Raw genomic sequence first — 144179 nt, forward strand, 5'->3', positions numbered from 1 at the left:
AAGAGCCTCCCTCCCCCACCCCCTTGCCAAAATCTCTTCCCGACCAACTGTACCTATCTGTGAGAGGAAAGCATGGGCATTTTCAAACCTGGATTCTATCCCTGTATTTTCCTACTATATGTCCAAGGGGAACCATTTAACTTGGCTTTATTATCACAAAGTCACAGGGGTTTGTTCTACATCTAAAATTCTGGTCTTCTAGCTCCCAGAAGCTTGTCTGCAGATTCCTGCAACTTCCATGAGTATGCTGACAGTATTAAAAATAATAAACCTGAGAATACAAACTGCATTGATCTTAAGCACAGCTGCATTTCTAGACTAGCTTTCATATCTTCCCTAAATATAAATAAGATATATTCCTTAAGCAGAAAACAAAAACAAAAATTAAAACTGTTTCCAAAGGAAGCTCCAAGGGGGAATAGATAAATATTTAATTTATAACTGACACTTTTTTTTTTTTAGGGGAAAGACTTAGTAATGATTTCTGCTGCTTCCTATAGATTTAGCTTTTTAAAAGCTTGAAAGACCTTTTTTGTTTCCAACAGTTCTTGATTAATTCATGGAGTTAGTCAGACTCCCATCCTTGTAACAAAACACATACAATAACCAACCTAAGAGAAATGAGGACAGACGTTGGCTCACAGAGGCTTCTGTCTGTTGTGGCTTGCCCCTGTTATGTTGACCCTATAGAAGGGCAGGGCATTGAGGTAGGAAGCAGAGGGTAGAATGAACTACTTACCTGGTGACATCTTAGAAACAAGGAGGGGGAGGGGCAGAGACCCCAAAACCCATTCAAGCACTTACTTGCCTGTCAATGTCCTGAATGTCTTCTGCACCACCTCTTCTAGCCTTGGGCTGATGAATGAGCCTTGAGTCTTGGTGGCCATTCCAAGATCCCAAATGTAATGTTTTCCAAAGACTAACTGTTGCAAATAGACATTACTTTATATAAGTAGAAAATGTGCTTTTACATCATTACTGCGATGTTTTTACAACCCCACAGATCACACTGGGCAACTCACATGCTGTTGGATGTATGCATTGGATCTAAGGACTCCTGTCTCACCAGTACTTAGCTTTATAGCATCTCCTTCAATTTGATTCACCAAGGTCAGACATTGTAGACACACAAATTCAGTAGTGTTCTTGTAATGGTCCATACATCTTAGGAACGCAAGTGAACAGCTTGGAATGGTATGAACTCTTCAAAGATATTCAAACAAATGTTGCCATCAAATCCAAATGACTGAAAGTTACTTATGATCAATTTTAACTTCCCCTCTTTCCTCTACATTAATATGAGAGAGGGGGGAGGGGGAGAGGGAGAGGGAGAGGGAGAGGGAGAGGGAGAGGGAGAGGGAGAGGGAGAGGGAGAGGGAGAGGGAGAGGGAGAGGGAGAGGGAGAGAGAGAGAGAGAGAGAGAGACTTTAAAAAAAAGAACCCAACCAACTTGAACTCAGCGATTTAGAAACAAAAAAGAACTGGGTGTGTAATTTGTATTATTGTATTTGTGAAGCATTCCTTAACATAGGAAGTCTCATGTCTGCAAGGTTCTTCAAACTACTTGTGAGGCAACTCAAACAGGATTAAAAGGGGATAATGGGATTACATCTCAAAAATCAATCAATACTTGTTTTCATATAAGCGTTGCCTGCAATGTTACATTTTAATGTGGAATCAAATGCAATTCTAAGATGCAAAGGGTAAAATCTCAGGCTTTTGATTTAGCCTAAAGACTAGAATTTTATACTTGGTGATATTTACTTCATCTTCAATGTGTATGCACCACCGCCAGAGTGTTACGACTTAATAGCTTTGCTCCTCCAATATATTAAGAAACACTTTCTGTGGGGCTGGAGAGATGCTTCAGGAGTTAAGAACACAGGCTGTTCCTGTGGAGAACTCCAGTTCACTTCCTCATACCCAGGTGAGGCTGCTCACTGCAGCCACTTGGGTCTCCCTGGGCAGACTACACTCCCTTCCTCCCTCAGTTCTTCAGGATGCTTGCATCCAGTGTCTGAACCACTTCTGCTTAGGTGCCTCAACGTCAGGCCGCCTTCACTTTCTTATCACATGGCACCCTGGCAAGCTTTGCTGTTCTTCTTACAACCAGGCTTGCTCACAGAGCTGAGTGCCGTAATTCCCATAGCCTTTCCTTCCTTTTCCCAGACCATCTAGGACTTTTGTCTAACATCGATAATAATTTATCATGACTATCCCTAGTTTTCTTTCTTTGCCTACTACATGTAAACTTTTTGAAGATAGAAATTAATGCTTTGGGTTTCTAATATATTTTATGCACTATAGCTAGGGTATTATAGGAATACCAAAGAGGTTTATGATGGATGAATGCACAAGCAGGTATATATTGCAATCCTAGCTATTTCTTAAATACATTTTTTTTAGCTTAAAAAAGAAATCTCCAATGGCAAGTTACTGTCGTGGCTTTATACTTTAACGTGGTTACCGCAGGGTTGTGTGTCTCTAACATTGTCTTGACTCCTACCATCCCAGGCATCATACATATAGCCAAGGAAGGAAGAATGAGAAAGGCTCTTTTTAATTATTTCCCAGGAGAGTAGCAAAGCTTTGTTTCTCGTAATCGCTCCTACAGACTTCTAACTGCTTTAAATATTGCTAAGCAGAACTCATAGGGTCAACCTAAGGCCTACAGAGCGAGAAAAGGAGCACCTGGATTCAGATAACGGGATTATCATGAATCACAAGCTTTAGATGAAAATGTGGCCAACTGTGCCACTGAGCTGTGCATCACTGGGAGACATCTGGGAGACAATGGGAGCGCCACCATCATGTTGTCTGTGTTCTCAGAGATGTTAGCAATCTTCTTGTTGAGCCAAAGGTAAACACGGGGGTGGGGGGGGGGGGTTAGGGACAGAGGGAGGGAGGAAAGGAGAGGGAGCGAGAGATGGAGACAGAGACATAGAGACAAACACAGTGACACACACAGAGAGAAAATCGTGCAATGAAATAAACCTGTATAAAGAAGGCTGGGAAGTTTGGCTTTATTGAGGCTCACACTGAGGCACCATAGAAGGCAGCTCTTGAGTTTGTCTTCAGATACATTACATGAGATTCCCAGGGGAAAAAAAGAGGGGGACAAAACTTACCTAGGGGCTGCTGGAGAAATGGCTCAGTAGTTAGGAACACTGGCTACCCTTGTAAAGGGCCTGGATTCACTTTCTAGCACTTGCATGGTGGCTAAGAACTGTCCTATCTTCAGTTTATGGAATCTGACACCCTCTTATGGCATCTGAGGGCTCCAAGCACAGATGCAGTGCACAGACACACAAGCAAGCAAACAAACAAATAAACTCATACGCATCAGGGTTTTTTTATATAGTTTCTAATTTTTTAAAGGCTTACTTATATTAAAGACCCTATGAGTCTGATTGATGGGGTAGAGTTTCCTAGATGTGAAAAGTCTGAGCACTGTGCCTCCAAAGTCAAATGATGTCTGACTGTCTTTCCTTCTGCCCACCTCCCTTAATAACTATGTCTACCTCTGCATCTGTCTGAGCATTCTTTCAGTTGATCAGGTAAAAAGTTTGGACTGTGCCAACTTAACCAATCACTATTTTCTACTAACCCAAAAGTGAAGAAAGTCACCAAATAGCCTCTGAAAGCTCTAATGGAGTTTGCCTCCTTTGTCATATCCCAAATATTCCCTCCAACATATTTGAGAAGTATTTTGATTTATGACTTCTTCTGTTCTCTGACTATAATAGTTTACCTAACCACGTACACAGTGGCCACGTTATTCACAGCAATCCAAGTCCCTGTTCCTGGGCCACAGTCACTCAGACTTGGCCCAAATGAATTAGGTCTTATTCCCGTGAAGCTAACAATTATTTTGCGTGGACGGTTGGAAAGGGATTGGGGGTCTTGTGTAAACACTAAGAGAAAAATACTACTTGAACCACAAATAATGAGAAAATTCAAACCCAATTGGCCAGTCACAAAATAAAACAAAACTGCAGCCTCTAAGAAACTAAGACCACAGAAATGTCACAGAAAAGACAGACCCTATGTGACTTTACACCTCCTAAAAGAATCCATGGTTTTCAAGGGTGTCGTTGAAAGCTGTTAGTCCAATCCAATGTTTCCATTGTGAAAATAAGGAAGTCAAAGCTCAGAGCTGTGAATTGATTTCCTTAAGGTCACCTGGTAACTTCATTGGCCAAGAGAGAAGTGGAGTCAGGCTATTACATCAATACACTTTTCAAGTCCCACTTAAGGACCCATACACCCCGTTCCCAAGCATTCATCACCACATAACAAGATCCTATTGTTCTCCTTCTGACCTGAATGCACTCAGTTATGGCTGAGACATTTGTCAGTAGCAGAAATGTGTGTAAGACTTGGAGAAGCCTAAGTTAAAGCATGCTTAGTCATGTGTCAAGCAATTCATTGATGGGAAACTGGTCGAGGGAAATTCAACATCAGCCTTCCCAATCAAGTGTTTATCTCTCACTATAGATGGAATAGCTGCGAAACACAGAGCTTTGTTTCTGAGAAATAATGCGCTCATGAATATTACAGTATCCCAGTCCTAGTGCCCACAGTGCACGGGATTAAGATTTTCTAAGATGTGCAGGCCATAAAGGTTGCCACACCTTGAAGTGTATTATGGAGAATTGTTGCTCTGTTGTAGAAATCGATCTTCTCCCCTACTGATTCAACTGTACTGAGTGAAGGAAAGTACATTGCAAATATTCTAAAGGCTCTTCTTGGAACAGACCAGAATAAGGAGGCACGCAGGGTGCTTCACCCCACAGAGAGAAAACAAGTATTTCAACCAAGAGATCATGTTGTACTGACCTCAGGCAGGACCATTTTCTTCAAGACTCTGAGGTGTTCCCATGGTGCGGGAGACACAGATACCCCATTTTACACTGCATGAATAAAGTGCCTGAGGGACTGTGACCCTGGAGAGCAGAAAGGGGTGAAACTCCCTCAGTCTGAAGCATTAGGAAATGACATCATAACTCAGTTTATGGTCCTGACCCCAGGCTGATGGTTGACTTTGGAGCAGACAATGACCTGCTTTAGAGCTATTTGGTGTCAAGTGCCACCTGGTTACATGTCATTGAACAGGTAACAAAGCACACGAAAAGAGAGGCTGTGGAAATAGGCGGAAAGGTGTATATTGAATTACATTCTGAAATCGCAATCTTTCCCAAACAAATGTAAATCCTTCCATGCCTCTGAATCATTCATTTTGAAAGCCCAGTAGAGCCTTTCCTGGTCAGGTAGGACAGATTAAGCAACAATAGCCTCTGTTTTGCTCAACTGACTTTCTTGATTGGTCTAACAAAACTTTTCTGGTGGAAACTTGACTCTGCTTCCTTCTGTCTACAGAATTACATTGCCCCTCTCCCCAACCATTCTGGTGCCAGAGAAAAGAAGAAAGACAACCAGGGAACTCTAAGGACAGGTGACACAGTGTCTGGGAGCTACAAGGGTAGCTTTGGTCATTTTAATTGGTAGTATAATGATAATATTCAGATTTAGATAATCATCTGATCAGAACCAAGTTCACCTGTGACTTTATCAACATCTTGCCACCAACCCTGTTATCCTTCTGGTGGCTACGTATATAGGACACAAATGCCACCTTGGTCAAGGTGTACATGATGTCCTTTGTGTCATAAGCATAAATGAATCGGTAAACATTTTTAATTTTTTTAATCTGTTCTTTAATGTAAAGAAGGTGGACTGGCTGGGCGGTGGTGGCACACGCCTTTAATCCCAGCACTTGGGAGGCAGAAACAGGTGGATTTCTGAGTTCGAGGCTAGCCTGGTCTACATAGTGAGTTCCAGGACAGCCACGAATATACACAGAAACCCTGTCTCAAAAAACAAAAAAGAAGAAGAAGAAGAAGGAGGAGGAGGAGGAGGAGGAGGAGGAGGAGGAGGAGGAGGAGGAGGAGGACTGAAGACTGAGAAAGTCATTTTTTTTTCTCCAGGAGGAGATAAAAGCTTTCTTTCCCATAACCACTCCTATGAATTTCTAATTGGTCATCAGTTTTAGTTTGTTTTTCCTAATTGTATTCTCTCATTCATTTTTTTCTTTTTCTCGTGTGCTCACTTGTTTTAACTTCTCCCATCTGGATTCTTAACAAAAATCTTTGTGAGTAGAACAGAAAGGCTTGATGCTGACTGTGAGAAAAAGGGGGGAAAAAAGCACATAGCACCTGTCAGATGCCATGAAGAAGATCCTGGGGCAGACTGGATCAACTGGAACCTTGCATGGTGGAGTCTAGGCTCTGCGCTGAGCCAGTGACCTTGAAAACAGAAAAGGAGAAGAAAAAGAAAGGAGTTCGGGATGAAGACTACTGTTAAGGAATGAAAGCAATAGGCCCAAAGACTGCAAAGCACTGAAGTATTGAGCAGCGGAGGTCCTCAGGAAGTTTCAGGCTAAAAGACAGATTTAGCATGCCCAGAGACATGCTAAATGGTCAGTCAAAGCTATCGAGCTGGGACAATAGATTGGTGAAGCCTGTTTTTCTACACACTGGCTTCTCAACCCACCTAGCTAGGTAAGGTCTTCCTCCCTCCTTTCCTCTAAACTGTCTTTGTCAAAGCAACTGGTGACCTAATTAAAGATGTCTTCAGGGATGTGTTTTAGGTTTCGTTTTTTTTTTACCGTGTTATAGGTTGTCATTGCAACAGAGTTTGGACAGTAAGATCTGTGTTCCTTGTATACAGGGAATAAGGAAGTCCCTTCTCTAAGAAGATTTTTAAAAGTAATAGATATGATGTGATCAAATGCATTAGCTTTTTATGATCGCAATGCATGACGTATTTTAAGCAATGCTACTATAAAAATCTCTTTCCAGAACTCTTGTTAAAGAGCATGGCAGTTAGATTTACATTAAAGAAAGAGTATGTTCTTATTTATGTATGCTACTCTCTGCTATACTGTATGTGTGTTTACATGGCTATACACTTTCTTGAAAACACCATTTATTTTTGCTTTTGATTTACTTACATTTGTGTTTATGTTGTGTGTGTGTGCAACTGCCTTTGAGAGCAGAAGAGAGCATCAGAGATCTGGAGTTTTTCACTGTTGTTAGCTATGGGATGTGAGTGCAGGGAACTGAACCTGGGTTCTCTAGAAGAGTGGTAAAGTCTTTTAACGGCTGAGCAATGTATTAAGATCTAAATTACTAATAAGCATAATTTCATGAATTCTTAAAGATGTCTGATCCATACCCGGAAGTTGGTTTCGGGAGCTTGCGTGACGATGTCGTCTACCCAAGACATATATGGACACCACTACACACTCAACTCCATATGATCATGACATAGCTTTGCAGTTTCTTCCTGTCTCTTTTTGGAGATGAAAATTAGTAATGAGCAGGAGACACTGATGCTGGCTCTGGGCAGAGTTCATCTCTAATCTTGTGGTACACAGTCCAGCAGTAGACAGCCTATGTTTCACAATGGATCAAAAATCCACAATGACAACCCAGAGACTAAAACAAAGGCACAGAAATAGGTTACTTCCGTCACCTTGCCACCACCGGGGGTTCGTTTTTCAATCTCTATTTGAAATTAAAACATCAAAGGAGTATAAACTGTGAGAACCCCTTTGTTGACTTGATATAAATTAAAATTCATATGTGAACTAGTACACCAAACTTGGTTAAAACCCTTAAAATAGAACCGTGTTCATTGGAAAGTGTGCTCATCTTTAAAACAGGAAAGATTTAGAAAATAAAAATGGTTGTTAATTCATTTATGTTTATATCACAAAGGACTTCATCTACAATAGAAATACTTGGCTGAAAGTGTCACACACACACACACACACACACACACACGGTCAAGTATCTCACACACAAACACACTGGGCATAAATGTCATACACTAGGTCAAGTGTCTCACACACACACACTAGGTCAAGTGTCTCACATAAACACTGGGAACAAGTGTCACATATGCTGGGCACAAGTATCACATACTTGGTCAAGTGTCACATACACACTGGGAACAAATGTCACACACTAGGTCAAGTGTCACACACATACTGGGCACAAATGTCACATATGCTGGGCACAAGTGTCACACACTCTGGGCACAAGTGTCATACTCTAGGTCAAGTGTCACGCACACACTGGGCACAAGTGTCTCACATACACACTGGGCACAAGTGTCACACACACTGGGTCAAGTGTCACAGACACACACCAGACACTAGAGTCAAGAACACACACTGGGAACAAGTGCCTCTCTCTCTCTCTCTCTCTCTCTCTCTCTCTCTCTCTCTCTCTCTCTCTCTCTCTCTCACACACACACACACACACACACACACCAGACACTAGTGTTACACACACTGAGTCAAGTGGCATACACACACTTGGCACAAGTGTCACACACACATTTACCAGACACTAATGTCACACACACACATACACACACACACATGGAACAAGTGTCGCATACACACATACCAGACACTAGTGTCACACACACACACATACTGGGTCAATTGTCATACACACACTGAGCACAAATGTCATACACACTAAGTCAAGTGTCACACAAACACTGGGCATCCTTAGATCAAAGTGGCATTTAGCCATTCCTTTCTTTGGACTTCCATGATATTCATTCCTTCCATTTTTCTTATGCTTGCTATGTCTCTTCCAAGATTCCTCACACTTCACTCTTCAAAATAGAAAATCTATCAAGGTTCTTCTCTGCAAATGACTGCTACTTAACTACAACGTCTCTGTTGAGATTATTCTATGTACTTCAAATTACACCATACTGTAAAAGTAGTGGTTTTAGGCTGTACTGTGGAGACATTTATAAGCCTCTTTTGTTTGTTTTCTCTTTTTCTGCCCTTCCTTTCTTCCCCTTCCCTCTCTCTCTCTCTCTCTCTCTCTCTCTCTCTCTCTCTCTCTCTCTCTCTCTCTCTTTCTTTCTTTCTCTCTCTCTTTCTTTCTCTCTCTCTCTCCTCCCTCCCTCCCTCCCTCCCTCCCTCCCTCCCTCCCTCCCTCCCTCCCTCCCTTCCTTCCTTCCTTCCTTCCTTCCTTCCTTCCTTCCTTCCTTCCTTCCTTCCTTCCTTTCTTTCTTGTTTTACAAGCCACTCTTACTCCATTTTGAGGGATAATGAAGACTTCATCACTGTGTGGACAAAGAACCTGCACCTCCTGTTGAGTTCCACCCATACAACATAGTCAGATAAATGGCTTAACTTCCAGGGATAGAGAGGGACCCGCCATCTATATTTGTTGAGGAGACATGAATCTGGGGAGGCACATAGGTGTATTAATTTCATACTAGAAACACCAGGTCAAAGAACTTACCCAAGTAGCCATACTAAGGGAAGAGTATAACTTCCTCACCTGTACCCACAGAGGTCTGAACACCTAACACTGCAATGGCATGGTCTCACATCAGTCTATCACCTCATACCACGAGTGCGCATCATCCAACTCTTCTCAGCTTCCCGCTCTTGACTGCTGCCCTGCTTCTCCATCCATATTGACACTTTTCCCACTGATGCTTGCTTCAGCCTATGATTGGCTTTTCATCTTGTAGCTGAATTCTGCAGCTACCTTCTCAAAACTGTCTCCAGCTTCAACTCCTTCCAAATACTAGTCTAGTTTGTTATCTTTTTTAACACAGACTCTCTCTCAGCTTGCTTCTGAAACCACTTTAACTTTTTTTTTTTTTTTTTTTTTTTTTTTTTTTTTTTTTTTTTTTTTTTTGGTTTTTCGAGACAGGGTTTCTCTTTATAGCTCTGGCTGTCCTGGAGCTCACTTTGTAGACCAGGCTGGCCTCGAACTCAGAAATCCGCCTGCCTCTGCCTCCCGAGTGCTGGGATTAAAGGTGTGCGCCACCACGCCCGGCTCCACTTTAACTTTTATTCATTCTGTAACACCCATGGATACATGAGGGTGGGGAGCAGGCAGACAAACACACACATATACACACACAGAGGAGTGGAAGACATAGGTCTATCTACTCTGTGATGGGTAATTTGAGAGTTGATATTAGTAATTAAGATTGGAATAAAGTATTTCCTTTTGCCTTAGCTAGGCTACCAAGTGAAATGGATTTTTCTGACAAATTGCTGTCACTGAAACTGCTAAGGCACTAAATTAAAAAATAAAAATAAACTGAGATTATGGAAAGACACAAACACACTTGTCTATATTTCTGGCATGGGGTACTCACAAGTTCCCGAGGGATCTCTTTGGATCCAGGACTTTCATAACCAACTGACTGTGAGCTGACAGATCCCAAGACTAAAGCATTGGCCAAAAAAATCTCTTCCCTGAAATCACTTACTTATCCAACTCTTTGCTGAGTATCTTTCAAGACGAATTGAGACACATCCAATTTAATTATCTGAAATCGAGTTCATCTCTTGGTCAATTTGGAAAACTGGAAACCATCTTTGGCATGTCCTTTCCCTTCTTCTCTCTTGACTCCTTCATCACCAACGGATCCCGTACATCTCCCACAAATACCCTTGCAGCATCCACATCTCTGCATCTTCGGTGTCAGCAGTTGAATTCACTGGCGTATATGCTTGCCTCGGTATATTTAGCAGCTATCTCCTGCATCATGGTTGAAGAACTTTTTATGACGAATAGATTGCTCACAGCAACGAACCAGAGCACCACCATTTAATGACTTCAATATTCCTTAACTATAAGACCTATTAGGAGATCTCAGTCACTGTGATGGCATTTCAGTTATTTTTAATATGTCCCCCTCCCTCCTCCACTCTTTCCCACTCCCAGATCTCTCCTTTTTTTCAGTACCTGGGATTCTATACAGAACCTTGAACATTTTAGGCAAGTGCTATCCTACTGAGCTATCAAGCTACAAATCCAGACTCACATTTCTGGTTTTCTGTTTCTGAATGTTAATTCTGCTGCTTCCTACATTTTAAGGAAATATTATTTCCCCTACAAAGTCTGAATATCACGTTTAGGTGACATGCTTTCCCACTGTACAATATCTAAAGAGTAACTAGTGATGAGTTTGGCCTCTCTAGTAGAGACATAGACACCATCTCTGCTGGTTTTTCCTATTTCTAGGACTTTGCACAGTGCTGTTATAAAGGGAATGCTAGCAAATATTTTGTTGGATGAATGAATACATGTATGAATTACTTTTCCACTGACTCGAGTTTCTCTACACCATGGATCATGGCTGATTTGCCCATGGCTTACAACATCAATTGTTCCATTTTGACTTATTTCATTCCTGGAGAACTTTTTATATGTTTTATTATTCATAATCATATTAATGATTTATTTCAGAATATATTATAGTATAAAAATGATACATGCTAAATGAAATCTGGCAGGTTTTATTTTTCACCCTAAGGGAGGAAGTGGGGGATATAAATACATTTAAAATCCACCACGCAGTGATGGAATACAGGGCTTTGGGCCAATCTTAGACTTTTCTTTCTCATTTTATACCCAAACACCAATGGAGACGATCACTCTAACTCATTCCTGCTTCCGAACTTCAGGGAAGAAGTTTCAGGTGGATGTTTTCCGATTACAAATGAAGACATACACAATGCTTGCAAAGTCAAGGCAGACCAGGACCTTTCCTTCATTAAGGGGGCTCTTCAAAAGACTGAGGCTGTCTCCCCAGGCTGTCAGGTCAGGAGAGCCTTCCTCTCCTCTTCTTAACCAACAGTGTGGCTGACTCCCTCCCAGCAGCCTGGTGTTTACACGGAGCTGAGAGACAACTTAATACATTGGCTCTGTGCTGGCCCCAGGCAGAGAAGACAGCAGCAGGTAACAGGTACCCGGATGTGGCTTCCCAATGGGCCATGCGGGCTTTTCAGATCAGCATCTCTTAGCTGGTAGAGTTTGAATGGTGGGTATGTTCCAAATGTGTCAGAGCACATTTTTCAAACATCACTGCAGATTTATTTGGTATGTCCTGCCGTTTTTAGACCTTGACAATAAAGGGACACTGCTCATGAAAGAAGGACAGGGGAAACCAGCACACGCTGATATTTTATGACATGCTCCGAGCCACAGTGAGATTAACCTAGTTTTTTAAGATCTTTGGGCTCTCTTATCTGGGATTCCTTGTTTTTTTTTTTTTTTCTCCATTCTGTGACTGCAATTAGATCGCAAAATGGGGGAAGAGTCAAGCTCTACTTTCATGTTATGTGCTCTGAATTATCACATACATCCAAGGGGCGCAGACCTTACAGAAACACAGAACTCTGTTTATAGGGATGTGTGTGTACCTTTGTACATAGGCATGTGTATGGATGCAGATGTGCACCCCAGCTTAGAGTATACATGCCTAAGCACAAGCATCTCATCTTTGCTCTATGGTTGTTCATACAACAGCAAGCACACACTTCGTACCATCATCCAATGGAAAAACCTCCAATGGATTTTGCGCATGCTTCCTGGAGCTTGTATCTACCTACCTAAGAAAGCTATCTGAGGGATGGAAATGGATTCTCCCCTATTTTGTTTCTATCTCACATAGTAGCAAGTGATAGGGGTTCTAGGCCAAACAGAAGAAGAAGAAGAAGAAGAAGAAGAAGAAGAAGAAGAAGAAGAAGAAGAAGAAGAAGAAGAAGAAGAAGAAGAAGAAGAAAATCTAGAAATGTTCAGATGCTTAAAATAATAGAATTTTCTATTTACAATGTTCTGCAGACCGGCTGTCTGAAATTAGTGTGAGTGAACCAGAGTCAAGGTGACAGCAGGACACCCTCGCTACAGAGTCACTGAAGGAAAATATGTTCCTTGATTCTTCTGGGTCTTGGGTGACTCCGAGCATGCCTTAGCATGTGTGCCTCAAACACCTATTCCCTGTTTTCACGGTCACACTGTTTCCTTCCCACTGCTGCTTTTTAGAAGAACACTGGTGATTACAGTTGGTCCCTTTGTTTGGATTATTTATACTACTTACTCTATCTGGAACTCCCAACCTTAATTACCTTTCTCTGCCTGCCTGCCTGTCTCTGTCTCTGTCTCTGTCTCTGTCTCTCTCTTGTGTAACCATCTAAGGTAAAGTGTGTAGGTGACAGTGATTTGCACATAGTATTGTGAGGCCCTACTGACCCCACTGCACATGATGAGAGCACTTCCTCACTCCAGATGCAGCAGCGGCGGCGGGCAGAATGACTTCCACAGTGTGACTGTGGAACCAGGGAATAGGGGTTTGAGGCACACATGCCCAAGGCATGCAAGAAGTCGCCTCAAGATTGGAAGGATCAAGGAATACAACTTCTTCTGGGGTTCAAGCACTCCGAGGAAACAGTAAGACTTAAATACCTTTTTATTCCACTGAGCCAAATGAAGTCAGTCAATGTAATCAAGGGACGGAAACCATTTACTTTTATCCTCTAAAACTGATTCTATGAAAATAATAAGAATTCTAATACTCAACCGAGAGTGTGAAGAGGCATTTTTATCAATCGTGTATTATCGACAACAGCAGGAAAGTTGGGAACAGGAAGCTGAGGCAGAAGGTTTAAAGGTTTGAGGTCAGTCTAAGCTACCTAGTGAGATAATCCCTTAGTCACTCCACTCAACATAACTTGCACACACACAATGAGAAGATAATTTAACTACGCAATAACATATAGAGGTGTATGTGGTACGAATCACATGACATCAGGTTACTTTGATAGAAAATTATGACAAACATGAGAAAATATGCATGCAGGATTTAATTGAATGGCAGTGCTTATTTTGCTCACAAGTCTGTCATTCTGGCATGGCTTTGGAGGGTCAGTTCTTTCCATTTCATTTGGTCCTAGCTAAAGTAGCCCTAAGGAAGGGATCATCCCAAAGCTTGCAACTGATATGCTGGACAGAACAACATTGCACAGGCTTTCATTGGGACCTAGCCTTTCTCACAACACAGTGGCTTGGGTCCCAGGGCTATTGTCCAAAGCAGGAGAGTCAACCAAAGCTATTGTGTCACCTGCTATGACCCCAGCCTTATGGGACAGGCACCGTGACTTTTGCCATATTTGAGTCATCAATGAGGTCACCGACTTTGGCCAGGTACATGTAGGATGGAAACTAAGACCCCGCTGAGGAATACCATGTGCCCATTTTTGGAAAACAGAGTCTGTTGTTGCTCAAGAGCACAAGCTCCATACATAGCATAAGCCTCACAAGGTAAAGCACATGCATAAATATTTAAAAGATAAAAAGAAAATATTAAGCCGGGCGGTGGTGGCGCACGCCTTTAATCCCAGCACTCGGGAGGCAGAGACAGGTAGATTTCTGAGTTCGAGGCCAGCCTGGTCTACAAAGTGAGTTCCAGAACAGCCAGGGCTACACAGAAAAACCCTGTCTCAAAAAACCAAAAAAAAAAAAAAATAATACTATTTTATATCAATAGAGACAGCATTTAATTTGTTGGTGGGAGAATTATCTCAAATTTTTTTACACACCCTTCTGAAATTTTGATAGTCTGCATGAACAAATACAGTTGTTATGATTTAAACCATAGGCATGCTTAGAAAAGCAAGCAGGTGAACATCACTTTGTCTAACATGCTGATGTAGATGACGTTGTGTTCAGGATCCCAGGATCATTTTCAGATCGAGAGGCTGAAACTCAAGCAGGTTCACTTCAATTTTAAAAATGTTTAAATTCAAGACTTCTCCTTAAGATGTGTTGGAATGGCGGTCACCCTGTATCACGCTTGAGGAGTAGTCTTTCCTCTTTCCTTCTTGCTTCTTGTTGCCTCATTCATGAGACCATGAGTCTTCTGCTCCAGGCCGGCTTCTCTCTAGAAGCAGGTGTTGGGAAAATGGTGAACTAAAAACCCTGGAGAAGTTATGAAAATGGTCATATAGAAGAAAAATAAAGTTTGAGATAGGGTCTAGGGAGAATTCTTGTGTAGGGGGGACTTAAGTAGGAGCAGCAGGATAAATGGGCTCCCGTTGAATCATAGCTCAAATGGCGCTGGGAGGGCCGGACAGGGCCACGGATTGTTCTTGAGCACAGTAATGCTGAGATGAGATAACAGACATGAGAAAGAAGGGAGGAAACAGAGAGTAGGTTTCAAGGTCAGCAGGTTAGGGCCGAAGAGAAGTCTCTCCGGACAGAATATCAAAAGAGCAAACACCTAGTTCCCAGAATGATTCCAACAACAATAAAGAACTTTCATAAGCTATATTCTGGACATTCAGAAATTGCCCCCAAGTATTGAAGAAGAAATAATTTGTTCAGGCAATGAGTTCAAGAGCCACGAATTGAAATGTCCTAAGAAAAGCTCATCTTTTGAATTAAAATGTGCTTGAGGATGTGATCTTGGTTACAGTTTCATTGTTGTGAAGAAACACCATGACCAAGGCAACTCTTATAAAAGAAAGCATTTAATCAGGGACTTGCTTACAGCTTTGGATGGTTGACCATTGTTATCATGGCAGTAGGCAGGTAGGCATGGTGCTGGAAAAGTAGCTGAGAGCTATATTCTTATCTGCAGCAGGAAGACACTGGGCTAAGCATGGGCTTTTGACATCTCAAAGCACACCTCCAGTGACACGTATCATCCTACTTTGGAACTGGTAGAAGCTTCTCTAAACTAAAATGTAAAAAATGAAGTATGATAGATATATAATTATATTGGGACCATAAGTGAATACCCCTATATTCTTATACTGAACTTAGATGAAAAGAATCTATTCTCAGTCACTTTGAGTTCTATAGTGTTAGAAATGCCAAACAAAATCAATATATTAGTAGATCTGCTCATCTTTTAAGCAACCCCCACAGAGCAGTCTTAAAAACTAAGCCTCTTCCTTGGAATCAGCAAACATTGCTTTGAATTCTCAAGGCTGGATCATTTCCTTCCTCCCTTCCTTCCTTCCTTCCTTCCTTCCTTCCTTCCTTCCTTCCTTCCTTCCTTCCTTCCTTCCTTCCTCCCTCCCTCCCTCCCTCCCTCCCTCTCTCTCTCTCTCTTTCTTTCTTTCTTTTTTTTTGCTCCTATACTCTATTGTCCATAAATGAAACAAGAAAGGCAAACATCGAAATATAATTGCACTTAATTTAGCGATTAAAGATCATTGTTAAACACTAGGAAACAAAGCACTAAAAGGCACTAGTGATTGTTGATGATTATTCTTTCATGTAAGTTACATAATTTCACTTCCTATCTGTTGGAACAAAGCAAAAGGATACTTTGTTCGGGTAATATGGTGAGTGCTTTGTTCTTTAAAACTCAGAACCCATTTTCCTCTCCCCTCTGCTATAGCTATCCCATTGCTAGTCTGAGGTAGTATATGGCCCATCCTGCTAACATCTGCAGTGAGGGTGAGGTTGAAGAGAGCATCTTCTGCCTCAGGATAGACAGATATCACAGATATAACCTAAACCTGTGTGGTTCCTAACTATCACCTGTCTAGGGTAACTCTTCAACCTAATTTTGCCTATTCTGACTCAGCCAATGAAACTGGCACACATTCAGAATGACAGTTAAACATTGCTTGATTCCAGGGAAGCTGGGAAGCTTAAATTACTGAATGGCTGGGATTACCACGCCCCCCCCCCCAAAAAAAAGTGCAGAGACCACTGTTCTCACAAAAATCTACATGGTAATGTTTATAGAATTTTACATATAATTATCCAAACTTGAAAGCAGCTAATATGTCTTCCAACAGGTCAACACACAAGCAAACTCTGTTATAATTCACAAATGGGTTGCTATCAGCAATGAAAGTAAGTGAACTATCAAACCCAAGATGTAGACCAATCTTCAGTGCTTATCACTAAGTGAAAGAGGCAACTCTGAAAAGCTACGGACTGTTAGATTCTGACTAGAGAACGTTCGAGAGAAGGAATACTTCCTGTGCTCAGGGAGGGGTGAAGGAGGGCGCCACTGGCACAGGAGGTCTTAGTATGCTAGGTCTGTTCTATAGGATAATATGATAGTGATATAGAGTATAATTCATCAAATAATAGATAATAAATACAAAAATTGAAACTAGTGTAAACTATGGGCCCTAGCTATTAATATAGTAATATTGATTCATCAATCATAGCAAATGTACTACAGTAATCAAACTGTTACTCATAGAAGGGAAACTTGCATGTGGTGTATGGCAAACATTGGCTGCTTCTTGCACACTTTTTAAATAAAACCTATTTTGATGTGATAGATACTGCAAAGCCACTGAAACATTGCAAAATAGTGAGTGTGTAATAAACACTGGACACAATTGTCTTATGACAGAGAATTGCTTATTTTGGCTTGTAGTTTTAGAGTTGGTCAGTGATCATTCGATGGCCTTATTGCTTTGGAACTGTGACGCCACAAGCTGATGGGGAGCACGAGGCAGGGCAAAGCATCCTCCTTGTGGCCACGAAGAGATGAAGGGATGCCATGAAGAGCTCCTGCTAGAGAGCATAACGTATTCTCAGGCTCCACCCCTTCTTAGTAGTGCCACCCTTGGGGCATATTTCAGATCCAAATTATACCTATAGGGCTTTTGATCACCATGAAGTCCATGGTTTCCATGAGCCTACATTCTTACCCCAGGACAAAAACACACTAGAAATAAATCTGATTTAAATGTATAGATTCCCAACAGACTTCTTATCTTTGATGTAGGAAGAAAGGATTATCTTTAAATAGTTAAGATTAAAAGACATCCTGCTTTTCTCAAGCAAAAAAGCAAAAACTTATTTTTTTTCCCTTTTCAGTCCAGAAAGTCAAATCTGGGACATAAGGAAATGACCTCACTTAAGCAAAAGCAGGGATGCTGGACTTGTAACTGCTGTTCTCATTCTTACTATAGCCATCTGTCCTCATGGTCCTACAATTAAGGACTAACTCCAAAATATCCCTTTTATGTTAAAAAGCCTTGACGGCAGACATCCCTTCTCTCTTCCTTACAACCTCCAGTCTTATAATGAGTGGAAATCGGGAATGACCTTTATCAGCTCTGCTTCACTAGAGAAAGTGAACTAGTTCATCATAACTGAAAACACCTACTCATCCTGAATATATTCTAGATTTACATTTCCAGGGCTGGTCACAAATATTCTGAGTGCAACGAAGTTTCAGACAAGATCTTATTTCTTCTCGAGGGATAGGAAATGAATTCTCATTCCAACCCTCGGCAAACAGAACACCCTCGTTAAACATATTTATGCCAATTCTGTGCAATCAGAAGAAAGGGAAATCTTATCTAGCAGCTTAGCATCACACGAGATAAGCTCTACATCGAGCTATGTACATTCATTTGTCATGTATGGCTCCTTCCAAATCCTAGTGATTTGGTCACAATAGGGAAGTTGCCACATTCAAAACATTCCAATGGCTGATGGCTGAGCTAGTTGGTACCAGTTGTCATCTCTGTATCCACAGGAATTCATAGTTCCTTGGGGGAATCTGAAGTAGGCTAATATTAATTGTAGCTTCCATGAGGTCGAGAATCTTTATCATTAAGAACTTGTTTGCTTGCCTTTTACTTTTTAAACAGGAGTCTGAAGTATACTATTTATTCTAATGAGGGCAATAAGGGAAGCTTACAAAAAGTGTTAAGCATTTGTAGTGGGCTCACCAACACATTTATCCCATAGTGGTGAATAATCCTTAGGCAAAGAATGGTAAGGGACTGAAGGTACGTATTGGCACCAAGGCAGGAGTGCTCAGAGACAGTGAGTCATACTGCAGGCAGGGACAGATGTCTAAGACCTTGGATAAATGGAACAATCTAACTGAATTCACAGTAGGCTTCTGTTGTCATCAATGGTTTTGTTTGAATAGCCCAGTGGGTTCTTATGCTTTTGAACTAGAATGTCTTTAAAGAGATGGGAGGAGGAATGCCCAGTAGATACTGAAAACTTGAGATGACAAGTTAAAACTCAGAGTGACAGAATATGAGATGGGTGGGAAGCAACAGATTAAGGAAATCTCAGATGAATGATAGTGATCAAAAACCAAAGTCCAGGAGGAACTCGTTCTGGAGTCATGGTTTTCCAACATAGGGAAAGGGTTATTAGAAAAACCTGGGAGAGAGCATGCACACTGAATTTGAGACTGGGGTAAGCTGAAGTTCAGAAGTTAATAGTATGACAACATAGATGGGTAGACATAAGTTAGAGGAAACATAAACTTTGGGATGGCTGGATACTTAGAAGGAACTTGAAGTCTGAGCTGTTTGAAGGGCGGGATGGTTAGTTAGTATCACTGAATGTCGGTATAGGAAGGAGTCTTAATGGAAGAGAATGTTGAACACAGATGATCTTAGCACTCTGAAAGACACTGGGTTATAAAACCAAATGGATTACATGTCAACAGCTCTCTCTGGCTAGGATGGGAGGTAGGGACAGAGCGTGTTGTTTGTCTCTTGTTGCCTGGTTTCTGAGTGGGTGATCTTTAATATCTGGAGACTGTTGAAGTCACATTCTAGACTTTCCAGGACAACATTATGAAAAGCAGGGCAGGCCTTCCTCCCTGGAGCAGCTCTGTTTTGTTCTAAGCACAAACTTCCAAAGTGAACAGGAAACGTCCCCTTTAGAGAACCATGTTCCGTGGCAGAGGAGCTGGCAATGATGGTCACAGCATCTCATGAGTGGCAAGCAATCACAGAGGGGTCTCAAACCCCCCACCTCATGCTCTTCATGTTGGAAAGATGACTGTACAGATGTTTCTTGGCATTAAATCAGGCAGAGTGAGGTTATCAGCACATTTGATTGTGGAGTTGAAAGTGTGCTAGGGCCTGTTACACCCTATTTTAGACTCTAAGACATATAAGTGTCTGTGTAGTGCTGGGAGTGGCGAAGAATGGAAGAGATTTGCTTTTTACATTCTAACCTCCCGTCTTTAGGAAAGCAAGGATGGGTAGGAGATGGTGGCTCATGCCTGTAATCCCAAACCCTGGGAAAATGAATCTAGACTGCTGCAGATGGAAGGCTAGCCTGCACAAGGGTACAGTACTACTTTGTAAAGCCCTGCCCCGCCCCTTCCTCCTAAAAGGCTTTTGTTATAGTATAAATGCCCACCACACTTTTAAAGCTTTCAGACTGCCAAGGGGGGCGGGGGTGGGGGTGGGGGTAAGGGATGTAATCAAATCTAAAAGCTATGATCTTGTGAGGGACATTTTAGTTTTATTAGCACGAAGAAAACAAATTCGAAAAGAGGAAAGGTCGTGGGTGGGTGGAAGTTCATAGCTTCTTTGTGGGAGACCCAATATTCATCACGCTTCCTGGAAAAGCTCCTGGTGACTAGATTGGGGTTTTTCACATATGTGTTTGGTTTTCAGCACCCAGTCTTTCAGCGGAATGAGGGGTAGCACTCCGACCTTCTGGCCTGGCCAGGACCTACTACTGTTCCCCTGAGGGAACTATAGCTGGTCGCTCCATCCCTTCACTCCTGAGAAAACCAAAAAGGTTCCTGTACAGGTGGGGATACCCCATGGATTCTTCATAGCCACACAGCCTATACAGAGTCTCCTCTCAGGCCTAACCTGAGACCAAAACCGTGAAGCCAGTGCTCAGGTGCCTGCTTCAATAAGTTTAACTAAGTGGATGAGGCTTTGCTCCGAGTAGAGATAAAAGAGAGTCAATTTGTTTTCTGCGGGTACCTTAGTTAGAGTTATTATTGCTGTGTTGAAACACCTGGGAGGAAAGGGGTTGTTTGGTTTATACTTCCATATCACAGTTCATCATCAGAGGAAGTCAGGACAGGAACTCAAACAGGGCAAGAACCTGGAGGTGGGAGTTGATGTAGAGGCCATGAAAGAGCTGCTTGCTGGCTTCCTTCCCGTGGCTCACTCAGCCTGTTTTCTTTTAAAGCCCATGACTAGAGGTGTCCCCACCCTCAATGGACTGGACCCTCCCACATTAGTCACTAATTAATGCTCTGTAGGCTTGCCTACAGCCTGATCTTACGGAGGCATTTTCTCAGTTGGGATTCTCTCACCTCAGATGACTCCAGCCTGTGCCCAGTTAACATACAGTTAGACAGCACAGAGGGAGCCTATGAAGGGATGAAGGGGGCAAAGTGAAGAGGGTTCTTGCTCTTTCCCCGAGAAAACAACTACATTCAAAGCTGCCCATGTGGCTGTCAAAGATGAAGATAAACCAATGCCCAAAACCAGGCCAGAAGTAAAGGCATGCTCGAAGATACCACAAGGCTGGCTAACACAGCCAATGGGGTGCTCAAAACTTCCAGGGGCTACCGCTAGCTTTCGGAAAGACTCACACAATGGCTGACGGAGGAAAGGCTTCAGCCTCTTAGTAAAAGTGTAGCTTTCTGATTATATGAAAAGCATCCCACTGTTGTCTTTGAATTAAAAAGCCTCAGGCAATAAACCTGGACCAGCCCTCTTCCCTGGCGTACTGATCATCCAGGAACCATACCTGTAAACCATTGCCTCTTGTACAGTGGTCTCAAAGGTCAACAGTGACAAATACAAATGAGAAGAGATCAGTAGAAAAGGACTGCACAGTTTTCTCAAAGTTGGGGGAACATTTCCATTATGGTTGGAAAAACCAAGAGGCAGACAGCCTCTGTGACATTAAAAAGGCTCAAAAATTCCAATATATATCCTTACACATGCTCATTGGAGTGGGTCAAGTGTGGCAGAAACTTAGAGGATTTTAAGACTAGTTCCAATTATCCTGCCAATTTGGGAATAAATTTACTGATTTCTGGAGGAGAGGTCTTTAGCCTACTCTAGAAGATAGCATCTTGAAAGCGTAAATAGTATTGTATCAACTACTTACAGACCTGGAGGATTAACTCAATGCGACATGTTGCCAGCAGAACACCAACCCTTAATAGATACCATAGTATCCTCTTGCCTACAAATTTTGGGGAACAAAAACCGGAAGGGCACAGCACATTTACCCATTTAATATTTAAAATCTATTTGCTCTAGCCAAACAGGTCAGCTTAGTGATCCCAGTGGCAGGGAATGAAATTTCAATTTGTTGTTGTTGATATTCCCCAAGCCAATTAAGCATGAAATAGAACCTTGCAAGCATGGGTAATCCCAACTCAATTTGGCTTTGAGGATTCTTCGTATTAAAGACACTGTGCTTTAGTTCATATATATATATATATACACACACACATATATAAACTGGTAGTGCTTTTAAAGATTCATCTCAGGTGAGATTGGGCACATTCAGGGTGAATGGGGTTGCCATCCAACAGTCAAAACTATGACCCATAATTGTTCCCGTCTGAAAGAACTGCAGGGATAGAAATGGAGAGGAGCCTGAGGAAAAGAGAAGGTTCAGCAACAGGCCCAAAGTGGGATCCAGCTCAAGGGGAGGCCCCCAAGACCTGACTCTATTACTGAGGCTATGGAGCAATCACAAAAATCGACCTATCATGACTGCCCAACAAGTACCTGAAAGAGTCAGATGCAGATATTTTCACCCAACCAATGGACAGAAGCAGCTGACCCCTGTGACTGAATTAGGGGAAAGATGAAAGAAGCTGAGGAGGAGGGTGACTCTGTAGGAGGACCAGCAGTCTCAATTAATATGGACCCCCGAGATCTCTCAGATACTGGAACACCGACCAGGCAGCATACACAAGCTGATATGAGGCCTGCAACACATATACAGCAGAGGAATGCTGGGTCTGGGTTTAGTCAGAAAAGATGCACCTAACCCTCAAGAGACTGGAGGCCTCAAGGAGTTTAGAGGTCTGGTGGGGGTGGGGTGGGGAGTAGGGTCATCCCTGTGGAGACAAGGGGGCAGGGAGGAGGCATGGGGGTGGACCAGGAGGGGGATAAAATCTGGAGTTCAAAATCAATCAATCAATCAATCCATCCATCCATCCATCCATCCATCTCAGGCAATGCACTTAGGATTTCTCACCATGTAAATAAAAACATGTTTTTTTCCACCTCTCATTTTGAAGTTCGAGTCTATGTAACCAGTAAGACAAAAACCTGCCATTATGCACAAAAGCCTGTACAATAGCAAGGTGTGCCTCTAAGTTTTGGGCTGGGGCTTGTGTGAGTGTTAGAGAGGCCTCTGCCACTGAGCTGTACCTCAGCCTAAACATCTATAAACCTGCTGGGATTGGAAGAAGTGTTTAGTGCCAGAAAATAGAATCTGTTGCCAGGAAAAAATGCCTTCCTCCTGAAGTACCAATAGCTCATGAAGAAATATAAACCATTACTGTATCAGATTGCTAGAAAAACAAATGTTTATCCCTGCCCCTCTTCCCCCCTAAATAAGATGGGTCTCAAAGCTCAGATCTATACTTTTTAGCTTTTTAGGAGGCCAAAGAAAGAACAGTCTATGTCCAAAGCTTGTGTGGACAATAAAGTGATCTCAAGGAGCAGGCAGCATACAACAGCTGATATGAGGCCCCCCAACTAACTTACCTAGTTATCCTAGGTATCTCAGAGAGACCTTGTCTCCAGAGGGTGAAAACTGAGTTGTGAAGACAGCTCAGTGGTCGAACTCTTGCTCAGATCGGGGCCTTGTGCTCAGTCTCTGCTACTGCACATGCAAAAGGAAAATGGTCTCCACCACTGCTCACACATGTATACGGGTCACTACTCACACATGTATACAGGTCACTGCTCACACATGTATACGGGTCACTGCTCACACATGTATACGGGTCACTGCTCACACATGTATACGGGTCACTGCTCACACATGTATACGGGTCACTGCTCACACATGTATACGGGTCACTGCTCACACATGTATACGGGTCACTGCTCACACATGTATGCAGGTCACTGCTCACACATGTATACAGGTCACTGCTCACACATGTATACGGGTCACTGCTCACACATGTATGCAGGTCACTGCTCACACATGTATACAGGTCACTGCTCACACATGTATATGGGTCACTGCTCACACATGTATGCAGGTCACTGCTCACACATGTATACAGGTCACTGCTCACACATGTATATGGGTCACTGCTCACACATGTATACGGGTCACTGCTCACACATGTATGCAGGTCACCACGTTCAACTCCTCTCCTGTACACATGCAGCTTTATTTGGAAAGTGACACAACTTGATTTTTTTGGCTTCAAAACAAACAACCCCATTAAAAAAATGAAAGAAGAGCCTCTGATAAAAATCTTAGGACAAAGTATATGTATCTAATTAACTTTATTTTGGAACACTGTACAAACTCCAGTTTAAAAAAAAAAAAAAAACCATGTAGTGGTCATTCAGTTACATACTGAGAAATGGAAGACAGACCACAGGCCAGCTGTCATTTTGAGCTATGCTTTAATTACAGGTTTCTAAATATACCAACTTGCTAGTCAGTTGCTTATTTTTTTTTCCCCTTCATTTTTCTGAGACAGACAAAATACATGTCTATTGCTTTTTTCCTTTTTCTCTTTATGACCTTGGACTTTAACATTAATGGAAAACCTAAAAACCAGAGAAAGCCCACAAAAAAGAAGTCATTTCAAGTTAGAGACAATGCATTTCTCATTTATTCAAATTCACTGCAGGAAGTAAACACTAAAAGATTAAAAAAAAACAAAAAAATTCACACTGCGGTATGTACAATTCATTACATCACATAAAGAAATCAAATTTAATAATAAAAATGGCAAATTAATATCATGAAGCAGACTGCATCAAAACTGGCTGTAAACCCAAGATTCTTACCACGAATGGTAATGTGCCTGTATTCCAGCGTCTGGGAACACTGGGCTATTCCTGGTTATGTTTCCAATGGGATTTGAAGAGTTGTGAAGTTGCTCTGTGAGTTCTTTAATGTTGAAAGTGGTTGATTAAAAAGAAAAAAAAATTAAGACCCTTGAATTCGAAGCACATTTTCTCACAAAGCATAAGCCACAGAGGTCATGTCCGGAAATGGAATACTGTCGTGTTGGATGACCATCTGCCCTGACTTAAGACGTTTTCTGTCGAATGCACAGATGCACAGGGCTCCCCATGCATTTGTCGTCATGCAGCAGGTACGCAGACTTAAATAAAAGGTTTATTTTATACATTTGTCCAGACTTGCAACTGTATACATACATGCACATTTTTTTAAACCTGTCTGATTATATTTACACTTAATACATGGAATATACAGGAACCAAAGAAATTAAAAGGTTTTTCTGTTGCATTAGAACAATACAAAATATGTATTTTTTTTTCATTAAGGAAATCATTATTTACATCACCTTTAAAAACCAATTTTAACATCTTCATGTAACAAGTCAATATATATATATACACATTTATATATATATATATGTATATATATAGAAAATATATACTCTCACCAGTTTATTCTCCTGTAAGATGTAGCAGAGAATAAACAGGTAATGCTACCTTACTGACGTCAATGAGAGCTGCAGTACCCATTCACAAATGACTTTATTAGGAAGAAACTGCCCAGATATCGAAAATAGTCCTTGAAAATGTGTATGTGCATATTTGAATCTATATATGCAAACAAAGTGAATTTGTGGATGTATTATGCCCTTTCTCTTCTTTAAGATTTCTCTAAACAAAACATGGGGGGGGGGTGGTATTCTCTAGAAAGTCAGAACAGCATCCTTCATAGGCATGTTTATTTTTGTCTTACATAGTCTCATTCCAACAAAAACAAAACAAAACAAAGCGAAGCGATGCTGGCTCTGGACGTTTCCCTGACCTAAGTGCTGTTCCATTGTAAGAAGACTACTGCCTTGAACAGAGGACGAACTCCAGCATCCTACAATATATTTCTAAGGCTCCAGCCCTTTCACCATGACCAAGAAAAATGACTTAGTGTAAAGCTTATTTATATAGTGTAGACAATGAGATTGTCACAGTATAAACATGGAGTAAAGTACTTCACTGGCCAGTGGAATTTTTCATAGCAGAATAAGCATACGCGTTCTCCTTTCTCTGATGTTGCATAACATACACTCTGGTTACCATATAACATATCCATTAACTATTTACAAATCATCTTGAGAAAAAAACCATTTAGAATTTTAGATAATTAAGAAATAATGTCCATTTGTAATAAAAAAAAAATCTTAGAAACAACTTCAAGTACGTACAACAACTCCAAATAAACCTCTTCCTACTAGAACTGTTGAGTACACAGTAAGTTTTTGATAAGTCAGTTGTTAACCTGGCTCAAAACTGAAAAACAAAACAATATTGTCTGGAGGATGAACTGTGGGCTATAAACAAAGGAACTTAAAAACCAACCTGTTTCAAGATTGAAATTCCACGTGGCTCAATTATAGATTACGTTCTTTCAAGACAGTATCAGTATTTACTTTTGATGCCTGTTTAAAAATGAATTGATCCGTGAAGTGACTGTGTAGGTCCTGTCATGGATAGATAAGTGCCCTTTGATTTGGTTTCAGGTAATCTGAGTTTGATGTCTTTCTTGGGTTGAATCTGTTAACTCCATAAGCACTGCTGTGCAGAGGACAGTTTGAATAGCAGGTAAGGATGTATTCAAGAGAAGTTTCCCAACCGTCCTCGGATCACCTGAGTTTGCTAAGTGGCCCTGTTATTCCACCCCTAAGGCTAATTAAGTTAATCTTACTAATTAGAGCAAATAAATAATCACAGATTTTCCTGAGATGTTGACCCAGATAGGAAAGTTGTCCCCTCTACCCAATTTTTTTTTTTGTCATAAAAAGTATTCCGAACCCGATTTCCAAAGATATAATAGTAAGATAGGAACTACGATATTGCAAATTTTGAGCGGATATGTGACTGTGTTGGGGGAAAAATATAGGCATCAGATAGTTTCATTAAAGTCTCATATTCTGGAAAAGTCCTAAGCCACAGTTTTCAAACATCAGTGTGCGGAAGAAACACATACAGAACATGTCAGGATCCAGGCGGAAGGAGGACGCCTGGGTCCACTTGGAGACCTTGTTCTGTAGACCTGAGATGCTGCCTAGGAATCTGCATTTGAATACCTGCTCCCGATAGTCAGATGATAGTATGAATGCAGTGTCTCTGTCCAGAATTAAGAAATCCTGGTTGTAAGAGTCACGGGTCCCACAGGAGTGGTGAGGATCAACTTTCAAAAGAGACGGTAAAAACCATCCAAAGAAAACCCATTTCTGCTTTTGTTAAAAACGATTTCTAAGTAGTCAATTGTTCAGGAAACAGCCTGAAGGTGAGTGAAGATTTCCTTCTCTAATTTTGAAAAAGGAGGAGTATTAATTTAGTAAAGTAGTCAAAATATAAAAAAATGAAAATCTGCCTTTTATTTTTAAGGATCTATTAAACTCCCCTCTATTGTAATCAATTGTTACTAAATAGTAAAAGGTTTAAAGAAATATATATATTGAAAAGGTCTGGGGTGGGGGCAGACACATGGGGAACCGCAAAACCCCTTCCAAGAGTTAAAAAGAATTTCGTTTAGCAAAAGTGAAAAAATGTAAGCATTGCTTTTTCTTAGTTTTAGACTGATGAGGTGTGAATCAGCACAAGGCTTCTGGGTTCTTTCCTAATTTGGTTATCTTCCAAATAGCTAACAGTTTGGATGTTACAAACACGTTATGTAGGCTGGCTTCTGAGATGGGAAATGAACAACCCTAATAAAGACAGCAAGTTGCATCAATCCACTACTGGTGAAGTTGTGCATTTTAATGTATGCCTCTTATTTACGATTATAAAAACAGGTTCATTCGTAGGCTAGTCACAGTTGTTATCTGATGCATACAGAAATAGTAAACAACCAACCTCGAGTTCAATTGTTTCCTCATGACATCTAATGTTAAGCAAAAATTAGTATGCATATTTAAACATCACCAGTGACCAATACTTTCAAAAGGAAGGAGTTTCAGTTATACCATGCTTTTCTCAAATCATGCTCTTATTTATACAGATCTCAAGTTCATACTGACTAAATTTTAAAAAGATCCAAAGTGGTATGGCAGGTACACATTTATTCTGACTCTTTTTTTATGGTGAGCACGTTTCCCAGAAGTCCATACACTTCTCCATTTGTACTGTGTGGGCGAGAAGTATTATTTCCCATATGGCTATTGTACGGGCTTCTTAGATTAAAGAAAGAAGCTTTAGTTTCTGCAGCGGGAAGCAGCTCTTCTTTGACTGTAACCTGTGAGAGACTCTCGGCTGACGCAGGCTCCCTCCAGATGTCTTTGTCCTGGGTTTCTTGTGTGGTAACAGAATTGCCCCCTCCCTTCTGGAGCATGTAATAGAGGATCGGATTCGTTTTGGTCAGTCTTGGAGAGTCTTTTTCATAGTCATTCTTATCCATATCTGCGATGACCCACTTAATGGGTCCCTTCTCACCGGGCACGGGCACGGAACATCCATTCAAAAGCCCAGGTTCTGGTCTGGACCCCACACAGCCCAAGTGCTCTGGGAAAGGAGGGCTCAGAGGGGTCTTTACCATTCCAGGGTATGAAAATGTCCTATGATCCGTCACACAACTGCCAGGCTGCGGGGAACTATACATCAGTCCATTTAAAGAAGAAATGCCGAATTCAGGTTTGCTGCCGGGCGCGTTGTTTTTGTGTCCTTTCTTTTTCGTGTCGGTGACAGAGTCACTCCTGTGCGGGGACAGATCTCGCACACAGTTCTCGGAGAGCAGCAGCTGCTTGAGAACATTGAAGCTTTTGCTCTCTCTGGCCCAACTCCTGTGGTCACCGTCGCTGGCTGAACTATGCCCAGCAGGGTATTTATAATCGAGATCATTCCTGCTAAACTTCAGCTCTTCCTGATGAAGCAACGACCCGTAGAGTACTTCCGGGCCGCTGTGATGATTGGCAGTATCTACGGCAGTATTTTTCATCTTTTTAAATGGATTCTCCAGTGGTTCCGTATACAGCTTCCTTTTCTTCGGGACCATGCAGATGTTCTTCGACTCCAGGGTTGGCAGCTCACTGTTTCTGTGACTCTTGTCCTGCTCATCTGCCGGGTAACTCTCTTGATTCTGTCTCAGCAAGCGACTCAACAGCCCATTCTTTGAGAAAGAGAAATCCTGAGGTGAAGCAGGCTCGGATTTAAAGTCCTCCGACACTGGTAAGGCCGCTGTGCTCCGGTGGATGGCCGGAGTCACACCTAAGAATGGGGCGCTCTTGGCATCGTGGTTTAAGTGCAGGTTTGTGTTGTGGGTCTGGAAGTCGTCACAAGGCTCGGATTTAATTTTCACCATGAGTATCTGTTCATTTGCAGCCCTCTCCGAATGCTCCTGCGGAGCCTCGTCTCGTGCGGGGGTTTTCTCTTTCTTCTCATTCTTCCCTTTGCTGGAATTTCCTAGGAGCAACTGAAGGACAGTCCGTCTTTCCAAGAGATTTTCTATCTCACAACCAGGAAGTCCTGGTTCAGGCCCGGTAGGCTGACTGCTGAAGGCTTTGTTCTCTTCAACCGCATTGGTTTTATTTGAGAGCAGAGGGCTATTTAATCTATCAATCAGACCGAGAGGTTTGTCTGGGTTTCCACTTAACAGCTGTTTGCTGGGTCTCTGCTCTTCCCCTGGCACGGAAGACTGCAATCCGCACTGAGCCAAATTTTGTAACAGTTTACTGGCACTGAACGTGGCCGAATTTTGTGCACCTTCACTCGGGGCTGGTTTCTCGGCTTGGGATTCTTTGCCTTTTGTGAGGTCCATCAGGTGGCTAGCCGCGGTGTTGGTGAGCTTGGAAGCGGGAGTACTGCAGGCATACGGCGGCGGGGAATTCCACTTGATGACCAGAGAGTGTTGAGAAAGATTGATGGGAGACTCTGCTTGGCTGGATGTATACAGTGGTGGAGTGCTCACTGGGGTAGTCCTGTTGGTACTGGGGCTTTCGATGACAGAAGTCCTTGTGTAATTCTGAGGACTGAACTTAGTCCCATCACTATGGATGTCCTGAGGGCTGGCATTCCTTTCAACAGTTTCTTCACTTTTATGGCCAAGCAGCAACTGAAGAAGAGTGACTTTCTGGTGTGAATTCAGCTTGGAATTTGTTGAGGTATCTTGATCTTCTTTGATGTCAACGCCGGGGACCTTGGGATCCCACGTGTTTAACAAGGACTGGGTGAGGTTCTCCAGCGAAACGGGCTGCTCAGCTTCCGGTTTTTCGATCCGGTGTTTGCAAGACAGGTCTATGGGAACGCAATTGGAGTAGGAGCTTTCGTCTCCACTGCTGTCATCTGTAAAGCTCGGATTGTTATCGGAGAACTCGTCAATCGTGGTGGGCGTGCTACTCTCAAAACTGCTCCCTCTCTCGTTCTGGCTGTGCCCGTTCATCGGCGCGGGTATGGTCTGGCTTTTGAGGAGATGCAAAAGCAAACTGTTATTAGCAGCCTGCTTTAGGTTGTTTCTTTCCAGTGAGTTCTTATAGCTCGTGTTTTTGGGGGAGGAAGGAACAACACCCATTGGACTCTGAAAGGTGGCAGCGTTATTCTTGCTGGCCACCAGTTTGCTTGCCGGCAGTGTTCTGGCCTGCCCGTTGAGATGGCCAGACACCCCTTTGGAGAGCTGCGAACTGCCCACATCTTTCTGCCCGTTCTCTTGCAATCTGGCCATGGCTGCAAGTCTTTCGCTTGCCACCTGATGTGCATTCTGCGTTTTTAGAGCATGTTCCCGAGAGTACTGCTGCAGGTGGGCCTCGCTGGACAGGAGCAGCGCCAACTGGCTGCAGGCAACACTAGGCTTGGGGGAGGCAGCGGGACTCGCCCTTTTCTCCACCATGCTGGCAACAGCCTGTAATCTTGCAGCACATGACAAGGGCTCACTCATGACCTTTGTTCCACTTTGTCCCACAACGGGATGGGGTGACTCAACAAAGCTATCTCTGATAAGGTTTGGAGTCACATCAGGGAGGGTGGGACCTGACTTTTGATCCTTGGTTTTACTTTTCTTCAACAGAGTTTTTAAGTGACTTGAGGCCACGCCATAGCACCTTAAATCCTTCTCCACTTTTAAAGACTCGTGACTGAGGGCATATCCCTGTTCCTTGAGGCTCTGTCTAATCTGCTGTGACAGAGCAACAGTCTGAAGCCTAGAGCTGAATGACTGAAGCAAAGAGGCCAGCAATGTGCTATCCTGTTTGCCTTTAGGCACACTGTCAACCATGCCAGCCAGCAACGCTTCCTTCTTTACGTTTAAATTCACGATGGAATCAGACAGCCTCTTCCGCTTTGCCGCGTTCCAGTCCTCGGAAGACTGCAGCAGTCTGGCTTTTTTGAGGTGCAGCATGCCAGATCCCTGGTACGTCTGGGTACTGACAGTGGGACCATTGCTTTGACAGGAGGGAAACGCACTGCCCGAGAGGTTAAAGTTCTGGTCTTCCTCTTTGTGGCCAGCAGACTTTTTGTTAATGGCAGTGCCTGATCCCCCTGCTGCCTGATGCATTAGTAACCCTTCGAGGTAAGTTAAAACAATAGAATCCTGATGCACATCAGAGCCAAGCTCTTCTCCATGAGTCATGTTCAATACAAGCGCTCACAGGGGCTCAGCTTTCGTTCACGTGAAAGATGCTCCTCTCGTCAGTAAGATCCCACGTGACGTCAGGAAGTGAGCGTCACCTGATCACCTCCCATAGCAGTCGGGCAGAGATGCACTGTTAACATTCTGACCAGGGGATCTTCAGGCAGTGACGAGGGGCTAAGAGGCCGGCAAACTCGGGGGCTAAGAGGCCGGCAAACTCGGGTGCAGACTACAGCACTGATGAGCGGCTAGGCAAGGACCAGCCTTGCAACTTCCTTAGCACAGCGGCAGCGCTGACACCCAGGTCTCAGGGAATATGCTGGTTTTCTTTCTTCATCATCTTTTGTTGTTCACCAAACGCACATGTCAGTATCTAAAAATATAAAAATAAAAATAGTTGAGGAGAAACAGAGCTGGCATCATGCTCATTACCTATAAGGAACAGAATACAGCATTGTGAGTTTCACATAAGGTATAACACATTATAAATATAGTTTATACACACACACACACACACATACTATGCACACATACACATGACAGCCACATCCATTTGACATGTGATTTGTAGGTATGTATCCTTAAAAATACTTCACTGCAACGGAAGGATGAGCTACGGCCTTGCGAACACAGCACAGTCTACCAAGAGGCTCCAATGCTGTACAGTAACACACACTTACGTGTCTCACTGTTTATTTCCTACCTTCCCCGAAAAACGAGACTGCAGGTAAAAAAAAAAATCATTTCCTAAATCAGAACCCACACCGGATGTTTAACTTGAGGGATAACGGGAAATCCCGAGTTCGCGCTTCTTCTCATTCACACGCCATCCAACACAACGCTCAGACCTTAATCTCCATGGAGATCTGTTTCAGCATTGTGGAATGACATGAAGACGGGGAGCTATGACAGGGAATGCTAGCACCGGGCACCGAATCTTGACCCACATATCTAGGCCAGTATAAGTATAGTATAAGGAAAGTCCTCTTCTCCCTGGGCGGTCTATTTCTTCTTACATGCCCAATGAACATGGATACAGTTAAACAGTAAATGTGATTCAGAAAATATCTTAAGGCTGCTTTAAAGTTTTAAGTGAAAAATTCGATAAAAGAAAGACAAATTTAAATCTTTTTCGTTTTCTGCCCAAAATACCAAAGAAAGTTGATAAAGGAAGGGTTCCCGTTAGATGAGTTAGAATCTGAACCCAGAAGACCCTGTGCTCATGAAGGGTGAAGCTACCATTGACTTCTGTATGCCACACCTGACAAGCATGTTCAGAAAGCTTAATATCCAGGTGGATTTTCCTCTAATTCAAGAATAAAATGGGTGAACAAGGTCACACTAAAGATAACAAGAAATACAGAGTTTTCATTCCATCAGTCACTGTACTGGAAGGACTTCATCATTCTGAGGTTTTACTGTCTGGAAGCCAGAACCCCTTCTGTCCACCAAGACTCTGAGCAGCCAAAGTTCACTCGAGACTTTTCATTAAGTGGGAAAATGCCGAAGGCAGGCGCATGACAAAAGAAGTCAGAAGGAAAGAGATGATGTGAGAGTGAGGCCGTTTATTCAACTGCTTACCACAGTTGCAGTTAATCTAAAAATGGAAAACATTTACCAGTTATTAAGACAAGGAAGGTTCCTGCCCTCTATTCGGCATAATTAGCGGTTGAAAGTTTTCAGGGTAACGCATTCTGGACCGAAAATGAAATAAAATATATTGAATTTGTCGTGCTTAATAACAACTTTTAAATGTGAGTCTACAAGTAGGATCTTGCAGATTTTTTTATGTTCTGAGAGATGACGCAGGATAGTGGGTTACACAATTGGTCTGCAGTTGGCTTTGAAGAGTGAAGACACTTCATGACTGCCTCCTCTTGATGAGGACTCCATTACTTTCCTTTTGTCTTAAGCCCAGCGGTGTGAGATGATCCCGAATCTTGTGATCTTGCTGAGACTGAGAAACACCTAGCTCAGGAATTCCCATCCCTGGGTGTACCTGTGAGAACAACTCCTTACAGAGCAGATTAACTGAGGAGACCCGCCCTGGACACAGGCAGCGGCATTCCACAGTCTAGAAGCCCACGTGGGAGAAAAGTAGAAAGGTGGGAAAGAGAGAGTGCTTGGCGGTCTCTGCCTCTAGTCCACCAGGATGGGAACTGCGCTCCACGCAACAAACCAAAACCACTGCCAGTGTGAGCGCAAACGCCTAAAGCCTTCTGTGCTTAAGTTGCTCTGACATTTCAACATCTTATTATCAGAAACTCCAACGCTACTCTCCCAGCAACAAAATGGAAAACTATGTGAAAGAGCACTGCTTTAAAAAACAAAAACAAAAAACAAAACGCATAGAATATATTATGGACATACTGGATAAATAGCTAATAAAATATGTATACTATATTACATATATATAATTATACTCTAGACACACATTCCTGGGCTGGAATACAGTCCAGTGTTAGGCACTTGCTTCCTATGTATAATACACGGCCCCAGGCCTTGGGTTTGCTATTCAGTACTACAGACACACAAACACACAGATCATTGTAACTTTAAAAATGACTTCCATGTAAAGCAAACCTTATTATCAATTAATAAATATTCTTTTAAATATGTTTTTAGGACCAAAACAGAGTCTAAAGAACCACGATGGTGCTCCAGGGACTAATTCATTTTAAAAGAAATTTAATGTAATTCTATTAATTTAATGTAATGTCTGTTATTCAACAAGATTAAAATTGTAAAGCAAACCCTGCTTTTATTAACTTAAAAATACTTATAAGCATAAAAATGTCTTTTAGATCTTTCTTATGAGAGGAATTTTGCTGGTTCTTTAGTATGTAGTAGAAAAACAGTATTCTGAGAGAATTCTAAAAAAATAAAATATGAAAACATTTATGGAATCTTGATCATATAGTTAAGATAGAAATTTCAACGTAGAATGCTTTAGTGAAACACATATCAATGTTTGAATTATAAGAGTATATTTTCAAAAGGGGATGCAAGTAGTTCACATGTGAGCCATTTATGAATGAGCATAATGTTAATTCTTTGAAGTAGCTAGATTATTTCCAAAGCACTGTTTCCTATTCTCCATTACTTTTGGTTTAAGATACAAAGTAAATACTACTATTCAGTTGCTCTTAGATTCAGTATCCGTAATGACACATAGCATGTTATTTAAAATAAACCTAAGCGATGACTTCCAATTGTTCCCATGAAAATCTGCCAGTTTCTTCATAGGCAAGTCATAATTACCTGAGTATTAAATCTCAAGAAATTTCTGCACAGAAGTGTTAATGAACATGTGGACCTTTGGCTCTAGCTCATAAAAATACAGAAAGGCTCCAGGATTCCTTCCTGTGCCTGTCAATAGCAGCTCCTTTGACAACTCTGTCTACTGTGGGTTACACTTCAGGTCCCTGGAGGGGCTTTTCCTGACAAAGAGTTTTTACAAAGTACATTAGAGTTTCATCAAGTATTAATAGAAAACGTAGTAAGAATATCCCAAAGTCCTGTCCACTGACCACTTCATCCAGAGGGAGGAAAGCACTTCTCTGACCGAGCGTTAGTGAGAAATCAGAATAGAAAATCTCAACAATTTCACAGAGCAAGACAGGGCAATCTTCTGGGATATGGGACCGAACCCTTTACTAAGGAGCAAGGACCACAGTGATTCCCCTACTATAAATTGAACATGAAGATGCTGCTGGGAATAAAAACTTAAAGAGAGTAGAAGGTCCATTCCTTTGCAGCTCTTACACATGGCAGGGATGACAACTGCAAGGTGGAGTAGAAGCCTAGAATGCAGTTCTGAGTACACTCCTAACTTCTTTTCAAAATGTGCATCTTTTCATAGAAGCTGAAAGCCAAGATAACTTTCTTTGCAGTGCTATCGTTGTCTGAAGATCGGCGTGTGGCTGGAGGATTAACAGACATAGGAACATACACACACACACACACACACACACACACACACACAAAAGAATTTAATTAAGTTAGTTTGCTCAAATGAGATGCTCACCCTCTGCAATTAAAATTTAAAAGCTCCGTCCTCCCCCAGGAGGGTTCACACTTTATATAAATGCATCCACTAACACCCACATTTCTCCCTATTGAAAATGGAGGGGGGGGGTCTTCAAGGATGTCCTTGTTCCTAACTTGCAGATGCACACCTTTAGCCTGCCTGTAAGGGGCTTGCACAGGTTTAAATCAGTCACTTAAATCTCCCACTTAAAAAAGCATCACTGGGAGGCATAGCTTCTTGACTATCTCAGGTGTTCATTATGGGCTGGACTTAACTCCATGATTCCAAGCATCTTATTAAATTGTAGTTGACAAAATAACACACTTTTGACCAGAAGGATATGCTGGCGTAGGAGTGTACCAAAGACACAAGTTTTGTGGTGAATTCTAGAGAAAGGAAATGGTTTTTGAAGTCCACTCAATCCCTTACAAATTATTTCTTTTCATGAATTTCATTTTCTGAAAGTCCCAATATCTTAAACCCGTGTTTATTTAAAAGGTGAAGATGAACTTATACCATAGTGGATCTTCATTTGTTTTTCATAGTGGTTATATACTAAATAAAATGCCAGAAAATACTCAGGATCTTTGAGTACCCAGATAAATGCAAGAGAGACGACAGGCCTATTCTGGGGACAGAAATGAGTCTCTTCACGTTGATGTAATAAAATTCAGAATTATATTCAGAAGATTGAAAATCAGAAAACAATCACTAACAAACTCCTTTGGTAGCACATTTCTTTTCTTTTTTTAAAGTCTAAATCCATAATAACATAGGGATAGCTTTTAGGATTTCCTTAGCATTTCTTCAGAGTAACTTGAGACCATTCAATGTCTGTTTCCCAGTCTCTATCAGAAGATGACTACCATGCAAAACAAAGCCCTTTCTCTTGGAATTGCATATCTGTAACATGTATGCACAGGAGCATCGGTTTTTGAGACCGGTGCATAATTTCTATTGAACTCAACTACAGTTTCTCCATCCTTAAAATAGAGTTGACATACAGACAGAAGCCCAAGGTCAGGGTCACAGATCAGCAAGAAAGATTACCAAGAGAACTGATGTACCAGCTGGCGTTTGATCAAAGCTCCCAGGGTTCCTAGCACACACCACAGACATTTTGCCTTCACTCACAGGAAAACACTCTGGCTTAAAAATATTCCTTTCATCTTGAGAACAAGATCTTCATATATTTCCTTCATGACAAATCATGATTCTACTAAATATACTGCCTCAGCTCCAGGCCAGCTCTCTGCATCTCAGAATTGTGAATTTTTACCTATGCAGATGCAGATGCATACACGTTTGTGTTTTTGTTTGTTGTAACTCATCTTCTTCATGATAATTTTGAATGTAAACTCCATTTGCATATCCCCAAACAGACCCTGCTCCCTTACAAATCCAATCCAAATGAAATTGAATTTAATTCTGTTTCACGGTATCTCAGACCGTGCCTAGATTTCACTGGTGAGTAGCCGTTCTATAGGAACGCCTTGTAATGTTTCCACCACACTTTCTACCATATATCTGGGAAGAAAATTTAGTTATCAACAATTGCTACAAAAGTGCTTTATAATGAAATTATTATCAAAGGTGCCCTTATCTAACAAAATCACGAACATGCAAAGAACAAGGGGCACTGACAGATCTGTAAACTAATTTCAAATTGTGATGTCGGCTTCTGATGCAAGCTTAATGTAGCTGGGTATGGTGGCATACGCTTTAAATCCTAGCACTCTGGATGGAGAGTTACAGCTGGGTCTCTGTGAGTTCAAGGCCAGCCTGTTCTGGATTCCAAGTTCAAGGCCAGCCAAAACTACATAATGAAGACTGTTTCAAGAAAGTCGAGAGGGGGAACTTAATATATAAATTATTTAATTATTTTTTTAAATCGCCATCTATTTCTGCCAAGAGATGCACGTTACATTGATGCGTTCTTCTAGAAGACAAGTCATACCCGTTATAAACCACACCATGGAAGCTGTCTTAGTGGGAGCGCTTATCAGTTAACCATGCGCTGGTCCTTTTCTCATATGGCCTAGGTCAAAGTTCTGAGTCACTGTGAACAGACCATAATTTCCCAAAAATGGTAAACAGAATGCACCGTTGCTCTTTCTAGTGCTGGCCCAGAACACAAGCATGTTTAGGTTAAAAGTTTCACTAGGATCTGTAAGACCGAACCACGACAGACATCTGTGAACAGACAGGCACGCATAGTGAGGACAGCTGTAACCAGGAGTATTTAATAAACCTAAATCGGGTGATAACCTCAGCACAAGGATACAATATACAGATGGTTCTTGGGAAAGTTCGGCATCTTTAAATATGAGCACATACCCTTGTCCTTCAACTGGTAAGTGGAAGATATTGTCATACCATTATTAGGCTACCTTAAGTGGATTTCTATTTATTTAAGAAATTGCTATGCATACTTTCCTCTGACCTCTTTCTGGCCCATCTGTGCATATGACCTAGTGTTTGAAGTGATCTCTAGTTGCAGCCAGGAGCTGCTAATCTGAGACAGCTTTGCTGCTATTCCAGTTTAAGTCTCAGCCATAGGGGTGGCTTGTGGATAGCCCTCACCATGACACCTGCCACCGGGAAGTAGATTTAGACAGGGTCCGGCATAGGAAGGGGGCATTTAGAAGAGCACCCTGGTGAGCTGCCAGAGGAAGGAGGAGCAGTGGTGTAAAAGACCTGAGTGGGGCTTTTGTGACTTCACACACTGGGCTGAGAATAGGACAAAATGACTTTTTACTTAACAACGATGAAGGCAATTAAAAAACACAGAACTTTTACTATTTTTGTCATTGAATTGATGTAAGTGTGCCCTGCTAAAGAACTAAGCACCTTAGCCATACGGAACTTGCCCATCGGTTCCTTGGTCTGCTATGTTGGCTTCCTGCAGGGCAGTGTGTGCCAGGCAGGCAGGAAGGCAACTATGGTGCCTACTGCCATGCTTAGTCTATCCAAGTCTGAAATCGCTTAGATCCCGCAGCAAGAGTTCTTAATATTTACATTTGGCTCCTAGTTTCTGTTTTCACTGTGCCTTCTACTACTGCCTAAACAATTTGTTTTATGTTTAAATTCTTATCAGTACACATAGGACATATGTAAGTGTGCAGGGGAGAAGCGGTTCAGTATGGGAGGGGGGATGTGTATCCAGTAATTTTCTTCCCATGTGCCCTTCTAATCCCTACTATCATCCCCATTCCACGCAATGTGTCACAGTTAAGAACAAACAACTCAGGCGGGCAGCCGGCCCTAACTTGCAGAGCAGGGGGAGCCTCTTCTCTGTGGCTCCACAGCGCTCAGGGATTTTCAATCATTTCACTTACATAATGCCGTCTATTTCTGTTTGTTTGTGTATGCTGCGCTCCTCAATACAGGGTAGATTTCTTATAGTCAAGAGGCAGCTCTTTTCATCCTGTGTTCACAGAACTGGGCAGACAAAATCATCTAAGAATGTGCAAAGAAGTCAACCCGTGTGGGTCTCAGTTCTACTAAATGTGGTACGGGCTAGCTCAACTGTGAGAGCCCTCAGTGTTTAAAACGATATGGTATTATTTCTAACATCTGGCTTCAAATTCAAGACCTGTTTCTTTGAATATAAACTAACAAAAATACAAAATTAAAAAGTAACAAGGGTGAGGGCTAAGAATTTAGCTCAGGGGTAGAGTGCCTATGTAGCACAGGTAGGGCCTTGGGTTTTGTCCCTAGTTTAACAGAATAACAACAAAAATCTCTAGACACAAAGAAAGAAAGGTGTTTGCTTGTTTTAATCTTCCATGAGGGACTACTATTCTGGTAGAAAACCAGAAGATCCATGCATTTTTGAATACACATTTTTTTATTTTTGGTGTTGTATAATTCAATATACAAAGATCGCGTCAAAAGTAAGTGCATGTTTCAGAATGCTGGTGCCCCGCCCCCTTCCCAATTGTTGCCCACATAGGAAGATGAGTAACACTCATTTGTAATTGAAATATTATTTGTGAATTTCTCTAAATGAAGACATATTAGGGGTCTTGTGGAGGGGAAACTGGGAAGTGGGATAACATTTGAAATGTAAATAAATAAAATAGCCAATAAAAAAAGAAAGAAATGAAGTGTCACACTGAAAGAATTGTTCTCTAAAACAAAAGAAATCACATATATTATAAAAATAATTAATGAGGCAAAACAAAAAATCTCTTTTGAAGTTTTTGATTTTACATATCAAGAATAACCAGGAAAGTACTCCTTATGCCCATTGTAAATATTAATCACTGAAGTAATATTTATTAAAGAACAAATAGTCCATCTATATTCATATAGTTGGAGAACATCTAATAGAAGTGTTCACTTAGTCTGACTAAATAAAAATACTATCTTAACTGAAAGTGATTCTATTTAAATATGCAAAAGTGCGGCTGGGGAGGTAGCTTGTGGCTAAGAGTGCTTGCTGTGCAAATGTGAAGATGACCTGAGTTCAAACCCCAAGAACTCACACTTAAGAGCTAACGAATCACAGAACTATCTGAAATCCTACCGCTCTACTGGAGAGACAGAAGGTAGACACACGCGCACACACACACACACAACTCTTTTGGGAGTTTGTGAGGCAGCTAGTCTGATGACAATAGAGACACTGGCTCAATCCAGAAGGATCTGCACTGAGACTTTCTTCTCCCTCCACATACATACCATGGAGTGTACACACCAGCATTCATAACCAGAACATGGGCACTCATATACACAGACACTGTACACATGCACAAGTATACACACACACACACACCCTACACATAAACACATAAGCACACATGAATATGTACCAATAACAAGTCATTAGAAAATGAAAACCAGTCCATCAAATACAGGCATCACCAAGATGGACTTTCAGCCATGAGCAACCTGCTATCCCTGGGGGACCTCCATTCCCTGCCACCTCTCCTCCTGCCTTCGTCACACCTGATGAGCCGGAACCACACAGGGAAGCTTGCCTTCCCACCAAGCTGAACTTTCTTGAATACTAACCCAGATGAAGAACATATTGTTTACCGTGTCTTTAAAACACTGGTCTGTGGTCATCATTAGAAATAGGAGGGAAAGCATTTCTGAGACCTCTATTAAAAAGTGAAGGTTCATATTGTTGTTCCACCTATAGGGTTGCAGATCCCTTTAGCTCCTTGGGTACTTTCTCTAGCTCCTCCATTGGGGGCCCTGTGATCCATCCAAGAGCTGACTGTGAGTATCCACTTCTGTGTTTGCTAGGCCCCGGCATAGTATGAACTAACACGTACCCCCCAGAGCTCGTGTCTCTAGCTGCATATGTATCAGAAAATGGCCTAGTCGGCCATCAGTGGAAAGAGAGAACCATTGGTCGTGCAAACTTTATATGCCTCAGTATAGGGGAACGCCAGGGCCAAGAAGGGGGAGTGGGTGGGTAGGGGAGTGAGGTGGGAGGGTATGGGGGACTTTTGGGATAGCACTGGAAATGTAAATGAAGAAAATACCTAATTAAAAAAAAATTAATAAAAAAAATAAAAATAAAGTGAAGGTTCGAGCTCTCTCTTGTCAGACACTGCAACTCTGTGTGTTTTAAAACTCCAGGAAAAGAATTATTTCATGAAAGGAAGTAGAGAGTATTTATTATTAGTCGTAGTATTAAACCTTAGTTAAACCATAGGGCCCAAGGCAGAAAGGGTTCAGTTCAATTTCTGGGTCCTTGATTTATCAACTGTTTAACCTCGAGCAAGCTAGCCATTCTTTAAAGTGTTATTATTCATAAATGCTCAAGACTAATACCTATTTCATACAACCCTGTTGAGGAATAAATGTACTCAGAGGGCACACACTTGTTCGGAGAATTTGTTCTATACTGGTACAAATCAAACTACGAAGTTCTCCCCTGTACTGCACTGCAACCTGCCTCCCATTCCCTCTATTCATTTACTCCTTCTTTCACTTATTTCCCTGTGTTCATGTGTGTGAACACGCATGGGTGCCCGCTAGGTCAGAGGACAACCTTGGGTATATTTTTCCTCAGGAGACATCCACATTTTCCTTTTCTGAGACAGGATCTTTTATGGGATCTGGAGATGACAGTTAGGCTAGGCTGGTTGGCTTCCTGTCCCTGTCTCCTCAGTACTAGGATTACAAATGTGCATCATTGCACCTGGGTGCTGGGGTCAAACTCAAGGCCCTAGGGTGAATGCAGCACTCAGTTCTATGACAACCCCCCTTTACAGCCCCTGCTCCAGTCTGATCACCAGTCCTTTGGGAGACACAGGAAAGGAGGCTGATCATTGCAAACAGCAGTGTCACACCACTGCCTAGCTCTCACAACCCGAAGGAAGGTCTAGGTGAGATAGAAACATCTGTTGATAAGAGTCTATCAAAGGGCACAGAAAGAGGACAAACACTCCAGCTATCTGGGTTCTGTAAAGTCACTTTTTTTTTTTAAACAAATTTTTGACTAGTTGAAACAGCAGTTAAAAACTGTCACAAACTGCAACTCCTATGAAGCCTACTGTGCCTTTCAAAGTTCTGCTTTCCCAGGGGTGTGCTGCACACCCTCTTGACTTCCCCTAGGAGGTGGCAGATGTAGTATTTATGTTCATTCACATTTTACTAAGCAAGGGCACTAGTGTTTGCAAGGACTAAGAGACTGATGGCTGGTGGAAAAGCAAGAGGAGGTCCTAGGAATTCCAGCCCTTCTTGCTACATCAGACTGCTACAGACAAGGATAAAAAGGTGCTTGACCCGGGGATCCATCCCTAATCAGCCACCAAACCCGGACACTATTGCATATGCCAGCAAAATTTTGCTGACATGACCCTGATATAGCTGTCTCCTGTGAGGCTATGCCAGTGCCTGGCAAATATAGAAGTAGATGCTCACAGTCAGCTATTTGGATGGAACACAGGTTCCCCAATGGAGGAGCTAGAAAAAGCACCCAAGGAACTAAAGGGGTCTGCAACCCTATAGGAGGAACAACAATATGAACTAACCAGTATCCCCAGAGCTCACATCTCTAGCTGCATGTGTAGCAGAGGATGGCCTAGTCGGCCATCAGTGGAAAGAGAGACCTCTTGGTCTTGCAAACTTTATATGCCCCAGTACAGGGGAACGCCAGGGCCAAGAAGTAGGAGTGGGTGGGTTGGGGAGCAGGGCAGGGGGAGGGTATAGGGGATTTTCTAAATAGCATTTGAAATGTAAATGAAGAAAATACCTAATAAAAAAATTGAAAGAAAAAAAAATGGTGCTTGACAACATTTGGCCAAGCAGATGCTTTTGTGGCACTTGGGGACTTTAAGGTTCCTTTCCCCATTCTAAAATCTTATCTTTGTTATTCTAATCTCTAGGGGTTTTGTTTGTTTTGTTTTGTTGTTGCTTACATTATTTTAGAAAGGCTACAGCATACATGGATGAGGAAGGTACTCAGGGAATCTGATTCTTGACTCTGCAACTCAGCAGGTGAGTAACTCTGGTCAACTGAGTTTTCCAGTTTGGATCTCTGTTTCTTTAAACGGTGAAAAAGAAAAGTAGAATCTGTCTGGTAAATACATATACATGTATATATTCATATTATTTACTACAAATATTTACTACAGTTACCCAGCATTTTCTAGACTAGTATTAATGATTCTGTTACCTATAGATGGAGGGCACAGAGCCAAGCCAGGGAACTTTCTCTTAAGTTGTTTTTTGAGGCAGTCTTAATATGTATGTAGCCCAGGCTACCTCACAATCCTGCCCTAGCCTTCTGACTGCTGCGATTACAGGGATTAAGTACCACGCCTGGCTCTTTTTGACTTGTTTTGTGACATGCTTGTCGCCTCCTCTCAGGTTCCTAGACAATGGGTTGACTGCATGCGCCTTTGCTTTCCCACATTTCACAGGTCCTGAAATAATAATCTGTTGGATCTTCCAGTACATTCAATGTATATGTGGGAGGTGGGAGCACTTGGGTCCATGACAGAGGTTAAGCTAGGAGATTCCGGAATCTTAGACTCTTTCAACACAGGTTTAAAGCAAAGAGAAACTGCACATATGAAAGATGGTTAGTAAACCTTTCTTTGTGAGCCTAACCGATATGGGCAGCATCCCTTCTGCTCCTAGGATGCAGAACACGGAGGAAGAAAAGTGTCATTCATTAGGTTTGGCCTTGATGAAGTCACATTTCACAAGCATCTAAGAGTGAGCGTGCAGAGAGGAGAGTGGCGCCATCACACTGGGAGAAGCTTAAGAGACAGAATCAGCCTTCCTGGTGTAGGGAGCTGCAGAAAGCTGTCATGTTCCTGAAGATCTGGTGCAATTCTATTATAATCCCCCAGCCTCTGCACTTGAGCTGGGTCCAGGGAGTGCCTGCCCCATGTCTTCACACCTTTGCTGACATCCTATAGTCATAGTGTGGAAGGCAAACTACATCTTTAACCTATGATCCTGAAAGAAGTCTGCCCAATACGAGTGCTATTTTTCTCCTGTTTCTTTAGTAACTTTCCCTCACAAGGGCGGTTACAGAGCAACACACACCTCCAGCTTTCAAGAAAGGAAAGCTAACGACACAAAGATGAAAGTAAGGATGTCCAAGGTCACACTTAAGTTTGTAGGGGCCGAGTTGATGAGGACAGTCTTTCAGATATCTTAGTCCTGGGGGTCTGCACTCACCAAGAATCCAGCTGCTTCCCCTGATGGAAAGAATGGATGCCAATAACTCAAACTGTGGAGAAAACACTGACCAAAACAGGGGTTAATTGGACATTGGTTCTTTTAATTCCATAATCAGCTCTTTGCCTGAGCTACCCTGGGAGGGAATAACATATCTTTTGCAGGAGTGGGAAGGAGGCCAGCACAGGCCATCTGGCCGTACATGTCCTTTCCTGAAGTTATCCCTGCAGCTGTGTGAAACTCGGTGATGCTGAAGAACTTTTTACTCTAAGTGGTTGCACTATTTCCCCTCTCTCCCATGGCATGTATTTAAAAACTTTAAAATTAACTTTATTGTTAAAAAAAAAATCAAACAGAAAAACAAGCAAAACAAAACAAAAAAAAAACCCTTGGAAAAAAAAATCACATTGAAATTGAAATTAACCAGACCCAAAGTATATACATCTCATTGAACTTGTATTCTTTTAGGATAGGCCTTCTGAAACTATGGAGTTACACGGTGGATTTTACACTTCCAATATTGAATATGTTTTTATGCACTTCTCCATCATCCAAAACAAGGGCAAAAACTCATGACAGAGTCAGATTAGAAAACCATTTACCTTTACGCTCTTTTGTAACTCATCAGTGCCTGCACTCTTATCATGTGAAATCTGAAAGTAGATACATTTTTATCTTCATATGAACCATGTAATTTTAGTGACTCTGGAGTTACTGCATAGACGTGAATGGAAGCACCACGTGTGTGCTCCGCACACATGTGTGTGGGGTGTGTGTATGTGTGTGTGTGTCATGTATTTGCCCGTGCATATGTGAACAGGAGTAGTGATGTGGGAACTGGAGCTTGACACTTTTTAAATATAAAATTTTCATCCTATCTCTAAGAAGAGAATTGAGACTAATAGTAAGTAAGTACTCTTTCCACAGGGACGCTGAACATATGGCTCCTCCCATCAATCCAAGAGAAAGGCGCCACACCTAACATGAGCATCCGTCTGCCCTGCTCATTTCCCTTCTCTCTCTCTCTCAGTCATATGCTCAAGAGAGCCGCCCAGTACCCTCAACCAGACAGACAACCATCAGGCGGGGCTGAGCTGTGGCTTCAGTGACACCAGCTTAAGTGCCACTCAGCACTAGGTAGGCAAATGTCCCTCCTTACCCACCGCCCTGCTGCCTCACTCCTGGTCTGATAGGGTTTATGCGTCATTTTTTCCCACTTGATTACTTCCAGAGCTTAAACTCCTAGCATTCAGAACTAGAAACGCTTCTAACGTGAAATGAAAAGTAGCTGAATTACAGCCTTAGCACCTCCTGCCTTTTTGCCGTGACAAAAACGGTCAGTTTTGTCAGGGAAATAGTCACACGGACAATAACACTGGGAAATGCTGTACTGTAGGTTACTCTGCTGCATTTGGTTGTGAGCTTACTCTTTCATGGCTGTGCCATTTCTCCAGACCATGGGTTACTTTGTTTTGGTTTGCTTTTTTTTTTGTTTTTTCTAGACAGGGTTTCTCTGTGTAGCCCTGGCTGTCCTGGAACTCACTCTGTAGACCAGGCTGGCCTCGAACTCAGAAATCTGCCTGCCTCTGCCTCCCAAGTGCTGGGATTAAAGGCATGCGCCACCACACCCGGCTCATGGGTTACTCTTAAGCAATGCAAGCATTCCTAGTTACCTGTGGGAGAGGGTGGGGTTTCCCAAGGCTGAGATGACTTGGGAAGTGAGCCTTGGACAATAAAGAGAAAAAGCAGGCATGGAGGCAACACCTGTACCTAGCACGCAATCTTGGTGTTCCATGTGTAATATGTTAGGAGTCCAGGCCAGGAAGCAAAGGTAAGAATCAGAGAGGAGGTGACGAGGCATCAAAGGAGACAATGGGATTCAGGCTGAGTGAGCAGGCAGATACGGAAAAACTCCACGTAGAACTTTGAAAAGTTGGTCGGTGAATGGTTAAGTTGACCACATGTTTCTTCCTCAGCTGGTGAGATACATCCCGATTTAGCCAACTTGTAATATCATTAGACAAAGATGGTCCCATTCTGCATAGAAAATATTCATTGCCTCTAACAGCAAGCAGCCCTTACTCTATGTCAAGATCCATTGAGGAGGGGGAACAGGACAGGGGTTGAACAACTAAGTCTGGCCGTATCTAAGCACTCTGGAAACGTCTCATTTCTTTCGTTACCATGAACTATTCCTGGGCCTTTACATGTCTCCAACCCATCTTAACCGTTGGTAGCTCCTGGTTTTCTACTACAACCCTGAGTGTTTAGACAGTTGCATGCAGAGCTAGACGCATTCATTATTCTACAATAGAAGAATTTGGGCAGACTGTTGCAGAAGCTCTGTTGCTACCTTCCCTTCTCTCAGTGCATCACGTTGTGTTACTTCCTTCCTGCACCTTGCCTTTTTGCCAGCAGGTCAAGGCTGGGAGGTGAGACAGCAGCACAGAGTGGGCCACAGAGGCCAAGTTTTGAACTCTGGAGCTGCAGGAGATACGGCAGAAAAAGAAAGCATCTCTCTCCTGTGTCCTTTGCTTTACTCATTTAAAAGCAGACATCTCCCTCCGCAAGAGCCTCTATAAGATGCCACTGCATGTTTCTGGGCTCTGGATATCCTACCTCCTTATTACAAAGGGCTGGCGCAGCTAAATCTGATCCGTCTGCCTTTGGGTGCGCTGCTCTGCTCTTTAGCACAGACGCTCCTTCCAGGCATAAGCCTACTCCAGATGGAATAAAACACCTATTTGATCTTCCTTCAAAGAAGAAGGAGAAGGAGAAGAAGGAGGAAGAGGAGGGGAAGGAGGAGGAGGAGGAGGAGGAGGAGCAGCAGCAGCAGCAGCACTTCTGGATAACACTGAAGACCTTTTGTAGTAAAGTTTTAATAATACATCTGATATTAAAAGGAAAGTATAGGGCTGGTGAGATGGCTCAGTGGGTAAGAGCACCCGACTGCTCTTCCGAAGGTCCGGAGTTCAAATCCCAGCAACCACATGGTGGCTCACAACCATCCGTAATGAGATCTGACTCCCTCTTCTGGAGTGTCTGAAGACAGCTACAGTGTACTTACATATAATAAATAAAATAAATCTTTAAAAAAAAAAAAGGAAAGTATATATGACTCCAAGTAGCCACATTTTCCTCTAATAAAGAAACTAGCATAGGGGTACAGAGAGATGGCCCTCAGTAGTCAAGAGCAAGAACTGTTCATGCAGACGACCTGACTTTGACGATTCCTAGTGTTCAGGGTGGGCAGCTGGCAACTGTCCCTAACTGCAGGCGATCCTAGCTGGAGGGGATTCCATACTTCTAGCTTCTGCAGCATAGGTACTCGTGTGCACACACCTACACCCAGATGCACACTATATATCCAAATAGTTAAAAGTAACTAAAATTTTTTTTCAAGGAATTAATATACTCTTTTATGGAAAGGCAAAAAAACAACAACAAAAAAAGATCATGCTTCCACTCAATTTCCCTACAACATTCTTACAGGCCATGTGTGCAGGGAAAAGACTTAAAAAGTACACTATAAAGCCAGAGCCATTGAAGACCTGCTAAGGGAAGCTGCTTACAGGAGTGCAACCAGCCGGAGAGAAAGAAGTCTGTTGCAGCCAACAAAGATGAAAGGAGTTGGAGATCTAAAGAGTGCTTTGACATCAGATATGGCGATGCAGAGTCTGGAGTTTGCCCAACATTTAGTTTTGGTCCAGTATTTCCTCACAATGACATTTTGGTCATATATCCTATGATGCTGGAGGTATGCAATCTGCTTTTTGATTTTGATTTTGATTTTGATTTTATAGGACATTACAGCTAAGTGATTAGATAAAATCTAAGAAGAAACTTTGAAATTTGGACTTTTAACATTGTTGAGACTGTTGAAGATGATGGGACTTTTAATGTTGGACCAAATGTATTTTGCATTATTCTATGGCTAGGTATGGCCCGGACTGACTCATGTGTTTGAACAAGCCTACAGGGGCCAGGAAATGGAATGTGATGGTTTGAACATGTCCCATGGAAAATAACACTATTAAAAGGTATGGTCCTAAAATAGGTGTGACCTTTTAGGAGGAAGTGTGTCACTGCAGGGGTAGGCTTTGAGATCCTCCTCCTAACTTCTTAGAAGTCTGATTTCTCCTGATCCCTCAGATGAAGATGTAGAACTCTCAGCTCCTCCTGCACCATGCCTGCTTGGATGCTGCTATGTTCCTGCCTTGATGATAATGGATTGAACTCTGAACCTGTAAGCCAGCCTCAATTAATATTGTCCTTTTAAGAGTTGCCTTGTCTGTTCACAGCAAAGGAAACCCTAACTAAAGGCAGTGTGAACGTGCAAGTGGACTGACTGAAAATATTGTCCATTTCCATTTCAGACCGTAAGTGACCTCACCCAAGGCTTGCTGTGTGTCCTTTGAGACGACCGTATTCTTTTTCTCCCTACTCTGAGCAATTTCCTTGGAATTCTCATGCTGAATAGCTTGCAAAACCTAGTGAAAGATATCATTTCAGTAATCGATACGTTGCTTGAATATGGGTTATAATGATGGAAGCGGTTAAGTGTCTACATTCTGTTTATAGGTAAGAACTTCACGACAACAAACAGGACCCTCACTACCGCCTCCAATGGTTTTGTGACAAAATAAGAAAACTCATCTGTGGGGGAAAGTGACCATCCAAAAAAACCACAAAAAAAGCAAAAACAAAAGGTCCATAAAGCCGAAAGCCCAACACAAAACAGAGGAAAAGAGAAGAAAACCCAAAATATTTCACTACGATTAAAACCAAAACCTACAGTACTCTAAAACTGTCCCCAAATTTGTTACTTTTTTCTAGTTTTATTATTGGATAGCACAAACTTTACAAAGTAGAACTTCTTTGAGTTTATGATTAGAATAGAAGGGTCACATGGACTTCTACATGACTAGGAGAAGACAAATTGTGAGATTAAAACACAAATTTATCACACTGGCAATTTCATGGGTGGTATGATATGTAGCTGAATATCTATATATATATTGGTAAGAATTTACTTCTTTACCTCCTTTTGACTATATAAAAACGATAACCAGATAGATGGTACTAACAGAAGTTTAGCAATGCTATCGTTGAGAAGAAAGAGAAATAAACGGTTAAACTTCCTTAAAAATCTCAGTTTTAAGTCAGGCAGAAAGGTTCATGTAGTATTAGCAGTTGAAAAGCTGAGGCAGGAGGATTGCCATGAACTCTTCTAGGGCAGCTTTGGCCACAGAATAAGCTCCAGCCTATGTCACAAGTGAGACTTCTTTTAAGAAAAGCAAAACAAAGAGAGAGAGAAAAAAAAATCAGAAACCACCAGTAAAAGCAAACAAATGTACTTTTGGCCAAGGAGATCTGAGAGGTACACAGCTCCACGGGAATCATCAACTGAATACTTTATACTGTGTGTTTGTTTGTAGACTTTTAAAGCAGTAATGTTTGTGTGAATACCAGAGTGTTGGAGGTTAGGAGAGATTTGACTTTGTAAATATTGAATGTGCCACGAATGAGATATGAAAATGGTTCTCAGACTTGGGAGACCAACAACCTAAAGCCAACAGTCACACCATCTTCCTAACAACCGCTGTGCTGACTGGCTTTAGGCTGCGCATGTGTTTTAGCTTACTCGTTCCTAAGTGGGCCCCTCGAACACATCCTACAGCCTGTAGTCGGAGCTTCTAGAACCCACTCCATCATGCTGCATGTTCCCCTAGTGATGCCACTCGGACTCAAGCTGAAATTCCTCCCTAACCCACTTCTGAGTTACGAAGGCCTGAGTGTCCTGAAATATCTGAATCTAAAGAATCATCGCAGGTCACCCAGTCCCTCTTCTCAGTCAATGCTCAGCAAGACTGTAAGGAAGGCCACAGATACGATTGCAATTTTCCCATACGAAAACTCTTTTAAATGTTAAAAGGTAAAAACTAGACAATGTTTTATTTAATCCCAAATATTAATTTGTCATGTAAAAGCCAATAAAACTTGTTGAACTTTACTAGATTCTTGCAGATGTATGCTGTGTGTGCTTTACCCTCTCTGTGCTCTGTGAGGTGGAGGTGGAGAGGGGGGAAGCCACCTATGGCTTTTTTCTGCCCTGCAGGGAGGGGCAGCAGTGCCACACACAGAATCCCAGGCATCCTCACCAAGGAGAGTGTCTTCCAACCTCAGGCCTGCTCTCCTGCAGTTCTTCACTCTATTCAGCTTAAATGTCACTTCCTAAGATGAATTACTTTCCTAGGAAGCAGTCTGCATACATTCCCAGATCAAGTACCCAGCAGACCCCCTGGTGTTGGTCCTTCTTTTGTGGTACCTTCTGCTCGCCCTGCTTTCTTCAACACTATTTGTTTATCAGCCTCTCCTCTCACCACCAGACAACAGTGGGTGGGTAAGGAAAAGCTGTGTTTACTCTTCTCAATAGGTCATATGAGACACATTCTGTGAGCAAACGCATGTCTGGTCCTTACATGTACACACACACACACACACACAAGCATACAATGGGTAGAGCTGACTTGCAACCATTCAAATTGTGAGGTTAAAAAAAAAAAGAAAAGAAAGAAAGAAGCTGTTTTATAAGTGAAATTGTTATTTTTCCTTAAGTGCCATGCTTGTACGCCCCACAGAATTAAGAATTACTTCTTTTACAACCAGAATACTGTATGATGGAAAAGAGAAACATTATTTAAACTCACAGCGAATCCTAAGATGTGTCTAACATTCCCCGTCTCCTGCCTGTCAGAGCCCACCCAAGGGCTACTCCATTGGTGTTCGTTCTTGTACAGTCACAGCATGCCTATCTTCTCTAAAAATAAAAAGAAACTACCCAAAATTACCTGTAGAAATTTCTACAGGTAAAAGGATGAAGAAGAAGAGGAGGAGGAGGACAAAGGAAGAGGAGGTCTAGGTAGGAGGGGGAGGAGGGCAAGGGAGGAGGAGGGCATGGAGGAACTGCTACAGCTGCCACAGGTCTGGAAACTGAGAAGTAACCTGAAGAAAGCGAATGCTACGATGTGAGAAAAAGTCTTTCTCCACTCTGGCCGCTCATTTTCCCAAAAAACATCACTCTGTTTTTTGACTGAAAGTCATGGGTCACTGGAAATTATGTACAGATTTGATATCTTAATTAAAAACCATGTAAATAAAAATTATGGAACAGATAGAGGCAAAATGTGCACACTGGGACATCCACACTATTACTGAGCCCCAAACCTTATTTTAGGTTAAGTCTGCGCAACAGTTAAGAGTTTAGATCAGTAAGAATACTAGCGGTAAAGGGGGTTAATCGCATCAGTGACTTTGAAGTTCCAGAGCAGCTATTAGCCGTATCATAGGATGTGACCTGGTCATCCTGTGAGTCACAGGGAAAGAGGAATAAGAAAACATCTGTGGAGTCATGTCTATCTTACATGGGAAATGGAACCCTGCAGGTCACCATCTCACACACGATGCTCCATGATAATCCTCTGTCTTTTCAGTGGGGGACACTGCACTGGAGGCTAATTTGCTTATAAACTTTGCCCAACTGTTGACCTAAAGGACCCAGGCCTGGAGATTTCCATAATGGAAGGGGGTGGGAAGGGTTAGAAACTGTTAAACTGCCAACCCTAAGACTTGTAAGCTACTAACCTTATCTGTGTTACCAGACAGCCCAAGTCCACACCCACATGCTCATTGCTCACTGGTTTCTCAATGCCTCCACAAAAGGTTGACTTGGCTATCTAGAAGAATCCCAAATTCCTTGCTCCTTTGTCCCCTGGAAATAAAACCTAGTCGCTGATATAACCCAAATGGATGAAGGACTAACACACCCACAGCTAAACAGCTAAACTATCAACTGCTCACACGAGGGCCTCGTCTGTGGACCCCCTTATATGGCTAGGATGTGCTCTGCAGGGACATAACTGCAGACTTGCAGCCCACCCCTGAAGTCTCCATAAGATCAGAGTGAGCACGTCTCTTGAATTTGGCAGCTCAGTATGTAACTGGCCTTGAAAGACCCCACGTCTAGCAAGTGCTTCTTTGCTCTGCTCAGAGATGACTACACCACTTAAAGGACACAGCGTCCTAAAGTTTTAATTATCAAGAGACTACAGTGTGTTTATGAACATACTACTCAGAAATTTATTATGCATCTCTATAAAATCATTTTTAAAACTTTTATTTTTCCTGGTGGTATACAGTGTTTTGTCACCCATCCTGGGCATGAAAATAATTGTGGCTTTATATCCTTAGGGGGCAATCCATGATAGCAGGTGGGAACATGAAGATACTGTGTACATACCCTATACATACACGTATGTGTGCCTGCACAGTGTCATCTTACTTCTATTTATAGTCTATTCAGTCATAAACTAATTTAATTGTGGCTACAAGTGTAAAACTTGAATAGTATTAATACTTTAGCACAATTCAACACAGTTGATATCCTATGACAGAAAGACAGTTGTTTCATGAAGCAAGGTGACATCCGTGTCAGACCCACACTAGGTGCTATCCTGCCTATGTGAAACAACATATATGAAGCCTCATCTTCCCAGTGGTCACATGACCTCGGACACCAGTTCCTATGTTCCTTGTTTTGAATGATAAGAAACAAAAATTATAAAACTCAAACTTCTCTTTCATTTGTCTTCTCTCGTCCTTATTTTCCTTCGTGAATGTCCTTGGTCTAGGGCTTAAGACACACTGGTTCATGCCCACAGGGCCTTAAATGCCAAGTAAGAAAAAACGTTGACTTATTAAGTAGGTTTAAAAAGGTGTAACACACATTATGCTGTTCTCCTGAATAATTTTAACTTCATAGCATCAATTAATCGCTAAAAACTAAATGTTTATTTTCTTCCTAATTACCCAGGCCTCTCTGACTGAAGTTAGCATACAATTTTCCTGAATGCTTAAACTAGTTGATATTAGTTAACAAATAGGCAAATGCACAAGTGAAATCCTTTCAGAGTTTTATAGCTTTAAAGAAAAACAGTTTTAAAAAATATTCTGTATCACAGCTGATCAGCAGATAAGCAGGGCTAGAAGCAGGTACCTGCTGTGGAAAGGGGCTCCTAAGGATACAACTAAAGGGGCCCAATGTGAGGCTCCATCAGACATCTCAACAAGTAATACAAAGACGCTGAAGAAATGGTGTCATAGTTGGTTCCACAAAACCGAGTTCCTGTTTCTTTAATACTTACAATACTTCTAGAAGCCAATAGATGCTAAAAAAAAATTCACTTCCATAGGCACAGGGCTAACTGAAGATGGAAACAGACAAAAGAGAGAAAATGGGGGGTTGGGAGGGGTTTTATATCTAGTCTATCTTCAGTTGTTCAAAATCGACTTGTTGAGCAGCTATTAGGTACCAGACAACATGTAAGCATTATGAATATTCTGAAAAACAAAACATAGCCTTGGTTCCTTGATAAAAAAATAAAGCAAGAAAATATAAAAGAATCAAACTTTTCTTTGGTTATCCTTTTATCCTAATTATCCTTGGCTAATTATTATGGCATTATATGTACATAGATGCATGATTATACATTTTATATATGTGTATACACACATGGCATATAATATATATATATGTGTGTGTATGTGTGTGTGTGTGTGTTCCTAGTATTTGTTCTGAAAGTGGGAAAGAACAACACTCAGAAGGAAAGTGTTGAAAATTCTGTCTAAGAAAGCCTTGGCTTTTAGACCCAGCATCCCTCAGCCATGTGTGGTACTACCCTCTAGTCTTTTTTGTCACTGGATTAGAGTATAGCAGGCTTCCATGAGGATTATCCATGCAACTTTTGTTTCTGCTAACCCTCCTCCCTGCTCTTCCCCATCCCCTGACCCCTACCCCTACCCCATCCTTAGGCCGTCTTTACCAGTCTTGTTCTCAAGATGAACGCATCATATTCCCCAAAACACCAGCCAATCCATGGTCACATGGATGCTCCTCATACAACCTTGTTGGGCCACAAAACCAAACAAAAGGAGAAACAGAGTCGGAAGTGGACACGGAAGGGTGATGTGGACAAGAGTGGAAAGGAGATGGGCGAGGGTGGGTGGGGTGGGAGTAGGGCCAGAGGAGCGCATTGCACACTTGTGTGAGACTGTCCAAGAACAAACTTAATACGAAATACAAGTTTTTAAAAAGAGGGACAAACATCCCAACACTTCATCAAAATTTTAAAGTCACGAGAAAATGTAAAACCAAAACCAGCAAAGACTTTTAACAACTTTTCTTATCCTAGAAAATAAAATATTCTGGCTCTGACTTCTGTGCGTATCTTTTCTGATAGTAAACCACAAAATAATTGCACTAAACTACAGTACTGAGACCTTTGATGGCTATATTCAACTTAAAATATACTTAGTAATGCTAATTTTGCCATGTAATATAAAAATGTTTAAAAATGCACCATCACGTAATTGCCAGGCATTACGACCTGACGTGGCTGATGCTCGTCACTGTTTTATGTCAGAAACTGTGTCTTTGTGTTTGAGTTTACAAATGTGTAAAATGCTCCCCAAATCAACCATTTTCCTTTAAACAGCACAGGGGCAAACCTAGATTGCTGCCTGCCGTATAACTGCTCCATCTGTATCAGGAAGTCTTTAAGAGGTCTAAAGATTGGCAAACACGGAGCAAACCTGCATTCATTCAGGAAAGTAAGCGTGGGTAGTCTATAGCCAGGCTATACATGCATTTTAACAATATAAAAGTAAACAATGAAGCATCCATCTTTAACCCATTACACATTAACAGCCACGGACCTAGCACTCACATGATATTCAGCACACTGAGGCGTTGGCAGAGAGGGCAAAGGGCAGCAGGAGTTCATGTGAGGTAAGAGGCTAAGACAAGAGGGAGGATGGCTCTCCCCTCACAGGACAGACGTACACACAGCCAGACATGCAGTGACCATGCTCAGAAGTGCCTCGGATAGTGGAGATGTCCAAGTCCAACGGCACGTACATGGATCATATTTTAAAATGCTACAACAGCCATTTAGTTCTTATATCCCAATCCCAAATTGCCAACTACAAGTCCCTATCGGAAAATAAGTCGTAGATTTTTTTTTTCCGAAAAGATATGAGAGAAAAAAAAAAACCCACTTAATTCCTTTTTCCTACCACAGAATCCTAAGAGTATGTCTATACAGAAGAAACATCGAAAGAGCAAACTAAATAACACATTTCTTAAGTTGGTTTAAGACCACATAGCAGCTGCTGCACTTCTTCCTAACCTGAAAAATCTCCTTACTTATCCTCTGTACTCCACTGGACCTGTAAGGGTAGGACGTCTCAAAAATAATTTCCTAAACTAATTATGTGCCTAACAATTCCCACGGCCCCTCCCACTCCACAGTTAAAAATCTCACGGAGTTAGCATGAATCTCATCTTTGCCTGACACATTTCCAGCCAGGAAACACATCAGCGCCTCAGGATTTTCCAGGGTCTCAATATCAATCAGGTTACGTTCCCAGTGGCTGCCTTTTAGCAAAATTATCTCAATCGCATAAACTCATGGCTGAAGTGAACCAAGCTGTAGCCTACTCCTCCTATACGCCTTCATTCATTTCAGGGTTTTTCTTTCCTTAGACATCCAGCACGTGCCACAGAAAGAGCACATGTTAAATATTCCTGGAGTGCCACAATATGTCATACAATCAAACAGATCCCAGCCCTACCTTTCTTTCCCAGCAGTGGTGCCAAGCACAGGTATACCGACCGGAGCAATCAATTTGTTCTGCAGACAGTAAGGCTCTCATAGCATACTAATGCAAAGCCTCTCTTCTTTCTCCTTTGCCTTGACTCCCCAGTGTCCGGGTCCCGACCAATACAAGGAGGAGGGCGGTATGTCTTCTGCTGAGATAACCACGACTACTAATCAAGTGTACACGCACAAGGGCACAGGATTAAACCTCCACCAAGCCCGAGTCAGGCTTTGAGAACAGCTCAACACAGGCCCGGCGTAGGCAAACCATCATTTTACACGTGAGTGCACACACAAACACACACATATACACACCCCATATTTTATCATTCTTCAATTTTTAATCTCAGAGGGATAAAATGTCCCACTGTTCCACTGAGGGCTTCTACCTGACAGCATGCAAAACAATTGTTTTTTCCACTCCTGAGAATCATGATCTGCTGTGTGTTACAAATGCTCACTGTTTTCAAAAAATGAGACATTCTTACAAATTGTGCTATCTCTCCAGTATATAACTCACAGATAGAACTTTCAAGCGTTATGATAGGGTTAATAGATTCAGCATGGATTCTTCTGATTTTACACTTAAAATGGAACAGCTCAAACCTACTATCAAAAAGAGCATGTGCCTTGCTAATAACAATGAAAGAATTTCCATTTATCTTGAAGCTATTACACTAAGTATAATTCCATGCCATTTGAAAATATGCTCAGGTCTCAGAAGTGCTTTAAAGAGTATCTGTAACACTTTAGAGTCTGGAGGCCCAGGCGGGTTGGATCTCTTAAACCTAGAGTTTTCAGGTTCTCTTTAATTAGCCATTTATAGTTGCCATTGACTTATTTTTCTTTTATTCAACACACAAAAGCTATGCCAGTCATTTGGGAAGCGGGATGGCAGAAGGGAAATAGTTTTTATACCAACACACATTACCTCATTTTAATTTGTCTGCCTTAGTGTTTGAATACCTTGAGAAGTCCTGCTAGTCAAAGGGCGGCAAACTAAACTATAATTATGAGCAGAATAGAACACTCCGTCTAACTGAACAAACTTCATTAGGAAGCTTCCCCAAGCACGTCTATTTTCATGTAAACAAATGCTTTGGCACAGTTAAAACACAGCTTCGCTCCTTCGTTCTGCGCCCTTCCTTTGCACCCCGCACTCTCCTAAAAAAAAAAAAAAAACCTCAGGAGCAATAATTAAGAAATAGGGAATGCAGTGAAGTATTGCAGGAATGTTTAATCAATACTGATACCTTTGTCCTTGACATGCGGACCATGTCACCAGGCTACTGTCATGTGATATCATGTCATTTCTCCACCTGGCTCCTGACCTTGTCCTCTAACTGACCTAAAGCTTCCCTAAAGTAGCAGGAGGCCCCTCCCCGCTGTCTCAGCAAGGTCGAATGGGTCAGCTTGTCCTCATCTATAATCCACCACCATTTGTCAGCAGGGAGGCTGGAGGAGGCAGGCTTGCTACAAGGGGAGAATGCCCAATTAGGCAGCTGTCACACAAAGCATAGGCTGCAAAATTATCCCCTGTCAAAAGAAAGAGCAGCTGCGGGTGCCAATTACAGCAACCTTTCAACCCTTTAGGTACTGGAAACTACACACAAGTAAATGAAGAACAATTAGCGATAACAAATCGATGAATTAGGACAGTAAATTAGAACGAGTAGCAGGTGAGCTTGGGTCATACATGACATTTAGGGCATACCAGACTCCAGGCAAGGGCAAAGCTCACTGCCTGGCGCCATGTCCTTGCATATAGAGTCCCTTCTACTATGTCTCTTGGCAAACCTGAAATCCTTTTCGATATCTGTACCTAAAACTATGTGTCATGATGTAAGAGTCCTTTTTCTTTTCATGGACTCAAAACAAATGTTTCTTGACAGGAAGAAAATCCCTCCCAAGAACAGATCTAGTAAATTCTAGATAGTTCTTATACAATCTACTGTGTTACCCACTCCAACTTAAAAATGTTAAGTGTAGCTTACAGAATCCAAACTACCTGTTAAAATACTCACACTGAAAATACTATACATCTTTACACACTAGTTGGCCAGATTCCCATTCGCTCCTATTTGCAGAAAAGCAATAGGGTCTGCATTCTGAGGAAATTCTTCTGCCAATATCATAAAACTCAAATCAAATTTCTCGGCCCAGATGTGATTTTTCTCTCACATAAAGAAATAACAATTTTAATGGTTTATATCTAATACCTAGAAATATAACAATCATAAAATTACTATCTTTCATTATTGGGCCCCAGGGTCATGCATGAAGTCCAAGCAGAAGACATTGACTCCTGGAGTCTATCTCATTGAGGTACTAGGGACTTAGCACTAGACCACAGCAGAGCAAATCCAACATGGCTGTGAAGTATTCATGGGTCTGGTGTTATTAGCCCTCAGAAACAAATTTTGGAAGGTCCATTTTAAATCCGTATCAATTCTTGGAAACTTGAAAAACCTGATCGGGATCCACTGTTGATTTTAAAGAAACAGGGGCTAATGAGTTCAGTGAGGCATCTCCATCTGAAGTGGGTGTGTCAGGGAGAGAGAGAAGGTATCAGGCCCTACTCACCTCCCTCCTTTACAGTATAAATGAATCACAGCTGCCAGAGGGTCAGCTCTAGTTCTTCCAGCCATTTGATAAAATTTCCAGGAGCCGTGTCACGGAGAGAAAACTCCATTAAAAGTTTATCTCAGGATTACATTTATAAATTATGTTTTGTCTCAAAACATAAACCAGACTCTTGGACAAATTTTCTTTATTTTAGAGTGCAGCCCCGCAATGTCAGACCTGGAGAATGCAAAGAAACATCAAGGAGACGGGGAGGAAGGGGTTAATGCCTTTAGAATTCGGTTTCCATCATACATGGGTGACTATCTCTTTAAATAATTTAAATCCTCTCCATCAACTACAAAGCTGTTTTGAAGCCATTTAGCTTTCTTCTTTACATGTGTTCTAATTAAGAAATGACCTTGTCATCACGCACACCAGAAATCCGGGATTATTTCCTACAGCAAAAAATTCACAAAGCCTCCCCCCCAAAAAAGAGAGTGGAGGTGGGGGGAGGGGAGAGAGACTTCTTCCCCAGTTCCCTCACTGAGGAAGTTGTTGGTTGGCTGAATGCTGAAGCAGTTCCACCGCATAATTTTTTTTCTGTTGTTGTTGAATGTCACAGGGCGGGTTAGAGTGACCTTGAGCTGCATCAGCGGCTCAGCAAGGGTCGAGATGCCTGCAGGCGCCCTTGTACTGGATTTGCAAGACAAAAACCTTCAAACTGGCTGAAGGACATCTTAAATCTCTTCAAAGGTTTCCCGAACTAATCTGGGCTGCTCTTAGCAGGATCAGCGCCAGTATGAGAAGCAAAATTAAAAACAAGGTCTTTGACAGGATGCTGTCTCCTCTTAACCCTTCCAGAGCAGAACAGAAGACATTACAGGCACTCTGGAGAGATGGCTTACCTAGAAGCACTCTTTCATAACAAATTATGTAAGCAAGAAATCACAAAAAGAAGGGAGGGGGGAACTATTAGTCCTCAAAAGTAAACATTCCTTTTTTATTTATAATGAATTCAAGCTGGGTATTTTTTTTTTCCTTGACTATACTTTAGTGTCATGGTGATAAACCTGAAAACTACAGCTATATCTTAGATTTGCAGCACTGTAAAAATCAAATCACTCCATCGACATGAATTTAGGACTTTCAGTGTTTGAAAAATAAGCTCTGGGCTGGTTAAATCGAAGACTTGGTATGATTGCATATACCTTGCTAAAGTGACAATGAAATAGTATCGTGTGACTAGAAACAGACCTGAGAAGAATCTGGTAAAGCTAGCTCAGTGCTGTTTGCTGGGAGAGGCCAACTTGCCCTTTTCCACACTGTTCTCAGCATCTCCATCCATGTACAGGCCAAAAGAGAAAGAAGAGCGAGGCAGTTAAGGTTTCCTTGCTATGGTTTGAGTGTAACGCCCTGAGACTTATGTGTTAGAACCTGCATCCTCAATTTCATCCACTAATGGTACTAACGGGATGTAATGATGTCATAAAGGTGTGGCCCCTATAAAGGAAGAAATTAGCACTTAGAATGACAGGTCTCTGAGTGCTCTCACTGTGCAGTATCCTCTGCTATCCAGTGATTCTTAGGATGTACTATGCAGCCTTCACCAGACACCAAGCAAATGACTGCACAGTGCTCCCAGACTGCTCAGTACCTGGAACCCCGAGAAACATTCATTCCTCTTCCGGTATTCAGCCTTGGGTACATTGGTAGAGCGGCAGAAAACAGACTAAGGAGAGGTAAATGTTTGGCCTTTCTCAAAGCAGTGCCTTTGGATTTCAATGCAGGAGCTATAGTAGGCAAGTTTGAAAATCATTATTCTAAAACAAAACAATACAAAATGATAAAAACAAAAACAAAATAACAGAGTGGGGCACAGTAGTGCACACCTTTGATCCCAGAACTCAGGAGGCAGAGGCAGGGGGATCTCTGTGAGTTCCTGGAAGCTTGGTCTTTAGAGCTTGGATGTCCAGGACATCCAAGGCTATACAGTGAAGCCCTATCTGGGAAGAAGAAGAAAACAAAAACCAACAATGACAAAACAAACAAACAAACAAACACACCAGCTATAGCACTCAGAATACAGTTTCGTGAAGTAAAGTGGGTACTGTTGTGACTGGACTGTGAGATGGCTCAGCAGGTAAAAACAGCTTGCTGCACAAGTTAGCGACTTGAGTTTGATTCCTGGAACCCACATAAAGCTAGAGAGGGAGAACCCAAGCCAAAGTTGTCCCCTGACCTGCACACCCCATCCCACGATTAACAACAACAACAACAGCAGCAACAAGCGAGTAGTTAGCAGAAGCAAGAAGCAAGGAAATTATTTCCTTTCAGAAAACAGCATAAGTAAGTTCAAGACTCTACTGAACCTCAACCACATCTCCACTCACAAGAATTCAGCTATGTGCTTGCAAAACACACGCGCTCAGGGCTGCAATACCTAGCAAGTTTATAACAGCACTGTGCATGGCACATCTTTGCTTTGTTCTCTGTGCAGAGAGAGAGGCAGGGAGCTGATGCTGCTAAGTGCTAAGCTGGAAGTATTCATTCATGTAGCAAGTGCCCTGGACACACCCAAGTAGGGATGACCTAGGTTTTGTTATCTGTGTGTGCAGATGGTGAGAGAAGTGGCGGCTAAAGATGGGAGACAGCCCACCACAAGAGAGTGGCCACATTCTAGGTCACAGCAAGGGACTTGAAGGCAGAGCAGAGCTGGGGTGACACAGGAAGGGGTAGCTATTTATTGTGACTGGAGATTAAGCTAACAATGCTCCCAGCTCCAAGGACTTTTGAGTCAAGGCCGCACCAAGGAGCTTAGGCCTTTATCTGGTGGGAATGGATGGTTTATAGGAAAAGATATGATTAAAGGGATGTTTTAAAAAAAAACAAAACAAACAAAACAAAAACTGTGGGGTTGGTGATGGCTTAGGGAGAGGATGTGGTAGACCAGTTGGTGCAAAGAAGAGGTCAAGAGTCAAATGAAGGTGTGGGCAGCCCAGTTCGACATAGCTCAGAAAATAATACAAATGAGGACTTAACATTTAGGAAGCAATTTGGGGAACACAAAGAGTGCTACAAAATAGATGTTAATTAACAGCAAAAGATGAAAATAATATAATTACTAGTATAGGTGTATAAAATACTGTGTTGATATGATCTGTATGAAATTTCAAGGAAAACAAAAATTCCAGTAGAAATAAGAATTTACAATCTGACCTGTACGTAATTCAAATATATTCACATCCTTGGCAAAGGCTTTGTTTATGATGAAAGCAGTGTGCAACATTTTTTAAACAATGTGAAGGCATAGTTCTGCTTTTCTTTTTTTGTTTAACTTATCTGAGAAAGGGTCTTACATCCTGCATAGTCTCAGCTAGCCTTGAACTCATGATTTTACCTCCTTAGCCTCTCTCTGAAGCGCCAGGATTATAGAACTAGGTCACTGCACCCACCTCAAAGGCCTATTGTTTTGGCTAGGAGCCAGAAGCTGGAGTAGTGGTCTGGCTTAAATTACTGTATGGTTGCTGGAGCAAAGAGTTTTATACAACACTAGTAAAGGAAAAATAAATACCTGATAAACATTAACTGAGGGCCTACTATGCTTAGAACAACAACAACAAAAAAAAAAATTAAAAGATTAAAGGACTCCCAGTGTTCTGTGGATTTCTTGCTGTGCTTCCAGATTATCACTGGTAATCACATGAAGTCCCAAATTCCAGCTCGCACCATGACATCACCATACAATAAGAGACTCTGAGCTGTTAATAAATCAAGAGTCTGATGAGAAGCCATTTTGGGATTACCATCCAGCCGCAAGGTACACACTGCATTCCCTGAACTCTCAGGAAGACCCAGTACTCAGGGAACAACGTAAGAGTCGTAATACTCTAGAGACTGACTGTCCTGCTAAGACCTCAGAAGGAATTTAACAGAGTGTCAGCCAAGGTAGAGCAGGAGGGTGCAGGGAGCAGGAGTCACTAGGGCCAAGGAAGTATCTGCCAGAGCACAAAAGGCAAGCCAGCATCAGGGGTCAGGCTGAGGCAAGAGGAAGGAAGGGCGCGGAGAGGAGAGGAGAGGAGAGGAGAGGAGAGGAGAGGAGAGGAGAGGAGAGGAGAGGAGAGGAGAGGAGAGGAGAGGAGAGGACAGTGAAACACTTGAAGGGGAGCCTACCATTGTCCCAAAAGAAGACATGGACGTCATCCTAAGACTGCATTAATGAGAACGCTTCCACAATCTCAACAGTGAGATTTCTAAAGGAGAAGGGCGTGGAGTGTCACCAGTCATAAAAAGGGACTGCTCTTGAAAGCCAGGGTTAATGACAGTGCATGGCTAGGAATGACCTTATGAGTATCCACAAATAAAATGACTTCTTGAGTAAGCATCTCTGGCTTATGACTGCCAAGCTGACACTGGCAATAGGTTCCAGGACATTCTACGTCTAGACATTAATAGATGAGTGGGTACCATGATGAACTCTGTAGAAGTTGAGAAGAAATCAGACAAATGTACGAAACACAAGTTAGGTGACATTAGGAGGAATGCATAGAACATTCTGGCTGGCAATGTGAATTCTAATAACAGCAGTCTCTGAGTATGAGCGAGTGATGCACAAGAGATCAAGACGACTTTCATGATACAAAACAAATGTGGTTTTGGGGTGTCTTTCTAACGTGTGAGCGGTGCCATTCAGAAGCCACATGCCAATGTTTTAATGGCTATTGAAGTGCATCTTAGGATACTTTTTCCTTACAAAAATCTTCTCAGTTCAAATTTCTCATATGGTACATGACAGGTGCTACAGCTGACCTAGAAGAAAACTCACCTGGACCCTCAACAGATTAGGGATAGGAAGTGACCCTGAGAGGCTTCGGAACCACAGATGACACAGTAGGGTAAAAGCCAAGAAGCAACATCTTGACTCCCGTCAAACAAAGGACATGTTTTCTAGCTTCCAGGCTGTCCACTTGTAAGTATGCCAGAAGAATAATGCTCTCTCTCAGCTAGGGGTGTGGCTCAGTGGTAGAGCCCTTGCCTACAGTGCACAAATCCTTAGAGAGATCCAACCTCTCAAATCACGGAAAACAAAACAAAGTAAGAAAGAAGAAAGGGGGGAGAAAGAAATCCCCTGTGTCAAAATTTCCCCTCGATCCAGTTGAGGAAAGAAAAGGATGTTAGTTGTAAATGAGTAGAAGGCGAAGGAGGACTTAAAACATTTCCCATCTTTGCAGTCAGCATCGGTTGCACGCTTCCCATACCATTAGCAACATCCACAAACAAACGCTGATAAGGAAGGTGCAGTGTGGTAAGAACCTAGGCTACAAGGATAATCAATGGCAAACCCTCCTGAACCGGTTGTACAAGCTTTCCAATCAACAACACACTGAGATCAGAGTTAAACAAAGCCATGAAGCAAATAAGAAAGCTCTGAGAAGAAAGAGCGGAACCGAAACGTGGCATGGGAACTGGCAGAAGGGACAATCTAGTGCTTTGCCAACTAGAACAGTTTAGGGAGGGGAAGGACCAGGAGAACAAGAGATGCATGCACATGACATAACACATTCTAGAAACATTGTTACCTCCCTTAAATACAGAATTTGCCAGGAATTAGGAACTTTCTCAGGCTGTGGCACTCATATGGCTATCCTTGAGTCTGGTGAAAGATTGGGACATAGGCTCTGAATGCCTTTTGCTTAATGACTACCCTGACAGGACAGAAGCCTTTGAAAAGCTACAGAGCTTACTACAGCGCTGAAATGGACAGGGAACAGAAGGGAAAGCAGAGCTTCATCATGCACACACTAAAAGCACCCGTGTGGAGAACATCTAGGTGTGGCAAGAAGGGTAGGACCAATGGCAAGACACGAACTGAGACTTCTCACCACGTTACTCAGATCACCCCACGAACCAGGAACCAGGTGAGATTACAAAGGGACCAATGGGGTTAGAACATGAGACAGATGCCTGATTCCAGACAGGGAAGGTTTGCTACCCACATCAAAAGCTTTACTGTTAGAAACATGTCAAGTTGGGATGGCCAAGAGTGCAGAGATTCAAGATCAAGTTAGCCACCCAAATGGAAATAGACCACAACCTCAGCAAACGGGTGGGCTTGAGGCTGGTTCCCCAGAGTTTTTCATTGTTTAATTTACGTCACTTGAACCTATCACAGAACAGCAAAAATTCCAAGCGCATCCAGAAGTCTAGAAGAGTAGGGATTTCCCTCCCAAATGACGTTAGTCATATTAATTATTCAGAAGAGTCAAGGGAAGGCCATTCTTTACAGATATCAAATTTAGAGAAGAAATGTTAATTATGCTTTTCCCACTGTAATGATAACTCCGGATTAATTAAGAAAGGCTTGTTGTTTTCCTATGATTGTTAAGCTCTGAGAGTCACTCAAGCATAAAATGACTAGAAAAACAACACAAGTCCGTTGAGTTGGGGGGAAATGTGGTGGCTGAGATATTTGGGACAAGGACCTCGGTAAAAGCTGCAGGCTTAGCCTCTGAAATAAGATGGCTGGCCGTGAGGAAGGGAATTATAACTAGATGGAAGCAATGTTGGAAATTAACAACACTTCTTCTAAGCCAAGGTTCTCGATCTCCTTACCAGGGTTGTCCATAGCCAGAGAAGCTCCGAGGGTGGCAGCCAAACTGACTTATGGCAATTAATTCCAATTAAATGGACTGATCTGGGGTTTGCCTGCACCACGTTCCTGCACCCATGGTGTAGAAGTTTAAATGCATCCACACACTATTATATGCTAAGCAAAGGACACTGCATTGGCTCTATGTGGCTAAGACTTTGCTTTCCGGTTTAAGTCGTCTTGGCTCAGAATAGTCAACACAGTGTAAGATGCTTCGAGATAAAGACAACTCCACAAAAGATTTTTTTATACCTTATTTCTATATTGTCTTATCATTGGTTATTATTGCTAAGCTCTTACTATAGCTAACATAGACTGTGGCATACTGTACCTAGGAAATTCTGTACTATACATGATATGAGGCACACAGTGGAGGCCTCTGGTCTGAAGGAGTACTAGTCTTTTGGTAGTGTTTCTTTTCTTTTCTTTTTTTTTCAGGACAGGGTTTCTCTGTGTAGCCCTGGCGTGCCAGTTTGTGTGTGCTGTAGAACCACCGAGCTTAATGTGCGTCTATAGCTTGAACTCAGGAGTGGGAGACCACATCCTTACATGCTGAGGAATGACCAGCCCCAGAAGGGCTAATTTCTAAATTAGAACGTTTTGGGAAGACATTTGCATGCTTTGTTTTTTTTTTCCACTGACCTTACCAACCTGGCATCCCATCTCTCTGAACCAACTAAATCTCTGGCCATTTTCATGTTTTTCAGAAATTTCTTTCTCTGACATTAAAGTTGAATACTCAAAACACTTGCTGAAAGTTATCTATAATCTAATCGGACTAGGAAAAAAAACCACATTAATATGCAAAATTTTCTAGTGAAAAGGCATATCACAGAGAGCATTTCCTTCTGTGGAAAATTATTACGGTCATATATTTAAGCTAAAATGACTCAGTCAATTATCAATTTTATTTAATCATCTTTTTATAAAAATAAACTAATGAATACTGCACAAAGAAAGTGAGCAGGGTTGGGGGTCCTGTACAATCCACCTTAAGAGTAAATTTCTTTTGTTAGTTACTATATAGAAGGACTTGTTTCTTGAAAGACCTGAGCTCACACGTATGGAAAAACCAGTACAGGACATTAAGAGTTTCCTATGTGTTCCATGTTTTATATTGCTTTCAATATTTAATAATCTAATTGCTTCTTCAATCCTCTTCTTCATTCAAAAAACATTACCATCCTAAAAAGTTTAACACTGGTTTCTTTAGTGTGGTTGTGTAACAAACTATGATAAAGAAGACTTATTATAAATAACTTCAACTTGTCAAACACTGTTTACCACATATTCCTTAGGAAAATACCTACACCTACACACACACACACACACACACACACACACACACCGGGCCTCATGTATTTCAGGCTGCCTTGAAACTTACTATGTAAGTAAGCAAGGGTGATACTGAGTGCTGGTGTTAGAGGCCGGTGCCACCAGGCCTGGTTTTATACAATGTTAGGATTAAACACCGAAGCTCCAGCCCCAATAACAATAAACACATTTTATAAAATAAAAGCCAGATAAATTCACCTTAAAAATCTCGAATCATGTTATGTATATGGAAAAACATCAAAAATAAATAAATAAATCATCCTCTGATTAATTTTTGTATTTCAAAAGTTGCCCTCCATTCTAAATATTCTTAGTTCCTCAGAAGGAAAATCTACACCGATAGTTTTCCCTCCCCTGCCTCTTTTCTCGAGCTAGACTGTCTCACTAGTACCAGGTGGCCCAGGCGGGCCTGGAATTCAGCACTGTCCCTTCTTAGGGTCTCAGGACGGACCTGCAGGGCCACCACAGCAGCTCAATGTGCTGCCTTGCTACAAACTTCAAGTGGCTGTGTTCTTTATCTGCTCACCATCGGTGTCACCTGTTCAACTGAAGTGACTGCAACTCACCTTCTTGTGACTCAGTAAAGCAAGGGTGTTGGCAACCAACAAACTCAGTACACCTTCTGTCCTCACTACTGCTGCTTTTAGGCACTTTCGAAAACAGAACGCTTTCTTTAAGGATTTTTCTTTGTGAGACAACAAGAAAATATAACCATTAAGGAAAACAATTAAGCTAAGCTCACTGCTTCCTTTTCGGACTAGGAGTTGACTCAAAATTACCATCCCTTTCCGCAGCCTCATATGGTGAGCTTAGGGTACGAGCGCTGCTTTTTCGCACCAGAGTTTCCAGGTTTCTGGCCTGAAAGCGAACTTGTCCCAAGAACTTACAAGCACAACACATTCTGTTCTCCCCCAGCTTGTACAGGCTGCTACAGCCCAGGAATAAAGGTCTGAGGCAGCATTTATACTAGAAATACAGTTGGGTAGATTCAATCAGAACTTACAATTCACCCATCCCTTTTTATTTCATTTCATTTTATTTTATTTTATTTTTTAAAACTCAAACCAAATATTTGATCATTTCTCAAAAATGCTTTGTAGAATTTATACAACTCCCATCTATGAAGCCATACCCACAGTAACTAAACATTTCTGTTTTCTTCTCCAAAGAAGAACTAACTTTGTACCTGAATTGGATTGCTATGGAGATACCGGCTTTACAACCTCCACGAGTTTGGGTAAAACCAAATTATCTACAGTAGCACTGTTTTCTTTTCTCAGCCCATCACTCCAGAAAGAATCCTCCTGATTCTACTCTTGAGAATTTTGATTGTTTTGGCCTTTCTTCTGGGACTTAATCTCTTTCACCGTTTGCTTACATTGATCTGATTCTTCACTGTCAAGTCCTTAGATAGGACCTTACGTGTTTTCTTAACTGCACTGCCTAAAGAGATAATTCGTATAGATAAAATACAGAATAGGTATCTAGTAACTGTAAGCTAATTTACAACCAAGAAAGGACGGTCTAAAACAGATTAAAGCCAACGAGGATGAAGCCAAAGAGAAAAGGGAAAGGGTTTCTCACCGTCTGCCTCGGCCTGAGCCTCTGCTATGTGGGAAAGGAAGCTGAGAAGGCTGTTGAAAAATCAACTCTGATGTCATCGGAGTCTTCAGATTCTCCCGGCCTCCTCAGTCAACTGCGCACCTTAAGAACCGGAAACGGACAGTTTGGCAACCATTGCAAAGCAGACTTAGGAACACTATTTTGTAACAGTCAATACATTTATCTCAGAATCTTTCCTTGCTCAAATTCAATACAGAAGGAGTCATTTGACAGGTAAATAGGAACTGTTTATGTCTATTAGTTTATTAAAAGAATGCAGGAGGTCCTTGCTGTGGAAATAATACATTTGCTTAATTATGAGAAGATGCTATGCCAAAGCAAACCATGAAAAGGGAGTGTTGTCGCTATCAAGTGCCTGTCAACCTACATTGATAGCGTTCACCCCAAAATTCCATGTACCCCTAAAGACTTCACCCAAAAAAAGGAAACAAGAAAAACAACTGTAGTTTCTCTCATATTAAATTTCTTCAGCTTCAAAATAGCAACAGTTTAACCTTCCCAACACAATAAGCATCAGCCATCTTACGTTCATTCCTGTAAGGACAGGAGAGAAAAGCTAGAACCAGTTTTGATGTTAACAGCCCTCAAAACCCTCAAACCAGAGAAAAGACAAGAAACAAACCACGTGGACCAGCTGAGGTAAACTACGGCAAGTCCACACACCCACAGAGCCTGGCACTACTGTGTTATTGATACAATAGTAATGAACATAGAAATCATCCTGTACAAGAAACTAAACAAAAACAAAAACACTGAGTGTAATCCCATTTTACATACACTCCTAGGCGATGCAAATTAATCTACTATGGGAGGAAAAAAAAAATCATCCAATGGGATTCCCTGGGGAAGGGGCAGACACAAGGCAGGAATTCAAACAGGTGCTACAGTGGAAGGTGGCACTGCTTTCATAATGGCTTGAAAGGCCACAAAACCCGGTTTATGCCCCTTCACGTTGCAATCCCAATCCTAAGACTTTTCTCATCTTCTAAGAAAACAAAGAACATCTGGAAGGAGGTAGAAGTAAATAGCAAAAATAAAAATTTATAATACGTATTATTTCTAACATCAAAAAAAAACCAGAAATAGCTAATGTATATTGAAATAGAAAAGCCTAAATGTAGCCAAACAACAATCTTTTACACCATGAGATAGTATATACACGATACAGCATCATATACAAAGTCTTATATAAGAAAACTGAGTTCTACTGAGTGATATATATTAAGAATTAAAGAAACAACCCTACGTTTAACACAAATACATTTGCATTAAACCCATACAAAGTAATGGCATCCTTTCTGCATTGAAACATAATTATTTTTTTACTTTCTGCTGATAAATATTTTGTAATTTTCTTCAATGAACGGGTATTGCTAACAAATGAAAGCTGAAAACAACAACCAGGAAGAAGTGGACCTGCTTAGTACAGGTACAAAGGAAGGCCTCTAAGAGGTTTCCCAAGTCAGAGGTGGCTCTGCTGCCATTCAACTCCACCAGTGACCTACTAAGTAGGGAGGGCTGGGTAAACCGGAACAAACCAGAAGCCATCATTAAGCTGCATGCTTTCCCAGATATAGAGCACTTTATTAGCTTAACCTTTGTAGTGAGGTTACACAGGAACATCAGACTCGGAGGAGGCTCCCAAATTCTATATTGTGGAATCAAATCCGATCTTGCCAATAAATTTTGACAGGCATTCTCAGTAAAGTGGGGGAGGTGGGGTGGGACTCAGAGGAGGCTCCCAAATTTTATATTATGGAGTCAAATCAGACCTTGCCACTAAATTCCGACAGGAGTTTTCAGTAAAGTAAGGGGCTGGAGGGCTAATGACTTTTCCTGACTATGTATGGGAGGAAGTTATTCACAAGTGATCTTTAAAACAACCACATTCGCAATTCTATTTATTAGACTATAACAGAGACCTTGAGGGATTCTCTATACCTAATTCCTAGCCTTGGAAACTACTCCCAATAAGTCGGCCTTGACTTGGTTGACAAATAATCAAACCACCGACATCCCACTAGTCTTTCAGTGTCATTGCATTTCTTCTCTTCTTGAGAGATACCATTACTTGGTCTTTAAACCCAGAAGAAGAGCAGGATCTGACTGCTGAAGAAGGCGGCACGGGTGGGACTTTACAAACAGGGATGCTCTATGAAGAACACTACCTGCTCTTGACTAGAGGGAAAGGGGGGATTTGCAACGTAACTTATTAAATGGTTGGTCCCTGCCTGCTGACGCAGGCGAAGTATAGGAGCCTTCGCAACAACACTCTTGCTCACACTGCAAGGACAGTTATCAGAGTCTGGCACAACATGAAACCTTCTGCGTGCATGCAATATAAAAGAACCCTATAAGCCAACGGTTATCATTTCCATTTGATGGATGAGAAAACCGAATTTAAGCTACCCCAAGTCACAAAGGTAAAGGAAGCTAAAGAAGAAATCACTCTGTGGGGTCAGGGGTGGACAGGCAGATCTCTGTAAGGTCAAGGCCAGCCTGGTCTGTGTAGGGAGACCTGTCTCAGAAAAAGAAACAAAAACAAAAGAAAAAAAAGAAGCAACCAAAATCTGGTAACATTTAACTCCAAGCCTTGGAAATGATCTGAAATATTAATAGTCACCCTTCCTTCCGGAGTAATATCCATCTCTGGGCCTCTCAAATCACATACATATTGGAAAACCAAACAAAACACTGAAGCAGATGAAGTCTGTCTATTCCATGAAGGAGGCAAAATCAAGTCTACATCTCTGTGGACACTTGCTACATTCCAGAGCGACTCATTTTGATGGCTACCCGCACCAGTGTTGCTGAACTGTGTATGAACACGGGGAAAAGTATAGATATTTAATCATAACAAAGGTTAACACAGAGCAGCAACTTTCTCAGATGATCATTTACAAAGTTCTTTACGTAAGGAAATGTTTAAGTTAGTCTCAGGCACAAGTCAATGACTCAATGTGTCAGACATGTTTTGAACAGGTACAGGGGACAACAGGACAGGCTTCTGAGGAAACCCCGCTATTCACTAGCAAGTGTGATACTGACTGGCCTGCCTAGCCACCCTCAGCTTTGCGCTTGGTCACTGGCTTTGCCCCTGTGCTGGATATCACCAACTTGGTCTTGCTACAGCTCCGGCCATCATGCGGGTTTGACCTCCATCCTATTACTAATGCATGTTGCAGTTTGTTTCCCAGGTAAAACCACCCTTCCTTGCTGGTGTAAACGCAGTTCACATCACACGAGTGGTTAAAGATGGCAGGCCTGGCTGCCTAGGATGCTGAAACATCATCAGCTGAATGCAAAGCCCAAGTGATAAATATGAAAACACATAGCTTGGGGCAAGTTAAAGTCAACCTTACTGGGGTGCTAAAGAGGTGACTCGGAGGGCAAGAGAGCCTCCTCTTCCAAAGGATCTGAGTTAGATTCCCAGTACCCATTCAGTGGCTTTCAATCATCTCTAACTCCATCTTCAAATCAGACACTGTGTTTTCTCCACGGGCACTCAACCCTCTTACATGCAGGTGCCTAGAAATACATGCAGGTGTGCACCCATACATAGGAATACTTTTTAAAACAATATCCTAAGTGAGCAAATAAATAAATACATTTTTAGGAAAAAAATCCTCTTGGTCTGTAGGCAGTGTAATATTGTATGACATCTACCACATATCTCTTAAGATTAAGAAAAAGGTTTACAAAAGTTTGACAGATGGCAAGACCCAGAACAAAAGAACCCTTTCACAGGGGTCACCCAAGACCACTGGAAACCACAGATATTTACATCACGATTCATAACAATAGTGAAACTACAGTTATGAAGTAGCAACAAAGATAATGTCATGGTTGGGGGTCAGCACATTGCGGCATTAGGCAGGTTGAGAACCATGGCCCCAGGGGATTCAACACCCCTTTCTGGCTTCTCTTGGCACCTGTGCTCCTGGGCACATACCTGCACAAGCACACATTAAAGAAATCTTTTTAAATATGGTGAACTCTAAGAGACACAGGAGAAAATACAGGGACAAAATGTGGAGCAGAGACTGTAGAAAAGGCCATCCAGAGACTGCCCTACCTGGGGATCCATCCCATACACAGTAACCAAACCCAGACACTATTGTGAATGCCAAGAAGTGCATGCTGACAGGAGTCTGATATTGCTGTCTCCTGAGAGGCTCTGCCAGAGTCTGACAAATACAGAGGCTGATGCTCACAGACATCCATTGGACTGAGCATGGGGTCCCCAGTGGAGGAGTTAGGGGAAGGACTGAAGGACCTGATGGGGTTTGCAATCCCATAGGAAGAATAATAATATCAACTAACCAGAACCCCCCAGAGCTCCCAGGAACTAAACCACCAATCAAGGAGTACACATGGTGGCTCCCATGGCTCCAGCTGCATATGTTGCAGAGGATGGCCTTGTTGGACCTCAATGGGAGGAGAAGCCTATGGTCCTGTGAAGGCTCAATGTCCCAGTGTAGGGGAATGCCAGGGTGGGGAGGCGGGAGTGGGTGGTGTAAGTGGGGGAGTACCCTCATGGAAACAGGGGGAAGGGTGATGGGATAGGGGGTTTCTATGGGGGGTGGGGTGGGAAAGAGGTTAACATGTGAGATGTAAATAAAGAAAATATCCAATTAAAAAAAAATAAAAACACCTAATACCCAAAGCTACTCTAAAGCTATTGTGAGAACAAGGCATTCCCATGTTTCTGATTAGAACATGAGGCCTAGCCTCTCAGGGAAAGAGCTGGGTAATCTCAGACAGTTAGATGCATCTACAATATACAACATCACAACAGTTTCACACATAGCTATTGAAGGAGAAACCAAAGCATGTCCAAAAATTTTACACAAATGGGATCGGTATCAATCCTTTTAGCCAAGATTATCACCAAAGCAGCCACCCATCAATGAAGGGATAAGAGGGAGACAGTAACCAAAACCAAATGCCACGTGTAGTGCTTTGCAAAGCAAGAGCTACACAGCAGAAGGGAAAAGGGAACAGCAGAAGAGACTTTCAGACCCAGTGTCTGTTTATGTTTTAAGGAAGATTCCATAGACACTCAAGAGAGAAAGTACAATCTTGTTGGGTAATGGTCATAAAATCCTAAGAACACGTGAGTAAATAAAAATACGTATCATGGTTTAGTTTACTACCTGTTAAACTAATTATCTGGACGAACCACTGTTTGAAGCAACATAAAGAACCAAACTTCTAGAAGAAGAACGAGAGAATTTTGGCTTGAGAAAGATGCCAGTGTAAAGCCGGAGAAGCACAACCCATAAAAACTGAACCACTGACCCTCAGGAAAGCCTCCAAATGATATCAGTTATCTGAAAAGCCAACACCAGAGTGGGAGAAAATGTCTGCAGCCCAAAAATGATTAAAAAAAAAATCATCTGGAATGTATTCAACTCCTTAGAAGTCAAGAGTGAGATAATCTAATCAAATAAAAATTAGTAAACTGAACAAGGACTGAAAAGTTCTTCAAAGAATAAGACTTAACCAGCACACAATATAGTGACTGTCATAATTCCTCATTAGAACTCTCGATGAAGTGACAAAGACCACCCCACCAACACTACAAGACCTACCATTTTTCACTGGAAACAAATCGTCAGTTGGAAATGATGGTGGGTGGATCTGGTTGCACTAATTCACTTTCTGTGGCCGTGATTAAACCCCAACAAAAGAAAACCACACTGGGGAGAAGAAGGTTTACTTCACCTTACCTCTTAAGGGTCCATAAATGAGAAGTCAGGTCAACAACTCGAGCAGCAACTGAAGCAGAGGCAATGGAGGAATGCTGCTTACTGGCCTGCTCCTCCTGACTTTCTCAGCTTGCTTTCCAATCCAGGGCCACCTACTCAGGGGTGGCACTGCCCACAGTGGGCTAGGCCCTCCCATACCCATCATTAAAGAAGAAACTCCACCCCCCCTCACTCCTCTCATTCCCCTACCCCCTCACTCACCCACCTACCCACCCAAAACCCCACCCCATCCCACACCCCAGCTTGCCTACAGGCCTAACTTGTAGAGACATTTGCTCAACTGAATTTCTCTCTTCCCAGAAGGTCCTATATAACTAGCGTCAATTTCTCTCTCTCTCTCTCTCTCTCTCTCTCTCTCTCTCTCTCTCTCTCTCTCTCTCACACACACAAACACACAAAGTGATCATCAGACTCCTCCACTCCAAATGAGAACAAAAGGGGTGGGGGGTGTCTAGCCACTTTGGGAAAGAGCAGAAAGCTTCGTACAGTTACATGTGTGCATACTTTCACAATGTTGCAACAGTTTCACACACGGTTATTTAAGGAAGAGAAACCAATACAAGTCCGAAACGTGCATGCAAATGAGATCGGTATCAATCCTCGTAGCCAAGACGGTAAGCAAAGCAAACAGTCGTGCAGTGATGGACAGATAAGTGTGAAGTGGTAACCAGAAACAAAACACAAACAAAGGGAAGCCACTGTGACTGCAGACCAAGGCTCAGAGCCTAAGGATCAGTGAGGCAGAAGAAGCCCCACGTTGTGCAGCCGTATCCCAGGTGGAGGGGACAGCTAGAAGAGTGGAATTGTGGCGAGAAAAGCAGACCAACTCCTGGACAGAGAAGGGACAGCACTGTAAGTGAGCAGGGGAGGCAGGTGAGATCACCATCTTCTAAAAAAAAAAAAAGACAGCTGCCATGACTGACATCTGGAAAATGTATTTGAATCCTCCAACTCAATCTTGCCAGTGTGTGAAGTAGGTGGTGTTTTAATGACAGGTCTCGCTGGAGCAGAGACTTCAGAAAACACACAACAGTGTTTGGAAAATGAAACTGTCTTAAAAGTAATCTCATGCAAAAAGAAATCAAGCTTTTCTCATTTCCACTAGTTAAAGAAAAAACACAATCTAAGATAAACATAACATGTGTCCCTGGAGAACTCAGAACGAGCCTGAAACGAGCTATTCGGCACAGGCTATTCCTTCTCCCTCTCACACCACAGGGGAATGTAGTCTACTGCATAAAAGCCATGAAAAGAGTTAAATAGTTCTTTAAAAATTAACAGCTGCTATACCACGGAGAGATTCTATTCCTAGGTCTATCGAGACAGGACATGCTAACTTGGTCTACACACGAATTCCCAGGGTACTATCACCGTCCATTTTCCAAATGGTAAATAACATGTTAAACCAGACCAGTGGAATATTATTCAACCATAAAAAAGAATGAAGAATGCTGTGCTGCTTTCTACAAACATTTCAATTTTATCACTTACTGAAAATAGCCAGTCAACACAAAGCACATGTGTATAGAAAAAAAACAAACCCAGAAACTGACATGGAAACACTCAACAACAAAATATACTTAAAGAATATAAGTAAGTTGTAACCGCAATCCCCTCATGTCTATGGCAAGAACATTGGAGACACTGTTGGGACAAACTAAACAACCTAACTTGCTATGTTCAGGAAGCCACAATGGAAGAAAACCATTCTTCTCAAACCAGATCAATACATTCCACACGATGTCAATCTAATTTCAAAAGACTCTATAAAGGGACTAAACAGATCTGAAACAACCAATGGCATTACTCCATCAGTCCACAGAGACTCCAAGAGGAGTCTTGCTCTGTCAAACACTAGGGCTCACTCACTATGGAGCTCTGAAAGTTAAGCTGTGAAGTCATCGAGCTCTGGAAACAACAGACTACTGACACATGGGTAAGAGCCATCACAGGCAACACAAGCTGCGCTGTAGGTCCCAGCGCCATTCTGCGTCCTGAAATAAATAACCAGTTATCTATTGTCAGAATACAAGGAATTAAAGTTTCACAGATGAAGGGAGGGGTCTAATATTTTTTACAAACAATAAAGAGATTGTGAACCCCAAGCCTGAGGCAGGAAGATGGGGAATTAAGGCCACCCTCAGCTACATAGGAGGTTCAAGGTTGACTTTGTCTCCTCCCAGAGACAAAGGAGGAGAGAGAGAAAGAAAACATGAAAAGACAGGGAAGGCTTCTTGAGATGTAGAAAGAAGTAACTAGAAAGCTAATGAAGTCAGTTTCATCAACATTAAAACCTTCCATTCATTAGTAAGTAAATTTTATTCGAAAGAGTTTAAGATGCAGAGACGGTAGCCGAACACATTACTATTATTTGTAGAGTTAAGGAAGGCTTGAACTCAGGACCCTGTCCATGCTGAGCAAACACTATGCCAACTGAGCTGCAGGCTGCACCCATGTACACACACTCCATGGAAGAATACAACAATAGTGAACAGTGATGTAAGACAGCATCTCATTAGAAAGCACAGAAGAGCAAAAGGAAGCTACCTCCCAGAACACAGTCTGTCTCTGTGTGGGTCTCTCTCGGCAGCTTAGGATGCCTCTCTCTCCATCGACCCACACACACACCTGCCCCTGGTCCCCTGACAGTGACAAGATTTGGCACCGCTGTTGCTGAATGACAGCTTCTGATCCTGCCTACACTTCTCTTTCGGGTATGTATTCTAGAGTCTTAGCTGCTGAAAACCCTTAACAGCAATGCTGACTCCACCAGTGCTTTGTAACAGCTGTTACATATATATGACTAGAAGTGTCTATTATATGTGTGTCTGAATATGTCAGCACAGATATAGCTGCTGCGGTCTTGATGAGTGATGTCTTACAGAGACTCACATAACTGCACACCTGGGTCCCAGTTGTTGACACTGTAAGGGCGGTTATGAACCTTTAGGTGGTTTCAGGCTTGCTGAAGGAAGTCCATCACTGGGGCGGGCTTGGAGGATTCCCAGCCTCATCCCACTTCCTGTGCTCTCCCTCTCCCTGTTTCCTGGTATACATGAAAGATGTAATCTGCCAGCTTCCTGCTCCCGCCACCGGCTGCTATGTCTTCCCTTCCCACAATGGACTCTAACCTTGGAAACCACCACAAGCCAAAATAAACTCTTGCATAAGTTGATCATGATGGTCTAGGTATTTTCTCTCAGCCACAGGAAAGTAACGAATACCAAACCTAACTGAAACAAGCAACCAAAAGCACCCACATATCAACCAACAAAGGAATGAATAAGTTCACACGACGTAATATTATCCAGCAGAGAGAATAAATGGACTGTAAATACAGCAGTATAAATGATTTCCTAAAACCCACAATGAATTCAAAAGAACAAGTCTCGGGAGACTATGTTCAAAATACTACGATTTCACAAGATGTAACAAAAGCATAAAATTAACTAACGCAGAATTTAAGTATCCAGGTGGGAAAAGCAGCACTATTAAGAACAACATAAGGGACTAACATAAAATTCCAAAGTGGTCCAGGGTTGCAAACAACGGTAAGAATGAAGCTGTGTGGGTAGGGATGGGCGCTGGTTGATAGAAGTGTCACAGGAGTGGTGTTCTCTTTGCAGGAGGGGGGCAATTCTTGGTATATCATTCCAATACTGTGTCTCACAATGTAACTGTAGATGGGCAGCCTTCATGTGAAAATCTGAATTGCAAAATACTCCAAACCTAAAATGTCTAAAGTCTCTGGTATGATATCAGAAAGCTTCAGGTTTTAAGAGTATTTTAGAGCTTCGGATAGTTTGGTTATGAGCCTGGTAAATCTCATGCAAGTATTCAAGAACAGCAGAAACTTCTGAAGTATGAAGCCCCTCAGACAGGGGGTGCTCAAGTGCAGCCCCATTTCCAGTAAGTGAGACATAATGAAAATAAATGAGCCACTCTGCTGGGGTCAATGGGTCAACTCTACTGTGATAAGAAGCTGTTGGGGGTATGCATCTCAGAAATGCTCACAGATGCACGGAGGTAGGTTCCCTCCCCCTTAATTAACAACAAATAAATAAAAGTAAAGGAGCATATTAAAAGATGCACACATTCACAAAAAAAAAAAAAAAAAGTGAAAGCAGACTTGCAGGTAAATGCTTATAGCTTGCCTAATCTAAGAATGAGGCTAACTCATCAGCAGTCACCAAGGTCTCAAACAAACAATCCTAAGGCCTGCTGGCTTGTGGCTCTGGAGATGGTGGTGGGAGTCACCCAGTGCGCCCCAAGTGCTTCAGGGTTGTCATAGGCTTTTCTCACCAATTGAGGGTAAAGGCCAACAGGCCGAGATCTGTCACGATTAGCAAAAGGGTCAGAAGAAAAGCCCAACTCACCCTTCAATGCAAAGGACTTGCCCAACACAGAATCCCTTATATTGCTTATATACTGCTTTTAGCTCAAAGGTGATTAAAATCGTCCAATGACGCAGCTTCAGAAGTGGGGAATATTGCTTAAGAAAACTGCTGTATGGAATCTAGGATTCTTTAAAAATTTAAATCATGAATTGTAATAATGTTCTAGATCGAGTTTTCTACTGAAATATTTTCACAGTATCTCGCAAGGGAAAGGCACTTTGAAATGCTCTAGGTCCTGGATTGAACACACTTAAGTTCTTCACTACTGGCCTGGTGTCATTCAGATAAGTGTGGCATCCTGACTTCTTGGACTAACTCCTTCCTCTTCAGAAGAAAGGGAAGCAAAGCCACTCATTCCCACATCACATGACCACATCACATGGCTCTGATTCATTCAGATAGCTTTGATGTGCATTTAACTGCAAGCTGGCTATGAACTACTCCAGTGCTGTGTGGCAAAACTTTTCCTGGGGAGCCACTACACACACCTCAGGTGACCTAACCCTCCTCCAGGCAGTTAGCTTGGCAGGTGTCCTCTTCTCCCTGAGGCTGAGTCCTCTTTGTAGGTTGCTTTTGTGAAAGAGACTCTTAGCTTTTACTGCTGATGCTGACCCTGGGAGTGGGTGACTATAGACTAAGAAAGAAGCTATCACACCCTAACAATGGTCACTTGTTCTTGGGAGCTTCACAGTGGCTCTGAGTTGAGGCTGATAACCGCAGTGATCTCTGGGTGTGAACACACATTTATCATCGAGAAGTTCTTTTCTGCTAGGTTCTATAATCTCCCCAGGCCCAGGGTTCTATCCTGGCTTACTGTTGTAGACGTGGTGGCATCCTTCTTGTAGATTGGGCCTCAAATTCCACGAGAAGGCTAGTGATCTTACCCATGATAGCCGAGACATTATTGCACAAGCAGGTACTTCCTGCCTGGCACGTGGTATCTTAGCATGCAGGGTCCATAGCCAAGCAGGAATATTAGTGACAGCCTTCTACCAGCAGCCTACATGGCTGATTCTAGCTCTATAAAAGCCAGCCACCCAGGCGGGAGTTTCTAGTTCTTTCTTCATGTCCTGGAGACAGAGCATGCACATGTAGTGGCTTTGGCAAGAGGGCTACAGTCTTGTTTTGACATATAAGCAACAGCAATAACAATATCCTTTACAGTTTGGAGCCTCAGGAACTGCCCTCACCAACTGACAGGAGGTAGGTAACCCACCCATGGCCAGAAGTTTTCATTCAGTAACCAGATGGCTTCTGGGAGTGTCCTTTTCCAAGCGCATCAAGGTATCGTTTGCATTTTGTTTTTCAATTAGCTTTGCCCCAGTAGGACTATAAGGTAGGTAGATGTACTATCACACCTAGCTGTCTCTCGAGTGGCTTTCCATGTCCGCAAAACACTCAGCTCAACTTAAGTCATCTATATGAGAAAACCCTTTTCAAGACAACGGTTCAGACAAAGCAAAGGACTGAACTACCTTCCCATAACGAATACTGGATTTCAAGGGAAACTCAGGGGGAAGTTCTCGGAGTCTGCTGTCATCTGTTCAGAGCAGTGTCAGGTGACTCCAGAGACTCACAACTAAGCTGATACTACAGTGGAACATAGCAAAGACACATAGCACAGGAAGGTCCCATCCAGCTGGCTTCCTCCACAGATCCAAGTGTGTACACAGCAAGGATGGGAGGTGTTGTCTTAGCTCCCTGTAACTCTCCTTCATTCTCTCTGAGCCATTAGGTTTCCATATCCGACAGCTCTTCCATGGATGCCCCTCCTCCCTGGTCCCCCATGTTTTTCACACACGATGAGCTTCAAGGGTCTGACTTTAATTCACTTAAACCTACTCATGGCCAAGGAGGAAAATGCCCTGCTCTCCCCAGCTGCAACTGCTAGCTCCCTGGGTCAATGTGGTCCCGGGTTGGCCTGGGTGTAACTGATGCTGTTGCTTTCCAGTCACCATCCTTGGCTGGTGGGGGAGTTTCTGGCTGGGCAAACCATCTCCACGCCCGGCACAGCCTCTTGCTGGAGGGAAATGTAGCCTCTAACTCAGGGGGATATGTACCCACTCCTGGGACAAGCTTAATCCCTTTCACCCATATTGCTCTCTAACAGGTGTCTTCTATGAAAGGTTCGTTGGGCTCTCAAGCCTTCCGGCAGCTCCTTAGAACACACAATGGCTTTCTATCATTTCTTTCCTTAGGAACTCCAGCTCCACAAAAATCTTGTTAAATCTGTCTTCCAGTAACTCAGACAAGATATGTCTTTCTCCATTTTACCCTTTTCTTATCTCCTCACTCATTTCTCCAACTCTTTACACACTGGTCTAAGTTACTGAGACTGGCCAAAGCCTTTCCTACCATCAGACCCAGCAAAGCCATTTAAGCTCCCTTCCAGACTGGAGGTCCCTGCAGAATCAGCCTTCTTTAACTCCTCCTGGACCACAGTTCTATCTGGCCCAGTGGATCAGGGTTCAAACACAGCTTCTCTTATTCCTGGTTCCCTTCATAGCATCCCCCACCATAGCCCCCCAGCCCCTGCCATTTATGGGACCTCAGATGGAAATAAGCAACTGTCCCTAATGGATTTAATAAGCCAGTCCATCAGAGATTGCTTCTATGCGTATTGTCTCAGGTTTTGAGCCTTTGCCTTAAGGAAGGATGGTTGGTATATATCACCCAGTTTTTCTGCATCTTCAGCAGTCTGAATGACCACATCTGCTCCCATGTCCCACAGCCTCACAAGTCAGGCTGTGACCAGCTTTTGTTGCTTGTTTAAGTCTTTTTCCAATTCCAGCAGTTCAAGTGTTGAACATTTCCTGACTACCCAAGTTTCTCGCATGGAGCCATTGTAAAGGCCAGTTTCTGTACACTGGATCACAGATTCCCCTCCCACTTTTCTACTTAAGGGGCACCGTCTACTGTGGTTACCACCTCGCATCCTCTTGTTTGTCTAATGTACTTGCCAAACCAGAGGCCAACAGAAAGAATCTCCCTTATTTACTGCAACTGCTCCTTTACACAATCAAGTCCCTGCACGGTCGCCACCTTGTCCACAGATGAATTTCATCTGCACACAGCAGTGGCCAGGCAACCTCTGCTGCTGTTTGTTGACAACACCACCTTTGTGTGCTGAGCTTAAAGACATCAAGATTTCCTCCAAACCTTTAGCTGTTCCCAGGGTAGCTTCATATTCATGTGGTAGGCCCCACCCATCCAGTAGGCATGCCACCCCATGCCACATAGATGAAGACTGATGTCCTGGGGTTCCTCCCACAGACACTGCTAATCCTGATGGCTCAGCCTCACTTGCAGATCTCACTACACACAGCAAGAAACATACAATCCCTGTCGTAGATAGCACAATACGCATTAACATACAACATTCACAACGAGGTAAAAAAGAACTGTGTTAGAATTTCATTCTTAGATGCTCTCGCCCAAGGCTCTCTCCCCTTGTTTGGCTTGGTTGAATGCCTTGCTACCCCATAGCCAGGACTCACTCCTCGCCAACTCATCTGTGGTCCTTCCATGCCCCCATTCCCTGTTCTGTCGCCAATTATGTTGTGTGACAAAACTAGTGACACGCAGTCTACTCAACCCAAATCGGATACCACCACAGTTCAACCTGGTGAACTGTAAGTCCTACTGGGGTTACAGCAGTGAGGGGGAGGGGTTCCTTACAAAAGCAGAAACCACTTGAAGGCAGCTGCTTTCTGACTTTGGCCCACCCCAGCATGGAGGACAGCTCACAAACGCTCTGGAGCACTGCAGACCGCAGGCAGCTAAGCTGGGTAGAGCGTGTCCTTTCCAGGTGCCTCAGTGTAAGGGTTTTTCTGGTGCAAGGGCATCTTGGCAGTTGAGAGCCAAGGAATACCACAGAGTCACACCACACAACACACCTCACACAAGGGGTATTATCAGGGAGAAGAACAGAAGGGTGGCTGCCTCTGAGTGGGAAGAGAGACAGCAGGCAGCTGAATGCAGGGGAAGGCTTTTAGAGTTTTTGGAGCATGAGCATTGCTTAGTAGGAATGTATGCTACTCTAGAACACATTGTTTAGCCATTAACCTTGAGTGTGTGGGGGTGGGGGCATGAGGGGGATGTGAGACGTTGGGGTGGGGAAATGTCTAAGTCCCAAGTCTCAGTGCTTGAGGTCAAGCCAGGGGCAGGGTAGTTTTCCTTTAGCCCAGGTGCTTGGTGTACAGTCAAGGTTGAGGTGTTCTTTCCTGAGCCCTGGTCTTAGGGTCAAGTGAGGGTTGGGATGGTCTTTCTCTAGTCCTTTGACCTTACACTCAGTTCGTCTGACCTCTTCCAGACAGCTTGGCTGCCTTCTGCTTCTCTCAGGGTCTTAGAACCTTCTTTGTAGCTTAGCTTGTCGGAGGGACTCACAGCCTTTATTGCTTAGTATGGCAGGGAGGGGCCCAATGAATCTGGTCAGTTTTAGGGACTTCCTGAAGCTATTTGAACCGTTTACCTGCCTGCCTAAGAACCTCCCCTGTAAGATGGGATGTTTCAGCCTCAGAGGAAACTGTCTAAAACAACAACTAGGGAGCTGGGGTGAGACAAATTACCTTTATACTGTTTGGAAGGCCGAGTGCATCACACACGGTACTGAGGGAAAGGATGTTTTCAAACAAACAAACAAACAAAATGGAGCTATCCTATTGGTTCTGAGATAGTACTGCATATTAAAATCTACCATGGCTATTACAAGTTTTGTACCTTCAAAACTGAGGCACTGATTCAAATAAATAGATTTAATATGTAATTTTAAGATGAGAATAAAAGTGGACCTTAAATCTACGTTTAGTGCTTCAATCCTTTGCTCTAAAGTTACTTCCATGTTTCCATTTGTTTAACACAGAATACTCCCTTTTACTTTTGATTATTCACGTTGGATTGTTTTGTAAATGTATACCGTGCATTTGTTTATGGTTTTACACTTCTGTGAAAATGACCCAATAAGATTTTGCATCAGGTCACTCAGCCATGGCAGTCTGACTAAGGGCTTCCTTTCCCTTCCAGTCTCCTGTCATGTGACTCCTCACTCCCCTAGAGCAGCCACAGGTCTCCTGACGGGAATACTCCTGCCCAACGTGCTCTATCTCCAACTTCCATCTCTTAGCCTTCTGGCAGGTGAGACCTCTATCTCCAACTTCCATCTCTTAGCCTTCTGGCAGGTGAGACCTTCGGGGACACAACGTGAACTTCCTTGTTTTCTGCTAGGTCTCCCTGCTGCATTCTATCTAGCACCTAAGAAGACACCACAACGTTCGACTGCTTTGCCTGTCTCACCAACAGGCACGCTCTGGGATGACGGCAACTCCTTTGGCTTTTGAGGTCTCTACCCACAAAGCACAAACAAACACTAGAAAAGTGTCATGCCTAAACACGATGGTATTTTGTGATCATACAACACAGATTCTAGAAATCAACAAAACTGTAGTCTTCACAAATCGCAACACTGGTGTCCTCCCCCGACTAGCTTCTAAAATCAGGCGACTTCTCAAGTTCAACTACACGGAGTTATCAATGATTGACAAGTATTATTTTCTTTGATCATAAGGGTCATAGCAGGAGTAGGTAATGAGACTTTGCCCCTTGAGTTTACTGGGAACTGTTTTCTCTCTCGAATAACAAGCAAACAGCACAGGCAAGGGGCCATGTTGCAACCAGGACGAGTTCATCAACATGGCCGAACAAAGCACCAGGATGCGCCCTGGGAACTAATGCCTACTGCTCCAAATCTCCACGTGTGGGGTGAGGACCCCTTAGCACAAAACTATTTTCCACTACACAAGTCCAACAAGGTGCTAGATCAAACTAGAAGAAATGGTGAATACATTCACCGAGGGACCTGAGCTTTTGTTATGATTCGAGCTTACAGAACATGATAAAAAGGAAACAAGGTATTCTTAACATTAATCCATTTTCTCCTGGCAATGTTATAAATGTCCCCTTGATGGAATAGAGAATAGGGCTGACCCTGATGCCACATGCCTTTAATCCCAGCACTCAGGAGGCAGAGGCAGGTGGATGTCTGTGAGTTCAAGCCAGCAAGTACCTGGCCAGTCAAGGATACATAGTGAGACCTTGCACCAAAATAAAATAAAATAAAATAAAATAAAATAAAATGCCAACAAACAAGAACAGAAAACAAACATATGACCAGAGCACATCTAAATGTACTATTGAGCATTGCTTAGATTATAAGATCATGCTCAAATCCCTACATGCCTAAAACACTCTTCAAAATGGTAAATGTGCATCCAAAGTGAAGAGGAGGCAGGGGAAGCTATGTAATAAGAACATAGGAGGAAACTTTTCAAGGCCAAATACACCACTATGGTGATAACGAATTAAGCAAAACTACATGCAGTAATTATGTTCTTTGTGAGTGTGCACACTCTTCAGAATGCAGCCGAGGGCACTGCCATTCACTACACATGCCACCCTTCATTCCAAAGAAATCCTAGGAGAGAGAGGGTAAATGGCAGTCAGTTGGAGTCAAAAAGCCCTTTGATTGTTAATTTCAAACCAAACCTTCTGCTATCCACAAAGCCCAAGCAACTGGTTTAAACTGAGAACTTCAGGTCTCAGAACCATAACACCACAGCATAAGAAAAATCTTACAAATTTATGTAATTCTAATAACAGCAAAAGGATGTACTGTGGGCACAACTGGATCAAAATAGGCAACATTACAAAGTTTTCCTATAGGCTCAACTTATCTATCCATTTATGGTATCTGTAATTTAGACCATGACTAGTTATCAGTATTAGGTCTCAATTTTAGAAGATATTTGATTATATTTTATATGTAATTGATTACATTTTATTTGTGTATTTTTCTGTATGTATGTGCAGGTGGGTGCATAAGTGGAGGCCAGAAGGGTTTGCTCTTTCCATTCGCCACGTGGTTCTAGAGATGGAGCTCGGGTCATTAGCCTTGGTGGCAATTGCATTTACGTGCTGAGTCATCTTACTGGCCCTTGGCTAGCATTAAAAAAAAAAAAAAAGAATACTTGGCTAACGATGGCGCAGAGAAAAACATAAGGGTAATACTTAATGGAGATGTTTCCGGCAGTATTTTCTCATCAGAGTCCCTGGGAGGAAAGAACTAAGTGGAGATAATTCTGTAGTGTAGCGCTAAAACAATCAATGAATCTGTTGTTTAAAGCAGGCTGAGGAAGCCATGGGTAGCCCGTCAGTGAAGAGCACTCCGCCATGGCCTCTGGGTCAGCTCCTGCTCCTAGATTACTGCCCTTGTTTGAGCTCCTGTCTTGATGATGCGGAAGTTAGCCAAATAATCCCTTTCCCTAAGTTGCTTTGGTCATTGTGTTTCGTCAAAACAATACTAACCCTAGCTATGACAAGACAAGTCACAATTGTTGCCAGTAGTGCTAAGTCAAAGCCTGATTCATTTAACTGTAAAATAGACAGTAACAAAGTGGAAGGCACAAGGCTCAGTCAAGTTGGGAAACTTGTAGCTAAGAAGTGGTGCTGGGATTGGCATGTGAACCAGTTTGGCTTGGTAATGCAAGTCACAGACACCACAAACATGCCCTCCATATTATCACACCAAAACTGCCTGGGTCAGCAGAGTCCCAGAGACATTCACCAGAGACTGACAATCTATTCAGAAACCAGGCATTCGGTGCCTACAGCTGTGCTACAGACACAAAAGACATATATTCAAGTCCTTTATGACCCAGATAGACACCATGAATAAGAAAACATTATTAGGTATTTTGGCCTCTGACAATTCTCAGCTGCAAACTCACCAAATGCAATGCTTCTGTTACTACCAGGGAATAAACACCCTGAATTTCCCTTACTGGAAGAAAGCTGGTTAAAACATTTTGCAAGAAAATTTCCAAAACTTTTTTTAAGTATAAAAGAAATATAGGAAGGAAGAAAGAAAGGAAGGAGAGAAGGAAGGAAGGAAGGAAGGAAGGAAGGAAGGAAGGAAGGAAGGAAGGAAGGAAGGAAGTCAGTCTTGAAAAAAATGTTGAAATTTTAAAATAAATCATGACCCAGAAAGAACGACAGAGCCTTTCACTTTGTTGCAGTGAGTGGAAACTATAAACCTATAAGGACACGAACAGTAGTTAAGGACATGTGTTTGAAGCAGTTCCACGTAAGGTGAGCCAACTTCCAAACTCACCCTTCACAGGGAGAAACTTCTATTAACCTGGATGTGTCAAAAGAAATCACTTTGAAAACCTACAACTTGCCACAAGAGGCAAAACCAGGTGAGATTTTACTATTTACCTGAAAACTATTTCCTGGAAGGAAAAATGAAGATCATTGTCTGCAATACACTGGACTGTTCGTGTTACAATCCAAAGTCACGAAACTGTCGTCCCTAGCCCGTGCCATCTGGACATTTGCAAGAATGAAATGCGGACTGGTTACACCCTGCACACACAAAAGCAAGGGGCGCAAGGGCAGCTGAGGAAAGGGGGCTGTCAGAAGTTAGCAGGCCCTTACACGTTCAAACTTAAAAGGAATTAAAAAACAGAGTCCATGGAGTTAGGACAACTCTTAAATGTCCAAGAAGAGAAAGAAAAGCTGGTGATTGGTGGAAGGCAAAGTCCTGACTTAGAAGGACACCCAACTGAGTCACCATGATCATATACAATGCCAAATATCTAAGGTGGACAGCTGCATTTCCTCTAGCAGGACACTGGGGACCGCAAGCTAGGTTACCTTGTTCATTTCTCACAATTTCTAGTGATGCACGCCGTAGCCTCAGGTTGTAATCAGCAACTAAAGAACAGGTTAACGAAGAGTCCCCATGAAGCACTTGGGGCTTAAATGTAATGGTTAGACCCTTAAGGGCTGCGTCCGACACCCAGCTAAATTAAATGTTGCCGTGATGTGGTGACCCCATGTGTCTACACAGTGGTGACTTCACGTGTCTACACAGGTGGTGACCCCACATGTCCACACTGGTGGTGATCTCACATGTCCACAGAGGTGGTGACCTCACATGTCTACACAGGTGGTGACCCCACGTGTCTACACAGGTGGTGACCCCCATGTCTACACAGGTGAAGGAGAAATACTGATGATATGCACCCACACATGTATAAAGGTTTAGACAAACTGGATGGAAAATATGTAATGGGGGTAGTCTATTTCCTGAGAATACAGATTGTTCTATGCCCAATATAGTTTAGAGAGTAATGACATCATTATTATATTATATATTATATTATATACATTATTACATATAACAATATAAATGATGACATAATTTGATAGTATGCTCCAAACTTTACCATATACAGCTATTTACCTGCCATTATATTGCATTTGGGTATATTCTATGATTGATTTAAGAAATAGTCAGAATGAAGTGGGTTCTATGCAAATATTACAGTACTTCGTAAGAAACGTGAGTATCTGTGGATTTTCACGGAAGGTTCTAGGACAATTCAGAGTTCTTCGCTTCCTGTGGATTCAGTTTTCTAAGATCAGCTATGGTCTAGAAACATTAGTTGGAAGCGTCTAGGTGTGAAGACTGTGATGAGCTCTCAATGCTTTTGTCGATGCTTTTGTCGAGGTTGTCCACTTTGTATCTGTTACCTGCCCACTACTCAGGATCCCACCATTTATCAGAGTCACTGTCAGAGTATCACATTCCTTACTAATGTGTCAAATAAACATAAAGTGCTTCCTTTAGTGAAAAAAAAAAAAAGGTCTTTACTTCATAAGAAAAGCTCATATTGAAGTTGCTGCAACGGTGGTAGGGAAGACCATACCTACCCATGAAACGGTGAAAAAGAGAAAAGACATTTCTGTGAGTTTTGTTGCAAGACCTCATACTACAAAAGTTGTACGTACAAGCTATGGTGCTTAAGTAAGAGAGAAAGGGCACTGGACCAGTGTATGTACAGGGGAAGCCAGTACACAGAAATCAAAACTAGTCCTGAGTGACCCAAGGGAGGTTGGGACAACTGCATTGCAGAAAGGGGGAACTGTATTTGTTCTGCTACAACAGTTAAGTTAGCACGATAATCCGCATTGGACATCAAAGTAAGCAAGATGAAGAGAGGCTGTGCAGCGAATAGCTAAAGGGGTACTGAAGGGACATGCTCTCCAGATGGGGTTTCAGTCATACGTGACTCTCAACAAGTGCCAGCAGGCTGCTTTGCACGCTGCACGAGAAACTTGGGCACACCCACGGAGCGTGACAACAGAGGCACACACTTACTCCGAGCTCGCCAGGAAGGATATCTCCCTTACAGAAGGAAGGTACACTTTGGTGAAAGAATGTCTTCTCACTAAGCAGCAATTAAAGGAACCCTGTATATTATATCTTCAAAGACATTACTTGAAAACAATTCCTATGCTGATTTTATAAGAGGGGCTGTCCACTTTATGCTTTATTTCAAGGTTGAGTTTTTCTTTAATAGTGCCATCCAGTTCACAGCCCATCAAACATGCTCGTCTTCTGAGATAATGATACATTTTCATAAATGGAAATTCATGCAGGCCTTGAAAAATGAACAATTCTCCTTACTACCACAGTTGAATGCTTCTTTCTTTAAATGTGTAATTATAATAGTTAATTATTATCTTCAGTTAATAAAAATGATTCCAAATTCCTTACAATCCTGATCTTATTTTTTTTTTCTGAAATTACAGTAAAAATTTCAAGAATTTTTTTCAGAGCAAAACTCCTCAGAACGAAGCTTTCAAATATTCTGGGAAACAGAGCAACGCTCCCCCGTCCTCTGTATTCATACTGCTTGAGAGCCAACCGACTGAAATAACAGAGAAGACCGATATTTGCTGTGTCCTGTGGATGTGAACCATGAGTCTTCACCTAGTGAACTCATTACTCCCTGTAACCTTAACAGATGCACACTAGATTAACTACATTTGCGTATACGCACATCATCTATTTCTGCTCCAGGCAAGAGAACTAGCAGCATGGTTTAAAGGAGACACATACAAGACAGAATATGAAAGAGGATATTACAAAAGAAACTTTTGCATTGGGGTTTACCAATGAAGTGGTCCCCAAGATGGCCCATTTATTAAAGGCTCGGTATAGCTCTCCAGGCTTACTGAAAAGGAACTGGATGAGGAGGGCATTAGCTACATCAATGGATCGAACCTCTCATGAATACACAATTGAATAGGTAACTAGGAGGTCGGACCTAGTTAGAAGATGTAGGGTGCTACCCCTAAGGCGTCCAAGGGTGTACCTTGTTCCCATTCCCATTCTCCCAGCCCACTTCCACCTCTGGCTTGCACCCTGTTCAGAAATAAATTTCAGAGATTTTGCTCCAACACATCCCTGGCCACCATAACCTACTGCACTGCGCTTCAGAGAGATATGGATAGGACAGACTGGGACAAATGTCAAGCTGGTGTACCAACAGATAAACATTAAGGAAAATAACAGAACAAAGCCTAACAGTCTCACGTTCCTAGCACAGAAAGGATGGACTCTAAGTAATTTATTTTAAGAGATGGAGCAACGAGACAAAGAACAGTCAATACCTCTTGGATGTGTTCCTCCCAAATGTTAAAGTAATAGGTCCTGAGAACAGCTCTGCAACCGCTCACAGTCCACGCCTTCTGAAAGCAAGAGAGAGACATGTGTTACATTGAGTGCGTGAAATGATTTCGATAATGTGTTTGAAACTGGAGTATTAACTGTAGACTAAAATAAGTTATCTCCAAGAAGCGACAGACGACGACTGTATTTTGAGTCTCATGTAGGCATGCACGCTTCCCTTGACTGTGGCTGCTAATGAAACCACTTATGCTGTACAATTACTTAGACTCCTGTCTTCATGCTAACAGTAGACTCGCCCTTGCTAGAATAGAGATGAATTTCTGGGGAAAACCACATGGGGAGTACTTGACATTCATAAAGGGTTTAAAACACCCAGCTGCTTCTGGCACAGTAGGAAGAGAAGGTTAAACTCAGATGTAGAAGTACCTTCTCAAAGTGGCAGAGACAAGGAGAAGGTTGGAGGTGTATCCAAACTTTTGAAACCACAACTCAACACGATCACCTTTTCTCAATTCAAGACTCACACAACTGAGCCACCCCACCCTCCACCCTGCTCTTACAAGTGCTTAAGATTTTGTAGCTCTATCCATAACTATATAACTATCTTGGGAAACAGACGGCCCAAAGGCTACAGAGGATATGCCTGGCTGAAGGATACATTTGGCCAGCAGAGACATGGCCTCCACTGTACAGGCATGGGCTTTTAATGGTTATGCTGATCAATGGGCCAACGGTGCAGTCAGCCAGTGATTGGGAAGGTATGGTAGACATATCCTGATCTTATTACATCTTTGTTCTACTGGACTCACAAGTTTACATAGTTGGCCTCTTCAGTGTCTAATCCATAACTTAGGATACGTTTTCCAGGATCATAACATGACAAAAACAAATCTATAAACCAAAATACGAACCTACAGAATGAAGCAGCTAGTTCACCTTCATTTTACTTGGAGCTTTCAGTCTCTTTATACAGAGGCCAGATTTCTTGGTGTGGTGCCTCCCCCCCCTCCATGCTAGCTAAACAGGCTTATAACACTCCATCTCTCAGTAATGTTCTGTGTCTACTTATTGTTGTTCTCATTGTGACTGGGAGTCACTCATTTTTCTTTTACGTGCCCCAAGTATCTGTCATGTCTGTTGCAAGAGCATCTCTCAGTAAAGAGCTGTTAAGTAAACAGGAGCCTTAAATCCTGAATCGATGAGTACAGCCTACTTTGGAAAAATCACAAAAGGAGAGAGAGTGGTACTTATTGTTCTCTTAATTGCTTTATATCCACACAGTCACACTTTCAGCCCTTTCTCCATACAGCCTCCAGTGTCTACTTTGGAGCTCTGTCTATCCCACAGACCATAGGCCTACCTGTGTAGTAGGACTGTCTTTCCTACAGTTTAAAGGTCCCGTGTCACCTGCCTGGTAACTGGCACTGCACAAGTCTTCTAAGGACATACATTAGCAAGCCCAGAGCCACCTCCCATCAGCAGCCAAGTTGCCATCTTAGCGGTGCTCATCATTACACCTAGAACTGTAACAGAGTAAGATGTCCCAACCCAAGGCTTTACAAGTAGACAAAAGACATCTCCTTGAAAGTGTCATTTATTCCAGAGAATAATCAAGCAAACAAAAAAACTAAACTAACAAAAAGGACAAAAAAAATGAAGAAGACATTCAGATAATTAGAGGGGAAAACATTAGGATTTTTTCAATTATGACATTTTTTTCCATCAGCTTAATAAAAACATCCCTGTATCATTTTATGTAATACAATTTAACCTTATTCTGACCTTCCTCATGAGACAAACAAGCCTCTCCATCCAGTAAGGTTCCATCTGAACTAGGGATGTTGATAAGCAATACCTTAATTGCATTCATTTACATGACTTTGAAACTATTCTGGGCTGAAGTCATGACTGCAAGGTCACAGAACACAGAAAAGCAGGACGCGTACCTAGGAGAAATGATCCACTGACAACGACAGGGAAGCACCCCCTCCACCCTGAGTTAGGAGCCACCAAAGGAGTGATGCAATCAACAGGTGCACACATCCGTGCACACAGGTACATCTGAGCACGCACACTCAGGCCCACTTTACAATCACATACAGAACAATAAGAATATGGTTGAATAAGTCCATCACATACTCTTGGCTCTCAGATCTGCCTAACACTGGGGTAAAGAAACATTCCATATCCTTTAGCAGCATTAAAAAAAACCAAAACACATGAGAGAGCTAGTATTTTCTACCATCACCCAATGATTTCTAGAAACAAATATATATGTGTACGTATATACAGTTATAAATAAAGGATGTTATGTATATTAAAATTCTAACTCTTTAATGTATACAGCACCCTTTGTTTATAATTGTGTCCCTAGTTGACACGTATATAACACAACAACCTTACATAAGGGTCAAGGAAACTTAAGGAGGAAGGGAGCACAAAGATAGTAAAAGCCAGAGAACAAAAAGTCCTCTGCGAGATTATATCTGGCAAAAATGACTGGGAGGCATCACCCACGAATCCTCAACAATATGGCTGCATAAACAAGGTCTGGGCAATGACACCGCCAATCAACATGCAAGCGTGGGGGAGGGGACTAGAGGATCTTACCGGTCCCCACCCATAGACACACAACTACAGATAACTACAACTGAGAAGCTAAGCAGGCGAGAATGGAGAACTAGTCTTCTCACCAGTAGAGCAAAGGGATTCGACTGCTGCAGGTGGTTTTTTATGTATCTTTTGCATTTATCTACCTATTTAATGATAACTACTAGAGAAAAGCAGGCCATGAATTTGAATGGGGTGGGGGCTGGAAAAGGGAGGGGGAATTGATGTAGTTATATATATATATATATATATATATATATATATATATATATATATATATATATAGTTAATTATGATTTTCTTTCCTCCTTATAAAAAAAAAAAGATCTATGAGGGTAAGACAGTAGCTCGGTGGTGGAGTGCTTACATAACATGCACAAGATCTTTCCATCTCCAGATTAAAAAGAAAAAGCCAAGAGTTTCTGTTTCATTTTTAATAAGTGGAACAAGCATATGTTCCACTAACTGACTAGAGGACCGCACTTCCAAAGTCTCGGGTCCAGTCATACTGCATTAATAAAAGAAAGGAAATACCATAGGTTGAAAGAAATCCACTACCATAAATGACAGGGCACAAGGAGTACTCTTCAAACGCCAAAACGTATCAAGATATACTGAAACAACAACCCTATAAAACAGTTCCTCTCCCATAATAAAATGCAAGTCTAAAATAAATTAGATATCACAACACTTTAATTCACCCAACGAAAGGAAAGGAAACTACACAGATGGGCTGTAAAATACAGATAGATAGATAGATAGATAGATAGATAGATAGATAGATAGATAGATAGACAGACAGATAAATAGATAGATAGATATGTAGATATATTAGATTCTTTTATTATCTATAGATATAGATATAATATATATTATATAGCTAATATATACATTAGATATATTAGCACCAACATAAAGCATCAAATGTTTGTTTGTTTGGGGTTTAATGTACTATCCCAGGAAACTGTCCCAAAATGCTTCTCTCAGTCAAGTCTCCTATATTTAATTTACTAAGCAAACCCTCTGACACTATGCCACCTAAGCCAACATTTTGCAATTTAAAAATGACTTAGGGGAAGAGAAACGACACTACAAAAGCCATGCTTCGTCACCTTCTCTCTGTAGAGAAGTGAAAAAATGTTTAGCTCTATAAGAGGAAATTCTCGCACATAAGTTTTTGATCAGAAGGAGTATGATGCTAACCTCAAACTCCCAGCACGGCTTCCTATGGACTTCCCTACAGCTTTCCATTGCGCTAACACCTCCGATGGCATGGGGCCTAGCCCACTGCAACCTATGATCGTCTAGGAAGAACTTGGATGGGTTGAGTGCACACCTACCATGCTATATGTCTAACTCACTCCAATAGCATCAGATCACATACGTCACCTTCTCTTTTGCTGGGTGCTCACGCCTGTGGAGGTCAGAAGCTGAGGCTGGGTGTCCATCTTGTTCTGAGACAGAGGCTCTGCCTGAAGGTGGAGCTCACCAACCCATCGTGCAGGTCTAGCTGGGACCTGTCTCCACAGCCCAAGTGTTAAAAGACTGCAGGTTCTAAGGATCTGACTCCTGGTTCTCATGCTTACACAGCAAGCGCCTTGCTGACTGAGCCTCCTCCTACCCCCACTGTGTCCTTTTAAAGTAATAAATTAAAAGGCTTTATTTGTATATATAAATTAATTTGCTTTGGATGAGCTGTGTTTTGAAATACAATTCAAGGTCAACTTTTAGCTTTACAAGAGGAAATTCTCTCTTTTTTTTTTTTTAAACAGAAGGGGTGTGAGGCTGAGTTCAAACTCCCAGCACTGCTTCCAATGGACTTTGCTACATTTTTTTATTTGCACTAACACTTCCAATGGCATTTTTGTTTTCTAATAAAAAGGCCACATTGTTTCTCTCAACACTTCTTCAAAGCCCACCTCACTGACAGTGATTTAAGCTCCTTAGCACATTGATTGTGATATTATCCTAAGTTCTAAAACATCCACGAAACATCAGGATTTTTCCACTCCTTGGACATTTAGAAGACATAGATGCCAAGGTTTATAATCACAACTTGATCACCATTTATTGTTAAATATTGGTATAACTGAAAACCAATTATCTTAACAGTATACCATAGCTTTCTGGAAAGAAAAACATCACACAAAATGAAAAAGAAGATGAGGAAACATGATCTCTGGGTGTTGGATCATACTTAGAAAGATAATATTAAATATGCACTCGTCTCTGCGTTCCGTGTGGAGAAGCATGGGTTGAAGAAAGGGGGCTGGGCCTATAACCCAGTTAAACGGAAGTTCTGGCCGTCCTCTGCAGCGAGAAGGTGCGCACGCCAATTCTGCATCACATGCTTAGACGACTGGAGCAAACTCCACCCACAGTGCACGCATGGGGCTTTGACACTTTCCTTTTCCTTTTCTGTAGATCACAATGTTTCAACATCATAATGATCTATTTATCTGAAAGACTTTCCCTCTGGAACAGCCTAGGACCCAATGCCACCATGCCTCTGATAGGCACAGTGATCAATCAAGATTCCACCCCTCCACGTGGCCCACACACTACATTGTTCTGCTTGTTTCACACCACCGAAGCAAATGAAGACGATTCCTGTACACCAGTTCTATACCTATACCTAACTCAAAGCTACTATATGATATCAGCGATCATATTGTTATATATAAGAAGATATAGATCATTAGTTCCTAGGCATTGTACCATCTAGAATTAAATGGCTACATTTAAGACTACCTAGTCTTAAAAATTGCTTTCCCTGCCCAGCCCTTCATTGCTTGTCCCATGGAAATCCCAATAAACACCAGCCCAGTCTCCTCCCTAGCTCCTCTTGGTGTCTCCAGGCAACATTGTTGCTTCCCCACGCCACCAAGCCCTGGGCTTACATGTTCTGAGAAGCCATGAGCACAATAACTTCTTCTCCTGAGCCACTTTCTCATTTCTCAATGACCATACATTCCTAACGAAGAGCAGCGTGTGAGCAGGACTGTGGAGACTTCTTTTATTTCTCTCTCCACCTTGTAAAACACATAGAATGATATGGAGATAAACCTCCCTTCTGCTTGCAAAAGAGGTGCCCAAGGAAAGCCGCCTAACAATTCTGTAAGCAAAAGGAAATTCTAGACGAACGTCTCGCTCAGGTTAACACAAGAGAAAACTGTGACGCCGACTGGAAAGGCGAGGTCAAGAGAACTCCAGTTCGATGCACCTGCTATGGAATATGTTAAATTGTAATTTTGTCTAGGAGACACTCCCCTTCCCACCTCACCTGCTCACCCACCCCTTTTGCATTCAGCTCCATAAACAGCAGTTATCCCCCATTATAAAACAGTTGACGGTTAAAGGACTGAGCCAACCAAGAACGTACAGTCTTCCATAACTGACATTTACAGCATCGGCCTTGGACTTCTAATCTTTCCCAGACGGGCACACAAATCAATCCATCAGCTCATAAAGGTGTGCTTTTTTAACCTCTAAATCAGATGGGATTGGCCAGAAGTGTCTGGCATGTCAAACTGCTAATCACTGCTGCCCTCAGCTTAGGTTGAGGCAGGGTTGCACTGTAACCGACATCAGCCTGTGGGAAACCCATTTAACTGTCACACACCCCTGCCACTCCTGCTAGCCCTTAATTAAGCCTAATGCCTTATGCTTTGACCTTTTGTTCCAGCCTATTAACCCTATCCAGTACAAGTTCAATTACGCTACACTAAAAACTTTGCTGTAAAATATTAAATGCCAAGCTCCAAAAACCATAAGGGGTATCATCTTAACTTTAGGTTCTGGGCACCTTGATACTCAATGCATTCAAAAGGAAAAAAAAAATGAGTTCCCTTCTGAAGCCATGCTGATTTCTACAGAGAAGAACCCCATCTCCGTTCCACCAACCTCCTTATTTTATAAAAAGAACAATTCAGAAAACGTCAAATGACTCACCCATTTCACAGCTCTGCCACAGCTCTCAAACACCACAGTGTCTGTGATTAATACTATGGTCAGCATTACAGCATTAGGAAGACAATACTACTTTTCAGTACCTATTAGGATACGTTATAGATAATGGATGGATGGATGGATGGATAGATAGATAGATAGATAGTCCTGAAACACAATAAATCACAATTTCAATGTAGTTTAGAAGTGATGTTTCCTTTCTCCTCCAAGAGTTCCTCCTCTTCTGGACTCACTTCTTTTGCTTTTTAGAAACAATATCACCATGGTCACAGAGGACTGTCAAGTACTGCAACACCCCCCGAGGTAATATGACGAAAGGTAATGTTGTTCTAATGTTTCATTGACAAGTTTGATTGAGCCAATAATTTGAGCTACAGAATGTAGAATCGCCAGACAAACATATATATACATATATATACACACATATATATGTATATATATACATATGTATTTATATATGTATATATATACATATGTATTTATATATGTATATATATATATGTGTGTGCGTGTGTGTATGTATATGTGTATATATATATGTGTATATATATATATATATATATATATTTCTGAATAGATCTTTTTTCTACACATGTAATTATGGATTTCTGTTCACTTACAAGAATCTCAAAAATCTGAACCAAGAAATATTAGAACTTCACAGCAGGCTAAATCAAACGCAGTCCAAGTTGGCATGCTCATTTTATACATAGCAACCTGCTTCTCATTCTCCTTCCGTATACCTCACACCACTACCAAAAAAAAAAAAAAACTTCTTTATTGCTTTCACTGTAACATAACAATTAAAACACAGTGCCATAAAATGTAAAATGTCTACAGCAACTGGGATAAAAGGCAGGGTAAGTTTAGTTTTGTGGGGCTGGAGAGCTGATGACTTAGTGGCTAAACCTGCTTATAAAGAGGACCCACGTTCTGGTCCCAGCACTGCATCTAACAGCTCACAACCTGGGGTAACTGCAGCTCCGGGGGACCCGAGGCTCGCCAGCTCACAGGACCTCCACGCATGCTGCAGATAAACTCACACAGACACACTCGCGTAACCATGAATAAAAATAAAGATAACTTAGCTTTACCCTGTCAAAGGATTAAAACCAACGTTTTGCCATTTTGTTTGCTGCCAAAAGGACCTATTTTTAAACTGGCTTCTATATTAATATTCTTAACTACGTCGAATTCTCAACCTCACAGGTTTAAGGTAACCTTCTATTAAACGGAATAGGAATGTCTGCAGAAGCAGAGCCGTTCAGATGTGCGCAAGCGCACTAATAATTCTACTCCAAAGGGAGGGAGCTTTAAGGGAAACTAATCAGGGGTATGTTCATGATGCTAGAGCAATGCCCTCAGAGAAAGGAATCGGGGCACTTCTGGGAGGAACATACCAGAAGGGATAAGGTGTGAAGCTTGTGGGTGAATAACTGGTCGAACTCAAGAAACACCTGACATTCACTGCCAGGGACAGGTGATGTTATCCCCACTAAAGTCTTTGTCTCGAACTGGTGAGATGGCTCAGCATGTGCTGCCAAGCCAGACGACCTGAGTTCAACCCCTGGAACCCAAGTAGTGGAAGAATACCAAGCGCCACAAGTGTGCCCTGACATGTTCGCCGGCGGGCGGGTGTGTGCACCGTACATATACACACACACCACATACATACTACACACACACACACATATACACACTACATACTACACACACCATATACATACTACACAGACACATCACACACAGACACATCACACACACACACACAAAACCTTGTCTTCACAAAACACAAACCCATGTTAAACTCATTTTAAGAACACTGTTAAAGATCAAAGCTAATAACAATATAGGTTTTAATAATATGTACATACCTAGATAATATATACACTTTATTTAGCCTTGAAACTAAATCTCTCAGCAGCTGGATTATCTGAACTTCACTTCCATATCATTTTGTTTTCTGCCTCCCATCAGCAATTACTAATTATCAGTCATACAATAACACTACAGCATGACAGGATTCGGATCCAGCAGAGCAGGCCTGTCTTTAAACCCTACAAGGGGCTTTGAATCCTACTGACACCTACAGGATAGCAGGCTTTGTTTGGGTCTTCAACCATTCTTGATAAGTTAACTTTGTAGGACTACTAAAAAACGAAATTATCCAGGTGTGGTGGCCATGCCTTTCATCTCTGTATCTAGGAGACAGAGACAGTCCTATTTCTGAGTTTGAGGCCAGCCTGGTATACACGGGTAGTTCCAGGACAGCCAGAGCTACACAAGGAAACCCAACCTCAAAACCAAAAAAGAAGAAAGCAAAAGCAAGCACTGTCCCACGGACAGATGACACCTTCCCACCCTCAAACTTAAGTCTATGAAGTTTGTTAGGTGGTTGGTTGGTTGGTTTTGCTTGAGACAGGGTTTTGCTCCCCCTGGCCCTCCCTCTCTCTATCTCCTTGAACTGAGTCTGTAGACAGGGCTGGCCTAGAACTCCAGAGGTCCCACTTGTTCTGCCTCCCCTGCATCACCACATCTGGCTAGAAATAAAATCTGAAGATGTGTCTCACAGATGCGTCCATCTTCCAAAGCAGTCAAATCCACAGGATTTAACCTGCCCAGTCGGTCAGCCCCTTCAGGCTGGTATATAAGTGACTCAGGAAACTTCTTAAGAGGTTCGGAAATACCTTTCCACTTCGTCAAAAATTAATATGGAATAAAGAAATGAGATGTTGTCTACAGATTTTGCTAAACATATTTTCTAATCTAATTTGTATAATTTGAAGACACTTACTATTTATTATAAAACACATTTCATTTCAGTTGTCAATTAATTACAATGTCACCAGCAGATATGATCATTTTTCTCCCATAATTAATACAACTGAAAAGAAGATGGATCTTAAGCGTACAATATTATTCCTTTTAGAAGTGCTCATTTAAATAGACCAAAGAAATGAAGAACAAGTATGAATCGCTCATAAGTTCTACATAAGCAAATGTCATAAACCAAAGATTGAGAATGCTGTAATCCTCATCAACCAATCTTCCAGGACTGCACAGCCTCCTCCGAGGCAGGCTCTAAGGTACTAACAACCTATCAATGAGCATGCATGGCGTTTACTGTCTACTGAGAAGAGACACCAGACAAATAGGGCCCCTAGGATCAGTGAATACACAACAGTGTGTGTGAGAGAGAGAGAGATCACACGTCAGGGCCTTCAGGAAGCTTCTGAACTCTTTCACCCCCTCATTATCAGCAGGACTCTTTCTTCCAATGTGCCTTCCAAGGCGAGGCACTGTCAGCTTGTGGCCTGTGTCAAAGGCTACACACAGTTCTGCTTGCTGTGTCCCTCTGTTCTAGGAGTGCAGACGAGGGTCTACTTGGTTCAAAGCACATAAAAAACCACACGTTCCATGCTCGATGGACTAAAAGGATCCCACGCAACATCTTTGATAGTTTAGAGCATCGCTCTTCAGTAAGAGTCGTCTGGTCACACAGTCAGCTCATGGTGCCAGGTCCTGCTAAGTCTTCCAATAGGAAGCTCTCCTGTTGCTTTTTAAAACTATTATATATATATACTATACTATAGTTACATCATTTCTTTCCTTTTCTCACTACAACTCTCTTTCAAATTAAATGGCCTCTTTTTTCTTAGTTGTTGTTAAGTGTGTGTGTGTGTTTATTTATAAACACATAAATTCAACCTGCTCAGTTCATATAATGTTATGTGTGGGTACCTGTCCAGGACTGACTATTTGGTCTTAGTTAACCAATGGGGGTGCTCTTCCCTGTTTCTTCAACTCTCAGCATCCCTTAGTGGCCTGAAGTTCCTTGTCTAGGGGAACCCAGAACCATCATGTCACTAAACCAGCAGAATCTCCAACTGCATTCTAAATATTTGTCCTTAAAACCACATTATAGTCTTCCCTTCTCAGCAAGAAAACTTCTCCTTGCAGCAGACCAAGAGCATCATGGAAAACCAACACGGATCCAAAAGTGGGAGTCCTGTGCCTACGCCTACGCCTATGCCTATGCCTATGCCTTAGGAAAACCGGGTAGAAAGTGAGAGAGACAGGGAATCCAGGAGTTTGCTATAAGATAGTGAGTGTCTCCTAGACACATCACAGAAGCCGCGCCCTGAAGTCTCACCAACAGGACTTCCTAAAAAATGAGAGAGAGAGAGAGAGAGAGAGAGAGAGAGAGAGAGAGAGAGAGAGAGAGAGACTTGAAAACCGATGACTTTGATAGACAAGCTAATGTGGAAGGAAGAAAGCCCAGGAAACCTCAACCCTGTCTCTACTTAAACAGAACTGAAAATGCTTGAAGACACAAAGCAACGTATCTGCGCAATCTCGCACATACCCGTGCTACAAAAAGGCCTACGATTATACAAAGTCAGAGGACTATGAAAAGAATCCAAGGCTACCCTGAAGACCCCAAGAAAATGATGTCCCAAGGCTACAGAGATGTACCTGCCCACCACTTGCCCTCCGGACCCAGCGCTGAGAGCAGATTACAGATCTCTCCTATCCAGTCTCGATTCCTTCCTGGGCCGCATCAGAAACAGAAGCCCAGGACTGAAACAGACATAAATCAAGACCTGAGCTTCCATCCTGGGTCTACCCAGACGCCAACTACATAATCTTTATAGTTAAATTCATACAGGCTCAGCTCCTCCTTCTGGAGATTTTGAAGTTAACAATGACAGAAACTATTAACAAATTCTGTTAATCGATCCCCTGGATCGATTGGGGTTAGTATAAGAAATTCAAAAAGTAAAGGTGGGCAGTATGAAACAGAAAGGATTAAGATGGAAGAAAAAGAAATCACTCCTAAGTCCCAAGTACACTTGAATGCTTGTACTAAAAGAGGAAGCAGGGCCAGACCCCCACCCACATGGTGTGTGCTTAACTTCACCCCATCCACAGTTTGTTCAAGTTTGTCCCTGGTTCTTCCTCTCAGAAATAAGACTCAGACTCAAAACGTATTTACAAATGCCTTGGCCATGTAGCTACTGACTAGATCATAACTAAAATAACCTAATTATTTTAACCTCCATTTGGCCACATGGCTGGTATATGCTCAGGGGCCATGCACCCTTCTCCTCACATCTTCCCCCAGGCTCCCTGCAACCCCTGCTCCTGGCTCTATCCCAGAATTCTTTCTCTTTCCAGATGTCCCACCTTCTAATTCCCTGCCTAAGCCATAGGTCATCAGACGGTTGACAAGCAATGGCATCCATACAATACACAAGATGATCTCTCTTCTAACAGCTTTCTCTCAGGTCCTCTTCCATCCTGAAGATATACCATGCCATTATTTCAATTTATGAAGATTCAAAATTCAGTACTGGTTCAAATGGGGAGTTTGGGACCTCCCCAGCCCCAGAGCTATGCAAGGCCTTGGGGTTTTGCCTCAATGGTACAAAGTTTGTGGAGACTAATAAACTACCAGAGGGTCAAATACAAACTCTCAGCCCAGCCCTGTGTGCTATCCCACAGATTCAGTCTATTTCAACGAATTCAGTCAAGGCGTGGGAGGGTTAGAAAAATAATACGTAATCGGAGACAGAAGATTTTCGTCCCCAGCTTGCTCACGTTTAAACTTCCTCTCTTTTCTTATTTAGCTATAATAAAAAACAACTATTCTCTTAATAAAAGATAGAACAAAAAAACCCTGTTCTTGTAGCTTTTATGGGAATCCTTTATTTCCCAACATTTACTGAGCAATTCGCCATCCAAAGCACACTACAAGATATTATGTATATTCGCTTTCTGTGTCACTCTACGTCTGCAATACAGTTCCAACTTGTGCCTTTCGGTGTTATGAGGAAGTACTCAGTTAGAGTGGTTTGGGGTTCAACATTCCATAAATTTTAAATAAGTGAAGTTAAAGGGGGGGGGGGCGGAGAGGTTTATAACTCCATTCCTCATGGCCTGAACAATAAAAGCGCATGGCTGGTGTGTATTTAAAACTGTACTCTGTGCTGCAAGCCCCCAATTGAAGACAGCTCCCTCCTCATCAAGCTCTACTGCCCCTAGGAAGCCACGTCTTCCTTATCTCTCTCAATAAACTCACAAATGCCTTATCCATTTTCTGTTTGGAGCTCGGAGACTCCTTTAGTAACATGCCATATAGTCTTTAAGAAACCCACTGTGGTTGAAGAAAAGGTAGTAAAAACAAACCAAAAAAAAAAAAAAAAAAAACACATTAAGAATGGTCAAGAGTCACGATTTTTCGACGGAGAAAGCTATGGCACTTGGCTACCGCAGTCCTCTGAAGTAGACAAACACAGTCAGCCTTGGGAACACCAAGATTAAGACCATGACAGGCTATTTTAATGAATTATATCAGGAAACACAGTGGCATTCGTTCGTTGCCTTGAAGCGCACTGCAGTAATTCTGTGGTACACTTCACGAGAGCTAGCACTGGCAGGAGAGTGCCCTTGGGGGCTAAGTTTGGGCGAAAGTGGCCAGTTGCCCTTGGAACTACATTTGCCTCTGGTTAAGGGTAGGCAGCTGAGGAAAAGCATGGAAGACAGGCCTTCCCAGAGAAACCAGGCTGGGAGCATCAGGCTGGGAGGCTTGTCCTCGCATCCTGGGTTCTGTGGTTATCAGGTAGGAGAGCAAGGCTTCCTCAGGGCTTCCTGAATGACAGCTGGTCGCTAGTTTCCTTTTCCAAAGATGGCTTATTCTCATGGAAAATGAAATTAGCTGTGTGACCTCAGGCAAGTGACTCTGGCAAACCTAGTGGGCTGGGTTTCTGTATCTATAAACTAGAGGAAATAATATCCATTCATCTCTTGGGGGGGGGGGGGGAAGGGGGGTGGTACGCAATTGTTTTAAAAGAGAAAAATTCATGTGAGCTGGCCAGAACATGAGAGCAGGTGCCACCTCGGGGTGAGTCCTCTTCCTTTCTCCCTCCTCTGCTCCTGCTCCTCCTGCTGGGCGGGCAGAGGGGGTAAAACAGTAAAAGTCGCGGACCAATGCTACTTCTGCGCATGTCAAGTCACCCCCACTCCTCTAAAAGCACCAGTTTGAAATCATGAACAACAACACGTCCTAACATAAAACAGCGGAACCTCAGAATTTAAAATCACATCGGACCTCTCCCACTACTGGCTGTCGTTGCCGAGGGAGACAAAAGGACTTCCCTTTTACCAGAACTGATTTAGGAGAAGACTCTACACAAGAGAAAGAAATGTAGAGTGAGAAAGCGGAAGTACTATTTTTAATGTCCTTTCGCAAAAAAAAAAAAAAAAAAAAAAATCAAACCCTACCCCGTCCCGTGCGACCCTTTAGTGTGAATGATCCTTCTGGGGAAACAACGCAAGAGTGTCATTAATTCGTTTGGAGTTTTCCAATATCTCCCAATGTTTTTTCCTTCTGCTCCTCCACCCTTATTTTGCTTCCTTTCCAGTGTATAAATCCTCTCTAATGATTAGATTACTAAAAACTCAAAATTCTGAAATCGAAAACGTAAAACTTGGTTTTCCCCAATACATTTATCATTCTTTGCCTAAACATCTCATCTCTTGGGCTGCAGGCATGCTTCAGTGGTAGGAACACATACATGCCTACCATGCACAAGGCCCTGGGTCCCATCCTCACCACCACACACACACACACACACACACACACATACACAAATAGCCATCTCTCTCTATTCCTAGAGAAATTCCTCAAGAAGTCCCATTTTGTGCAAAACTTCCAAATCTCAAATTTTGACCGCAACAGTATGTCAGGTTCAAGCCCACATCAAAAACCATATCATAGTATTTATTCTCACTCAAAGCTTGTATCAAAGCTAAATTTCCCACCTCACTCTAGTAAGGCTATATTAGCATCTGACATTTTTAATGAAGTGATATTTAGCATGGTCAGGTGATATTTAACATGCCCGCGTGTTATGTCTATGCAAATCCAACAATTAAAAGGTCATAACCACAAGCAGCTAGCTTAACCACTACATGCAAGTATAGTGCCGTTACTACCAGCTTTCCTCCTGACTTTATGGTAACTGCCCCGCCATGTCTACCTTCCAGAAGCAAAATACTCACAGCAAACTATCAACAATGCAAGCTGCCAACTCCTTAGCTCCGGGAGTTGCCCACAATCCTTTACAGCAGGTAGAAAGTGCAGGCTTCAAAAGGGGTGGCCCTGCTTATCAGGACAGGCTTTCTTAATTAGTAGACTAAAGGTGCTCTCAGTAAACACCAGCGTGAGGCTGCCGGAGTCTTCCTTATCTGCGTGGGTGGGAAACTGAGGCTGAGGGCTTTGAAGCAGGCGACTAAATCAATGTTTGTGGAAAGTCTCGACTCGGGCTAGTCACTCCAAAATGAAGGCAAACAAGCCCTAACTTCCTTCCACCCTTAAATGTGTTTGAACAACAAGAGGTGGGTTTTAAGTCGGAGCTTTTCATTCCTAGCGGTGAGAATTCCACTTGCAGGAAGTGAGAACTCTGAGTGGAGAGGTAACCCGGGGCAGGCTGAGATCTCAAGGACTATTCACTCTATCAGATGCTAATTCTATTGCCCAGGGTCTTAACAAAAATCCTAGGTGTGCCCCAGTCCTGTTAATTGAGAGAGGAAGGAAGATTGAAGGAAAGAAGGAGAGAGAGAGGTGATCAATACTCGGACATCACAATTACCTTTCCAGCCGGCTTCAGGGTACGCTGCAGTCTTGCTTAGCATTACTTCAGCCAAAACAAACAAACGGATGAATCATAACTTCTAATTATCCATGTGACTTTCTTCAAGTATAATCTCTCTTTAAAACTAGCATAACATTACAAATATTTTTTTCTAGCCTACAGATAGTATGCTTTTTCTTCAGAACCCAAGTGACTTCTTTCTTGTTATTGGGGGGCTGCCAGCCCTTCTGCGTTCTTCAGGCTTGCGTCTCTCCATAGCACTCCTGGGGTTCTAGGCTAAAGACTCATCCCTAGCCTGATTCAAACCCCCCCATACAACTGTAAAACGGACCACAGCTTTTACAAAGTCCACACCTCCTCTCCACCTTGTGAACCTAACAAAAATCGTCTTGTTCAAGGCATGTTGATGATCAATAACACCACAAGTTTTATAATGTTTTGTTTGCCGTGTCTGCAAGAAAGTGTGGGGGAGGGGGGGTCACTTACGTTATCAAGGCCCATGATACAGAATATACAGTAAGAGCTACAAAAACAAACAAACAAATAAATAAATAATGACATAACTTCCTGGTAGTCCACATACCAGTGTTCATCACGAAAAACTTATATTTCATTCCCATAGCAAAACAAAAGTTCTGTCTGTAATAAACTGCGACTTAATGTTCAGAATTTCTACACACTGGTATACATACAGAGTGATTGAACATTAAATGCCAATAATGAAAAATGAAAAAGAAAAAAAATGATGGGTAGCTACATCAAATATTTGTAAGGAAAGCCCGATGAGCTTTCTGGTTCCTCTGCTGTCCGTCCATCCCCTCCCTTGGATAACCAGACAATATACTTCAAGCCCTCTTCCTGTAGTCAGGTACGCCCAGCCTTCTCCATCATGAGATTCTCTTAAAGGAGCAGCAGCTCCACGTCACCATCTAAACCTCAGAACTCAGTTTTCCATGTCCACAGCAAGGCTTAAAGAACTCCAGATCTTCTACAAGAACTGATGAAAGAAACAGGGAAACGATATCCAAGGACCGACCTCCTTGGTTCTATTCTGGCACCCAGGTTTGACATTCCACTTCAGATACACAAGAAGAACATTCAACAACCAAATGTGAATCTGCACAAAGGGAGGACCTGTCATCTCATCCTCTACAACAATCACTATTTATATAATATTGCTGGCCTCATACGAGGGAATCCATTACCATCAGCAATTCCCGTCCCCACTCCAGCATCAGATGCAAACAGGAATGGGAAACAGGATCTCTTTCCTCCATTCACTATTTGTCCATCCCCATGGCTGCACAGATAGATCCTAGCTCCATCCCAAAGGCTGCCTCATCCCCTCCCTGACAAGCCTGGCTTTTTACCTTTCCCCCAGTTCATTATAGTGTTAGGTTTCTGACTGTTGTTATCCGAATACTACTGAATGAGAATGCTCATCCGTGGGTTCTTGAAAAACTACAATCAAACGGTTTAAGTCACAGATCCAGGAAGGACCCTACCATATTCTGTCCAAAATAATAATAATAATAATAATAATAATAATAAATTCATTAACTCTTCAAGAGAAGTCAGGATATTTTAAATTAAAATGTTGTCTCCGGTTGGATGATAAGGACATCCAGGGTTTTGCTAAGAACAGCAAACGCTTTTTCCTCAGTCATCATCCCTGCATGCGTAAAGCATCATTTGGAAATGCAAAGCCCATTGCTGAGGGTGTATGGGTCACCTGAAATGAAAGGTGGGAAGGTACAGAAGAAACCTCACCAGGCCACAGGGACAGAGCGAAGTCAACAAGTTAAAGCAGTCTTCACGGAATGAAGGGAAGTGGCTAAGGATACAGAACTTGTTTATTTTAGCTAGGGAGGATGAGAGGGGAGGAGTGGGGAAGGGAGTGGGGGTGGAGAGAGAACCCAAGTGACTAGCCCACAACTTTAAAAAACTGTGTCAGGAAGCCTAAATTTTAATACATAAAAGAGAAAAGGGGACTCGTCGCACTTTAAAAATGAGCAATTTTTTTTGTCCTGATTAAAATTTAAATGCCTTAAACATATTTTTAGCTGAACGATCTTTTAACTTCATACATCAAAGTGTTTACTGTTCTGGAAAGACAGGAGTTACTTGCCATCTTCAGACTCCCCCTCCCGCCCCCCCCCCCAAAAAAGAATGTAACACCTTTAACCTCCTAGGTCCTAAGCCACTCTGATTTAAAATGATCTCCGTGTCATGGTCTTCTGCTGCTGGTTTGCGATGAATGTATGTGATTAAGAATAACCTCTTTTCCTCTCAACTGTCTGGAGAGCCAGGGATGGCAGATCTATCCTGCTCTCCCTATGTGTTCCATTAGATTGACATATTTTTGCCTCATCTGTCACCTTCCTCAAAACTCTGCTTTCAGATAGGAGTTAATTCATTTTTTTGGTTGTCCTCGATGTTCTAAAATAGTGATGTCTGGCAGAGTGAATACAGTGCTCTAGTTCTCTCTGTTCGGCTGATATTTAATTAAAGATCTGGGAGGCCATCTTTCAGGCGACACCGTGGAAGGAGGGGCCTTACTTCCTCCTTGGACAATGTGATAAGCCACATGGCAGAGGGTGCCTCCTTCAGGCCTCCTGTTTTAACAGACTGCTTCCCTGCATACAGTCCTCCAGCAGGACAGGTTATATAGCACTTCGCTTCACACTGACTGTATGCGCAAACACCTGATCCCACAGGCATTGACTCTCTACTCTCTAACCTTCTCCACATCCAAAATGTTGCTAAGTGGCACCATTCCTCCCTCTCTGTATTTTTTTAATCATAGCTTCTGTGTAACACCCCCCCCCCAGAACCTCCCAAGGCACTGAGAACACTTATTTTGTAATATTTCTTGAATCTCTAATAACACAGGAAAATCTTTGCACAGTCAGAGCCACCTTGGAGCACAAGCTCAAGCTAAAAGAAGCTATCTTTAAAAAAAAAAAATTTTTTTTTCTTTTGAATTAATATCTTCTGGAGACTAGCCCACTTGAGTTGATATGTCATAATTTTTGATTCCGAAAGCGGCATGGGTAATTTAAATTGGCACTTGCTATGCATTACTGAAATAATTGTTCTCCGGGATGGCCTTTGGAAAGCCTAAACTTCTTAATCATGTTTTGACTATACAGGAGCCATAAGGGACGTGTCAACGTAAGCAAACTCCAAGAGCAATAGACTAACAAACAGACTCTAGGTGGTGGTATAGGTTATTTTTTATCACAATGTTTTGCTCTTAAAACTGGAGGAGTCAAAGCCTTGGCCTTATCCACAAACATTTTGCCATTGCTAACGCACAATATTTTCAGATCTCTCTCGATTATAAAAACTCAAGTTCTGCAAAGTTTGGAAACACAGGTAGGTGGCTCTAAGTCTTCTTGTAGCCACTGAAGCCTGGTGAAATTTCAAGTATCTTGAAGGCACTTCACGGAACTCATCGGTAGACCAACAAGCAAGCAACCAAACTGCCCTCCTTAGAGTGTGTATGTCTACTTTTTAAGTATATTTTCTTCGTGCTCCAGTCCCTGAAAGGCTAAGTGTGGAGAGAAGTGTCCCCAGTAGAGTTATTATAAAACAGGCTGGAATAAGTATCGGGTTTGCAGGTACCGCCTGCTACAATCCTGACTCTCCTTCCTTGTCTATAGTAACTAAGTCCTGTACAGAAAGTTCCTCTGGTGTTGAAGTCCCTGAGTCAATTAAACCCTGTTGGATATTACCAAACTGCTGGGCAAAACCAGGGCAACTCACTTGGAAGTGGAAGATTTCAACATACTCCAGACAGCAGCCACTCTTAGGGGCTGTGCAGAGGAAGCACCGTTTGTTTAGAAAGTCGACTTATTTCACCAACTCTTAGACAAAGGTGGCAACCTGATGATTAAACACTGGATAATTGCATCTGGAAGAAGATGCCGCCCACTTGCTAAACCTGTGATTCACTAATAAGCAGGTTCAATGTAATTCATAACTTTAAAGAATTACTAAAGCCCCTGCTTTACAAAACCCAAGAAATACAGACCACACATCATTTAAGCATGTACTCGTATACACAGACAGACAGACATGCCAATCTTGGTTTACTTTTAGACTGTCTCTCTTTTTCTAAAAACACGGTTTTCCTTCAGTGTCACAATCAGCTTACATGAGCAGACAAACTCCAGCCTGGTGCCACACACACAAAAAAAAAAATGAGTTAAAAGTTCTTGCACCTAATCATGCCCGGACTTTCCCCCAACTAAAATGACCCATTAATTAAAACAACAACAACAACGGCAAAGTATTTTAACGTGAAATTACCTAACGTTCCGTTTTTCGTTTACGACCGCCAGAATCCAATTAAATTACTGACATGATGGAAGGTAGAAACTCCTGGAATGCCTTAGAGATCAACATGTGTCAGACTCTCTGCCTGTCCGCCTTTTAAACACAGTGGATTCCTTTGTTCCTTCAATCTGAATATCAACTCCTGATTAAAATTTGGAAACTACTTTGGAAAGGGATAGGAGGGTCTGGGGAATGTTTGCACGCTAGAGGGTTTCTTCTAACAACAATAGTATTAAAGGAGGACAGTGGCACTAGAGAGGAGAGCGGTCTCCCCGGACTTCACCAGGCTCACGCGAGTGAACCCCCTCTCGGATGCTGGGGGAACTGGGCTGAGGCCTCGGGTGCAAGGAGCCTCGCCCTCCCTCGGCAAGCGGGGAGCTCGTGCCCAGCAGGCCGGGCCTGGGGCTCAGCGCTGTCCCTTCTCCGAGTTACTTTTCCCGGCCGGGGATCGGCGAGCACCGCGCAAGGGAGACAGCAGCGATAGGCGGGGAGCAGCGCGGGCGCCACCGCGAGCACCGCTGGGCGGCAGGACCGAGCGGCGCGGCAGCCAGCGCCCGGGGCTCGGGGCCAACGGGGGCAGCCGGGCGGGCGAGCTCAACCGGGGCCCCGCGACCCGGCTACCCGCGTGGGTCCCGGCGCAGAACACCCAGGGCGGCTGCGCCCCTCGCGCCAAGGCTGGCACGGACGAGCCCGCGGCTGGGAACTCCACAACTTGGCGGCTGCGCCGGCCGGGCCCGCGAGTTCCCGGGGAGAGCCGGAGCGGGGCGCGGCGGAGGGCTGTCCCCGGGATCCGTGTTCCCGGAGCTCCCCGCGGGCCTCCCCCGGCCTCCGCCGCCTCCACGGGCCGCGCACCCAGGCCGTGCCCGGGCGGCGCGGCGTCCGCTCCCGCGAGCTCCGCACGGAGCCCGGGCCGCGATTGCCACTCACCGAGGCCGCCGCGGCTCCGGGCCGCCGATCCGCGTCGCTCCCTCCTTCCCAGGTTAGCCGTGCCCTGCGGCCGCGCGAGGCCACGGGCGCTGCGCTCGGGCGGGCTGGGGCCGGCTCGTCCTCCGCCTGCGCCGCGGTCGCCGTCGCCTCCCGAGTTCGGGGCTCTGCTGCAATGTCTGCGAGGCTGACTTTGAGCGCCTCGCTCGCCGCCCGCCCGCCGCAGCCGCGCTCCTCCCTCCGCCGCCGACTTCGCGGCGGCCGGGTCCCTCCCCTCGCTGCTCCACGCCATTCAGCTCTTCAGCCAAGTTTCTTAACCCTTTTCTGCCCCTCCCTCCCATTGTCACCCGGGCCGAGCGCGCACCCGGAGGCTCGGCGGAGCCGGGGAACCCACCCGGCGTCTGCAGGCCTCCTCGCCCGGGCTCCGGGTGGGGGTCCGAGACTGATCGGCCTTGAAGGCAGAGAGAGGACGCGGTTAGTCCCGGAGAAGGAGGGGGTGATGTGCTTCCCGAGCCGGCGCCCTGGCTTCCCAGCCCCGTCCAGCCAGCCGCTTGGACAGATTGCCCGCTAGGGGCCAGGCGATCGCCCATGTCACCCGTGCTGGGGCAAACGCTGGGGGCACCACAGGGGCGTCGGGGCACCTTAATCCTACCCCAGGTTCCCCAGCCTACGGGCTGGCACCTTAAGTGCCTCCCTTTCTCCCGTTTCACCCCACAAACACGCGTTCTCTTGGCGCCCTTTACCCACCCTCAATTTCCACCTCCTTAAAATCTGTGTCCCGCTCAAATCCCGGAAGCTACGGCGCTGTATAACTCTAGGTCATTTTGACCCCATGCTCAGCACCTAGTAGGACCCAGTGATAAATATGGCATGATTCCAAGCGGAAAACTGGAAAGGAGACCTGAGGAGTGCACAGCTCAGCTCCCTAGACGGACGCAGGACCCAGGAACCTGGTTTCTCTTCAGCTGCTTTGTCACTGCAAAGTCTCCAGCAGGGTCTGCCCGCCAATCTGCACCACCCCCAGGAAGGATCTGACCCAACAGGACTAGAAGATGGGCTGTCACTTCTTTAAAGCAGCTCTTGCTGGGTTCAGAGTCTCAATAAATAACAATTACATCATGAAGCCAGGGTGGCAATGCGGGGAAACCTGGGTTTCCTGCAGCCTGCTCTCGCTGAACCCGCCTCTAAATTTGAGGTGGGCTAACAGATTGGTGAGGCGAGAAAGTGGAGGGAGGAGAGAAAAATAAGAAACCATGATCTCTTCCTCGCCTTGTGTTTTCTGCTTTTAAATCCTATTCTCTCTACTCCCTTCATATCTTACTTGTGAAGCCTCCTTTTAACGCTCCCCCTACCCCAGATGTCTCGTTTGTTTTTGACTCTAATCATGAAAAGAATTATCTGCAGGAAGACTTGTTGTGGTTGCAGAAGTTGTTTTTGTTTGACAAAAAAAAAAAAAAAAAAAGCTAAAGTACATCTTTGATTCACCCTAAACTCTGAAGTGCTATGCCTGCCTTAAAATACAATTTTGTGGATGAAGCTTTCTACTCTCATACATATGTTTTCAGATCCTTAAGAATTTCGGTAGCATTTGGAAGCAGTTATTGATGCACACCGAAACCAAAAATTATCCAAGTGACCCAACCGTATTCTTTACTGTTATATAATAGCTCTATAGCTGTTTTTTTTTTTTTTTTGATTTTTCAAATGAAAAACGTCTGGGGTATCTTCCCAATCTTTAAAGTAAAGGCAATTTTTCAAATCAATTCTTAATAAAACTATATTCTAGCACAGTCCTGAGCACATGCAAGAAATATTTTCCTTAATGGTGATGATGGTGCATTTTAAAATATTTATTATCTGTCCTCCTAGTGACTCACCTATGCAATCTGTTGTCATCTAAGGTAGTGTCAATCTCACGTAACAGCATAGCACTCGCATATGCCACAGTTCAAAATCTGCTTAAAGCAAATTAGTAAAGGCAGCATTATCTGTCGGACATCATTTATCCCGGATTGACAAAAAGCAAATAATTGCAAATTAAATGACCAGCATAATTGTAACTTATTAGCGCTTTAGGTTTTTTTTTTTTGTAAATATTATACAAAGACATTCTAAATGTATCCCAATTTAATGTGCCTTGTTTTGTTTTGTTTTGTTTTAAACTCAATGTCAGTTTTATTAAAAGGCATCTTTGTGGTAGACTATAGCAGATTCAACAAATGCGTTCAGTTAGTCAAGGTGGTACTGGCCTGTAATCCCAACTACTGGGAGGCTGAGACAGGAAGTGGGAAGGTGGAGGTCTTCTAGAACGTTTTAGCAAGTGCAAGAATGAAGTTCCAAAAGGAGACCCAGTTTTGTAAAACTAAGATAAGGATGAAGCAAAGAGATACTAGTGAGTGTAAGGCAATGGGTTCAAGTTCCTGCAACACACACACCCACACACACACACACACACACACCGCATTTCAAGCTTCTCTTACCAGTAGGCAAACATTTCCTTCTCTTTTGATTGGCAGTTTCTTCTCTGGAACACACTGAGAGTCCAGATAACCTGTCACAATTAATATAAAGGTAAAGTAAGTAATAAATGGCCTGTAAGAGAGTGAAGCTCCCGTGGAGGGCCGCAGTGACAACTGTGGGGACAGATATTTGAGCCCACTCAAGTGTCACTCTGAAAAACATTATTCTCACATTTTAAGGAGGTTTTAGATCTCCGAGATTGCCCTAGCAAGCTAAATCTTGTTCTGCTTGCCCAGTATCAGTGCTAAAACACCAACAGCTTTATATTAGACGATGTACCAAAGCGGACCACCCCCACCCAATGTAATAAGTAAAATCCTGGACTCTTCTTGATAACACATGTGTGTTAAATGAACTGCATACCTTATGTAGAATTGCTAATTGTGAGAAGATCATTTTGAGTTTATTCTTTCTGTTAGAAAGAAAATCAGTACTGAGCCAGTAAGATGGCTCAAAGATAAAAGCACTTAGTGCATAAGCCTGGCTACCTGACTCTGATCCTTGGAAACACGCTCCATAAAGTTGTCCTCTGAACTCTGCACATGCGCACAGCACATACAGCCACACAAATACACACAATATTTTTCTGTTCCCAGGAATGGAGTCGCATACATGCTGACTGGTCTCTCCCAGCTCCTATTGTGTATGTAATAATTTTATCTTTATAAAAATACAAGTGTCCAGGCTAGGGGGAATCATTATGTGGATATTGGGGTATAGGGAATGTACAAATGTCTCTGCAGTGATTTGTATTTGGAAGCCAGTTCTCATAAGAAGTGTGTGTAATGTAAAAGATGTCATTCAGTTTAAACACCTAAACCTATGTGTTATACAAAGTCTACCAGTTGGCTCTAGAGACATGGCTCAGTGCTTAAGAACACTGTCTACTCTGTCAGAGGACTCGGGATCAATTCGTAGCACCCACATGGCAGCTCACATCTGTCTTTAACTCCTGGATCTGACACCCTTACACAGATATACATGCAGGCAAAACACCAAGGCAAATAAAATATAAATAAATAAACTTTCTTAATGTTTTTCAGTCCACTGGAATTCAATGTTTTAGTTTATCCTCCCGCGCATATCTACCAGGAGTCTGAGATGGAGAGATTTTCATGTGCTTTTTACACGTCTCCTGTTCAGCATCCTTCACGCCAGTTGTTGTGATGCTAAACTTGTCAACATTCTCCTCTAGAATAAAATCTAAGCCCCGCCCCTGCTCGCATGGAGCTACCTCCAACACGCAGCCTGGTGATGAGCAAAAAGAAGGCATTCTGTAGGCGTTGGCCAAGTGACTGTCATGCCCTTGAGAACAGAGTGGTTATTTTTATCTGAGGTATGGATATTAGGCCAAGGGGGTCAGAAAACATTTTATCAGGAAAATGGTGCTTCGGCTGGCTGATGAAAGGTGAGAATCTGCTAAGTCAGCAGAATGAAAAAAAAAAGGATTCTCCGAAAAGAAATGGAGTAGTGATAGAGTTTTCCCAGTAGAAAGTTATCAGAAAACAGAAATGCACACCACAGAGACTTGAACACATGTGTGCTATGTGTATGTGTGTAACAGATCTCGCGCAAGTGGAACCACTAGTCATTTTGCCACACTCCAAAGAACATGGCATGAATCACAAAAGGGAGTTTCAGGTGTGATTTAAAATTTGCAGTAGCTACATCTCATAGGTACAAAGAAATACTGTTAGCTTGAATTGTATAATTGTATTCTACAATTGATTCAATACATACAAAACATTTTAACCATCTTTCAAAAAGCCAAAAAACAAAAAACAAAAAAACAGGGTATTGTTAAGTAGCCCTGGCTGGCCTCGAACTCATGTACTCATGATGACTGCTGAAGTTATAGGTGTGCACCACTATACTCTTTTGAACACTAGGTTTCCAAAATCCAGTGCCTTCTCACGTCACAACAGCCTGCAGTTTAAGCCACTGCCATATTGAGTCCTACAGTTCTAGACCAGGAAGACTGCAGGAAACTGTACTGGTATCAACAAAACAATCTGTTAAGGGAAAACCTAAAGCTTGTGCAGCATAAGATTTCATTTGACAGTTCCTGGTGTTTACACTGTGTTATAAAGCCCACTTTGTGGGTGTGGAGGCTTTGATACCAATCAGAATCAGTAGAGTTGACATTCTATGTACTGTGTCTTCATTAACCACACTGCAGTGACAACTGTTCCTATTTCTGTTAACGTTGGGTGGGAGACTGTAAATGTAAACTGTAGTTACCGCAGAAATAAAACGCTATACATTTTGAGTTGAATAAGTGAAAATAAACAAACAACAACAAAACAAAACAAAGCAAAAAGAACAACTTCTCTAGAACGCAAGACTACTTCCGGGACTAGTTCCGGTTGAGAGTCATCATAGCTGTAGAAGCTGGGGGATTGCGTCTACCAGCACTTAAATATGGACTTCAGAATCCATCCCAACCACCCCAACCACGTTGGAGGCAGGCACCTATCCCAAGCTGTCAGGGTGAATGTGTGGCAGTTCACTGAGATGGAAAAAAAAAGTCTGAAGGAGCCAAAACAAAGACATTTAGACACCCAGGCTGCAGGTGTCCCTGTAGTTTTCCCTAATGGCACTCCAGCCCTTTCGCTTTCAGTGAGACTTGAGTCCCAAGGTGGGCCTTCTGTTTCTCCACTAATATGGATCCCGAAAACTTAATCTCAAAGACATGCGAGTCTGGAAATGATTATCTACAAGCAGACTAAAGTGTGCACGAAAAGGACAGACACTTCTATGGACTGTGCACGATGTGCCTCGTTCCTTCCCAAACAAGGAAATACACACAATGACCACAGAAGCAAGGGAAATCTGCCAATTTTGATGGCAAATCAGTTTACTAAGTATAAAAAATTAAAGTAAATATTATACAAATGTTCATTTTCAGGATCTGACAAACACATATGAGAACATCATGAAAAACATGACTCAGTTCAGTCAAAACATAATCCTTTTGATTATTGGACATGTCTTCAGATAGCCGTCAACTTAATAAAGTACACATCTTATTTTCCAAATTACTCAGAGGTCTATGGTGACGAAAGTTGTAAAAGAAACTGCACTTATAATGTGTGCAACTGCTTGAATCCCCAGAGGATCAGGGATAGGTATGCACATAGATGTATATCCTTAAAAAACTGTCTGATACTCATAATCATTTCAAAGCCAAGTCAAATAGTCTTCCTTCTTGAAACACAGCATGCTTGGAGCAGACAGATGTGCGAGCATACCTTCCTTTCTACACTTCAATAGAAAGCTAACTTTTCAACCAAGGATGCTGGGATGTTTCAGATACACATATGGACATGTGTCCGTGAAAAAGATGGAGTTCACCATTCTTCGTTCATCTCATATCCAAAACGAACCAAAAATGGACCAGAGAGTTAACAGAAGAACTAAGTGAGAAAACCCTGGAGAGAATACAGCTCAGTAAGTCCTGGTGACCTAAGTCCCTGGTAAAGCAAAACTGTGTGAGGTATAAACAGAAAGTACTAGTGACTAAAGAAAACGCATGCTATTGAAGCATTCTAGACCTAAACAGACAGCTAAGTAGCTTGTGGTTTTAGGACATATAAAAACACAACACATAGGACAGTGGGAAGGATTTTTAAATGTGTGTGTGTGTGTGTGTATGTGTATTTGTATGTGGCAATTTGTTATGCAGCAATAAGGTGTATGTAATATATATGTATGTATATGTACATATATATATATATAGGGTTTTTTAAGTACATGTAAAGAACTCTTACCATTCAAAAATACAAAAAAGAAATCATCTTTTTTTCAATGAGCAAAGTTTCTGGATAGTCTTTTCTCAAGAAGATACACACAAAACACATGGAAACATGCTCCATATAATTAACTATTAGGAAAAGACAAATCAAAACAACCATGTAACAGAATGTCAGACGCAGCAGGCATAGCTATAATGATGAACAAAGACACTTGTCAAAGACATGAGGAAGAATTGGGACCCTCACTTTTTGTCCCTGATTGCTGCATAACAAATTGCCTCAAAGTGTAGTGGCTTAAATCTACAAATGATGGAATGGGGTCCACTGGCAACAGATTCAGGAACAGCCCCTGCTCCAGGTGTTGGGGGACCACATGAAGATCAAGCTGCACATCTGCTGCATATGTGCAGGCCAGGGCTAGGTGCAGCCCATGCTCGCTCTTTGGTTGGTGATTCAGTCTCTGGGAGCCCCGAATGGGGCTAGTTGACTCTGTTAGTTGACTCTGTTGGTCTTCCTGTAGAATCCCTGTCCTTTTGGGAGCCCTCATTTTTTCCTCCAACTCTTCCATAAGACTCTGTCTAATGCTTGGTTGTGGGTCTCTGCATCTTTTTCCATTGGCTGATGGGTGGAGTCTCTCAGAGGACAGTTATGCTAGTCCTGGTTATGCTAGTGTCTGCAAGCATGACACAGTATCATTAATAGTCCCAGGGACTGGATCTTGCCCATGGGTCTCAAGTCTGTGGGCCAGTCTGTGGAACCTGTTTTCCTAACTGGGCCATGGCGTCAGGGCTTAGTGGGAGAGGATGTGCCCACTTCTGCAGTGACTTGATGTGTCAAAGAAGGGTGATACCCAGGGGCCTTTCCTCTTCTCAGAGGAGAAGAGATTAGGAGGGCAGGTGGAGGAGGTGGGGGGCCTGAGATCAGGATGTAAAGTGAATAAACAAACGGAGTAAAGATTGAAGGGGTGAGACTACAAATGGTTGTCTCCGAGATTCTGGGGCTAACACACGCAGGAACTTCTTCATTTCCCGCTTCTGTTATACCCTGTCTCTTGTGGTCGCAAAGATGCTGCTGCTGCTGCTGACATCTCAAGGTTTTCCTGGGTCTGGGGTACCCCATGGTAGTAAGATGCCTCCCCCACTTGACTGTTGGCAGGCCACCTCAGGTCAGGGCAGTGAGGATGTCTCCACGGGTTGCCTGAGTATCATTACCTTGTGAAAGTGAACTTCTGCTAAATCCGGTTATCCAAGAAGAACGGCGATGACGTCACACTGTCCTCCGTGACCTGGACAAATTCACACACAATTACTTCCATTTTATTTTAATTAGAAGTGAGTCACTGGGTTCACTCTAGACTCAAGGGGGACATTCATCTTGAAGGGAGGAGTACCAAGTAATTGGTAGACATATTCTTAAACCACCACGGTTAGATATTGGGTATTTGTTCTCTGGTCTGTCCCTTTGGTTCCCCAAACAAAGATACTTAGAGCAGGCTCACTGTCACCTTTAGGAACAAAACTTACATCGCTTCCTCATATGGCACCACATCTATGACGGCCCAAGATTATAAGATGATATTCAGTCCTCTGCATTGGGGTTCCTTGTAGGTCGACACTCAAAATTCTGAAGATATTCCCAGCAACCAGCACACTTACATTTTCTGCGGTGGAAAGGAAGAGAATCTTCACATGCAAACTCTGTTTGGAGAGGGAAGAATGCACCTCCATTCCACAATAATTAGCAAAACCTACCAAGCAGGAATAGCCAAGACTCTGCCCTATCTTGTTTGACCAGTTCTACACTCACTAGTTCTTCCTCCCAGATGTTCTTTTCTCTTCCTCTCTGCTGTCCCCAGATCTTTTGGGGACATCCCTATTTCACAAATTTCCTCAACACATACACCTGCCATAGGCACTTGGGGGGATATTTGCACTTGGAGAGCTCACAGATTTTAAATATCATGACATGACACAGGTTTATTTAAGTTCCTACAATAATGAACTGCACCAGATAAAGTTGGGGGATTTCTTTGGCAAGATAAATTCAACCAGGTAGTCAGATTGATTTATTTCTACTCCATGGACAAGCTACCACAGCCGAAAGCCTTACCAGGCATGGCTTTCCTGTCTGTGGACTCTGCTTTTATTTAGTGGGCCCTGGACTCTGCCCATCCTCTGGTCCTTAAATTAATGGTGGCTACCTTGAGATCATCTGAAATAATAGGCTTAGGTGGGAAGGCAATACAATTTATCACCTCTTGCTGGCAAAATCACTGGTGCTTTATGACAAGGCAGGAGTCTTGCCTCCTGCTATGCCTGCAGTTTCATGGTCACTGCGGAAAACTCCTTCAATTTGAGGTACAAAGCAGATCACTTTTAGCACTGCGAGACCCAAGTCACTGGGCTCTCCATCAGAGCAGTTAGTCGACAGCGAGAGAGAGTGCCTTTCCTAGCAAATGCTTGCTTGCTTTCTTCTACTGTTGATTCCAGAATGCTTCTTCTAGTCAGCGTTCATCTAACTTATAGGAATCTGCAGGAAATGGCACGCTACTGGCATAAACTACCTCCTACCAATATTTTGAATTTTTATGCCAAATCTCTTAACGTTATAGCCTAAGCTTAGTAAACAGCCTGTTTTTCAAGCTGAGGAGACAGCAGCCTAACCAAATATTTTTACCATGTTAAAAATAGAATTATGTCACTGACTGAGTCCATTAAATAATTGGTACCGATATTATGCAGAAACAATGCACTGATTGTAATACTTTTTTTTTTAACACAGTGTCTCTACTACATAGCTGACTGTTTTGAAACTCATTATATCAGGTAGATCAGCCTGACCTCATAATTCCCAGAGATCTGGTTGCATCTACTGGGATTAAAGCTATGTGCCACCACACTCAGCTAATGTCTGCCATTCTTGATCACAAAGAATAAAATTTGCATTTTTTGATCCACGCAGAAACAGTGAATTACAACATCATAGGTATGTACCCTGTGCTGTGAGATGACCCAGGCTTGGTGGCACATAGAGGAAAGGAATACAAAGGAGCTGCCGAATGACAGCCGTATGTCACTCAGACGGAAGGTTGAACTTGGCTCCTGGTTTCAGAAGCTTTGGTTCATGGTGGCTTGGTTTTGTTGCCTTAGGAATCTTGTGAGCACCGCCTCATGGCAGAGGCAAGGACTGAAGTAAAGTTAATTGTTTTCTGGAGAGAGAAAAGTGGGGAGAGCAAGTGCCACCCAATATACCCTTCAGGTGCACACTCTGAGTGATACACTTCCTTCAACTAAGATCCAGCTCTTAAAATTTCCACCGGAATTTCCATCATATGATAGCCGATAACCCCACCAGCTGCCTTCCATACCTTTAACACAGGAGCCTTTGCGGACCATTCAAGATCTTATTAAAACGCTAGTGCCTGCATTACAAGTACATACATGCAAACTCTTCAGTTAGCAAGACTGGGGACTGGGATTTCAAACTTGATACCCATCTTTCTGTGTCATATAGACACAGTTTGTTGATTAAAAGCAGGCTCCATATAAAACCCCAGTTTTGCTTAAGTCCAAGATTTAAATATCCAGGCTGCATTAGAAAGTACACTAGGACAAAGTTATTATTATTTATTGCATCATTCTTTGGCTACTCTCATGGTAGGCAAAGATTTATTTATGAATTTTAATTAATAGCATAAAATTGAAGTACATTCATGAATATATATATATTTTTTTTCCAAGTCTCCCTTTTGGGGGCTGTGTTATAACTTTTTGGTTTAACGTTTTGTGTTAAAGACACTAGTAATGCTTCCAAAGCCTTGATACATATTTCCTTTTGCAGATGAATCCCAGTTCACACTTTTCTAGTCTCATAGACGATGCCCCTTTGTGTCCAGCCCTTACCTAGCAGAGATACAGGAGTGGAAAAATGGCGAGATGATACCACAGAGCTGCTACGAACACCCAAGGACTGCCATTGTCTGATGGGGAGAGAAAACTCGTGTACAAGGTAAGCTTGACTCAAACTCGAGAAGGAACACAAAGCAGAACAAACTAGACTAAAAGTTTCTGAGGAGTTTGGATCATGACGTGAGTAACAACTCATCCCACACTATATAATATGATATGATATAATAAGTGTGCATTTCATTGTATTTTAGCTCCTGCAACTCTGGATAATGACTATTGATTAATATCCTGTACACTGATCAGGATCATATACTCTACTGACTCCTGGACAAGTCTCTTTCAGTGGTCAGGAGTATCCACCACAGCTGACCTAGCAAAAGCAACTTATTTTTATGATTGTTTTAGCATATACCAATTGTGTAAAACAATGGGTTTCATCATCAAATTTTCTTTTCACACATGCATAGAATGTGGTTGGATCAGAACTTCTCTACCACAATCATCTCCAGGGGACCACACTTTTTCCTCTTGATGCTCCACCGCTTACATGCCTTAAATCTTTGTGTGCTTGGACCATGGATAGCTGTCTAATTCTCCAAAAGATAAACTCAATTTGTTCTTACACAGGTCTTTTTTGTCTTTACCGGCATAGGTCTTATATGGCCAGATTTTTACACTAGTCTACACAGCCATATTCAGGGAAGGTCAGGTAAAGTTCACTTAGCAAAGATGATTAACATTCCCAAGTCAGTGAATAGAGCTATCAAAATAAGGATAACATGAGTATAGTGGATGGATAAATTAATTCTCTGGTATAGTCATTATCTTCTGTTCCACTACCAGCTAGGACCTGTAATACTGCAATGACATCATTAATCTTATTTTTTTTTTTTTTAAAAATCTCTGCTTGCAAATTAATGCTGTGTTTTTCTGTGAAAAACACACTAAATATATTCATTCTTTTTTTTTCTTACCAATTATTTACTAATTGCCTACTAAGTCAACAGAGTACACTGTATCATGTTTCTTTGACATTCAGTAGACAAATAACAGCTACTTCTAGAAAGAGACATGTAATATTTATCTCCATACCTTTTTTAAATAAAGATGTAATTAAGATAGGTGCAATAGGGGATGGGAAAAGAAGCCACAGTTAATAGTTTGGAAATCTGAACAATGTTTTCTTCCTTTGAGCAAATGCTTTTAAGCAAGGTTGTAAAGAATGAATTTCCTAACCCGTTTTGCTCTTACAGTTAGCACTCATCAGCTTTTCTAGATTCATTAAGACATCCTCTCAAGTCAGGCTTTGCAGGACTCACTACCTTTCCTTCCTTCCATCCCAGATCATCAATGCACAGGGAGAGGTCCTTCATCTGGGATGTAGGTGCACATTTAGAATGAATGTGTAGTCCCTTAGGCCATGGAAAACCACCGGTGTTGATACAGCATTTCTCAAGAGTTCTCTGCTGCTATTTCTGGGGTTTCCTTTTCTAAGGAAAAAAAATGGTTTTAACATCTCCATGACTTGCATACATATTCCAGCTTGGTGTCTTTACCAGCAACAGTTGCTGCTATCAGCCTAGTGTCTTTCTAGTTTTCAAGGCTGACCTGAAACAGAGCTGTAAAACATTCTAAGCCTACCTCTTTTTTTTTTCTTTTTTTGCCAAAACATACACTATTTCTAATTTACGTTTAGAACAGTACTCTCTTTGCTACCCAGTAACTTCAAAATGACACTATGAGTCTATGTATCTTACCAATAAAATATTTCACGGAGTCCTAAGAAAGATTGCAATCAGTTAAACAGTGCCACAATGCAATCTCTTGTTGTATAGAATTGTAGTTTTTAATGCTTACTGAGGTAGCTCTTTTAAATTTATATCCAAGTGTCTATACACAATCTTACAGCAGTCTTCCATAAAAATACAAAGCTAGCGTAGTTAAAATATGTTCTTAAGCATATCCCTATAACATTGTCACATTGAATATGCATCCTAAGAGTTCCTTTTTGATTTAGACATGAATGTTTAGTCTTCTAAAAGATAATATTTAATTCTTTGGCCATCAAGACGTGCTGTTGATGCAACACTTCTAAATAATACTTGATTGCCACATTAAAAATATAAACTGCCAAGATGGTGCTCTATGAGGGAGGAAAAAAGGTAGAGATGTCCCATTATCTGAGACTCTCCAAAGTGTCATTGAACATGTTGTATGTCAGTGACAGATGGAGTGCTGGATGGTCCAACATGAAATATGCTGTCCCAAAGACAACATTAAGGAACCAAAGCTATGGTTTCCTTGGGATTTCAGGTATGGTTCACAGACAGTTCAAGTCTCTCTCAGAGATTCATGATACAGCTCATCAAACGTCTTGAATCTCCGCAGGCCTACATAACCATTCTCATCCTCTTTCCTACTGAACCTTTTTGATGCAACAGTTCACAAGTTATACTGTTAAAAGCACCTAGCTATGTCTGACGACTTTCCATGCTTAAAAATGAGATAGCAGTGGACTAAGTTAGCTCCCAGGCAGTCTTCAAAAATCACCATTTGGCCTCTGGCTTGTGCAACCAGTAGGGACACTAGAGTCTTGTTTCATATGGGATCGCATTTACAGAGAGCATAGATTTGTGCTTAGTTTAGTTTACCAAGTTCTCAGAGGATTCCAGGGAAAGGGTTCTACAGGGGTTTCATTTGTTGAACCAATATAAGAAACCTTGACTGAGTTCATTCTTCAGGAAGCCTACTCCTGGTGCAGATTTGCTAACTTCTGTTAATGAAGGAGCAAATTGTTGGTGTAGACTCCTTATGAAGGTCTGGAGAAAATCATATGGGATGTTTTAAAAAGTGGGAGTTTGATATATACCAAAAGACAATGGAAGACCTATTATTTGCAAACTATACTTTAAATGTTTTTCTTCGATTACATAACATGAATAAGAATGTTTAAGATTAGGGCAGCCCTACCTCTAATCAACACTTTTCTTGGATCATTTTTATGATGGGAAGGGGAACGTCAAGTTCTTTATCAAAGAACCAAATGTATAGTTCTTTCTACCCTAGAGATTGCTGGTGTGCTTAATTAATCCATCCAAGAAGCCAGGTGGACTCCCATTACTTCAACGTGTCTTCTGTCTAGAGCGTGCATAATTTAATCCTGCCTGAATGGTGTGTGGAAGGAGAGTGATAGAAAATAGCAAGAAAGCTCTGAAGTGAACTGAGCTATGTAATTTGGGCATAAGTGTTCTCAACAACACCTTTAAAGGAACATGAAATGTGTCTGGCAGTGGAGAGAATTCTTTTTTTTTTTTTTTCCTTTTGTATAAATCTGAAAATTATCAGGCAGCATCTGCCACCTTCTTCATCTTGATGAAAACATACTCTCAGGGAAAAGAGTCGTTTGCCTGTGAAGTCAAACACTAATGAAACATTTGCTGAAATCATCTCTTTTAATTTGGTCAACATTTGGCCATAAAGTGTACTCCGTGGCTCGTTCGCCTGTGTTTTGAGCCTTCAGAGTTAACTGAGCACAGCTAAGTCTAATATGGTAATGAGCTCTTTGTTGAGACCTGGGCATATGCATTTCTCATGCTCTGCTGTGTTCGGGGCTCTGGCGACAGGAGATAAGGAGTGCTATTGTGATGGCATTAAAGGTCTCCCATTGACATATCTAAACACCACGAGCTGGAACAGTCTCATTTCATCGTGTCCTAGATGTTTCTAGATATCTGCTAGATCAAAGGCACAAAGCCCATAAATGGTCCAGGTGAATAATGAGGGTGTGTGATATTAACCAAGTCTTCCACATAAAAGTTAGTCATTAATTTTCAAATGCTTAAATGTTCTTTGAATTAGTGTACGGTAGTTTGCATGCAAATGTCGTATTTACGACAAGTGAGACGAAATAAATAACGGCAGAACGGAGGAAGAACTCATATCACCATGATAGACTATTTTTAAATTTCTTTTTAAATTTTATTTAATTATTTATTGTTTTAATCTTTATGTGTATTTTGCCTGCATCTATAGCCTCACATGATATGTATGGCTGATGCCCCTGGAGGCCAGAAAATGGCCACACATCCCTCTTAGCTGGACTCCCTGATAGTAGCTAGCTGTCAAGTGGGTGCTGGGTGATTGAACCTGTGTCCTCTCAAAGAACAGCCAGGGCTCTTAACCATTGTGCCACCTCTCAAGCCTTAATGGACTGTTATTTTATAAAGATTAGATTCTTAGACTTCACATTGCATCCTCCCTCTAAATGACAGTTTAGTGTGCGTGTTTCAGTCTGCACATGTGTCTTAGTCAGGGTTTCTATTCCTGCACAAACATCATGACCAAGAAGCAAGTTGGGGAGGAAAGGGTTTATTCGGCTTACACTTCCACATTGCTGTTCATCACCAAAGGAAGTCAGGACTGGAACTCAAGCAGGTCAGGAAGCAGGAGCTGATGCAGAGGCCATGGAGGGATGTTCTTTACTGGCTTGCTTCCCCTGGCTTACTCAGCCTACTCTCTTATAGAACCCAAGACGACCAGCCTCGACAAGGTCCCACCCACAAGGGGCCTTTCCCCCTTGATCACTAATTGAGAAAATGCCTTACAGTTGGATCTCATGGAGGCATTTCCTCAACTGAAGCTCCTTTCTCTGTGATAACTCCAGGTGTGTCAAGTTGACACACAAAACCAGCCAGTACAACATGTGTGCATTCAGAAATGACAATCTTTTTTTGAAAGATTTGCTGTTGCCTGAGATGGTCTTTCTTTTACTTGTTTGTCCCTAAACAATCCCCTCTACTTGGACAACCCTGTCTACAGAAGATCTTTATTCCTGAGTTTCTTTCTTACATCTCAGTGTTTTCTTCATCTGGGCTGCACTGTAGTCAAATGTTTCTGTGCCTTGGTCATGTTAGAGTAAGCTCCTAAGGCAGGGCCCTTGATAGCACTGGAAGCAAGAATGGAGACACCATTTGAGAACATACAGAATTGATGTGATGATGACGAAGGGCAGAGCTAAGGGTGCTGTAGAGAAAACCTAGTTGGCATCCCTGTAGTGCCGCGTGGATTGGGGGTGGGGTGGGGTGGGTGGGTGGTGGTGATCAAGCAGAGATGCAAGGCCATAGGGGGAGTGCTGGGGTGAGGGAGTGCTGGAGAAGCAGCCAGTGGGATTGGCTTCATTCCCCAGTAGGAACTGATTCAGATTCCAGTGTGTACTCCCAAGTCACTCCTACATCATGAAAAGTTTTTAGAATGAACTTTTGATAGTAGCATGTGATTATACAGGCAGTTAGGGTACTTTCATCATAGAGATCGTAATAAAAGCTACCTCTCTCAACATTATTTCTCTGCATGAATCCTTAGATAGAAAAGTAATTTCTAAAAAAATTCTGCTGAGTGGAGCATCAGAGACCATATATATATATATATATATATATATATATATATATAGTCTCTGTGTGTTTACATATGCATATGTGTGCATGTATATGTATATATACATCAAAGAAAATATATATGAGAATACCAATATGCACGAGTTGATTGTTTAACAGATCATTTCTGTTATGACCAATAATTCCCAAGGATTAGCCCAGAGCTCAAGACACACAAATATTTGTTAACCAATAAATATTTGCTAGGAGATCAACTAACAATAAATAATATTTACTTGGGGCTTATGGATGTCAGACATGCTGCAAAATACTTTATAAATATTGTGTCATTTACTAGCAACTGCTATTAATCCTGCTTTATGAGAAAGTAATCTGGAACGCAAAAGATTGAGCAACTCAAGTAACTCATTTCATTTTTCCTGGATAGTAGGTGGCAAATTGGATTTAAACATGAGAGTACTATATCCAAAGACAGACCTATTATCTGTGCATTATACTAGAACACAAGGTTCCACCATGGAGAACACACAGGAACGAATAATTGAACATTGCACTGTTGAAAAGAAAAAAGTAGAATTTTATAACTCAATAACAAAGCTGGTTAGTACAATTACAGTTCTGAGCACTGCCCATCTTTATAAACAATTTATTATTGATATAGCAAAGAATACTGGCTTGTGTTTTTCTTGAACTTGGATGGCATGCTCTATCAAAATTTCCAACATTATTTTTAAACATACCACATCTACATGATAAAAAGAAATTTAAGATGACGACGACTTCAGCAAAGAATGATAAGTGAAAGACCAGATGCTACATATTTTCAACTGCAAAAAATATCACTAGAAGCCAGCTGTAGCTTCTAAAATTTCATGATGTCATCATATGGCTTCGGGATCTATTTAGTTGCTTCATAATTGTATTAGCTTATCTCAGCTTCCAGTCATGCTCAGAGTCTTAATTGCATAGGTTTGTTTGTAATATTGTTAGAATTAGAGGGCTCATGTTTCGTGTAAGAAGGCTCTTACAGGATAGTGCACCAAACCTTGTCACCCTGAGCAATCCTTAGTGACCCATTGCAAACTGATGTCACTGTAGATATCGTCCAAAAAGGTCCTTGCTTCCTGGCATTGAGTTATCACACTAGTGACTCAGAGTTTTTGGTCTAGTTCAACTTTTCCCAGGAGTTCAAATCTTGGATTGTGACTTCAAAGTATGAGGGGCATAGGGGGCTGTTGTTCAGCAAGTTGCAAAGTCACAGGAAAATTTTGCAATGTTTTCCAGGCATATATTACACTCCTGGGTTCAAAGAGATTTCAATTACATTAGAGACAATTTTTTTTTTTTTTTTTTTTTTTACTGTTTCCAAACTTCTCTTCTGCTCTGAAATCCATTGTGGCTGTCACTTCTTTTTGAACCACCCACCTTTATTCATCTGCTTTTGTTTTTTTAATTCAGTCTTGGTTCTATGTTTTTCTACCTTCTTTTTTTAAAAAAGATTTATTTATTTATTATTATATGTAAGTACACTGTAGCTGTCTTCAGACACCCCAGAAGAGGGCATCAGATCTCATTATGGATGGTTGTGAGCCACCATGTGGTTGCTGGGATTTGAACTCCGGACCTTTGGAAGAGTAGTTGGGTGCTCTTACCCACTGAGCCATCTCACCAGCCCCTCTATGTTCTTTCACATGTCAAGGTTTTCCCATGGGTAAATGTTCAATAGGCTGACTTCACATATTTTCTTTGTGATCTCAAAGATAAAGGAAAGATCTGCCACTTTTAAAAGCAGTTAAGTAAAGCCACCTGCAATCATTGCCTTGTTGAAGAGAGGATTCCCCTCACTTACAGGAGCTAGGCTGAACCTTCCAAGGGAAGTAGTGGTAAGTTATTTGTGTAAGATATCATAATAGCCCATGCCTTTTACTAAAGACTATATTTCTTAGAGTCCCTTCTGTGAGATATATATACATACATACACAGATAGAGATAGAGATAGGGAGATAATAGATGATAGGATTCTTCATACAGTGGAAGCATAATTTACAGTGGCTTTAAAAAGGAAAAAGATTGAATTGATTCTCTCGTGTATCTAAAGATGGCAAGAGTAGAGTATTGATAGGTTCAGGTTGGTCTGGATTAGGAAATAGCTCAAACAGTGTTCAGTCCTCCTGGCTGACCCTATTCTTGACTCTGGTGTTAGCTTTACCCTCAGCTTCATGTTAGAGAGAATATGATAGAAGCATCTTCCAAGTTTAAACACAATACTACCTGGTTCAACGTGGGGAAAAAAAAAGAATCTGATATCTAAAACAGTCGCTAAGCATTCCCTCCAACCAGTGATTCTGGCTTTGATCGACCCCACCTGTCTCATCACGAGTTAACCAGGCACAAATGCTGTTCTGACCATCAGTTCTGCATCCTGCACTCCCTTTAGGGTAAGGATGTCATTTTCTCCTTCAGAGACCACACAAGAAATCAGATACAGGGAAGACCTATTGCTCAAGGGTTTGGTATGTTTGTTGGCATTTTTATTTTTAATAATTTCACTATATATTTTGATCACATTTTCCCTTTCTCCGACTCCTTCCTGATCTTCCCCTCTTTACCAAACCAACTTCATGTTCTTTCTCTCTCTCTCAAAACAAACAAAAATCCTAAACCAAACCAAGGGGACCATCCTTAGACTGTTGTTGATTTACCGACTGTCACTCTACAGAATCAACCTTATTTTACCTTCCCCTGCAACTATTAATTGCAAATAGCTTCTTGGCTACAGGTGGGACTTTGTGCCTACTCACCTTGCTCTATGCTCTGATTTTGTCTGGTGTGAACTGGCGCAACTCTTGAGTGTGCTGTCTGAGTCTCTGTGAATGCGTGTGCACATGGGTCCTGTTATGTTTGGTGTTTGCTGTTTCCTTGGCGTCATACATTATGTCTGGCTCATAGGAGCCTTCAGCCTCAACTACTGCATAGATTCCTTGAGGGAAGAGGTATGACAAATACATCCTGTTAAGGGCTAAATACTCCAAATTCTTTTACTCTTTGTAACTGTTCAGTTGTGGGTCTCTATGTTCAGTTGTGGGTCTCTATGTTAATTACTACGTACTATACGAAGTTTCTCTGACCAACAGTGAGCGTGCCCTGATCTAGGAGAATAGAAATGTGTCATCAGGAGTTTATTTAGCAGAATAATAGTGAAGGGTTTTCACCTCAGTCTGTGCCCTTTCTAGTATCATATTCTTGGCCTCAGTAGCAGTGTCAGGTCCAGCTCACTGATCAGGCTTTAAAGCAAATAAACAAACAAACAAATAAATAAATAAGCAAGCAAACAGTACATTTTAAGAAGTGAAAATAAGGAAGTGATTGGTTACTCCTGTAACCACTTGTGCCATTACTGTACCAGTGGGCATATATTACAGGCAGGTTACAGAGCTCAGAGCTCACTCTGTTCATAGCTGAGTAAGACTTTCTTTTACTTAAAAAAAATATATATATATATTATAATATATAATACATATATATTATGTATTTTGGATATTTTCTTTATTTACATTTCAAATGTTATCTTCTTTCCCGATTTCCCCACCTCCTGGAAGGCCCCTATCCCATCCCCCTTCCCCCTGCTTCTTAGAGGGTGTTCCTCCACCCACCCACCAACTCCCACCTGCCCACCCTTGATTCCCCTACCCTGGGGCATCTATCAGAGCCTTCATAGGACCAAGGGCCTCTCCTCCCATTGATGCCAGATAAGGCTATCCTCTACTACATATGCGGCTGGAGCCATGAGTCTCTCCATGTGTACTCTTTGGTTGGTGGCTTAGTCCCTGGGAGCTCTGGGGTGTCTGGTTGGTGGATAATGTTGTTCTTCCTATGGAGTTACAAACCCCTTCAGCTCCTTCAGTCCTTTCTCTAACTCCTCCATTGGGGACCCTGTGCTCAGTCCAGTGGTTTGCTAAGAGCATCCACCTCTGTATTTGTCAGGCACTGACAGAGCCTCTCTGCAGACAGCTATATCAGGCTCCTTTCAGCAAGCACTTCTTGGCATCCACAACAGTGTTGGGGTTTTGTGACTGTACATGGGATGGATCCCCGGGTAGGGAAGTCTCTGGATGGCCTTTCCTTCAGTGTCTGCTCCACATTGTGTATCTCCTCCCATGGGTATTTTGTTCCCCCTTCTACGAAGGACCAAAGCACCCACACTTTGTCTTCCTTCTCCTCGAGCTTCATGTAGTCTGTGAATTGCATCTTGGGTATTCCAAGCTTCTAGACTAATAACCACTTATCAGTGAGTGCATACCATGTGTGTTCTTTTGTGAGTGGGTTACCATTCTCGGGGTGATATTTTCTAGTTCCATCCATTTGCCTAAGAATTTCATGAAGTCATCGTTTTTAGTAGCTGAGTAGTATGATTCCTCCCCCCCCCCCCCCCCAGGCACAAGCGTAGCACCTTCCCGCACTAGAAATGCTGGTTCTAAGGGAGCACCAGCTGAAGTCTCCGTGCTCAGTGGCTTAACTGATGTGGTTCGGCACCAGAATCTTCCCATCAGGTTACGAAGAGTAACCAATAGATTCTGGTAATAGCCCCCAATGTTTGGAGAGGGATCTACAGGACCCTTTTGGCCGATGACTCAGAAAGATGTGAGCTATTCTTGGTACTGGAGATTTTGTTTGGTGGCATACCATATGTGGTTAGGTCATTGTCTACCCCATTGTGCGGTAACTCCACTTAAAATTCCTTTAACATTTGTATATATTTTAAAAGCATTTTCAACAAATGGTGATGGCACAACTGGTGGTTATCATGTAAGAAGAATGCGGATTGATCCATCCCTATCTCCTTGTACTAAGGTCAAATCTAAGTGGATTAAGGAACTCCACATAAAACCAGAGACACTGAAACTTATAGAGGAGAAAGTAGGGAAAAGCCTCGAAGATATGGGCACAGGGGAAACATTACTGAATAGAACAGCAATGGCTTGTGCTATAAGATCGAGAATCAAAAAATGGGACCTCATAAAGTTGCAAAGCTTCTGCAAGCCAAAAGACACCGTCAATAAGACAAAAAGGCCACCAACAGATGGGGAAAGGATCTTTACATATCCTAAATCAGATAGAGGACTAATATCCAATATATATAAAGAACTCAAGAAGGTGGACTCCAGAAAGTCAAATAACCCCATTAAAAAATGGGACTCAGAGCTGAACAAAGAATTCTCACCTGAGGAATACCGAATGGCTGAGAAGCACCAGAAAAAATGTTCAACACCCTTAATCATCAGGGAAATGCAAATCAAAACAACCCTGAGATTCTACCTCACACCAGTCAGAATGGCTAAGATCAAAAATTCAGGTGACAGCAGATGCTGGCGAGGATGTGGAGAAAGAGGAACACTCCTCCATTGTTGGTGGGATTGCAAGCTTGTACAACCACTCTGGAAATCAGTCTGGCGGTTCCTCAGAAAATTAGACATAGTACTACTGGAGGATCCCGCAATACCTCTCCTGGGCATATATCCAGAAGATGTCCCAACCTGTAAGAAGGACACATGCTCCACTATGTTCATAGCAGCCCTATTTATAATAGCCAGAAGCTGGAAAGAACCCAGATGTCCCTCAACAGAGGAATGGATACAAAAAATGTGGTACATTTACACAATGGAGTACTACTCAGCTATTAAAAAGAATGAATTTATTAAATTCCTAGGCAAATGGATGGACCTGGAGGGCATCATCCTGAGTGAGGTAACCCAATCACAAAAGAACTCGCACAATATGTACTCATTGATAAGTGGATATTAGCCCAGAAACTTAGAATACCCAAGATATAAGATACAATTTGCTAAACGCATGAAACTCAAGAAGAACGAAGACCAAAGTGTGGACACTTTGCCCCTTCTTAGAATTGGGAACAAAACACCAATGGAAGGAGTTACAGAGACAAAGTCTGGAGCTGGGACGAAAGGATGGACCATTTAGAGACTGCCATTGCATACACTAGCAAGATTTTTGCTGAAAGGACCCAGATATAGCTGTCTCTTGTGAGACTATGCCGGGGCCTAGCAAACACAGAAGTGGATGCTCACAGTCAGCTATTAGATGGATCACAGGGCCTCCAATGGAGAAGCTAGAGAAAGTACCCAAGGAGCTAAAGGGATCTGCAATCCTATAGGTGGATCAACAATATGAACTACCCAGTACCTCCCCCCTCCCCCCACCCCCCCCACACACAGAGCCCGTGTTCTCTAGCTGCATATGAATCAGAAGATGGCCTAGTCGGTCATCAGTGGAAAGAGAGGCCCATTGGTTGTGCAAACTTTATATGCCTCAGTACAGAGGAACAACAGGGCCAAGAAGTGGGAATGGGTGGGTGGGGGAATGGGTAGGGGAGTGTGTGGGGGACTTTTGGGATAGCATTGGAAATGTAAATGAAATAAATACCCAATTAAAAAAAAACAAAACGCTTTTACACGAGCAGGTTTCCATGTGACTTTTTCACAGGTCCTGTGTATCCCTCCCAATTTTCCTTCCTCTCCCCTGCTCTCCTCTCCCACATCCTTACCACTTCATCCTCCTGTTCTAGTCTCCATGTGTCCCTTTATAATGCTATATTCTATTTTTGCTTCTTTGAAAGATTGCTTCCTTCCCACTAATCTCTTACTATTTTCCTAATCTCTGGGCATATTCCAGATGAAACACACATATCTGATGCTTAAAACCCTTCAAATAAGAGAAACATGTAATGCATTTTTTGAGGGGGCGTGGTCTGCTCCTCTTTCAGGATAATTGTTTGTAGCTCTATCCGTTTACTTGCAAATTTGAAATTTTATTTTTCTTAGCAGATAAATAATGTCCCATTGTGTAATTGCACTCCATTTTTTATTACCCACTTACCCATTGTTGGGCATCTAGGCTATTTCCAACTTTTGGCTATTATACATAGAGCAGCAATGAACATGGATGATAAAGTATCTCAGTAGTAAATTATAGTGTCCTTCGGTTATATGTCCAAGAGTCATACATTGGATTTGTAGTAGATCAATTTGTAGCCTTTCGGGGAGTCTCCATACTGATGTCCATGGTAACAATGCCAGTTTGCACCCCCACCTGCAATGAATAAATGTTACCCTTCTCCTGCATCCTCACCAGCATCTGCTGTCATTTGTTTATTGATCTTGGCCATTCTGGCTAGGGTAAGATGAAATCCCAAAGTAGTTGTACTTTGCAGTTCCCTGATGGCTGAGTATATTGGACACTATTTTCCTTTGTAGTGTTCCTGGCTATTTGTACTTCAGCTTTTTTTTTTTTTTTTTTGAGAACTCTTGTTTTCATTTCTATTTCCCAGTTTAAAATTGGGGTTATTTATTTTCTTAGGTTTGGGCTTTTTGCTTGCTTGTTTGTTTTCTGTTTTGTTTTGTTTCGTTGTTCTTTGTAGACTCTAGATACTAACCCTGTGTCAGATGTAAGATGAGGAATGCTTTTCCCCACCCTGTGGGCTGCTGGTTGCTTAGCTGACAGTCTCCTTTCCTATACGGAAGCTTTTTAGCTTTGTGAGATCCCATTCATTAGCTGTTGGTTAATGCCAGTGTTATCAGTGTGTTTTTCAGAAAACATTTTCTTGTGCTAATGAGTTCAAGTGTATTTCTGAAGTATTTAAGCTAAAAACAGAAATCAAAATAGGACAAACAAATTTTAGTCACCCACTAAACAATAGCTGTCCAATACTCTACCATCTCTGCAAACTGATCCTTCCTTCATGTCTTTGGATATATTCTCTATTTGTTTACATGTCTTTTATTAGGTACATGAAACACTTTGTTTTGTTTTTCGAAATGCTGTTTTGTAGCATACGTATTCACATCTGGATGTCAATATTCGTTCTCAGGCCCTGTTAGTACCATTTAACTTTGTGCCCTTTAAGCATTATTAATTTCTTATGTTGTTTTAATTCTCTAGATCCTGAATCGTGAATGTCTTTTCCACACCCACCACTGCGTTGTTTTTCCATTTCTTTTTTAATGGCTGATATTTGGAAACTCACGTTAAGAAGTTGAGTGAGTGGGTAGTAAACATCCAATTAGCCCTTTGTGCAGCTAATAATGTGGGGAGTAACAAACGGGAATAGGCAGCAATTAAAATTCGTTGATGTAAAGAAATGCAAATGGAAATAAAATAATAAGCTTATTGAAAGAACTCATCTTAATCACCGCCCTCTCTCAATAAAAACCTTTTTACACGGGTAAGGAATTAGATAAATGTATTTGGGTTTGGCCTCATCTCCATGCCTACTGGAGCTGGTCATGAACAGGAAGACGATTAGAAGACAGATGGCAGGGGAGTTAGGATATGAGTCAAATAATCTAGATGATGCTCACACATGATAGTGGATGCTGAATAATTGATCTGTTGGCATATACAGTTCACAGAGCACAGGGAAGCACAGAACAGAGTTCTATTGTTACCTGTGGTTGCAGATTCCCATCTACCATCCACTAATAACTTCTATATTAAGTTCTTAAGGATAAGAAAAATCTACATTTTTGACATGGCATGTTCTAAGATTAGTCTGGAAGCCTTTGGATAGATATATACATACCCATCTATTTTACTCAGTAAAAATATCCAGTTAAAAAAAAAACAGAATAGGTTTTAAAATCGGTTCTTTGCTTATTTTTTTTATCAATATAAAATATCAGTTTATTGAACTGTATTCTCCGGGGGAAAGATATAGGGCAGTACTATAACTCACAGCACATATATTCATTTAAGCAAATGCAATATATGTACTCATAAGTAAAATACAATTTAGAAAGCCCATACTCTAGACAAGGTACATTGGGAAAATAAACTCCCCCCTCTCTCACTGCTACCCTGTTCTCTTCAGGAAAACTCTTCTTGGATGTAAGAGTGTCTGCTACCATAATTTAAGCATTTTAAAATATGTGTACATCTAGAAACACAAATGTATGACTGTATATCTGTTTAAAAACAGTATACACATTATTTCTAATTAGTAACATACACCAACTATTTCTCGAGGCTGAGGGAGTAAGAAGGTGGTTGTTTGCTTCAGCTTTCTAACAACCATTAGCATTTAGAAAGATGGTATTAAAGTTGTTAGGATAGTAGTCATAAACTCATTTAAACAAAATATCATCATAGCCAATAAACACAGGGAGAGAAATACTAATTAAAACGTGAGGGAATCATGTCCACCTACAACAATGTAAATACCTAAAATAATGTAAAATGATAACAAAAGCAGTTCACTAGCAATAGAGATTTTTAATGTCCAGAGTCAATTGCTGAGGCCCAAACCCTAAGAATAGTTCTGATTTCAAACCTGTACGGGAGACACCAACAGAAGACATGGCCAAGTGGCTCCCAGATTCCGATTCAGAAAAATGGAGGATGACAGTTGTCTTCAGGCACTGTGCGTGTGGTAATTTCTTGACAGTTGTCTTCAGGCGCTGTGCGTGTGGTAATTTCTTGACAGTTGTCTTCAGGCGCTGTGCGTGTGGTAATTTCTTAGACACTAAGACATAACCAATGCGCAGCAAAGTACTTGTCTAGCCACACTCCTGCCCCCTCCAAATGCCCCCCCCCCCTTAACTGTCTTATTTGAAAACTATTTCTTGCTAAGTTGTTCAGACTGGCCTTGAACTCATTCCAGAGAGCTGAAGCTAGCCATAAGCTGACCATCTTCATATCTCAGCTTCTAAAGTAGCTGAGACTATAGGTCACACTAGGCCTGCAGAATACTTCGTTTTTTACAATCATGGTACATTTTGAACTTTTTCATTGACTACTCTGATACGTACTTAATATCTATTTTCTCATATTTTATATCAATACTGGGAAAGCAAGAATCTTGTATATTTGATATCAAAAGACTTGTAGCATTTAAGAGAATTTTGAATTAAAAAAAAAAAAGGTTGACAACGGAAGGTGCTCCTGATGAACACATCAGAATGAAAGAGCAAACTGATATAAACTCACTATTAACTTATGACTTTATATCAGATGTCTTAACTAGGCAAAGTCTTAGAAACGATATTTTCACTGGTGGGAACTATTCCTAGAATGTAGAAGTTTAGCTCCAATAATTTTATTGTAGCTATGTTTGTAGCAGCAAAACAGTGTAAACACTGGCATTTAACAAGAATGTACAGAACTGTTATGTATTCAGTTTATCTACTAGATATTATGCCAAGTAATTCTACCAATACGGACATATTTACTGTGTACTGCTGAGTGATACGAACAAATATCAAGCCATATATGATGAGAGCTCATGTTTTCTGAATATTAATTGTGTTGCTGTGAATCACTGAGAAACAAACTTTCCATATGCTTGTGTGTGTGTGTGTGTGTGTTTTATATGCAGTATGTATATCATTAAACCTAGAATAAGTCTAAAAGGATATGTCACTAAAATCCTTACAATTTCTATCTCTGAGAGAAAAAGTGGGGTTATTTTTTGCTTTTGGTTTCTTTCCCTCATTTTTCTACAATGAGAATGAACTTAAGGCCTGAAATGTCAAAAGGAAAGCTGCCAAATGATAAGGGTTACAGATACCAAAGCTAGAAAATGGAACCAGAGAGACAAAGAGCAGGGCAATAGATCAGGGGTTGGGCAGCAATCCAGGACATGCCTAGAATAAGGAGCTATTGTTCATTGCCCTGCTGGGATATGCTGCCACTTTCCTAAGATAATGGGGATCCTGTAAAGTATGGGAAAGACTCAGGCAGTAGCTTGGTGAGGCAGTGATTCAGGCATTTATATGCTCTCCAAAATGAACTGTCTCCAACGGTTGCAATATAGTCTACTGTGTCCACAGCAGGTCCCCTGGTCTGAGGATTGGTAATACACAAGTCTGCTTTCCTGAGACCTCCTACCAGATCAAACGAACTGATTATCTGCTTTGTGATGACTTCTCAGGAATGAGGTCGTGAGTAGACACCTTTAAGGAACATAGACCATATCGCTTAACTACACTGCTCTGCTTTCATAATCTGTCCTTAGCAACAATGTTTGGGTGTCTTGCCTTCGTTTGTCTGGAGACTTGGCTGGAAATTGGCATCAAGTGTCAGAAACTCCTGCCCCATATCCAGTGTTGATTTCTTTACAATGATGCTCTTGCAGAGCCATTTTCAATGTTGGTAAGGTGCCAGGTGGTGTCAGTACTGGCAGAGTTTTTGATGAATACACTAGTGATGGATCATCCACAGACTAGACTACTCATTTAAGAACCATTTGGTGTGGGCATAGTGTAAAAGTGGGGCGTGGACCATGTCTTCCGCTTTGTATGAAATCAAATGAATTATACAACATTCTAAGCTATTTCCCACCAAGCTCTGCATGGTTACACATACTGTGTCATTCTAGGGCTTTACTTCTAAACTTGTATATATGTGTTATTGAGTAAGAGTCCTATTTTATGCAAATTACCTTCATAACAGTCCTAAACAAGAACTTAAGGGGAAGACCTCAGTTATATATATATCAAGAAGACATCAACATTAATGATTCTGTTTGGACTGGAGACTTTGGCACCAGTTCTTGGACACTTAATATAATTCAAACACATTTAAAAGTTGGGAAAAGTCATCCATTTGAGTCTGCTCAGATCAAGGTTCAACTTCCATAGACTGAAGACTAAGATGGAGTGAAGGATCCAGCCCACACGAAGCTGGTCCTCACCCTTGAGCAACGATCCTGATTCAGAATCTCATCAGTGATCTGGCAGAGATGGAAAATAGATTTGCATATTTTTCGAAAGGGGTGTGGTGGGACCTCATGATGTTTTGTGAATACACGGATAGTGCATGTGCCTTCTAGGCAGAGACTTAAGTAGTAGGAAATGCTCGTTTACTCCATGGTCCCGAATCACAGCTTGTGCTAGGAAAGTTGCCAACTAGAAACCCCTTTATCATTGCCTGATAGTCTGGCAATAAACTTGGTTGGGATTCTCACTTGTTATATAGTAAATCACTCTTTAACAAAAGTAACTTTTTGACGATTCTCAATCTGTCCCCCTTCACAGTTCGAGATAGCTTCCCTCTAGATGTAATTCCATGCAGTGTTTGTCTCAATTTCCCATTTGCTGCATGATGGGACATTAAACAGAGCCAGACTTTTTCCTTCCTCTGAGGCCGAATGACCCTTGGATTACCTATGTGTAGACAGAGTGTCCTGGTTTGACCAATTCTATTCTAGGCACTGACTTCAATAAACAACTTTCAGATGTTGTCCTCTGGTGTCACCACCCAAAGGTAAAAGACACAGAGATAAGCTAAAATTTCTTGCCCAGACAATAGGATGAAGAGGTCAGGGCAGGTCACCAAAGTTCACTGGGTCATATACATAATAGGTAATGATTCTCGAATAGTATTGGCAGCCGTATTTAACCAAATTGTCAGTGTAAGTATTGTTTATGCCAACAGGCACTGCTAGGTAAACTAGTCCATGGGAAAATAGCCCTTTGTGTAAATCGTGTGTAAAGACTAAAGATTAGGTCAACAGGCTTCTTGAATTATTTATTTTAATTTAAGGACAAACTCGAAGCAAAGGAACACTGATAAATACAAGTGTTTCTTTTAGTAAACATGTAATTTTTCTTCAGAAAGCACAAATTACCTTACTTACAGAGATATTAAAAGTTAAAGATCATCCTGCAAAAACGTTCATGAAACTAAATCCTCAAATATCTAATAGTGAATCTTTTACCTGACTAGATTATTGACTCTGGTACAGCTTAAATTTATCTTATTGATCTCCTGAGATAAAAAGAGATGAAATTTCCTGGAAAAGGATGGCTATTTCTTTATTATCAATATTTGTAATTTGACATATGTCAAGTCAAATTCCCATTTGTTTTTAGTCATTCAGTTATTAAAATCTGTTGGGTTTTTTTTGTTGTTGTTGTTATCATTTCAGAATGCAAAGCCATTGATCTTTCTGGAAAACTTAACAATAAAGTGTGCTTGGATCACCCTTCCCCATGACCCAACTTTATTCACTGTGGGGGAAGGAACTTCTATAGAAAAGATCTATGTCGTTATCAAGAAAAATGGTACTTCAAAGCTCTATTGATTGCCAAAAAAACTATTACTGTGAAAAAAGAAATCTTCAACTACTGCTAAAATAATTGACTGGACATATGTTATGTGTGACCCAATGGCACACAAAAAAAAGAATGTCATTTAATCAACAAAATAGATCCTTCACATAAAACTTGGCCTCCCATAATGACATACAATAATCACCAATTTTATGGTGGACTCCAATATTAAAAAGCCCTTCCAAAAGCAATTGGATTGTAAGTGGCCTCTTTTTTTTTTTTTCATCACAGTCACCTGCTGCCCAAATTAAATCATCTTGGTCAGTTGCAGTGTAGAGTGAATAGCTTGAGAGTCCTCAGGTTAGGGAAGCTTTCAGAAAGGCATCTCTGTCCCCTGGGTGAGGTTGACTTCATACAATGCCGCATCTACTTGATCCTGCTTTCCTAGAATTTAGTATGCAAAGTCAGCAGCAAGGCAGGATGACCATATGGAATTCCCAGACAGAATTCTGTTTCCTTTGTCTATGTGCTTGATTGGTCTTTTGTTGGAAGATAAGGTAGTTGGTATTTAGGGCTCTTCAGTCACAATGTGCGCAGGTTACGGTTTGGTTTTTGTTTCCTTATTTACAGGAAGAGGGATAGAACTACATCCCTTTCTTGCCCATAAGACACAATGATTGCATCAATGCACTCCACTGCCTGGGAACATGCTAACAATGACCTCAGGTTTGTGTGTCATCATTGCGCAGGGAAATTTCCTTCACACTGGATAGATCACTTCTCCTGTTTTCCAGCCCACATCTTATTTAAGAAATAACATTCCACTCAGCTTTAGCTAATTCACTTTCTCACGCTCACATTAAATTAGAAATTTGTTAACAAATTATTTCAGCAAAAATGAAGTTTAAGAATGGAAAACAATAGCCTCTCCCCTAATCATGGGTAACTTTCTAAGGATCTGAGTGTCTCCAAGACTCAGCGAAGCCTGCTGGTTTATACTGAGAGATACAAGTCACTCAGCCATGATAGGGAGTCCACAGTCACTCAGAACTGAAGGAATACGGCACAAACCACAAAGCCTTTCCAAATCAGAACTCTAAGTATGTGATATCTGTCTGCAGGCTTCTAAATAAACAGGTGAAGAAATGACAGGAATTTCGAAGCTGAAAACTCAGGACTTGTCCAGAGCATTTCTGAATATTTTATCTAGTGATTATGTATCTCTATTTTCTAATTATCTTCATCCTGAAATGGACTGTGTGTCTACAGATGACCACTGGATCAGTGACTTTTAGCAGAATCTGTTTTTGCTGCCTTCATCTTTTAGTTGGTTACAGTCAATCACACCGGGAAATAGACTCGGTTTAATTCAGTGAAAAGACCATTGGAATTTTGAAATTAGCTGCTTTGCATATTCACGAGGCTTCCTCCTATCAACTCAGGGCAAAGGTGGACTCTTCAGCCCTCATTGATATGTACCAAATATTTTCTGACATTTATAACTACGCTTGGTGAGCTGGTTTCTCGTCAAATTGCCAGGGGACTGTCAGATTGCCTTTAGAGTTGAATCAAATTACAACATTCAACGTAGCTGTGGCTTCATTTATTTCACACACAAACACACACACACACACACACACACACACACACACACACACACTTAAAGCAAAGGCAAATTATCCAATCTCATAAAATTTAGAAGAATTAAAGAAAAACAAAGTTTAATTATAGCTCGGTTATTGAAATAATTACTAACATTTTAGTTCATTTTTAAATCTCAACATTTACATACATGTGCACACAAAATACAAACAAAATGGCTCCTGTCTATGTAACTTATCTATTACTATGTGTGCACTTCAATACATATGTACATCAATATGTTTCATATTATATGTGCAGTTTATTATTTTTCTCCTTATACCTTTGAAAACATTTTATTAGTTTTTTTTTTTTTTTAATCTTCCGAGCTTGGTGTAGAATGGGTGACCAGGCTATGTTATCAACAGTTGAGAGCTTTCCTCACACTATTGGGGTGTCATACATTGGTGCTTCGGAGATGAATCGAATAAGGTGTACTCAATTTAAGAGTGTACGTTACTTACAAAAGGAAAAACACCTGTCTGTATTTGATGATGTTTCTCACAGTAGGAGATCTTGGAAAACCTGAATGACTACCAGCAAGGAAAGAAGCAAATTGGGAGAAGAATCTTGTTCCAGAGCTCCATGTGTGTCACGTGAGAGGAAGTAGGTGTGCAGGTGACAGTTACAGCCATTTAAAACACACACACACACACACACACACACACACACACACACACACACACACACACACACACGTAGCGTGGAAAGCAAACGCGAGCTGCATCTAAAGCAGAATGACCGCAGCCACGCAGAGTCTCCCAGCAACCAAGTGTGCTCACCGTTGTTCTGTATGCCTGGAATCATTCACAAATTTAAAGTGGCTTCTTTATAAACTGTCCTGTCAAATGTGGGGGAGAATAAGCCCACACTGGTTTGGGGGTCTAGGTCAGATTATAGGTGGAACACGTGAGCTTCCTTGGTTGCTAGGGGTAGGGTGTGGAGGAGAAGTCCATTGACTGATCATAGCAAATTTCCCCTAGAAGAAAGGAAGATTTTCCTGGGATTGACGAGGTCTGAAATTCTGGCCCTTTACCTGTGTGTCCTAATAATCCTATCTCTAAATCTGTAACTTCTAAGAAACACGACCCCCCAAAGGCTAGTGAGCAGTAGTATTATTCATAATACAAAGTAGTAGCAGGATCATACATCTCGACAATAGTGAAGCGGACAAATTATCATCATTATATCCATGCGATGGAATATCCTACAATCATTAAAAATAGAGTACTTCGCAGACATTAAACGCTATGCTATTGAAACATATTCGTGTGCATGAGGAAAATATTCACAATATATTTTGTTCAAGGAACAGAACAGGATATAATATAGAAGCATAATACTGTCAATTTTATAAAATATGCATGCTAGCTTATATATTTGCAAATGACAGAGAAAATATTTTTAAACGTTACTACCTTTGATTTTATTAGTTCTTCATGCATTTCTATTTTGGAAATGTCCTGCTATAAACCTGTTTTAATTCCCATAATAAAAAAAATAAAATATAGGAAAAAATTGGATGCTAAAATCGAGAACAGGCATCCATTCGTTTCCATAGCAGACACTTCATGCAGACAGAAAACTGCCTAGGAAAGAGAAGGCTGGAAACTGTCTTCCTTCAGACTTGACTTTTTGTTTCTTCCAATTCAAAGATTGGCCATCTATGAGCATGATGACAAGCACTCTAACTGGTGAGTGAGTGCGGGATTAATATTCGGAGTGTGAATTTCTGTAAACTCTGCGCGCGCCCACCTTTTGGTTTAAGCATTTTCTGCTTCGGCTCCTTGCACGGTGACCCACTGAGCTGGGTCCCCTGTGTGGATCCCACCCATCTGCTCCTGTTTCTGCCAACCTTGCTCTTGACTCTGTTTTTTTTTTAAAGCACCACTCCCCATTTCATAGCACTTACCACATGGTAATGTAACTTTGTGCTCCAATGCCTGCCCCACGCCCCCACCCCCACGATTTGTGCACCTCCTGAGGCCTGCTATGTGTTGTTTTACTTTATCCCATTAATATCCGGCACAAGATCTGAAACACTCTCAATAAACATTGCTCAGTGGATAGCTGGAGTGTACTATACAAGCAAGCACTGTAAAATATGAACTCTTCATATATACAAAGCTCTTATTGTATTACCAAACCAATGTAATATGTGGGAATTGAATAAAAGATTACATGGACAACTTACATGTCATTTTTCAAAAAATTATCATTATTATTAATTATTATTAAAGTATTGTTATTATTGTGTGGGCATCATTTGTATGGGGCGTACACGGGTTCGATGCATCCCTGTGATAATAAAGGACAATTTTATGCGTAGATTCTTTTTCCTCTCCCCTGAACATGGATGCTTGGGGCGAGCTAAGGTTGTCCAGTTTGCTTTGCAAGTACTCTTTCTTACTTGCTGCTCCACGTCACCATAAATCTGAAAGTTTGCCTACATAAACTGGAGGTTTTAGAATGAACAAAATGTCTTAGCCTAAACCACCAGGAAAGCTTAAACCATTAAAAGAGAAACTTGCCCAACTTCAGTAAAATAAGCTATGATGTGAAATACTTAGAAAAACAAATAGAGAGCAATATCAACCAACACTTACTGAGAAACGCTTAGCTTGTAGCGCCATGACAACATCATGGTGCTTAAGCATCTTCTAGGAGCAGAAGCGCAAATTACAGCAGGCTGCGGAGAAGGCTCACCGGTGTCAGTTTCTGGTTATGAAAACTCATATAACATGAGGTTGCCCTCCCTTCTCCACCAAGCAGAAAATGCTGCAGTGGCCAGCGCACCATCTAGAAGCTCAAATCCAGCCAGCTCCGTGGAAGGCTTTGTCCCATTTGAGGTTCTATTTTTTTTTTTAAAGTGATTTGGAAAGTTGGAAATGAACCAGGGAAGAGCAACCAAAATAATTAGTGTTGGCAAATGGACCTATGGGGAACAAAAGTGAAAAGAACTTGGAATTACTTGAGCTGGAGAAGAGATTGCCTGCAGGGTGACCTCATAATCATTTCCGACTGATGTAGTGCTCTCCTAAGGATAGTAGGTGCAGGGGAATGAGAACGTCAATTAATTATTTTCCTCCCCACTTCCGGTTTCCAAATTCCAGAACGGAACAGAATGGATCGAAGCAATCACGGACAGAAGTAACCTTAGGACTTTTAAAACATGGATTTTTTTTCGTTTGTTTCTTTCCCTTTTTAACTTTATTTTACTTTTATCAAAGGGTGCCAACTTAGCCTGAGCACAGAGTAAGGCCTCTATTACTTACTCTTTCATCTCACTTAACATAATGTCCACAAGGTGAGGCAGCCACAGGTCTAGGGAACGTTCTCAGTCAGCCTTACTTATATACAATCCAACGGGTAGAAATTCCAGAAGCTGGATAGAACCCAGAGAACCCAGATGTCCTTTCACAGAGAAATGGATACAGAAAATGTGGTACATTTACATAGTGGAGTACTACTCAACTTTTAAAAACAATGATTTCATGAAAATCTTATGCAAATGGATGGATCTGGAGGATATCATCCTGAATGAGGTAACCCACTCAGAAAAGAATACACATGATATGTACTCACTGATAAGTGGATATTAGCCCCGAAGCTCAGAATACCCAAGATACAATTCACAGACCACATGAAGCTCAAGAAGAAGGAAGACCAAAGTGTGGGTGCTTCAGTCCTTCTTAGAAGGGGGAACAATACTCACGGGAGGAGATACAGATACAAAGTGTGGAGCAGAGACT

At 42.0% G+C, this 144179-nt stretch overlaps 1 protein-coding gene across 3 annotated transcripts; it reads right to left on the reverse strand.

Moving 5' to 3' along the window:
* Nucleotides 1-24421: 24421 nt before the first annotated feature.
* Nrip1 (nuclear receptor interacting protein 1) lies at nt 24422-111189 on the reverse strand. 3 transcript variants are annotated; one of them, XM_029470240.2, is made up of 4 exons: nt 111048-111189; nt 89627-89701; nt 67903-68022; nt 24422-31743 (listed from the first exon to the last, which is right to left on the reverse strand). In XM_029470240.2, the coding sequence occupies exon 4, from the start codon at nt 31368-31370 to the stop codon at nt 27876-27878; it is 3495 nt and encodes a 1164-aa protein (XP_029326100.1). In that variant the 5' UTR covers nt 31371-31743; nt 67903-68022; nt 89627-89701; nt 111048-111189; the 3' UTR covers nt 24422-27875. The 3 variants fall into 3 exon arrangements, with proteins under 3 accessions (XP_029326100.1, XP_021041170.1, XP_029326098.1); XM_021185511.3 differs by lacking the exon at nt 111048-111189 and adding an exon at nt 110150-110359; XM_029470238.2 differs by lacking the exon at nt 111048-111189 and adding an exon at nt 110150-110359 and having other exon boundaries at nt 89627-89704.
* Nucleotides 111190-144179: the final 32990 nt, after the last annotated feature.

Source organism: Mus caroli, unplaced genomic scaffold (genome assembly GCF_978045245.1).
Source record: "Mus caroli unplaced genomic scaffold, Mus_caroli_1 scaffold_17, whole genome shotgun sequence".
Classification (NCBI taxonomy): domain Eukaryota; kingdom Metazoa; phylum Chordata; class Mammalia; order Rodentia; family Muridae; genus Mus; species Mus caroli.

Excerpts from the sequence above, each read along its gene's own strand:
- Nrip1 (XM_029470240.2), bottom strand. The coding sequence starts at position 31,370 with ATGACTCATGGAGAAGAGCTTGGCTCTGATGTGCATCAGGATTCTATT.